This window comes from Rhinolophus sinicus, chromosome 5, assembly GCF_057876585.1.
Source record: "Rhinolophus sinicus isolate RSI-liver-muscle chromosome 5, RSI-T2T, whole genome shotgun sequence".
Taxonomy (NCBI): Eukaryota; Metazoa; Chordata; class Mammalia; order Chiroptera; family Rhinolophidae; genus Rhinolophus; species Rhinolophus sinicus.
In genome coordinates, this window is record NC_142505.1 from 12,901,651 (window position 1) to 13,023,546 (window position 121,896).

Sequence of the window (121,896 nt, forward strand, 5' to 3'; positions counted from 1 at the left end):
TTTATTTTAAATTCTGACACAATATGCAACATTTATGAATATAACATCACCACGGTCCAGGATTGAACATGACCATGACTCGCTTCCTTCCCTTTCTTTTTCCTTCCTCTCTCCTTCCCTTCCTTTCTTCCTTTCTTTCTCCTTCTCTCAGTGTTCTGACTGATTAAAGGATAATTTTAAAAATACAGTACAACAGTAAAGAAATCCTCATTTTGTGTACTTGAAGTTTAAAATAACTGACTAGAAAGGGGATTTTAATATTTCTGAAACTTTGATCACCAAAAAGCGGGACAAAGCAAGCTTTCCACAACTGCCTTCCTTGGCAGTAAGTGTGGAATTGAATTTGTGGTTCATGTAGAGCTTTTCTAGTGCTGAGGGGGCTTTCTTCACCCCCGCTCCCCACAAGGGCAGAACCTCTCTCAGCTCCACTTGGTGAGGCTGAGTTGAGAGTCCTCCTTCCAGGGAGGTTTCTTGGGCTCTCTTTTGAGTCTCCCCAATGACTCTCTCCATTTGTCTCTCTTTTCTACAGCGTGAGGGCTGTGATTCTTGTTTTAGACAATCATTCATGTTTCCGTCATCCTCACTTCTGTTCCCATGGAAAACAGATTGTTAATTTGTTAGTTATCTGCCTCCCCATTCAAAATATAACTGCCACGAGGTCACAGCTTTGTCTTCACTCACTACTGTATCTCCAGTGCTTAGAATGTGTCTGGTCCAGAGTAAGTGCTTAATAAGTATTTGCTGAATGCTGAGTTATTATTTCCCTTGAGATTCTTTGCAAAGGCAGAATGGGATAAGTCTTGGGTTGTTCCTAAGTCAAATCCGCTGCCTTAGCATAAGTAGAGGTACAGCAGGTTCTGCTCTACTGAGTACAGTGTTTGGCCTGTAGGTTTAGAACAGGTTTTTCACGGATGGAATTTTCTTCTCTCATCCCTGACTTGCACAAAAGGCCTAGAATGCTCAGGCAGGATCAGAAATGCCGTGGCAATAGTGACATTTATCACTGGATATCTGTGTTCTTTAGAATAAGAATTGAGCTATTCCAACAGGATCCCTAATAGTAGTTTCTTAACAATTTAAATATCTTGTACAATTTAAAACATCTTGAGTATCTAGGAATAAACATCAAATAATGTGCAAAACTTCTTTGGGAAAATTATAAAATTTAATTAAGGGACATAAAAATGAGAAACTGGCAAGATACATGGATTTTTTTCACTGACTGCATCAGGCCATACTGCTTTAAATTATAAAATGAACGCAATCTCAACTGGCTTTATAGTGGGATTCTACTAGTTGGTTAAAAATGTATGAGACAATACAAAAGGTTCAACACTAGCCAAGATTCTCTTGGAGAAGAGGAAGGCAGGAGAATTGGTCCATCCATTGTCAGTATACAATTCTAGTCAAGAGGAAGGATTGTGGCCTTGGCCCAGGGACAGACTCACAGAGCAAGGGGCGTGGGAGGGGAATAGAGAGGCCAGGCTCAGGCCCAGCATGGATGGACCCTGGATTTTTGAGAAGCAGCAGTTAGGATCAGTGAAGAAAGGACTGTGCTTTCAACAGAAAGTGCTAAGAGTTGTGGCTGTGTCTTTGTAGGTTTCACATGATTGCAAAACCATTTGACACTTTCTGGTGAGTCAGAGTGTGAAACCCACAGTGGGGAAATTTCTGTGCACCAGATCTATCAAAAATGTTCAAAGTAGCTCTGTTGGTAATGGCCAGATCCTGGAAACAACCCAAAGAGCCACTGCTGTACTCTGACGTCATGAATGACTCTACAGCAGCATGGCAACGGTATTAAAAGCACGAAAATAACATTGAGGGAAAAAAGCTAGTCACACAAGAAGACAGGATTCCATCTGTAGGAAGCTGGAAAACAAACAGGGAAACTAAACAATTGCTGATTGAAAAAGGCATACTTGCCTAAACCGATCGAGTCAACCAGGGGACTGCAGGAGACAGGCAGTGTGAGCTCACAGAGGGGCCGAGGGGCGCAAACGGAGACTTTCTCAGGTCCTGGCACCTTTCTATTTCATAACCTGCGCAATGGTTACAGGGGCTTTCACTTGATTCTTCAAGAACATACGGCTATGTCTGTATGACTATCTGCATGATTGATACATTTACAATAAAATTTAATTATACAGTAACAAAGGACAAAGTGATCCATAGACTGAGTGTTTGCTATGTCCCCAGACCCAAGCTAATTGCATGACAATCTCTGAATCACCTCATGATTGTCCCCATTTGATGCCCAGGGCACTTGGGCCAGGAGACATGGTCTCTTGCCCAGAGACACACTAAGAATGGGCCGAGCAGCGCTTTAGTCTCAGGCATTTCCACTTCCCACACTCCTCTATCACCCTCATTACTCAACAAATGATATCGCTGGTAATGCAATGGCCAGAGACCCCTCCCAGGCCACCTGGATGTGAGGGTGTCCTTGGCGCCAGCCATGCCCAGCCCAGACCATCTCACCCACCCACTCACCACACCACAACCCACCCAATCTGGGGGGAGTGCAGCTCATTCTCAAAACACCCCGTGGCCAACAGTAGGGGACTGGATTGTAACAGCCCAGTGAAGTTCAAAGCAGATGATACAGCCCCCCATGAGGGGAGCTGTGTGCCCCTGGACACCACGCAAGTCTCAGGCTTGCCAAACGGAATTTACCTCCAGCTTTCTCAAATGCTCTTTAAGTCTCTGAGATTTATTCATAACCACGTCCCCTATTCACTGAGAAAGTAATTACTAGCATCTACCAAGTGTCAAATTCTGTGACAGGCTGAACCCAATGGGGATGATTCACCTTTGTATTTAAATGGGACTTAACTAGGAAAATGTGTCCTATGAAAGCTTAGAAAAATGGGGAGAACTCAAAAGTTGTACAGTATGGGGATCTAGTCAATGTTGGCAAGATTATATAGGGTGTCAAGTGGGTACTGGACTTAGGGGGGGATCACTTCCTAGATTATGTCAATGCCTAACCACTGTGCTGTACACCCGAAACTAATATAATAGTGAATGTCAACTGTAATTAAAAATATAGTCACGGGATGTAAAGTACAGCATAGGGAATATAGTCAATGGTATTGTAATAACTATGTACGATGTCAGAGGGGTAGTGGACTTGTTGGGGTTATCACTTTGTGAGGGGAGTAAACGTCTAATCATTATGTTGTTTTGTACCCCTGAAACGAATTTCTAAAAAGTTCTGCGTGGAGTTCCGTTTCTATTAGCTTAGAAGACAAAGCCCCAAGAAGTGTATCAAGAGCTGGAAGCTGTGATAGAACAAAATCTTAAGCTAGAGGGTAAATCTCACGTTTCCACAAGAAAATAAAAACACGTGAACTATGTGTTATCCCCCAAGCTGTTTCCAAGCTCAGGCAGGACAGGAAACTGAATGAGCTATTCCCAGGTAAACTGCTTCCCAGCAGACAGATGGAGGGAGGGGTGTTAGGGGAAGGTGGCTCCCTGGGGCCAAACCCAGTGCAGTGTGAGGGCTGGGCAGATGGCGTCCCCTTCACTAACCCCAATAGGGGAGAGCTGCCAGGGGCAGGTTGCGGAGTCAACATCTGGTGGTCCAAGGGGGCCCCATCACTTAGATGCAGCAGTGCTTCTGGACTGCCCTTTAGGTAGGCACCAGGCTGAGAATACTAGGCTTGGACTGGTTAGTCTGTGCCAGCCTCCACAGCCATGGGGCACCTACTGAGTCCCAGAGTGGGGTGACCTCAGGTCTGGGCCAGCTTGTGGTCCTGGGTTGGGGCAGGATCTGTAGCAGCTGTTGACATGAGCAAGATTTCCTTCTCCAGGAGGCAGAGATGGTGAGGTCCTGGGCCAGCTAAACGCAGGTGAAGGGAGTGGATCAGTTTAGGATCTCTGGGTTCAACTATGCTACTCACCTTGCCAGAGGACATTTCACCCCTAAACTTAGATTTCCATGGGGGGTGAAAGGTTGTTTATGAAACTCTTGTGGCAATGCCAGAAGGCAGGCACCCCAGCAATAGGAATGCAGCAAGGTCTATCGGTTGGATACTGGGTATTAAGACGCAAGACTCAAGGCGGGCTGAGGTACAGAACAGGGTGGGCTGGATAGTCCTGGAGGGGTCAGCTGCACATGAGTCAATCTGTGGTGACAGGATGTTGACAGGATTTATTTTCCATAATACAGATGAAATTACCAGGAAATACGTTTTCCTATTCCTTGTTACCCGAACAGCCTCCTCCACCCCAGGCCATGCTAACAAATAAGATTTGTAGCCCTTACGGTCCTACTCAGGCTCAACCCCCCCATGCCACCCAGCCTCCCTTCCCGTGCTTTCCTTCAGTCCCACACCCCCACCGCCCGCCTTCAGCCATCCCAATTCCAGAAATTACTGCAGGTGTTGCTGACCACTTGCAGCTGTGGAAGCCACCATGGGTTCAAGATCCACGCACTGGAGCTTCAATGATGGCGCAGCTTTGTCTAAACTTGTTTTTGCATTTACAGAGCTAGTGGCAGATTTGCTGTGAAGTAGTGATGCCCCAGCTGCGGGGTTCCCTCACTGCCTCAGCACCACTGGTAGGGGCCCTGGGAATATAGTCACTCGGACATTTATCTTATACATTTTCCAAGGGTATAATGAATTAATCCATGTAAATAATTCAGGCTTCTCAAAACCTGGACCCACCCTATTTGCTTCCTTCCCATTCAAGACAATATTTTTCAATAGGCTCAGCGCTGCTGATCAATCCAGTAGAGCCACTTTTAATGGAACTGAAATGCATGGGAAATGGAAAGTATGGAGAGCATAATGTAATATTACATAAAATTTTTATACACTTCTATAAGTAACCCTCTCCCACACCCTGTAGGTAAGCTGACCAGGTGACAGGAAACAGATGTCTCTCAAAGCTGGGGAAGGCCATGACCCCTCCAGAGGTTCCAGAATTGGAGACTACATTCTACCTTTGCCCAAGGCGTGTCTTTTAAATACCAGATGTTATTCATACATTGGCCACACAGCTGGCAAACAGGACTGTCAATGAAAACCCAATTACTTTAAAATCTGGACTCTAGAATTTACCTATAGATGCTAATAAGTCAAGATTATCAGGATCTTGGAAAAACATTTCTAGGGTTAACACTTATGTGATATTATTCACATCTCTTTTCAGAACACAGGTGTTCCTTACACAAAAAGGAAACTGAGGAAAACTCCCAAGTGAAAAACAATATCCTTTATCTACACTAGGCTTTAGAAGTGAAAACGGTATCTAGAGACCAAAAGTAATCCCAGCATCTTCATCTGGAATGAAAAACTGAAAGACATACTTTTTAAAAACTGTTTATTTTCCGTCAACCTTATTTCCATTTTGCGTAAGAGTTTGTGGAAGAACAGCTTAGGACCACTCAGTGGTCGTTCCCACCCATTCAGTGGCCTGAGCAGTGGGGGCTGCAGACCAGTCTTCAGTGGCAGGCTGGGCACTCCAGTCTTCTGCTAAGAAAATACCAAAACAGCCATGAGCTCTGTTCCCATGTCACCTCACCCCACCACCATCTGCCTTGCATTCCACCAGACACACATTTCAAGCATAGACCAAAGCCACACACTTCAAATGAACCTGAATTCAGCATGTCAAGTTATTAGCACAGCTACAACATACTGAGATCAACTCTTAACAAAGCCACAGAGATCATCAGACTGAAAACTCGTATGTCCCAAACCACAGCTCGACGAACTTATATCATGACACATACCAGTAGGAAACTGTTGAATGGGCACAGCGGGCACCTGCACGCCTTCAGACCAGTCTGCGACCTCAGGCTGAGCAGCAGTGAACTCGGGCGCTGGAGCAGTCCATTCGCCCTGAAACTCCTCCTTGGTCACAGCCTTCTCAGCGGCGGCCTGCTCTTCCTTTTCAATCTGGTTTAAAAAGAGAAAAGGTTTACAGGGACTGACAAATTTTACCTCCAAGCAGACCAAGGTGTTCAATTTGCTTATGACAGCCATAAGCCTTTGCAGAAGCTTACCTCTTCAGGGTCTCTGTAGAAGTAGAGATCAGGCATAACCTCCCACGCGTGCTCACGGGAGATGGTGCCACGCATGCGCAGGACTTCCCGGGCCAGCATCCACCACATTAGACCCACGGAGTGAGCTCCCTGCAAGAGTGTCACCTGGTCACAAGAGCAAGCACCTCCCCATTCCACCTAACCTGGCTCCACGTCACCTAGGTCCTTGGTACCAGGAGAACAGACGTGTCTTAGTTTGAAAGCATAACAAAGAAGATTATTCAATAAATAAATCAGTTGGTTCTCAACCCTGATCGCCACTGGAATCATGCAGATTTTAAAAAGCACTATTGTCACGGCTCCACCCTAGGCAACAAAATGAACATCCCCTGGGATCGGTGCCTGGACATGGGTTATTTAAAGAATATTTGAAGGCTCATCATACCAGCCTGGGCCAGGGAGCTGCACCCTACACAACTAGACTGAGAAACAACAGCTTGAACCGGAGTGGGGGGCAGGTGAAAGAAGGGGGGAGATCTTTTTGAGTGACTCAATGTGGAATTGGGGTTTTGAGAACCTGGACAAACTTGAACCATATGCAACCCACCTTATGATCTTATAGCAGGATTCATCGGTTGGTCTGAAAACAGAAAGGCCAAGTAATGCCTGAGGCCCAAGACAACAAGAAATATAGAGAAAAACAGAAAACAGACTATTTTCCATCAAAATTCTAACACATTCAAATCACACTTGTAGCAAGGATTACTATCAAACTCCACTCATTGGGCCAGAGACCCTTGTGGTGTTAGCGAAAAACTTGACCTTCATGTAGCACATCACCTACACTTGGGAGTTCATCGGCCAGCCAGTGGCCTCCACTCCAAGCTCTAACAATGTGCAGAGGAACGCCCACTGTTTCTAGGGTGTTCATTCTCCAGCTGTAGTTACACCGAAGTCATTACCTTGTTGTTGCAAGGGATGGCAATGTCCACGTAGCGCAGAGGAGAGTCTGTGTTACACAGAGCGATGGTCGGCAGGTTAACGTAAGACGCCTCTGTGAGAGGCTGGTGGTCAGCCCGGGGATCGGTCACCACCAGGAGTCTCGGCTCCCGGAAGGCTGCCTGGATCTGGTTAGTGAAGGTCCCAGGAGTGAAGCGGCCGGCGATAGGAGTGGCTCCGGTGGCAGCAGCAAACTTCAGCACAGCTCGCTTAAAGAATTAACACTAAGAGTTAGCAGTGCTCCAGATGGGTCGTAGCACGCCTCCGAGTGTAAATGTGCCGACAACCAGTTCTATCATCACATGAAGCAGCCTATCTAATCAGAACCCCCAAATAGCCCTTCCTCAAAAATGAAAGCATCAAATCACAGCAATTCTCCTGTCCTCCATGTTACCTGAAAAGTACTCACAAAACTGGAAGCGAGGAAACATGCTGAGCATGTCCCTGTCCCCAGTCCCCCTGCCTGGAATGCTCTCCCCACTCCTATTCCCCTCAGGTGTCTGAGGCTCACTGGCTTCCTTGCTTCTGGAAGCTCCAGAGCCACACTGCCTGGTATCTAGTCCCAAGCAGGCCGCTTGTTAGAGACTTGGGCAAGTTACTCACGTGCCTCCAAGTTCCTCACAGGGTAAAAATTAAACAAATCAATGCATACAACACAGAAGAGTGCCTGGTACCCAGGAAGCACTTCCACTCTGATACAACTTCCTCATAGCTACCCTATATTAAGCAGAAATACACCCAACTTTCCTTACCCTCCCCTACTTTTTTCTCCCAGAGTTTATTTCTTGCTTCCCTCCCCAAAGGCAGACTAGCCATTTTCTGGCTATATCCCAAGCACCTAACACTGCCTAGACGAGTCTAAGTGTGTGGTACATTTTTGCTAAGGAGAGTGAGTGGTCACTGTTTACAGCGGTAATTCAAGCTGGCTTCTACCAAGCACCAAACTATAGGGGTCCAGTCACAAGCCAGCCTCTGGGGAAAAACCCCCTGCAAAACACATCATAAGTTCATGGGAACTAGTTTTACTGTCAATCTAAACAAAAGATACAAAATGATTCTTCCTACATAATTTAAAAAATCAGAAATGGGGTGAAAATCCTTGTTGAAGCTCATAAACAAATTCTTATAGAATCCATGTTTTCAACAGAAAAACAAAGAATTGCCAGAACAGAAACCGGGCAGCTATTTTAATAAGGGAATTTCTTGATGTTTAGAGGCATAAGAAAATACACGTGATAAACGAAGCTCAACATACCGTCAGATACTGAGTGGTATGTTGAAAATGTCAAATACTGGCAATCCAAGATTTCCTAACAGTGAAATTACAGGTTTTTTTATACTCTTCTATAAGCTAAAATGTCTATAAGCTTTATTTCATACAATAAAAACCAAGCATATTGTTCCACAAACCTGGCCAGTATTTCTGGACGATATGACACTGACATCAGCCGGGTTTTCAATGGCAACAATGGCACGAGCTGCCAGCAGAAGCTTCTCCCAGGTTCTCTTCAGATTTATGATGTAGATGCCTAGTTAACAGAAGGCTTTAAACACCTGACCTAGTTTTGCAAATGGACAATCTTCTTAAAAGTTGAATGTGGCAGAAAGTACTATCAAACTCCAGTCAGAGGCAAGCTCTACTGGTGTTAGTGAAAATCCTGCCATTAATATAGCACACTTCCGACACTCAGAAGCTCACTGGCCAAGACTGACCTCCACCCTGAGCTTTAATAGTGTGCAGCCTCGATTCAGTAGGCCAAGTACATCTTCTCTCCCTGTGGTAATTCTCCACCAGGCCCCCAGTTGGATTTCTACAGGGTCGTGCCCACTTCCTGGCTTACCATTCTTTCTTACCTGCCTTGATCTCAAATTCAACCTAAAGCTCATGTACAGTATACCATTCTCAGGCTGAAATTCTTCAGTGGTTCTATCTCGAAGCTTAATAACTGCCTTACCCATCCTAACGCCTTCCATACTCGTGTGGCAACCTACCTTCCCTTTGCTAATACCTCCCAAGCCAAAATGTTTATCCCCCTCTTATGCTCTTTCCCACAATTGAGTTGAACCTGTATCAGTACCTATGAAATATAAGGCACTATGTGAGCAAAGTTATTAGGAACTCAGCTAACAAGCTTCCTCATCTCATCTCACACCTCCTTCATGACTCAAGTCCCATAACCTAGCATATGCCACACTCTTCCACTGGAGCCCAGAAAACTTTCCTTCTGAAAACAGCCAGGACACTTTTGAGTTTTAAAGCCCATTTCCAATCCAGGGATCTGGTTTCATTCATCATTTAGTAGAGAGCCAAAGATTTACAAATTATTTCACCAGCACTATCCATGAGAACAGGGTCAAAATTTGTCTTAAAGCTGGAATAGCTAGGAAGTTATAACAACGACTGACCATCACTTTTCCGTTTGTAGATGTACTGTTCCATCTGGAAGTCAAGGTTGGTGCCACCTAAGTGGGTTCCTGCTGCAAGGAATTTGAGGACATCCTCCTCTTTCATTTGCAGGACATCAAGGGCTCCGGACATTGTGAAAGATTCCCTTTAAGTTACGTGGGAACCTGAAAAACAATAGGGTGAGAACCTAGTCCTTTTCATTCCAGTGACTTAAGTGGGGCGAGGGGGAATAGGTGAATTAAACTACTGGAGTCAAGCAACCTCCTATTTAAATGCAACCTAGTGGTACACCTAGTGTCAGACTGAGCTCAGTCTAGTGGGATGAAACACAATAGGACAGACACATTACATACAGAACGGCAGCAAATCTTGCTGAGGACAAAGTGATGTGGAGACGGGCAAACAACTTGGTAATTAAATGAAAACAGTGAATTGAGACTTTCAACACTTCTCAAGGTACCCAGGAGTTAAGGAGATGTTATAGAACAGCAAGCATAACCACCAGATGTAAGCAAAGCACCCATGTGGGGGAACAAGTTGAGCAAAGGTAGGGCGATGTGAACTGGCTTATCTTCAAACAGATTGTACATAGATGGGCGCGTTGGAAGTCCTCTTTCCTGCGGTCACAACTGATTTTCTCAAAACCCTGTCAAGAACCTTAACACCAATAGGAAAAACCGACGGGCCCAAGCAGCTGGTGTAATGTGGCGCGTAGGCCTCTGGCTTCACTGCCGAGTGTCGGGGTCGGGTCCCAAGCGAACGCAGCGCTGGACGCCGGACGGGCTTTCTGAACCCCCACCCACTGCCCGCGATGCAGCGACCTCGGACCTCCCCGGGGGCACTGCGGGAACCCGCGGGCCCGGCCCGGCCACGTGCGGGCCCGAGGCGGACTGCACCGGGCCGAGAGGGACCCGTTCTATCTCCTGGCTGTCATCCCCAGTCCTCGCACCCCTCATCTGAGCAGGACGGTCGTACCGCTGGCCCAGATTGACGCAAGGGGCCTCGCAGGGGACCTCACGGTGGAACTCACCGAGTACAACGCCGTGTGGATCCCTTTCTGGGTAGCGCGGAAAGGACAGGCGGGCGGAAATGACGTAGTTATATACTCCGTCTCCAGCCAATGGCAACGAAAGTCGGGCGGAAGAAGGGCGGAGCCGGAGGGGCGCTTGGGTGGGCGGGCTTTCTCTTTCCGGAAGGCGGGCTGGTCGCGAAGGGCTCGCGCTCTCGAGAAATGGCGGGTGGGGGCGCCCTGGGTGGAGCCCGACAGCTTGCGATTTGGGGACCTACTCGCGGCGCGGCAGCCAGCCAGGACTCGAGGTCTTTCCCAGCCTTTCGCATCTACCAAGAACTTGAGCGGGTCCCTCACCTAAACTGCAGTTTCCTAACGTGGGAAGGAGTGTTGAACCCAGCAAGCCTAAGGGTTAGATGAACAAAAGCTGCAGAAACTATTTTCATTTTTTTGGAGGACAATTTAGCAAGTTCACTTACGGGAAATTTTCCTGAAAAAATAAAGAGGACAAGACTGCACAGATGCGTGAGAATCTTTATTAGTATATAAAAAAATTACAATATTCAATAGATTCGTTAGTAAAAATGTATTCCATCGATACAATACTATACAGCTATTCAAAAATAAAATTCTATGGTACAAAAAAGAGTTACAGGATGAGAGGGCGATTATTTTAAAAACTAAAAGCCCTATGTGTTAAAGATGATTGTAAATAAGTAGCCAAATTATTCATAATTATACAATAGGTTTCAACGCCAGCTGCGCTTAGAATCACTTGCAGAGCTTTCAAAGATGCCCAATCCCAAACCAGAAAATCTGATTTTTAAAAAATAGCTCCCTAGATAGTTTTAATGTGCAGCCGGGATGAGAACCACTGTGATACACAAGTACAGAAAACGGTGGGTTTTTCTCCCTCATTTTTCAGTATTTTTTAAATTTCCTGTAAGGACCAGATTGTTTTTAAATTGACAAAACAATACCCCACCGCGTTTAAACGAAGAGCTGACATGGAAAAAACGTGAACTTAGTCATGGCTTTCAGCATCTTTGCTGAAAACACCTGGAGACATTTTGGCTCTCAAAAAAAGGGCAGACTTCAAAATAGCTATATGGAGACTGAATGGCTGGCTTTTATGGACAGTTTTCTGTCGCTGCAGGACTTCTCTGGAGAGCCTTCTAGAACAATACCAAACCATAACAGCAGCTTCCTCCCCTATGCACCAGAGTTTTGAGAATATTTCCATTAGGACCATCAGGGCATGCACAGTAATTATGTTTAGGTGTTTGTTTCTCCACAAGACCTTTTCCTACAAAATAACTTTGTCCTTAAGAACTGATCTGCATGGTGAAAATTCTTGGTGAAGAAATGAGTTGAGAAAAGTCCAAAGATGAAAAACGTATCATAGTGAGAGCAAGCCACGGTGAGAGCCTTTGGCCTAAGAGGCACTTGTCAAAGAATGGCTGTAGCTCCCAGCCTGCTGTCCACCTCCCCATCTCGCAGCCTCCTGGTCCTCTGCACAAGTTTCTCCACCATTTTTTATTCATGCCCACTTTTGATAAAAATCTCAGAGCCTTCCTTTTGGAAACTTTGGTTTCTGGGGTTTGTATTTAGAAAACTGAGCTTAAATTTTTTTTTTTAAATATAAAATTGTGCTAGGGACTGTAGTTTTTTTGGACTACACTTCACATGGGTGGCTAAGAGAGCCCTGTTCTGATTTGAAGTTGAGAGAGGAACTAGCCCCAGACATCGAGTTCATCTTGGGCATCTTCCCACCTCCCTATCTGACCAGACTTCTTGTTCCTCGTCCCCTGTTTGCCTGGTATCCAGTTATCCCAAGTCCTCTGTAGTGGCCTAAGCAATGTTCCAAAATCACTTTTCCCTCCTTTGTCCCAAAGTTCTTATTTCTTCAGTTAAATGGCATGGTCCCTTCTGTCCAATGAAAGCATTCTGTCTTATAACTTTCTCTGTCACTTGGTACTTTGTCCGTGTATTTGTTCATGCACTAGAATCCCAGCTAACTGTGACTGTGAACATGTCACTTCACCTCTCCCAGGAAATAGCTATTGATGTTTCAGCTGATGCCATCCCCCTAAAACGAGCCCCTGAGCCTGGAAATCCTGCAGATGCAAGTGAATGGAGAAGGCTCACCTGATATTTTATGAACCAAGGAGACATTTTAATGGTCTATAAAAAAAAAAAAAGTTACATATTAAATATCAGAAGTCAAAGGCTTAAAAATTAAATCACATATACTTAAGAAATAACATTAACTACAAAGGACACAATTATCCCTGAAATGGAGACAGGCCTGGAGATTCTGTGTTACTTCAATTTGGCCCTCAATCTTCAGACCGTTCTCACCAAACACCTGTATCCTCACACAGGTGCAAGAGTCTTACGCAGCTGCTAGCTTGAATCCTGAGGTTGAAGGAATAGCCACATCTGCAGAATGTTCATAAGAAGTCAGAATTCACAGGTCGAGTTGGATGAGTTCTCAGTCAGCTGAGCCAAATCTCCTTTTAAACAGATGGGGAAACCGAGGTCCAAATATAGTCCAAAGATACAGAAAAAGTTAGAGCATAATTATAATTACAATTAAAATTCATGCTCAGTCCACAGCTTGTTTCTCTAAAAACACTGGTCTACATACAGGTTTTCTTTATAGTGGGATAGAACCCAACTTGCATCTTGAAGAATTGAGGGTATAGAAGAAGCACACAGTGAGAACAAAGGGCATTTCAGGCAGAGAGAGTGAACTATGATGTGATAACATATCCAAAAGTGTTCAGCCAACATTCATTAATCCACAAGCCCAATTCTGCGAGAGGGGATTACGGAGGGAAGGGCAAATCACCTGGTATGGCCAAGACCCAAACAGTACACAGGTACTTCAGGTTAAAGCCTGACAGAGAAGGACTTGGAATATTCTCCTAAGGGAATCGAGAATATTCTGCAGGCAGTGGGGAGTCAAAGGATTATTAACAATGGTATGGGTTTTATACAGAGATTTAGGGGAAACAGGTTAACTTCCAACTTGTTCCATTAAAATGTCCATGGGACAGGCAAGCAGGTGGGGTTGACTCGCAGGTGGCTTGATATGCACCGACGTCATGAGGTAAGGTCTGAGGAATGGATGAAATAATGAAAAGACAGGAATTTGCTAAACATTTATGACAGGGCTTCTCTGTGTCTTAAGGCACAGGTGGAAGCTGGGATACACTAATAAACAGCACAGATGGCTGGTTGTTACAACTGAAGTGGAGAGAGATTAAACAGCCACTACATGGTCATTTAAGTACTGTAGTGCTAAATGCTACAGAAGAAAAGTGTAGGGTCTCTGAACACTTAGAAAGAGCTGACCTAGCATGAGGGGTTGTGGAAAGCTTTCCTGTGCAGGTGACGCTTGAACCAAACTGTGAAGGATGGAATGGACTTATCTACCTGGGGTGGAACAGAGTGTTCCAGACAGTGAAACCTGCCGTTCAAAGGTACTGAGGCAGCAAGGAGGAAGCTGGGGAATGGATGGGGGTGAAAACAGGAAGGCATCACGGGCACCAAGTACAAGCACAGACACCTAGATAAGACTTGAGGATGGCATAGAGTGGAAAAGGAGATCGGTCTGCCTGCGGACAACAATGCAGGGGAAATAAGGCGACCTAGGGGACAAGACCACATAAAGATAGTTCTTGAATACGAAGCCAAGGAAATGAGGCTTCAGATCGAGATGGGAAAGGAAGGGGGGTAATAACAAGAGACGCACATGATAAAAATAGTACATACATAGAGCTGGACCTCCATGTTTTGATAACAGTTTAGGAAAAAAAAATTTCAGTAAACAGTGATCTTTAAAAAAAAGTCAGGGCCGGCCCGGTGGCTCAGGTGGTTAGAGCTCCATGCTCCTAACTCCGAAGGCTGCCGGTTCGATTCCCACATGGGCCAGTGGGCTCTCAACCACAAGGTTGCCGGTTCAATTCCTCGAGTCCCGCAAGGGATGGTGGGCTCTGCCCCCTGCAACTAAGATTGAACACGGCACCTTGAGCTGAGCTGCCGCTGAGCTCCCGGGTGGCTCAGTTGGTTGGAGCATGTCCTCTCAACCACAAGGTTGCCGGTTCGACTCCCGCAAGGGATGGTGGGCTGTGCCCCCTGCAACTAGCAACGGCAACTGGACCTGGAGCTGAGCTGCGCCCTCCACAACTAAGACTGAAAGAGCAACTTGAAGCTGAACAGAACCCTCCACAACTAAGATTGAAAGGACAACAACTTGACTTGGAAAAAAAAAAAAAAAAAAAGGCCTGGAAGTACACACTGTTCCCCAATAAAGTCCTGTTCCCCTTCGCCAATTAAAAAAAAAAAAAAGTCAAATTATTTACAAGTTCCAAACAAGTAGTTAAATCTTAGAAAGACATATGTATATATGTATAGGAAACAAATTGGAGAAATATAACTAGTGACAGAAATAATGCAAAGTGACAACCATTAGCACTATACTACAAAGCCTCCCAGTTCTTTACAAAGTCGACTATGAAGCAGTCCTTATTTTTAAATCTTCCCGATATCAAAAGTACACGGATCTAGTTAGAGTCGATTCCATTACAAGTGACACTTTTATTGGTTCTTCATGTAGATAAAATTCAGCGTGCACCACTTTGTTATTCACCTGCAAGAGAAAAGCACAAACTGTCCAAAAGAATGTAACAGCCCTGAGCAAAAGCCTTTTAGTAAACTCCACAGGATGAGATGGCAAAATTCTGACCCCACCAGGAAAACAATGCAAACATTATAATAAGCAGATATCCCAACACCACAGTGGGATGGAAAAGCACTGTATTCAAGAGTCCACAGACACCTGGGTTCAGTCTCAAGCTTGCCCTGGGTAATATTAAACCAGGTATTAACCCTTCCTGAACCGTGGTAACTTGTGGTAAGATGAAAGAGTTGAATTATATTATATCCAAAGTATCCAACAGCTCTACAATTCCAGGATTGATTATAAGCACGTTAGCTGCTATCTTACTGCGACTTTAATGCAAAGGCCACCTCATGCTCATCTCCAGACTTTTTCTCACCAGTGTCTACTCAACAAGTGCTTTAACACTGAAGAGTGTTCAATAAAGACTTAATGAACATTAGTCAGCAGAACAGTTTTCAGTTAGCATTAACTGAGTGGATTTCTATTTACAGTCACTTAAAACTTTATTGTTGTTACACATTCCTGAGATGCTGACAAGAAATCTCTATTTTCTTAAAGAGAGAAATTGAGCAATATGAGACATTTGGGAAAATGGTTGGAATGACTGTCAAAATTGTCCCTTTAACATTTTTCCCAACAGCTTACCTAAATCATGTAAAAAAAGAGTTTTGAAAGCTGTTAAGCATCATATGTAAAGTATTAACATTAATTTTTTTTAAGAAATAAAAACAGTTACCATCCCTTGGAGAGAGGTGAGGAGTAATTACCGTATTTTGCCGTGTATAATGCACACCTTTTTGCCCAAATTTGTGAGGGAAAAATAAGGATGCACATTATAGATGGGTAGTACTAATTCCATATCTATATAAATGTTTTAAATTCTTTTATTTATGCTTATGAGTTAAAAGTGTAACTCTAGAAATCAATAACTATATCCTATACAAAATAATACCCTGGAATATGATAATTGGTTTTGCTGAATTTAGGACAAACTTGCCATGACGAAGAGTTCTTGGCCTTGTATGATGCATAAATGACATAAATTTGGTATCGGTACATAAAATTTCTTGTACCATATGTTAAAAATAAATGCTAAAATTCCTTTATAATAATAGCTAAAATGCTAATAATTCTTTTACAAAAAACAAGTGTTAAATGTAAATAAATAAAAATTTTAATTAAAAAATTAAAATGAAAGATTTCTTTTCTCCTGAAAGTTTGAGCCAAAAACATGGGTGCACATTATACACGGGAGCACATGCTACACGGCAAAACACAGTAACACTTAATTGTGATTAGGGCATGAATGCTAGAAGTATTCTGTCTGGCCTGGAATGACAACTCCGCCACTTACTAGCTCTCCATCAGTGATAGTGGATGCAAATCCCAGTACCTACCTGTGAGGTTGTTGGGGGTGCTAAGTGGATTAATATCTGTAAAGCACAGAGAACAGGAACTGGCACAGTGAGCCATGCCACAGATATTAGTATTGCTGTTACTGTGTTCATTTATAGCTTTTCCTAATTAGCTCTCTTTGAGGGTAAAAATCCCAGATTAAGAAGAAAATTACTCTTCAATCCTGCTATAATAAACCACTATAATCAGACCATTGTCCAAACTACAATTTGTGTATAAATCTGCTACAATTCCTGGCCACTCATTCATCCAGTGAACATTGACCACAGGCTACAAAAAGTGGGGAGACACAAGCGAGCCAGTGTCAGCCCTTAAGGAAGCCCTCAGGTCTTCCCCTCTCCCAGTTGAGTCAGGCCGAAGCCAACTGCAATGACAGAACTATAGAGCAAGTAGCAACTACAAAGCTCATCCAATAGGCCACTCACACATATTACCAATGAACAGAAAGTGTCACTATCAGTTTTCCTTGGTATCTGGCTCAACTGTGTCTTCTGAACAATGCAGCCACAGTCCTCTAAACTCACAATCAGCCCACAGTTTTCAAGCAACTTTTCAGTCTCTCTCATGTTTTCATGGCTAACGTCGGTCTCCTCAGGAAAATGTTGTCAAGTGCATTAGCTTCAGAGAGAACGTGGTCACTTGGAATTTACTTACTTTGGTGAAAAAGTCAACGATGTGACACTTATTTCCATACTGTTGAAAGACGTCAATCATTGCTGCTATCATCACAGAGCCATTGCGGGAATGACGTAAAGCAACATGATCTACAAAGAACAAGAACATCTGGTCCATTTTCTTCCTCTACTTGCAGCTCAATTGTTCTTTTACCCACAGTTAAAATCCAGAAAATAACTTTGAACTGAGAGTACAAAAATACTCTTGCATTAGCAGGAGTGTGTCTGGGGCCATAACAGACACGGGCACAAACAGAGGAAGCACCTGAGCCTCACAAGGGACTCGTGTGACAAAAACCTATCAATAGAGCGTTCTTTTTAACATGCATTTTTTTAAACAAAAGTTTTCAAATATACACAAAAATAAAAAAGCAAAATTTAACAGGCCCTCATATAGTCATCCTTCTGATTCAAGTTATCATCATTTTGCCATTTGCTTCATTGTATCCTTCTATATTTTTATTGCTTTTACTATAGTATTTTAAGCTGAATACCCCTAAATATTCCATATGGAATTTATTTTAGGGTCCTCAAAAGTTTAATTATTGAAATTATTATTAGAATAAAAAGCATAAAACATGTCTGTTTAATGTGGAAATTCAATGGAAATATCAAAATTGCACCCCTCAATATAAATCTGGGTTGGAAATGAAAAAATATAGGACATCTTTGCAACTTCAGTGTAGGCAAAGGTTTCTTAGAACACAAAAAACATAAACCATAACAAAAAATTGTGATAAATTGGACTTAATCAAAATTTAGAACTTTTGATTTATGAAAGACATTGTTAAGAAAATGGAAAACAAGCCACAGATTGGGAGAAAATATTTGTAACACATACTAGAGAAATGACTTGTATTCAGAATATGTAAAGAACTCTTACAAATTAACAAACAAAAAATATAAAATTGGAGAAAAGAACGGCCAAAAGGCACATGAATCATCATCATTATTAGTCTTTCAGGAAATGCAAATTAAAACCACAAGGTGATACTATTATACACCCATTAGATTGTCTAAAAATTTAAAAAACAGATCATACCAAGTGTTAATGAGGATATGGAGCAACTGAAACTCTCGGACACTGATGATGGGAGTATAAAATGGTGCAACCACTTTGGAAAATAATTTGGCAGTTTCTTTAAAAGTTAAACATGTACCTACTGTGTGAACCAGTCATTCCACTTCTTGGTATTTACCCAAGGAAAACAAAAACATATGCCCCCAAGATTTGCACACATTTGTTCATAGCAGCTTTATTTGTAATAACTGAAAACTAGAAACAACTCAAATGTTATACAAGTGAAAGGATAAACAAATTGTTATATCCATACAACTGAATACTACTCAAGAATAAAAGGGAATGAACTACTGATATATAAAACAACATGGGTGAATCACAAAACCATTATGCTGTGTGGAAGAAGACAGGCCAAAAACAAACAGACAAACCCAAACATACTGTGTAATTCTGGTTCTATAAAATTCCCAGAAAAAAATGTAATCTGATCAGTGGTAAGAGAGTGGATCTGTGGTGACCTAGGGATGGGAATGAACCAGAACATGAGGAAATATTTGCTTATTTTGAGCATCACGATGGTGTCACGAGGGTATATTTATTTCTCTTCAAATTGTTTACCTGAAATATATACAATTTATATTTTAATTATACCTCTGTAGTGTTGTAAAAGAATCCACAGAATATATCTGTGTATGGAAATTTCAGTATTGCCCCTCTTAGAGTAAATCTGAGTTAGAAACACCGTATCACAAAGCTTGACCCTCCATCTACGCATATAGCTGCAGTTTCAACCTCTCCCAGTCTGGAATTTTAATCAACCAGTCTGGAATTTTCTGGTCAAGCACCAATAAGGTAATCTGTCACATGGGCCCTCTCCATCCACCTTGGAAAGAAGCAATCTGCATGATAAAAATCCCTTCCCATTCTCTTCCCCTCTCCCTCAAAAGATATCCTAGCCCCAAAGTAATCTTTTCTTAATTTGTTAATAACTCCCTTGCCCCACCCTTCTTCCTATAAAAAAACTTCCATTTTGTACAAACCCTCAGATTGCCCTTCTAGTTGCTAGGTAGGATGCTGCCCAATTTGTGACTCACATAATAAAGCCAATTAGATCTTCAAATTTACTCAGTTGAATTTTGTTCCTTAGCATTACATTTAAAACTTCCCCATGATGAATCTTTTCACCTGCTACATGGTTCTACTGTATGAATAGTCATGTGCCACATAACAAGTTTCAGTCAACGACAGGCCACATATACAACGGTGGTCCCGTAAGATTATAATGGAGCTGAAAAGGTCCTATCGCCTAGTGACATCATAGCCATTGTAAGGTCCTGGCACAACATATTACACAAATACCACTGTGTTACAATTGCATACAGTATTCAGTACAATAACATGCTCTACAGTCTAGGAGCTGTGTTGGAACAGAATATGTCTGTTTGGCATAGGATTATTTTAGGCAGGTTAATTTTAAGCAGCAGAAACATGGGAGAAGCTCTGAAAACCAAGCAGAAGTTATCCTTTGTAAAAGACATTCACATTTGTAAGGGAAATCTCCATTTATAAGGAGATTTGTATTTATAAGGAGATCTTTGTATTCGAAAGAGAAGAATGAACCTAAATCTCTAGAAACTCTTATCAGAGGAGAAGGCAATGATTTAAATCTGCATAATAGATTTACCCTTGTTTACTGTGCTTTTCCTTGTAACCTCCCATCACTGGCTCCCCCCAGCACCAACATCTTCTGTCTTCAGCTGAAAATGGTATTTAAGGTGGTGGCTTCAGCCATTTTGGTGAATTACTCAGTTTTCCTGGGTCTCTCTCATGCATACAAAAGGTATACATGTTATGAAACTTTTGTTTTCCCCCCGTTAGTCTGTGTTTGATTACAGGGCTGTCTCAACCAAGAACCCAGAAGGGTCAAGGGAAATTATTTTTCTTCCCCGACAGAGCAATAGGCTCTAGCTACCACATAGCTTACGTGTGTAGTAGGTTCTATTACTTATGTTTGCGTCAGTGCATTCTATGATGGTCAACGTCATCGCCTAATGATGCATGTCACAGAAAGTGTGCCCGGTCCTTAAGCAGCCCATGACTGTATACCATTCCCAGTGACGTTAGCGCCTCCTCCACTTCAGTTCTCCCTCCTGTAAACTTTCAAAGGAGCACCCTCGTTAGAGTGACCAACTCGTCCAGCTTTGCCCACTCGCCCAGTTTTAACATTGAAAAGTCCAGTATACCAGGAAACCCCTCAATCTCTGGCAAACTGGGACAGTTGGTCACCCTATCCCAGGTATACACATACTGAAAGGCGGAGGTCTCAAGACTTTCTCAGTTCACGGTAGCCTTAGCATCTCAGTAACTTTTGCACAGTGCTCCTAGGCCAAGAAAAATAGAGTTCCATTTAAAAAAGTAGTTAGGATATAAATGCTAAGTTTAAAGCTAATAATCTATTGGCTACTTGGGTACAAAAATAAAATAACTGTGCCTGAAATGTTGAAAGAAAGAAAAGATGGAATCACAAGAAGGAACAAGCAAAGATATTGTCAAATAGCCAGATTTGGGTATAAAATGAATTTACCACCTATAAATCTTCCTTAAATTACTAAAGGATATACTTCAGGAAAAAAGAAAACAATCCCAGAAAAATGGTCTGAGATTCAGGAAGTAATAGAGAACAAAAAAAATGGTAAACACAAATACAGACCGTGTTAAATATTACAATAATGTTCTAATTTGTGAAGTTTTAAAATAGGAATAGGCATTACCTAGAATAGTGCTTGCCACCCTAGTGTATGCCAACATATTTGATAAAAATGTGTTAATGTCTTAATTCAGAAGAAAATCAGGGGAAAGGAGAATTAAGTAACAGAAATAAATGTTAAACAAAAGTAGCACTCAAGTGTGCAAGGAGGTGATGAGAATTAATGTTCTAACATTCCTTTTATCATCAGTGAGTAAAAATAAGCCTTTTTATTAACTCTCAAGTAAGTACCCATGTATAAAATTTCACAGGTAACCATGAGAAGAAGAGATATGGAATGCATCAAGTCAGTAGGAGGAGAAAATGTAAGAATAACTAAACTCATACTCAATGAAAAACAAGAGCAATAGAGGAGTGGGGGAAGCAAAGAAAAATAGGACAAATAGCATAAAGTAAAATGACAAAAGTGCAAATATATCAATAGTCACAATAAATTGTCCTAACTAAGCAGTAAAAAGATTGATAATGTCAGACTGGATTAAAAAACAAAATCCAGCTATATAATTTTGTTAAAGTCTAAAATATCAGAGCCCAGAAAAATTAATAGAAAAAGATCTGAAGGAGATATAACAGGAAAATACGGACTAAACGGATATTGGGGTGTCTCTATTAATATCACACAAAATAAATTATACCAAAAAGCACTATTTGGGACAGTAGATTTGCTAAACAATGACAAAAAATATTTATTTTACCAAAAAGTGTAACAATTCTAAAATTATGCTCTATTAAAGTTGCCTCAAAATACCTATATAAACAAAAATAAACAATAGAAAATGCAGAAGAAACCGACAAATCCACCATGATAACATGACATATTAATAAAAACACAACCTCAATTACTGGCAGGTCAAGCAAACAAATTTAGTAGAGACATAAAACATTTGAACAACAAACACAATTATGCTTAATAGAAATGCATACACCCTGAACTCAATAAGTGGAGACCACATATTCTTAAACTTATATAGAATATTTATGGTAATCTGATAGCTATTAAAAAATTTACTACTGGGCCGGCCCGGTGGCTCAGGCAGTTAGAGCTCCATGCTCCTAACTCCGAAGGCTGCCGGTTCGATTCCCACATGGGCCAGTGGGCTCTCAACCACAAGGTTGCCGGTTCAATTCCTAGAGTCCTGCAAGGGATGGTGGGCAGCGCCCCCTGCAACTAGCAACGGCAACTGGACCTGGAGCTGAGCTGCGCCCTCCACAACTAAGATTGAAAGGACAACAACTTGACTTGGAAAAAAGTCCTGGAAGTACACACTGTTCCCCAATAAAGTCCTGTTCCCCTTCCCCAATAAAATCTTTAAAAAAAAAAAAAAAATTTACTACAGACCAAGACATAAATCATCAAATCTCAACAGATTTCAAATTGATATCATAGTCCATAGTCTTTCTCAGTTCATAGCACACATAAATTAGATATCAATAACAAAAGGATTAATTTTAAAATTGCAACACCAGAAATTTAGAGACATATTTCTAAATAACTAATAGGTAAAAAAAAATAATGGAAAGTTAAGAATTCTTAGAATTGAAAGATAAAAATGTTACACATTAAAATGCAAGTAATATAGTAAAAGCACTACTTAGAGCAGAATTATAGCTTTAAAATTTCTTGTATTTTTGAAAAGATATAAAATAATGAGTCAAATACCTAAGTGAAATAGTTGGAAAGAATAGAATAACCCCCCGCCCCAAAATGGAGAAAAAAATGGAAATATGAGCCAAAAATTAATGAAATAAAAAACAAACATAATACTAGAGAGGATTAACAAAACTAAAAATGGGATATTAAACAAATAAATAAACCACTGGTATAACTCATCAAGAATTAAAGAAGCCACAAATATTAGAGATAAAAAAGGCAAAAGAACTATAGATTAGAGCTTTCACATGATTAAAGATACAATGAACTGTGCCAAAAAAAATTTGCAAATAAACTTTTTTGCCCCCATTGAGAAGCAACCCCCCCACCCCCACCCTGAACAATTTATTGAAGGGTCCATGCTTTCACCATTGATTAGTAATGGCTTCCTTGTTGTGTATCTACCTTTCCTGTACATTATTTCTACCTCTCAGTTCTCTACTCCATCCCAATGGTCTATTTGTCTGTACCTAGGCTGATAGTTTTTGTTATTCCTTTATACCTAGTACTCATACTTTACAAGACACATTCTCTCAAATATCTGCACAGCTCTCTCATGCCCTTCAAGTTTCTATACAAGAATCAACTGAGAAGCTGATTCTCAGTTGATTCTTGTGTAGAAACTTTTCAGTTGATTCTTCTCAGAAACATCTCTATACATCTCATTTTAAAACTGCAATCTCCACTCCTACCCCTCAACACTCTCTATCCCATTCCTGCATTATTTTTCTCTGTAGCACTTACCACCATCTAACATATTTTATTTTATTTTTGGTAAACTTTTCATTGAAGGGTACCCATCATATGGAAAAGTGTGCAAAGCCTAAGAGCATATAAGAGCTCAATATATTTTCATAAAGCACACACACCCACATAACTGGCACTCTCATCAGTAAACAAGATGGTAGCCAGCACTCCAGAAGTCCCCACTTGCCCGCTCTGATCATTACCACTCCAAACACTGCAGTATGCTGACTTCCAACACCACGGATTAGTTTTGCCTATTTTTGAACTGCATACAAATGGAATCATAAAGGAACACAATATCTATTTTCTCTATGTGTTTATTGTCTGTCTCTCCCCACCTAGAACATAAAACTCAGTGGAGACAGAGATTTTTTTTAATCTTTCAATCATTACTGAATCTCTAGCCTTCAAACATATATAGGCTAGGATGTAGTTGTAAAATTCATTCATTCGGCAATATTGGAGCACGAGGTTCTTTGTCTTCACCCTTAATTATTCCATAATAATTTTGTGATTAGTTTGTCACATTCCATGAAAAAAGAAAAAAACATGTTGGAATTCAATTTATAGATTAATTTGGAAAAAACTGACATTTCTATGATATTGAAGTTTCCCATCCATGAGCATGGTATTTCTCATTCTTTATTCAGGTATTGTTATTTTCTCCAATAAAGTTCTTGTTCATCTTTTATTAGTCATTCCTAGGCATGAGTCACTAAAGCAAGAGAAATAATGTGGTATCTTTTTATTTTCTATTATATGTTCTAATTTATCATTGCTACTGTATACAAATTATTAATTTCTAGAATACTGATCCTTACCCCTCTTGCTCTTACGTTAATGCATTAGCTAGGACCACCCCTGCCGTGTTAGATAGTGGTGGTGATAGTGGGCATGCTCGTCTCACAACTAACTTTTAAAAAATCTTACAGCTTTATTAAAGTATAATTGATAACTGGCAATCATCTATATGCACTTTAAGTGTACAATTTAATAAGTTTTGACATATGTAAACTTCCATGAAACCATCACCACAGTAAAGATAATGAACATTCTAATCAGCCTCCCAGTGTCCTTTGTCCCTTTGTAATCCTTTCCTCCCTCTCCATCCTCCATCCCCTACACCACCGATTTGCCTTCTGTCACTATGTATAGATTGATCTGCATTTTCTATCATTTTATATATACAGAATCCCATAGTATGTACTTTATCTGGTTTCTTTCAGTCAGCAAACTATTCTGAGCTTCCTCTATGTTGTCGCTTGTATCAAGAGCTCTTTTCTTATGACCGAGGAGTATTCCATGTATGATATACCATGATTTGCTTATCCATTCACCTGTCATTTGGGCTTTTCGAATTTTTGACTATTTCAGATAAAGCAATGTGCAAGCGTCTACGAGGATGATGCTTTCATCTCTCTTGGGTAAATAACCAAGGAGTGGAATCTTTTTTTTTTTTTTTTTTTAATTTTTATAAGAGCTTATCTGAGCCAAACTGACAACATATGCTGGGAAGCAAGATCTCAAAAGCTCCTCAAAGACAGGAATTTTACATCTAACTTTTAATGGAGAATTTTTGTTTTCTTTTTTTAAAAGATTTTATTGGGGAAGGGGAACAGGACTTTATTGGGGGACAGTGTGCACCCCCCAGGCCTTCTTCTTTTTCCCCAAGTCAAGCTGTTCTCCCTCCAGTCCCAGTCGTGGAGGGCGCAGCCCAGCCCCAGGTCCAGCCGCAGTCTTCTAGTTGCAGGGGGCACAGCCCACCATCCCCTGCGGGAGTCGAACCTGCAACCTTGTGGTTGAGAGGACGCGCTGCAACCAACCGAGCAATCCGGGAGCTCAGCGGCAGCTCAACTCAAGGTGCTGTGTTCAATCTTAGTTGCAGGGGGCGCTGCCCACCATCCCTTGCAGGACCTGAGAAGTTGAACCGGCAACCTTGTGGTTGAGAGCCCACTGGCCCATGTGGGAATCGAACCGGCAGCCCTCGAAGCCAGGAGCATGGAGCTCCAACCGCCCGAGCCACCGGGCTGGCCCTGTTTTCTTTTTAAGGAGGGCGCAGCTCACAGTGGCCCATGCGGGGATCACATCGGCAACCTTGGTGTTATTGGCACCACGCTCTAACCAACTGAGCTAACTGGCCACCACAAATGAGGAAATTTTTAATGTCTCACCATTAAGTATATTTCATTACTGCCCTTATTTTCCTTTGGTTCCATTTTTTCACTAACATTTTATCTTGCATTGCGCATTTGTAAACTACCTTAATCCTTCTTGAAGAAGGTCAAGGGAAAACCAATTAAATATATGTCCTTGACCATTTACTACTTACTATCTTCTCTACATTTTCCGGTTTCCCCTCATGAGTGAATCAAGTCCATCCAGCACACAAGATTGTTTTAGACTTTAACTTATTATTAGTAATAGTATTAGTAATAACAATGTTATTTGCATAATGTTAGTAATAGTAGTAGCTAATTTTTTTGGTATTTATTACACGTCACTATGATAAGTGCAATAACTGCATTACATAATTTATATAACATCCTAATGACATAAGTAAAATTTATCAGTCTCATTTTATATGAAGAAACTGATATCTCTAGAGGATAAAAACTACTGAAGTTCTCAAAGATAGCAAGTGGCAGAGCTAGCATTTGGGCCAACACCTTTTTCACATGAGAGCCAATGATCTTATTTACCATGTGATACTTTGCTAAGCGGTTCGTATCTTTGTGGAAAAAATGCACAGTTAAGATGCCAACCAGCCCTTCTGAAAATGGGAACATTTTCTGAAGGGAGATGGAGGGGTTAATGAAAATTTCTCCTTATAAACGTCAATTTGTAAAGCACGGATCACTTTTTTTAAAGATTCAAAAATCATTAGCAATAACCAAAACCCTCTGGCACAATCTGTAGTTCATGGTCATCTACCCTCACCGTCTTACCCGGCTGGGTGGGATAGATGATGAAATAGTCGCTGAAGGTGGGCAGCCTCCTCCTCTCTGATATGTCATCTGACTCCATGGGTTCATCATCCGTTTCAATCCCATTATCTTTTTTCTCTATTTTTGAGGAATGAAAATACAAACTACAATAATACATCACTGACACCAGGAGCCCTGAATGAAAGTCACAACAAGCTTGTATCTCCACAAGAGAAATACCCACAAAAGCTATATAAGTCAGATGTCAGTCCCACAAGCCACCTGGAATCACATGGATGGTGGGATGTCTCTTGGAAATTGCACATGCCTGTCTCAGAATTTGAGGCTCTCAGACCCACCTCACGAAGGACCATCCCTCGGCCTAAGTTAGCTATTCTAACCCAAGTAAGTTTTCTGTCCATCCCTTCCTCCCAGCTCAAAGTCCCCAGTATACTACATAACTGAATTTATGTCATCTAAGGGTCCTCTAATTTAAAATATAATATTCACATATGTATTTTTTTAAACTGACTTACTTTCTTTCCTCAATCATCAATATGAGAATTCCCTAGAAACATGGCTATTACAAAGCACTCTTTACTTACCTCCTCTGCAGGCCTGAATTATAAAGATCTTTGGTTTCTCATGAAGTGCTGGACAATTTTTATTGTTAAACATTTCAAAAACATCTTCCAAGCTGACTTTGTCACCATTTTTCATTTTAATAAAGCCGTTTTCTCCATGGGACATAAGAGTAACAAGGCAACAGGCAATTTCATCTTTAATTTCATTTAATCCATCACGAAATACTGTTAGTGTCTCAATTAATCCCTGTAATACAGGATAATATATTATAAAGAACTGAAGGTGGGAAAAATCAGAAATGCTAGAGGTGTCCCCTTTACTACTAGGTGATCCAGATGATAAATATGAAAATACCTACATTTCTAACAGAATTAGTATGAGATAAATATTAGTTTCTTGACTTGTCACTCCCTTTTGGTTGCTCTCAGAATTCATCTGACTTCTTCTTGTGTTCCTGGTTCTTATTTGACAAAATTAGGGCATTTCTGATTCTCTACCACAAAATACAACAGAATTATAGTTCCCCAAAGGGTTAATGTATTTAAATTTTATATTAACTTATTTTAATATATAAAAATGTGACTTTATAAAATTAATATTCTCAATAGGTAGAAATGGAAGGGAGTGGGGGAGTCCACCCAATAGTATATACCTGCCAGGATCTATCCGTAAATGTCATCAGAATCCATCCCATTAAAAGAGAAGGCAGGAATGGCTGCTATCACTACTCCCATACATGTAATAAAGATCCTACCCACCTCAATGAAGTAAAGTGAAAATTAAATGAAATTTAAATATTGGAAACAAAGAGCCCAAACTCATTATTTACAGATAATATGACTATTGAGAAATATAAAATAAGTCACCTAAAAAACTATTAGAACTAGAGATCAAGTTGACTAGATATAAAATTAATTTACAGAGATCTATATTTCCCCAATTGTCCAGCAATAATCATTTAAGCCACATAATGGAAAAAAGGATCCCATTTGTGGTCATAATAAAACTAAAATACCTAGGAATAAACCTAACAAGGAATACACATTACCTAAATAAAGAAAACTATAAAATAAACTTCAGTGAAGAGGCAATATAAACAAACCATGATATGTCAATGTTTCTGACTACAATGCCGCCAATACTATCAATTTGCTATTATAGTTCACTCCAAATTCATCTCAGTTCAATGTCATGTCAACCAAAATCCCAAAGAATTTCCACAAAACTTAACCAGATGAGTCTCAAGGTCATAGATGAAAGATAATGATCAAGAATAGCCAAGAATTTAGAAGGAAAAATAATAATAATAATAATAATAATAATAATAATAATAATTGGGGGACAGGTCCTATCAGATATCAAATAGTACTATAAAATCATGGTGAAAAAAAGCAGTGCTATACTGACATAAATATAAACAAATATATGAATGGAATATTTTAGAATCCAGAAATTAATCCAAGTACTATACACAGGAATTTAGTCCATGATAAAGGTGGAATTTCAAACATGTGGGTGAAGGACATATCATTCAACACATGTTGAGACCACTGACTATCCATCTGGAAATAGTTAGACCTCCTATACCACACTGTTCCAAAAATAAAATTCCAGAGCGTAGAAGGTAAACCTTAAACCATAAAAATATCACAGAAAAACTAATTTTAAAATTTCCAAGTTGGGAAGGCACTGGGGTTTAATCAAGACACAAAACCAAGAAGCTGACAAACAGACTGTCAAGTTTATTCACAAAACTTCCATATGACTTAAGACCACAAGTCAAAAGGCAACTAACATGGTAGGAGAAAAATATTTGCACAATATTCTGCGAATGAATAACATTCAAGGAAATAACTATAAGATAAAAGAAAGAAAATCCAGTAGGAAAAAGGCCAAAGGATACAAACAGTTAATTTACAGACGGAAAAAAAGTGGTCAAAAGATGCCCAACTGTGAAAATGAAACTTCATAACCTGGAAAAATGGAAAATGAAACTTAAAACGGAAATACTTTTGCTAGTAAATATTACTACATGTTTATAAATAAATGTTGACAGGATGTAGAGAAAGAGACCACTTTTGGACCTTTGAGAGAATAACAACCAAAAGAACATTGACAATGTCTGACATCTGAATGGAAGGGGCTTGATTAAATATTATGTACAATAGAAGAGATTCTGGTACAATCTTTGGGGACAATGAAGAAGTGTGTTTTTAGCTTTAAAATAATAAAATCAAAATTGAGCAGTTACTATAAGTCAGCTACTATTCTGAGAAAGTTTACACAGAGACCCTCATTTCATCCTCACAACAACCCTACATGATAATTTCCTATCATCAGCGCGCCCCCACCCCCTTGTAGAGATAAGAAAGTAGTCAATTAATTTAAGACAGGGTTTCTAACACTGTTGTACTATTGACATTTGGGGCCAGATAATTCTTTGCTATAGGGGGCTGTCCTGGGCATTGCAGGATGTACAGCAACATCACTGTCTTCTACCCACTGGCTTCCAGTTTTGACAACCAAAAATGTCTCCGGACATTGTCAAATGCCATCTGGGGGGGCGGGGGGGGGGCGGGGGGAGAACAAAATCACTCTCAGTTGAGAAGGTAACACAACTAGCAAGAGACAGGATTCCAACTCTGGCAGTCCACACTGCATTCACACTGCTATGTTTTCTTGATGTTCATTAGCAGTGACTTCTGGAAACTTGAAGGGCTTTCCTATGTCATTATCCCAAAATACGGGAAGGTCTAGGCCATGATTGAGCTAGGGTCAGAGAGATCAAAATGGAATCCACCCACCACCACTATTCTTCAATCTTATTTTTTCTGTGTCATCTAGTTAAGTCACAATACAATTCTGCCCAGGACTCTCAGAGTGCCCCTCTCCCCTAACCCCTTATATGGTTCCAAGTAAGTCCCACAAGGACTTTTCAAAGCCCATGGGCTCTGATGCTGCTGTAATCCCTCTGGCCTACCCTCCTGATGACCTCTCAAATCTCTTTTCGTTGGTCTTCCCTGCTCCCAAATGCCCTGGACCTTACCCAGTCTGGACTCATAGCTTCTCCTTGGGCCTCCTTGCCCACCTTGCCTAGACACCTTCTTGGGTTTCCTTTCCCTCTTCAACCGCACAGCCCTAGCTCAGACTAAAACCCAAGAGGTCCTGCTTGACTGGAAGGAGAGCTGAGGTATCACACACTTAAGATTACAAAAGTATTATGAAATTTCATCAGGATATACATGTCACTGCTCAGTAGATCTTGGTTCTTGCCAGGTAGTAAAAGCCCATTTAAAAAAGGAAGGCAGGAAGGAAGGGAGAAAATAATACAAGCTACAATTTTTCATTGGTTTTTAATTTGTTACCTTTTTGTCAGGATCGATGCACAATGTCCTTTCAAACTGGCACTTCCCAAGCCAGGTTTCCATTTGTCGGATGTCCTGGTCAGACCCTGGCCTGTCCTTTTTTACACACATTAGGAAAGCCTTCCGCTTGCCACTCAGGTCATAACGGTCCTGTTTTCCAGCAAAGCCAAGAAACAATATTTAAACCAAACCACACTCAGAAAACCAAATACACCATATACTGGTGACCCTCGAACCACCCGGGGCTTAGGGACACCGACCTGCGCAGTCAGCCCTCAGCATTCACATTTACGGATTCCCAACCGCCAGCTGACCCTTCAACATGGGTAGGAACTGTGTGGGTCAATCCTGATATAAGTGGACCCGTGCAATTCAAACCCATGTTGTTCATGGGTCACCTGTATAGGAAATGATGAGTTTCTTCTGGGATTAATGGGGAGGTTTCCCAGTTAGGATCAGGGCACAAAACTGATTGCCTCTCTTACCAGTTGTGGGGGAGGAGGGAAGGAGGCATGACTTGGTTTATAATTCTTTCAAATACCTTTCTCAGACTTGGACTACTAGGGTAACCTCATTAAATTCATATATACATATATATACATCCATAACTACCAGTTTAAAAAAATAGAGCTGATACAGGAAAATGATTAATAACAACAACACAAGGCTGCAGTCATCAAAATCCAGAATGTGGGACATTCTACAGGACAAATAACCTGGTTTCTTCAACAAATAACTGGAAAAGGTTAAAAAGGGGAGAAGTATCATAAATTAAGAGACTTAAGAGACAAACCAATCAAGTTTAATTGTGTAGACCTTGTTTGAATCAGAACTCTGACGCAAACAAACCAACTGTGAAAGATATAGCAACCAGTTAAGGAAACGTGAATGCTAACTGCATCTTTGCCAAGACTAAGGACTTTGTTTTCGTTATTGATTTTTGAGGTAGACTAAGGACATAACGGTTTTGTTTTGAAAAAAAGTCTTTCTCAGAGATACACACTAAAGTTTATGTAGATGAAAGTGATATGATATCTGGATTTGCTTGCTTTACAAGAATTAGGAGTGGGGAGCAGATGAAATAAGACTGGTCATTATATTCCTAATTGTTGACGCAGGATGATAAATATGGTGGGCTGAAGTTTAGAAGATTCATTTTTCTCCTCTCTCTATTTTAGCGTATGTTTAAAATATCCATAATAAAACTTAAAAAAAGAAATCAACCCTGCAGCCAGCAATTGATGTAGTTGCCTAAGGCCATGCACCCTATTCTTTTATCTCCAGTGTCTCACTTTCTTTGATGTGTAAAATGGAAATAATAACAGTGCCTAGTTCTTCTGGTTGGTTAATGCATGCACAGTCGTTCTAACTGCCTGTTTCACTTTTATGTTACAACGGAAAGGAGTGAGGTCTGACCACTTCAGACAACCACAGAGGTAGGCTTACCAATTCATTTTCCACATAGTCAAAACTTCTCTTCAGAATTTTTGTTGGGATCACTGAATAATGAAGGTTCATGAAAAAGAAAACAGAAAAAGAGCATTATTTTTTTTTTCATTTTTCAATCAAGATCTGTTGTTCCTGTTAACCGGAAGCTCTCCGAAGAAATTCAATTATCTCTTATGTTTGGGCCCAGCAGGCTTCAATGGATCTCATTTTAGACCAGGTTCCTTGGATTAGGAACACCCCCTCCCAAACTCATGAGTCTGAAAACCTAAAACAGATCTCTCTTAGCACCCCCCATCAAGTTCAGGGGCAGAAAGACCCAAGCCAGAAAGGACAGGGACTAATTGATATTACTGCACATGCACTTCCTGAAGAGTAAACCACAACATCAGTAAAGGGAAAGATGAATTAAAGGCACTAGACCCTATTTTATTTATCATATCTTAGTATTGAATTCAAATACTTACTGGGTCCCTACAGTGTGTAGCCATGACATTGTATAGTTTGGATGATTCTGAGAAAGAAAAAAACCACTTTGCTAACAGCAAGTGACTCACAGTCTAACATGGGGATAAAAATGTGATACATAAACAACTGACCTGGGAGGGGTAAGGGAAGTCCTGTACAGGTGCAGTAAAGGAACAGAGAATCAAAGGCTCAATGGGGTCAGTAGCCTGCCTACAGGACACGTTTGTGGGCTGTAGTTCTCATTCATTACAAATCGACAAAAATCAGCAACAGCTACACGACTCAAAACTCAACGAGATCATAAGCAGGCTGACAGCACAGACCATCAAGAGTATATTTTAATGTCTACCTCAGTGCTTCTCTCCATGAATAAATATTACCGTATTTTTGCCATGTATAATGCACACTTTTTGGCCCAAATTGGTGAAGGGGAAAAATAAGGATGTGCACTGTACATGGGTAGTACTAATTCCGTATCTACATAAACGTTTTTAATTCTTTTATTTATGCTTCTGAGCTTACAGTGTAACTCTAGAAATCAATACCGATATCTGTATGCAAAATAATACTCTGGAATATGATAACCGGTTTTGCTGAACTTACTACGAACTTGCAACAACGAAGAGTTCTTGGCCTTCTGTGATGGGTAAATATCGTAAATCTGGTACCGGAACATAAAATTTCTGGTACCTTGTATCTGTTCTTGTGCTACATAAAATTTCTTGTATCATAATGTGTTAAAAAAAAAATGCTAAAATTCCTTTATGATACAAAAAACAAATACCTCAATGTAAACAAATAAAAATTTGAATTAAAAAATTAAAATGAAAGGTATTTTCCCCCCTGAAAGTTTGGGTCAAAAACGTGGGTTCACATTATACATGACAGCGCATTACACACGGCGAAATACCGTATACACACATACACTTACTAAATTGAGGGTAGGGGAAGCCCTAACCTCCTTCAACCTGTTACACAGGCATTTCTTGATCCTAAGCCACATTCCCAGATTTACAGCAAATGGTCTAATGGTGTATAAGGAGAAGAGGACCCCCCCCCAAAAAAAAAAAAACACCCACTGGAGATGTGGCAGAGGGCATTCCCACACTGGGTTTCTCTGCATCTAAAAATCTCCCGTATCATAATCACTTGGAGGTACTTGTCAAAAATGCATCTCAGGTCTGCTGAATCAATCTGATTTCTGAGCCCACCCCAAAACGAACCCTGATGGCTACTCTTCCACTGGACACTCGGATCCGAGCCTGGGAATGGTGACTCTCCTGCCCGCTTACTCCCGGGCTCCCACCTCTCGCCGCCGTTCCACTTGGTCCCTCAACGGCTGCATCCTCCTTGCTCTGATTACCCCTCCCCTTCCCGCGCCGCTCACCTGGGCTTCCAGCACCCCCTGGGGACCCGCCCGGGAACCCCGAGGCGGCGGGACCAAGCCCCACGCTCCCCGAGAACGCCCGCGTTTGTATCCGCCCTCCCCCCTGCCCCAGCCCAGGACTTGCTGGGCCGCGGGGTCGTGTCCGAGCTTACCCCGGCTGCAGGCTGTGGGGTCGCTCTGCCAGCGCGGCAGCAGGTCGGCGCGGGGCAGCTGCTTCAGCACCTTGGCGAGGACGCGCGGCGCCTCCAGGTAGTAGTGCTTGGCGAGGAGAGCCGCCAGCCCCGCTGCGGGGCGACCCTCCAGCTCCAGCTGCACCGGACTCACGCGAGGCTCCTCGTCTAGCTTCTTGAGGATGGCGCGGAAGTTGCTCAGCTCCTGCGGGGACAGCATTTCCAGGGTCTCCTGCAATTCCCTCTGCAGCTTCTCCATGGCCTGTGCGACCTTCGGAGGTGCCCAGGTGACCGCGAGCTTCAGCCGCTCCTGGGGCTTCCCCTCCATGGGCGCCCAACCTTGCCGAAGCTCCTAGGCCGAAGGGGCCAATCCGAGGAGGCCCCAGCACAGCGCGCCTCACACGCCACCCGCTTCTGCTCTTTGTTTTGAAAAAAGGAGGCGTTTCCGCTAGACTGCAGCGGATCGGTCCGCGGGGCTCGGCTGCAGCCAGGCAGCTCCCGCCTTCCCTCCTCTCGGGCCCCGCCCACGCCCGGCGCCACGCCCCTCACCTAGGTCATCCCTTCCTCCCCGGCGGTTGCGCAGGGGCTCTGCTTCCAGCGCCACCCCAAAGAACCCTTCTTTAATTAACCCTTGGAGCTCCGGTTGAGGGAACTGAGTGGTGAATCCGGCCCTATACGGGGTTCCTCCGTGGTTCTCTGCCTTGGCTGAGCGTTAAGGACCTCTTGGGGAACTTTTAAAACTCCTTGTGCCCAGGCCAGTCTAGGCTGATTACATTAGAATCTCTGGGTGGCAGACCCCAGCATCGGTTGTTTTAATTTTAAAGCTCTCCAGATGATTCCAATGGACAGCCAACTTTGAGAACCACTGATCTTGGACTCCAGAGTGTTTATCAGCAAGGAGCCATAACTCAGAAGCTGAGATAACACCTAGAAGGTGTTGCATTGAACCAGCCGAACTTTTTGAGAGGGCGTGGTGACAAGGGCTGAGTTTTGAGACTTTGATGTCAGCAAGAAGCTAGAAATGCACACTGCTCAGCCTGGGGAACGTGTAGGGAGCGTTGCCTTGGTGAGCAGATCTGACTAGCTTGAAAACTCCCCCATAGTCATTGCTAAGTTCCCTGACTTGATTAGGCCCTCATAATCATGGTTTGCCCCCAAACTACTTACCCTTTTGAATAGCTGAATCTCAAAACCTGTTTGAATCCTGATTCAAATAAACCCAACTGTACACATTTTTGAGACAATCAGGGAAATGTGAATATGGGCTGGGTATTGGATATGCAAAAAAGTTAACTTTTTTTGAGTGGGATAACATTGCAGTTATGTAAGAAAGATGTCCATAGTTTTTAGAGATGGGCAATGAAGTATGGAAAGGTGAAAGGTGTGATGTCTGGGGGTCTGCCTTTAAAAGCTTCACAAAGGAAACAGTGGGGGAAGACTGGAAATAACAAGCAAGAGTGGCAAAGTCCTGATAACTGTTCCATCTGGGTGATGTGGATGGAAGGCAGGTACCATTGGCTCCCATCTTGTGATTGTTTGAAAAATTTCACAATATATTTTGGAAACTGAGTATAATGGCAGCTTGAAAGCTTTGCTTCTGTCCTTTTGGCTCTGCCTTACTAAGCCATCTCTCTCTAGTTGCCAGATGACTGCTTCCTCCCACAAAGCCCTCCTCTAAATAATTTACTTAAAAGTCAGAGGCAGCCAAGAATCAATAATGAAAAAAAAAAGGGGCACTGAGCCACATTTACAAAGCTGGCTGAAGCTCACTAGCCACTTCCTTTCTGAACTTTAATACCCGTGGCAGACTGCAAGAGGAAAAAACAAATCATTGGGGACTGAGATATGCAGATCTCGGGGCCACTTGCCTCTGGAATCAATGTTCACCAAGGGCAATTTCAGTTTTACCCTGTTTAGAGAAAATTAGACTATTTCTCCAAATCTAATGATTATTTGGCCCAAAAAGAATAAATGAGGAACACAGAAGGGGTCTCTGGTATAAGCTGAGCTTATCTGCACTGGGAGGAAGCCCACACCTCTGCCCCTCTCCTCCCAGGGTCCCCTGGCAGGGCCCTCAATGGCATTAGGCCTGCAAGGCCCAAGATGAGGTGTCAAAGGAGACTGAAGTGGCCCTGAACACCCTGCCTCAGAGTCTAAGCTCGAAGGAGGCAGCGCTCCATCCATCATTTGTTAACCTGCCTTCCCTTCAGTCCTGTCCCAGCATTCCATCTCCAGTCCTAAGTGCTCCCCTGCTTTGCCCAGCATAAGGCCTCACACATAGGACACCAAGCACTGTGGCTTGGGTGCCACTATGAGTATCCTACTTCATTCTAGCCTATATTCCTCCCCATATCATTTTTTGAATGGGGCGTTTCAACCTAAACCTAAAGTATAAACTTAAATTTATAAATCATTGAACTGAATATATGTTATGGGTTGACTCGTGTCCCTCAAAGATATGTTGGAGTCCTAATCCCGTTTTTATGTGACCTTATTTGGAAATAGGGTCTTTGCAGGAGTAACCAGGTTAAGATGAGGTCATTGTGGAGTAGCTGGGCCCTAATCCAATGACTGGTGTCCTTAAAAGATGGAAATTTGGACACAGAGACACACACAGGGGAGAAGGCATTGTGAAAACAGAGGCAGAGATTGGAGTGACAAATGCCAAGAACTGCCAGTGACCACTAGAAGCTGGAAGAGACAAGGAACTACCCTTCCCTAGAGATTTCAGAGTATGGCTCTGCAGACACCTTGATTTCAGACTTGGAGGATCCAGAACTGTGAGAATAAATTTCTGTTGTCAGAAGCCACCCAGTTTGTAGTAATTGGTTGTGGCAGCTCTAGGAAACCAATACAATGTGCAGAAACATTTGCTCATTAACCCTCACCATGACACTAGGAGGAAAGACATACTACTATCCCCATTTCCTAGACACAATTTCAAGTGTGTCTGTGTTAAGTGGAGAGCCAGGCTTTCACCCTGGGCCCACTACAATGGCTACATTAAATAAAACGGACAAGTGTTGAGGAGGATGAGGGGAAATCAGAACCCTCATACTGCTACAAGGAAGGAAAACTGGCATAGCCACTTTGGAAAAGTCTGGTAGTTTCTCAAATGACTAAGCATAGTTGCCACATGATCGAGCAATTACATTCCTAGGCATATACGCAAGAAAAATGAAACAGTAGGTCCACACAAGCACTTGTATATGCATATTCATAGTGGCATTATTCCTGAGAGCCAAAATGTGGGAATTCAAATATTAGTCAACTGATGAATGGATAAATAACATATGGCATAGGCATACAATAGGGTATTATTAAGCCATAAAAAGAGGCCAGTTTGAATATCCCATATGGTGGGTAAACCACAGAAACACTGTGTACAGACAAGGCAGATTTATAGACAGAAGGCAGGTCAGTGGCTGCCTGGAACTAGGGCCTGGAATGAGGACCAATTGTAAATGAGATCTAAGCAGGGGATAAGTGTGTTCTAGAGCTGATTTATGGTGACGGTCGCACCACTCAGTCGAGTTACTAAAGGGGAATTGTATATTCGAAATGCATGAATTGCTAAGTAAAATAAAGCTGTTTTTTTTTTAGGTTTTAGGACCTATACAGCTCAAATGCCAGCCACCTTAGACTATTCTGTGATTTTAAAACAGATATGACACTATTTAGCTTTTCCAAACAGTTTTCAATGATACAGTGTTTTATTTATTTGAACTTCAGCTGCAGAAAAATGCCAAACTTAAAAGTTCACACAGTGCTGGGGCCAAGACCAAAACCTTTTATTTGGACACTTAGAGCCTAGGAAACCACTGTCCTCCCTTCTCCAGAGCCTCGGAGACGCTGATTAGGAACTGACTGAATAATGACACCTTTTCTTCCTTATCCTGACATCACTACCATTTAAGATGCAGAATTCAGCCTGGTGACAGTGACGCCTCACTCCACAGACCCAACCTCCCCAGCTGGAGCTCCCCAGCCACAGCTTCCGTGGCATCACGATCCCTTGCCCAAGAACAGGTGTCCGGTGGGTACTGTGGTGTAGGTGGGTGGCTGGAGCCACTGACAGCTCCCTCCCAGGAAATGCTTTCGGGTAGCTTTGCAGGGTACGCAAACCCTTTCCCAACTCCCCAGTGTGCTGTATCAGTGACTCTCCTTTTGAGAGATTCTGAAGCCTTGAGTCAGGCCCATCTATTCTCTACTTCAACTGGGTAACAAGGTGACACATCTGCCTGCCTGGCTTTCCAAGTAGGACTTCATCGTACTCCAGGATAGGAGGATGAAGCAGCCCTGGCAGAAACCAGGCAGGGCAACAGATCCCATCCTTTGTCAGTGCCCTCTCGGTCAGGATTTCAGTCCCATCTTGGCCATCATCTCTTCATAGACTGTCCACGCCATGGCTGCCATCAGAGTCCTGCGGAGGGCCCGGGGCACACCGCCTTGGAAGAAGCCACGCAGCCCATAGTCCTATGAGGAAAATGAACATCGAAACTCAGTTCATTAGCAAGGCAATTATACAACTGGCATGACAGTGAGGATCTCTCTGGGGTCTCTGAAACTAAGACCCCATTTCTGAGTCTTAGTTTTTAGACTTTTATAAATAATGTCAAAACTATGACTAATGGGTCCAAGGAGACAATGGCCTTAAACTTTTTTTCGAACAGTTGCTAAGTTTTATCTTTTTAGGCTTGCTCCATCCAGGGGAATTTATTTCTTAGCTGAAAGTCTTCATACAGGGTGGCTGTGTACAGGTGTACAGCTTGTGCACAGAAACACCAGGCCCCAAGTGGCAGCTGACATCCAGCCAAGGTCGGCTCGCCAAGCCCTGGGCCCTGGCTCCAGGCTGACGGAAAGGTGCCTTTTTGACAATTTGCCTAGAGGGAGCATTTTTGTGTGTAATTCACTATATGTGTTTGGTGGCCTTATATAAGAATTAAAGACAGAACACCTCTTACTTTTCCCTCATAATCTGGATTGATTTAGTCATTCCTATTGTTATACTCTTTAGTACATATATTTTCATATGTATTAAAGAATATTTTCAAACCTTATGATTTGAGGTATGGAGGAAAAGCAGGCAAACTAAGCAATTGAGGAATGTGATCAGATTCACAAATATTTGCTTCTATCTAGGTGAGACAGATACTTGGTGCATATGCTAACATGTTTCCCCTGCTACAGAGAAAAATGAGTACAGAAAAATCTAAAGAGGTAGGTGATAAATTTACCATGACTAGACTATCTGGTGGGTGATAACGGTACCCAATCCAATTCAGTAGCTTTTAAATAGTACTTTAGTGCACTTTACATCTACTGTACTTTTTATCTTCAGTATTACCATTTGTATGACAGCAAACTCCTAGAAACAAAATAATGCGTTTGTGATTTTTTTCTGACCATTATTTCCTCCTGGGTCCTTGATGAGATTACTAGGTCCTCCCAGATGGCCTGATTCAGTAGGTGGGGGAGAGCCCAGCAATCTGCATGCTTATCACAGGTTGTCCTAAGGTAGGGGCCCCACCCAAAGAAAACCAACCATAGGTCTTTGGCAGCGATTCTCAACCTTGGCAACACCCTGGAAACACTGAAGAAATTAGAATACTGATACTTGGGCTCCCCCCCACCCCCCCAGAGGTTCTGACATAATCAGCCCAGGTCGTGACCTGAGAATGGGGATTTCTAAAAAGCTTCTCAGGTGATTCTATTGTGTAAAGACCTAGTGCTCTAGGGAGGGAGAGAGCCTTAACCACAATAAGAACAAGTATTTATTCTATAGCCTTACTTTGAAGATGATTGTCACTGCCTGACCAATCCACTGAAATTTCATTGGGGAGAGCTGCATGTGAGTTTTGATAACATCTGCAGGTTGAGTTACCAGTGAGGCCAGAATACCAGCAAATATCCCACAGCCGAAATTTACAACGGGAATGAGGGCTGTATCCAACTGGTCTGAAATAGGACATAAGCAACATTCAGTTATAAACAAAATTCACATTCATCAGATAAATATCAATACCAAGTTGCCCACTAATTCTTCCCAAAAGCCAGAAGGTCTGGATTCAAACAAGGGTAAGAACTAAAAATTTAAAGGTATGACTAATAAATGTAGATGGAATCATGAAGTTAAAAATTCACTTTTTTACAATTATCATCATAGATTCAGACAAGAATCAACGACTGATGCTAAAACATGGGTGAAAGGAACAGGATGTTTTATATGGACTTATACAGATTCAAAGTATCTTCCTACAGAGATACTTACAAATTACAAAAGAAAAAAAAATAACTTGAGTTTTCAGTGAAGACGCTATCTTATCCAAGCGATAAGCATCACGTCTGCAACTTACTCTTAAATGATTTGGAAAAAACAATTAAACACATAAAAAGAAAACAATAAAGGGCTGTGGAGTTCTTTGTATTATTCTTGTGGCTTTTTTATAAGTTTAAAATGATTTCTAAATACTAAATTAAAGAAAACTTGTAAAGATGGATTGAGAAGTTAAAAATGTACATCCAAGTTCCCTTATTGCCTTAACTTTCTTTCTACTGCAAAATAAGGCTGTGATGTGCAGTGTCACACCTCCTGGAGCCTGGGGACAAGCAGCCAATCTCCCAAAGCCCCCCAACTGCAGCTGATCACCACTGTCATGGTGCTGGCATTCCAGCCCTTCCAGTTATCCCATGACCTTGGTAGCAATTCTTTGCTCAGATCATCCAGACACCTTATCGAATGCAGGTTCGTTCTACAGGATGTGTATCTAGCAATACCTGGCTCACTTGGGTGGATTTTACTGCCCTTTGATTTTTGTCGCGGTCTTGCCCAACATGAGCTCACTGGTAGGGTGGGCCTGCCAGAATGCCTGAGGTTTGGCACCTTTCTTTCCACCCAAATGGAGGGCTCAAACCCACATTAACTGGGCACACAGCAAGGGAGGCGAAAATCATATTTTTCTTCCAGCGCCTAATCCATTGGCAGATCCCCAGCTTGTCTGGTAAGAATCACATCAAGTGCTTCTTGAGAAATAGACTCCCAGGCCTTACTCCAAAGCTTCTGATTTCGGAGGCCTGGGGTGGGGCCCAGAAATCTTAAGATCAGGCAAATTTGGGAAGTATTGTTGCAGGACCTATGAAAAGTGCTTCATGCCAGCCCCACCCCCAACTCAACAATCCCAGCACCCTCAGTCCTCTGCCTTAACAGGCTCTGAACTCGGAAGGCAGGGACCATGTCGGGCCTGTCCACCACTGTACCCCAGCACCGGCTCATGCCTGCCACGAGGCTCAAGCTCAGTTCCTCCAACTCTGCTAAGAATCTGGAACTGCTAAGAGCAACAGGTAGTCTCATATCACAGAGAAAGTGGTGAGAATGTTTGTCTTGGGGATATCACCTCTCCACTACACCTGCCTCTATCCATACCGTGGGGCACGATGTTTTTGGTCTGGTTGTAAAACATTAGGTAGATTCCAGAAAAGGGTGCATCACGAAGGAGTGTCGCTGTCAGGCCACTGAAGAGGCCCCGGTGCCCCTCGCTGCGATAGATGCTCCTCAGGGCTGCGTAGACGCTCTCATAGCCGTACCTCCCGCTCTGCAAAGAAAGCACAGAACCAGTGATGGGCCTGGCGGCCACGGGTTCAAGCACTAAACCAAGCCAGCTTCAGAGGTGGCATTAGCAGGGCACCTAATGGGGGGTCTGGCTCCCACGTGGCTTGGCCTGCCCACACAAATGGGTTCTCTGACCACATCAGCCTCGATGTTAGATTATAAATCGGGAGTTGACATCAGTGGCTACTTGACTCCAGAGCCCAGTGCTTCTGCTTCGCCACCCCGACGGCCTAAAGCCGTCCAACTCACCTCGTAACGCGTCTTGATCACCGTGATGGGCAGCATACAGACCCCCGCAATGGAGCGAGAGCCCACCCCCAGTATGACCGACTGCATGGCGGTGGGGGGGTGGCCTCGCAGGAAGTGCTGCTTCAGAGAGTAGAGCGTGCCGAAGTAGATCCCAACACCAGGGACACAGCGCACGATGGCCTGCGGACGGGGTCAGAGGAGGAAGGAGACCCACTGTAAGCGAGGAGCTTAGCTGGGTTCCCCAACAGACCCAGGATTGGCATGCAAGGAGTTGATTTAAGGTGTGGGGGAACAGCAACGGGAGAGTGGGAAGTAAGGTGGGAGGGAGGCAGTCAACAAAGGGGGTGCTATCTAACCAGTTACTGCCATGGTGAACCTAATCCCTTTGGGGAACTGGGGCATCACTGCAGGACACGCTCCGAGTAACCCCTCTACCCGGGGAGGGCAGTGAGGCCTAAACATCACCTCTCACCTTTCATTGGTTAGGGGCTGCTGTGGGGTTGGGGTGAGCATTAATTCCCTGGCACTTCCAAAGTGACTTCCTAAGGCCAGAAAAACCCTTTGGGCCACGGAGGCCTCGGCCGAGGGCAGAGCAAGGACAGGCTGACGGCGGGGTACCAGCTGCGTCTGCTCTAAAGACTGCAAGCTCACTCCGAGGGCACACAGCTGTGACATCCCCGCCCCCCGCCCGCAAACAGAAGTTAGCAGCAGTATAAGGCAGTCAGGAAGACCACGAAGGGCCTCCCACCACTTCCAACTCTCACGTTTGCTTAAAGGAAAGGACATTTGAGGTAGAGGAGAAATGGCTAGTTATTAAAGGAGAGAGTGCAAGAGAAGATCCAAATGGCAGCTTACAGGGGACATCCCTTTCCAAAGGCCCAAAAGACTCTCCGTGCGGACTACCTGCAGAAGCAGAGCCAACATCCCAACACGTCTGGATCTGAGGACAGACAAAATAAGGCAGGGGAGGAAAAATCTCAGACCACAGCATCATAAACAAACTCGCCACTCAAAGACTTCTCTGTTTGGACTCTTTTCTAGGGCCCTTAAGAATCTCTATAATGCTTCTCGGAATCCTGGATTTCCTATGGTTCATGATTTGACACTTAAGTGTTCATCCGTCTGTTCAAAGCAATGGGATAACCTTCGATTTCATATCCTTCCATTTTATATTTATTTTATATACTTCCCACAATGCTGAATCCGGGGGCACAAAAGGGACAATACTTACGTTATCTCTAGACAACCACCTCCTATTCGTACCAGGCAGCACAGTTATGACATTACAGGCTAACACAATAAATGCAGGTGTCACTGAGGCAGATCCCAGGAAGCTGCTCAGGGAAGGTCCCCATTTAATGAACCAGAAATGTCAAATATAAAAAATATTCCCAGAAAATAATATACACAAAACCCGTGAGTATTGGGCACGGCCTGCTTCTCTTGGAGCATCCAACAGAACGGAAGTTGGCTCAACACAGTAAAGATACTCCTGTGTCTGAGAGAAGCTGTTGAAACCAGTTCCTCAGTGAAATGGGGGGAGCAGGCCTTACCCCTGCGCGGAGGGCTGCAGAGTCTGCAGGCGCGTTTTGAGGAGATCCAGGGGCTGGAAAAGGAGGGTGGAGCACGTCCCACTGATGGAGCCACACAGGAAAGCTTTGATCGCTGGATGCAACTGCAGGACAAGGGAACAGTGTCAGCAGCTGTGCCACAGCAAGTCTTCTCTCTTAGAAACTCATCCGGTATCACCTTCATGCTTCAGAGAAGACAAAGGCGTAGCCAGGAGTGAGCAGTACTGGGATGCCGAGAACACCTTGCACTGCAAGATGGCGCTCCGGCCTTAGTAGTCACAATACCTCTGCTCCTACCGCGCGACATGTCTATTTGCATCTGTGAATTATGCCACCAACCACACTTCCCCCTGTGTCCCGAAAACAAAAGTTATTGGCCACCTGTCTTCACAAAAGCAAAATCAATTGAACATGGTGTTTTAACTCTGAACTGCAGGTTTCCAAGCTCCCTTGGCTACAGAACCTGTAAATACTTACAGGAGCAAGATAAAGGAAATGAAACCTTAAGCTCAGCAGCAAAACATATGTACCACTCTCTGTAAAACCTATGGCTTTCCTTACTTTAAAACTTCCCCTTTCTCTTATACCCGCTCAGCTTTCTGGGACCTAAGCTGCCCACAGAGGGCGCCATGGACCAGTGGCCACTCCTGGGTTTGCTGGCTCTCCTTTAAGCCAGGACAGACACATACACGGGAGAATCCTGAGGCAGTCCCGGAATGGCAGGGCTCCTTCAAAGACTAAATGTACTTCCCCCAGGCCCACTCTCGTGCCCCCACCGCATGCCCCAGGATCCAGCCTTAATCGCACAGGGTTGTGAAAAGGCACTCTTAGAAATCTAATCAGGAAAAAAAGTCCTCTTTGCCAAAGGAGATATTGGCAAGCTCCATCCAAAGATCTCTCCCCTCATTATTTCTAAGTAAATGGCATACTATTGCCCTAAAACACTATCAGATGAATATAAAGTTGCCTGTAAGACACATCACATAACCAAAATGTTTCTAATCTGTGTGGTATGGTTCCCAGAGAAGAGATATTACTCCACATTCCACCAAATGAGCAAGTCTCAAGTTATAACTGGAATTATTTAAGACTGTTGAGGAAAGGACTAGATAAGTTCTGATAGTAAATACCATGTCTCCCTGAAAATAAGACCGGATCTTATATTAAGTTTTGCTCCAAAAACCACATTGGGGCTTATTTTCAGGGGATGTCTTATTAAAAATCATGCTAAGGCTTATTTTCCAGTTGGGTTTTATTTTCAGGGCAATGCGGTACTGGAGCTTATAACCACGTTCAAGGAGCTTGTAGAAGTATCAAAGGGTGGTAGAATTGCTAAGACCACAAGTGACACCGAGCAAAACGTGTACATTCAATTGACAGTTCTCCACCCCCTTGTGTCATCTCTCATCCACACTGCTGCTAACCCATCCTCCCATGAGGTTTGTTTCTCGGTCTCATCCTCGACTTCGTGACCTCCACGAGCCATTCTTCCCCCCTCCAGTGCCATCTTCTCTGCTGCCTGGAAACAAACTTGAAGGGCCTCCTATCTTTCCAGCTGCCTGGAAGGGCACCTCCTCCCCGTTTGCTAGTCACTCCTCAGGCCCCCACCATTTGCCATCCAGCTATAATAACAGCTCTACGTTGAAGCTGCCCTGCCCTGCGTGCTCATCAAGGACCTGCAACACCCCAGAACCCCTTTCCACACTTATCTTTCTCCCCCCTCCCTCTCTTTCTCTCTTACTATGTTTCAGGTGTACAAAACAACAGTGATTAGACATTTACCCCCCTCACAAAGCGATAACCCCAACAAGTCTACTACCCCTCTGACATGGTACACAGCTATTAAAGTACCACCGACTATATTCCCTATGCTGTACTTTATATCCCGTGACAATATGTATATATATAATTATAGTTGACATTCATTATTATTTCATATTAGTTTCAGGTATACAGTGCAGCGGTTAGGCATTTATATAATCTATGATGTGATCCCCCTGATAAGCCCAGTACCCATTTGACACTAGTCATAGCTTTTGCAACATTATTGACTATATTTTCCATACTGTATTTCACAAATTTGTACTTCCTAGTCCTTTCACCTTTCTCACCCATCCTCCCAACCCCCCTACCACTGACCAACCATCAAAATGTCCTCTATATCTTCTTCTGCTTCTCTTACTTGGCCTCTCTGGTGCATTTCAAGCAGCTGACCGCCTCGCCTCTCAGTTTTGGGGTTCCTCTCCTCTTCCGGCTGCCCTTCGAGGTCTCCTTTTCCTCTGCCTGCTTGAAGATATTGCTGTTCCTCTTATCTCCGGGGGCTTCATACAGCCTCTCAGGGCAACCTCACCCCACCCCACCACACCCACATGCTACAACACCCATACCGTCATCCCATGCAGTTTCTCTCCAGACTCTGCTAATCCCACGCCTCTTCCACCTCCCACTAGCACACAGGCATCTCCAACTCAGCATTCCACAGTGGGAATTCAGTCCACAGTACTGCACACACTTCCCTCTTCTCCAATTCACGCTGAGATATTCCACTAGGAAATATGGGAGACACAACCTCTCCCCAGAGCTTCAGACCCGCATGAGCACTAACTCAGGCTCTGGGAAGACGAGGGTCATCAGCAGGACGTGGTCACGAAGCACTCAGCAGACGTCCCAAAGGCACCTCAGACATTTCCAAACCTGAACTCATGTCTCTCTGACCCCCAATCTGCTCCTCTCCAGGGCGCCCCATCCCAGCGACTACCCTGCCATTTATCTACTCAGCTGCCCCAGCCAGAAACCTGGGCAGCACCCGACGCATTTTCTAATGCACTTGCTCATTCTACTTCCTAAAGGTTCTCAAATTCACCTCTGTCATCCTAGCTCAGAGACCGTCATCCTCGGCGACTGCCACCACCTCTTCACTCACCTCGTCTCTGCTCCCTCTTATCCACTGTCTACCCTGCGGCTAGAGCCGTCTTTTCCAACTACAAATCTGACCCCACAGCTTCCAGGTGCAAACACCTTCAGTGAGAGTCTTGAATTAAAAATGTAGAACAATATCCTTTAATTGTTCCATATTCCAATCAGGATAAAGTCCAAACTGCTGGCTTGCAAGGCCTTTCCTGAATCACCATGGTCCAGTCTTTCTGGTCGGTGCTCTCGGCAGATATACACTTATACACTCTGCAGATATAATGGACTCTCTGCCTTCCTCTCACCTCTGAAAACCCTGCCCTAGCTCCTCCCAGGTCCAATTAATCCCCGAGGGCCTCTGCTTAGACCTTACCTGCTCTGGGAAAGCCCCCTCTCACTGCTTCCATCGCACCTGAGCCCATCTCCCTTACAACTGAGGGTCCAGAACAAGAGAGGCCATTCACTCCTGGTTTGCAGTTCATGGTGGTACCTCCAGTACTGACCAGAGCTTGGTGCACAGTAGGTGCTCAACTGTCAAGAATGAATGAATCAGCTACCAGGAAACCCGCACAGGGCTTTCCCTTGAGCCTAATCCCACAGGATAACATCCCCTGGCTCCCTCTAGCCCTTTGCTCCAGCAAGGCTGCAGGAAGGACCTGTAGTTACAACTTCCGAGCAGCTCTCCTAGGGGCTGCTTCCCCAATGCTTTCACAGTATTGCATGAAATTTGTTTTAAGGCTGCTGTCACACACACACACACACACACACACACACACACACACCCTCCCCCAGTGCAGGAACTATCTTCTTTATGTCTTTATTTTCACAGCACAGTGCTTGGACACAGTGTTGGCTCCATAAGTATTTGCTGAATAAATGAGAAGAGCCCACAACTTTTTTAACTTTATAATTTTCCCGGCCTACTAGCATGCAGCAGATGCTAAATATGCACTATATCCATGTAAGAACGTCCAGACCTATAGACAATTTTTACAAGAATTTGAGCAAAACTGACGGACAATTGTTGGGAAATAAGACCTCAAATGCTCCAGAGAATAACAGTTTTACAATTTATTTTACCGTGTTTCCCCGAAAATAAGACCTAACTGGAAAATAAGCCCTAGCATAATTTTTCAGGATGACATCCTCTAAACATAAGCCCTAATGCGTCTTTTGGAGCAAAAATTAATATAAGACCCGGTCTTATTTTCAGGGAAACACGGTATGCATTTGGAATTAAGGAGGGAAGTAAAGATTACATGAAGGTAGGAGAAAGCAGGGTGGGAAGTGGATTACAGGATAGTTAACAGGATTGTGTGCTCTCTTGAGGATGGTTGTTTCAAGGGTGTGCTAACCTTGATGCACAGAAACAATGGACAGGGCTTGCTTAAGGCAAAGATAAACCTTCTACTAAAAAAGTTTCTATGCCTGGTGCGTGACTACCCATCACCTGCCCCGTTAGGAATTTATGATCAGATCACCCTGTGAGGTTACTTTCCATTGAACTCCTTTTTCATCCACAACTAGTGGTATGGATTAACCTCTGTTTAAAAAAAAATTACACTTTTCATTTTGAATAGTCTTAAAATATTGTCAATGGCACATCCTTTAAGGGCATATTTGATTTTTTCTAAATAGTCCAAAGTTATTCAAGTTAAAAAAAATGAGTAATCCAGTTTTGTTTTGTTTTTTCCAGGGGTGGGTAGGACAAAAACAACCAAACAATACTACACAGGTACACAAAGGCAATAAATAGCAGTTTGCAATCATTCCCCAAGCAATTCCTACATCCCTTTAAAAAATAAATTGTCTATCCAATTCGGATAGGATATACAACGGAGGCCAGAGCTGGATGGCCCAGAAAGAGAAATCCGTAAGCATGTTTTCAAATATGTAAATGTACAGCTGCAGCCGCCTTTTTTTAAGGATTAAAAAAAAAAAATCCGCACCCCAACCCGGGCGAAAGTGGCTCCGAATGACGAAAGCGGCCGCAAGCCCAAGGCCTACCCAGCCCAATGCCTGGCTGTACTCGCGCCTCCACCCACCACCAGCAGCGACCCAGCCCCAGCGTCCTCGTGGAAAGTACTGCGTAGCCCCACCTCCGCCTCCACCAATGGCGGCCCGGCGGCCCGACCACGGCAGCCAATCCAGACGCCTGGGGGCGTGGCCTAGCAGCGCGGTGGACCTTATCTAGTCTGGCCCGGCTGGGGGGTGGGGGCTGGAGATCCAAAGGTGCCCCGTCTCCCCGCCCCCAGTGACCCTAGCTTCTCGGGCTTGGCGCTATTACTGGGCCTTGAGATGGTCCAAATATCTGCCCGGGTGTTGTCCCACCTCTGTCACTCCAGGCATCCAACTTTAAGCAACATCCCGTAGCGTTCGCACCTCTTGCGGGGCCTCTCAGGCACATTCCCCCGAAACCCCCCAAGGCCCCGGCAATTCCTCCCGTCTCTACTCCGATGGCACTGCAGCAGCGCGACCCTTGCTCTCCTCTCCCAAGCGAAGGGCTGCAGCCCTCGCCTCTCGCCTTCCTCCTTCCCCGCCATCTCTCCCGCCAAGTCCCCAACTCTGCGCGCATACGGAGGAGCGCGGAAAAGTCCCCCCTCGGACCGCTGACCCTTAGCAACCTGCCCGAGCCGGAGGTCCTGGAACCCCTGCCTCCCCTTCCCGGCAGTTTACCATAAGCGTTTCCACCCTGTCTCCGACATCTTGAGGTTGCAGCAGCGCCGGGCATGACTTCTGAATCATTGGAGGAGGCCTGCGAGTGCACTGGGAGCTCAGGTCCGGCCCTGGAGACCTTGGAGAAGACAACGTGATGGAGGTAGCCCGGGCGACGCGTTCTAAGGCCGGGCTCTCTACCGTGTGTCGGGTAAGGGACCTGCGCGTCCGGGGGCTCCGCGCCCACTACCCGCGCGTGGCTCCAGGGTGCCAACAATCCTGCACCCGGGAACGACTTGCAGCTCTTCACTTGCTCGACAGACACCGCGGCTAAGTTCTCCGACACATCCTGCGGGCTCGGAGACTTCAGGGCCTGCGGTGAATTGGCTGAGTCTCCGAGGGGGTGGAGAAAGCCGGAAGAACTAGACAGAACAATGGGATTTAGCTTCCGGGTCGGTAGCTCGCCTAGCGATGGTGAGAGTGTGCTCTTTAGTGCCCTCTCGTGAGGAAATCCGGAACTGCAGGACCCACAGTTTCCCCTGAAACCGGAGCTTAATTGGCACTTCTGAGGGGAATTTTGTTTTGGGGGGCAACGTCTAAATGTATTTACGTCGAGACAGGTAACCAGCAGCTACCAGATTTGTGGCTATTAAGCACTTGAAATGTGGCTATTATGACTGAAGAACTGAATTTTTAATTTAATTTTAATTAGTTTATATTTAAAAACAAGTTGGGTGGAATATTTTTCTGTTAAACACATCTTCATTGTTTGGCAGACCTATATTTCCCTTTAAACGCCGAAAAGTTAGCATCAGAATTGACATGTGCTGTAAGTTAATGTGGATGAAAAACGGGGCCACACACTAAACCTGACAAGCTCAGGGGAGACCTGCATGGCAAGCCCTACAAACTCAGACAGGGAAAGTAACCACATAGGACGGTGTGAACATAAAAAGTCCTAACTAAAAGCGTGGCTGGTCGTCACATCCTTGGCCTGTAGCTTCCTTGACAAAGGTCAACCTTTACTTACGTGAGTCTGTCTATTGTCTTTTTGCATCTACCCTACATACCCTTGGAATGTCAGAGTAATCCCCCTTCTCCATGACCTCTAAGGGCATAACCAGCCACACCAGAGCAAGAGACCACAGAATCCCTCATTGCTATTCTTGTCCTCTGATTACCAACTCTAGGTGCTGTAAAATGCTAACTATTAACTACCCTGTACCCACCAATGTAAAAGAAGTATCTGTTTCTCAAATTTACTTTTTATCTAATCCCAGAGATCCCCCCCTTGCTTTCTCCCACCCCCTTAATCTACCACTAATGGATTTCATGTAACCTTCTTGTTTTGATTCTAATGTATAAAATAAGTTGCAAAACGGCCATTTTCCAGAGCATTTTTTCAATCCGCTGAGATTTTGCTTCAGGGCAATTGTCGCCAGTTTGGCTCAAATAAACTCATAAGCTTTCTCTTAGACTGGATTTTTTTTGTCGACATTAGTTGTCCACACACCGGAATTCTAAGACTTGTACTAGTAAGGCAAAATATCTCTAATAATTTTTATATTATTACATGTTGAAATGATATTTTGGATTTTAGGGTTAGGTAACATATATTAAAATTAATTTTACCTCTTTCTTTTTACTTTTTTAATATGACTCCTAGAACACTTAACATTGTTGGTAGATATGTAGCTATTGCCATATTGATATTCATAATTTTGATTTTTTTTTTTTTTTTTTTTGGTCTTAAAGAAGTCCCTCTAACACTCCCTGTAATACTGGTTTGGTGGTAATGAACTTCTTTAGCTTTTTCTTGTCTGGGAAGCTCTTTATTTGTCCTTCAATTATAAATGATACCCTTGCTAGGTAGAGTATTCTTGATTGTAAGTCCTTGCTTTTCATCACATTGAATATTTTGTGCCAATCCCCCTGGCCGGCAAAGTTTCTGTTAAAAAATCATTTGATAGTCTTATGGGAGCTCCCTTGTAAGTTACTAATTGCCTTTCTCTTGCTGCTTTTAGGATTCCCTCTTTGTCTTTAACCTTTGCCATTTTAATTACAATGTGTCTTGGTGAGGGCCTGTTTCGGTTCATCCCACACTTCCTAGATTTGTATGTCTATTTCCTTCACCAGGTTAAGAAAGGTTTCAATCACTATTTCTTCAAATAGATTCTCAACCCCTTGCTTTCTCTCTTCTTCTGATACCCATATGACGCAAATGTTGTCATGCTGGATGTTGTCCCAGAGGTTTCTTACACTATACTCATTTCTCTGGATATTTTTTTTCTTTTTGTTTTTTTGATTTGGTGTTTTCTGCTACCTTGTTTTCCAAATTGCTGATTCAGTCCTCTGCTTCATTGAGCCTGCTAGTGATTTCTTCTAGTGCATTCTTTATTTCATTTATTCTATTCTTCACTTCTGACTAGTTCTTTTTTATGGTTTCTATGTCCTTTTTTATGCTTGCTATCTCTTTGCTGAAGTTCTCACTAAGTTCCTTGAGCATTCTTATAACCATTGTTTTGAATTCTGTACCCGGTAGGTTGCTTGCCTCCATTTTGTTTAGTTCTTTTTCTGGATTTTTCTCCTGTTCTTTCATTGGGGATGCATTTCTTTGCTTCCTCATTTTGGCTGCTTCTCTGTGTTTGTTTTTATGTATTAAGTAGATCTGCTATATCTCCCAGTCTTTGTCGGGTGGCCTTTTATAGTAAGTGTCCTGTGGGGCTCAGTGGCACAGTCTCCCTGGTCACCTGAGCCGGGTGCTCCAGGAGTGTCCCTTGTATGGGTTGTGTATATTCTCCTGTTGTAGTTGACCCTTGATTGCTATTGGCACATCAGTGGGTGGAATTGACCCTTAGGCTAACTGACTGTGGGGTTTGACCTCATCCACAACTTATGAGCTGCTGTGTGGGAGGCTTACCCCACTGAGTAAGATTCATCCCCACAGGCTCTGGTGCCTGCTAGAGTGCTCTCTGTATGTGCCACTTTTGGGGCTAATTGGGCAGTGCTCTGCTGTGGTCTAAACCAACCTCCAAGTATGTTGGCTCTGGGACCTATTGGTGCAGGCCTGAGTCAGGCACTGACTTTTCGGGGGCTACCTGGTAGGAGCTACAAAGTGATCCTCAGTTGTTCACTGCCTGTGCTGGACTTGGAGGCCCGTGGGAGAGGCCATGCTGCAAACCAAGGACATCTGCCACCAGTACCATGCCAGGGGTGACTCCTCAAAAAGCCAGGACACCTGGAGACCTACTGCCACCTGCCAGCTACCTTAAGATTCAGCCATGATGAAACCTCCTGCCATTCACAAATTGGGTGAACAGGGTATCAGGGAGTCACTAGAGTGGGAAGAATTGTGGTCACCAGATTAATGTAAATTCTGGTTTGCTGCCAGTGCTGAGCCTGGAGTTACTCAGCAAAAGTCTCAGAGGTCAGTGGCCACCCACCTGGATCCTGCTGCTTTCTCTTCTGTCAAAGGAGAGCAGATGTCTGAGGTCCCTTCCATCGCTCTCAGACTGGGACTCTGTGGCCACCCTCACAACTGCCCAGTGTCTGCTAACCAATGAGGATACTCAGTAATAGACTGGCTGGCCTCCAGGCTGACCTGGGTAGCTGGAGCTGGCCAGCCAGAGCTCGGAGAAGAGGTGCTGCGTGGCCTTGCCCCACCAGCCATCTGAGACCTCTCTGAAGCATGACATCCAGCTGAGATTTGCCAGTGAAACCTTCTTACAAAGGCAAGCATTCCTCCTAGCCAGCGTGCGTTGGCCTGAGGCTCAGACTCCCTGATCAGAGCCTGTCTTTGTCCCCTGAGGACAGCAGCACATCCACTCCCTCTCTCCTCGCCCAGGAAAGCAGTGAGGAACAGAAGCAGAAGGGGCGTAGGCAATCCTCATTTAGTACATTATAAGCACTTTGATGTGGGAAGCTGCCAGACATAGTTTTGGTTGTGTTAATCGGGTTCCTAGAACAGCTGACTCAATCTCAGAATGTTTTGCAGGCCAGAGTCCCTGGGGTGACCAACAGTTACCAGGAACCAGAGTGGATAACCTCAGTCTCTGCATGTGAAAACAGGTGGCTCTGGGTACCTCACCCTAATTCTTAGCTCTGTCTTGTTACAGGGGCCAGTTCATTTATCCTTTCAACAAATATGAATTAAGCACCTATTACGTGCCAGGACTGATCCAGGCTCTGGCGATACAGGAGCGAGTAGAACAGCGGAAGTCAGTGTCCTCATGGGGCTTACATCCTGGTAGGTAACAACAGGTCGTTGTGCTGTCTAGATCCCAGGCACTGTTCTTAGTGTATCTCTGTTTTCTCTCTTCTAATACTTATCTTAACACTCACCTTATAGACAGTCCAAATTCATATTTCACCAATTGTACCAAGCCCAGCCTTCCTAGTATTCCCTCCCTCAACCAGAATCCAGCTTAGGATCATATACTTTAGTTAGTTGTCATGTCTCTTTAGTCTCCTTTAATCCGCAGCAGTTTTTCAGCCTTTCCTTGACAGACATGTTGTTAACACATTGCACTTATACACCCAGACGTATTCAGGAAGGAGCTCTAATTCTTTCCATCCTCTCTGTAGGTGACTGTCGTTACTGCTGGTTAGTGAAAGGTAGGTGGCGTCAGAAGACAGCTTCATAACCCTGTATAACCCTCTCCCGTGAATCAGAGTTATGCATTTCACACATAAGGAAACCGAAGCACAGAATAGTTAAAGTAAGTTGCCCAAAGTTACACAGCTAGTACATGGCTATACACTGTGTATTTTTAGTACAGTAATAATTATCAACATTTTATGTGTCCAAAGAGGTTACGGGTTACAGACTGGACATCAGGCAGTTTGGTGGAGCAGGAAGGATAGATAGCATCATCACCCCCTTCATCATCCTTATCTTATAGACGACTTTCTTTTTTTTTTTTTATTAAATTTATTGGGGTGACAATTGTTAGTAAAATTACATAGATTTCAGGTGTACAATTCTGTATTACATCATCTATAAATCCCATTGTGTGTTCATCACCCAGAGTCAGTTCTCCTTCCATCACCATATATTCGGTCCCCCTTACCCTCATCTCCCACCCCCCACCCCCCACCCCCCTTACCCTCTGGTAACCACTAAACTATTGTCTGTGTCTATGAGTTTCTGTTTCTCATTTGTTTGTCTTGTTCTTTTGTTGTTTTTGGTTTATATACCACATATCAGTGAAATCACATGGTTCTCTGCTTTTTCTGTCTGGCTTATTTCACTCAGCGTTACATTCTCAAGATCCATCCATGTTGTCACAAATGTTCCTATATCATCTTTTCTTACTGCCGAATAGTATTCCATTGTGTATATATACCACAACTTCTTTATCCATTCATCTATCGAAGGACATTTTGGTTGTTTCCATGTATAGACGACTTTCTTGATGCTCAGAGAGGTCAGTGTAGGCCAGCTTGTAAGTGAAGGAGCAGGGCCCAGGATGGGACTTCTGAGGTGTCCTTTGCATGGGACAACTCATGATTCAAAGAAGTATTCACAATGGAAAAATAATGTAATGGAAAATTAATAAAAACTCTTTATGACAAATGTATAGGATACAGCCAAAGCAGTGCTTAGAGGGAATTTTATAGGCACAGCTGGAAGAATGTGTGGCAGGAGACCAAAATTGGTCCATTAGAATTTATTTGGCGTGTTTGAGCTGCGGGAGGTCAGCCTAGAGCAGAGGGAAAAGATTGTAACCTCCCCAGCAAAGGAGGGTGTGGAGTTTTATAGGAGGAGAAACTGAGGCTGTTCCTCCTTCAATGCTTCAGGGGGTTTTCATTGACAAAGGGTTTCAGGGCGTGACCAAGCCCTCCAGCTCCACACCCTGGCCCCAGGTTGCCATCAGACTACCCAGGCCCACTGATCACAGGCCCCAAGGAGATAAAGTAAGACAGGATCAAGACAAGATGGCTTTTAAGATAAGGTTTCTGCTCCTGGCCTAAATATGGCTCAACAAAAGGCATCTTTCAGAAATGAACAAAGGTTGACAATAAGATTCCATTTCAAGAAGCTAGAATAAAACAGCAAATTAAAGCCAAAGGAAACAGGTAAGATAAAGATAAGAGCAGAAATTAATGAGAAGACAAAAACAGAAAATCAAGAAAGCCAAAAGCTGGTTCTTTGAAGACATTAGTAAAATTGATAAACCCCATCAGGGGAAAAAAAAAAGAGAAAAAACATAAATGACCAATATTAGCAATGAAAAGGGACATTACTTTATATCCTCCAGCATTGAAAAGACTATGAGAAGATATTAGGGAAAACTCCATAATAATATGTTTGACAACTTAGATGAAGTGAGAAAATTCCTTAAAAATCACAACTTCTAAAAGTGAGACGAGGAAAAATAGAAAATCTGAATAATGTCTATCTGCCAAAGAAACTGAATGTGTAATTTGAATTCTTCCCACAGAGAAACCCTGGATGGCTTTACTAATTAATTTCACCAAACACTTAAGGGAGAAATAACACCAAATTTTGTACACAAACTCTTTCAGGGAGTAGTGGAAAAAGGAGTACTTCCCAACACATTTTTTCACGTCAAACATGATCAGGACATTGTAAGAAGGGAAATTATAAGACAATATCTCTTATAAACACAGACACAAAAATACTAAGAGAATCCAGTTATTTATTAAAATGAACATGTTTCCCCCAGGAAAATACAGGTTGATTACCATAGAAAACCAATCAATGCAGGTCACCACATTAACAGAATAATGGAAGAAAGTTATATGCTCACCTCAATAGATAAGGAAAAAGTATTTGATAAAATTTAAGTTCATATATGACAAAGACACTTAGAAAATTAAAAAAAACAAAAACCAAAAAAAATCTTACAACCAACATTTTACTTAATAGCATAATACATAGACTATTTCCAGAAGAGTGTAACAAAGTCTTTGAAAGTTGAGATTCACTTGCAGTAGTAGGAATTCATTTAATCTGAAATGTATCTTGTGTCCGTAACCAAATTTCCAAGAATATCATTTCATGGCACCTCAGACTCCAATATAAATCATGTTTGTCTTTTGAAGGAAGAGTGGTGGTGAAAGCAGAAGCTCACCCTGAGACGCCCTCCTCACAAAATGTAGTCTGTGGTGGAGGAACGGAAGGAGTGCTGAAAGGACGATGATCTCTCCCAGCCTTCTCTGGGGACTTGTCTCCCTGCGTAGAGGGAGATGTGGTTGCCAATTTTCTGAAATATATCTGAGAGGTGTTTCTTGAACTTCTCACCCATGAAAGCATAGATAATAGGGTTCACACAGCAGTGAGTGAAGGAAATGGTTTCTGTGACATGGGTGGCATAAATCAACCTCTGGCTCATGACACATCCATCCAAGATGTGCATGTTGTGCAGGGAAGTGAGGAAGAGGACCACGTTGAACGGGACCCAGAAGAGTAAAGATGCGATGACCACAAGAATCACCAACTTGATGGCCTTGGTCTTGTTGTGGTTTTGGCAACCCTTCAGATGGTGCAGGATGCTAATGTAGCAGAACATGAGGATAGTGAACGGGATCAACAGGCCTAAGATATTCATTTCAAAGTGGATGAACAACTTCCACTTCAAAGTCTGATGGTTGTAAGACGAGTAACACTGTAGGATGCCATCTTCAGAGGCCACTTGGTAAAACACCAGCAGTGGGCCGGTGGCCGTGATGGCGGTCAGCCATACTGCCAGGCTCAGGGCTGTGCCCACTCTGGCTGTCCTCACTTTCATGGCATACACAGCGTGGACAATTGCCAGGTACCTGTCCATGCTCATGAGGGTGATAAAGAACATGCTGCTGAAGAAGCCAATGTAATAAAAGCCAGACACCACCTTGCACATTACAGCCCCAAACACCCACTGGTAGAGCTGATAGTGAGTCTGAAAGGGGATGGAGAAGACAAAAAGCAGGTCGGACAGGGCCAGGTTGAAGAGGAACACGTCTGTGATGCTCCTCAGCTTCTTGCACATGACAAGGACCAGGATCACCAGGCTGTTTCCCAGGAGACCGAAGACAAACAGGAGGCAGTAAAAGACGACGAGAAGCAACTTGCTCCCTTTCTGGATGAGTTCCCCATCACAGGGGCTTGAGATGATATCAGGATAGTAGTAGTCAGTTGCTGTCACGTTGGGCTCGAGTGTATAATCCATCAAGGCAGGAGGACCGGGTCACAGAGACACCTAAGAGACATTCATTCCTTAAAAATGTTTTTATTTAAAAATATGGACTGAATGTGTCCCTCCCCCCAATTGATATGTTGGAGTCCTAAAGCCCTGTTATGGATTAAATGTTGGTGCCCCACCCCTAAATTCAAAATGAATGATAGCTCAAGTCTCACCCTTACCTGATTTAGATGATACGTAGATGAGAGTTTTGACTGGGAATTGATGCTGAAATGGGTTAAGACTGTGGGGGACGTTGGGATGAAGTGAAGGTATTTTGTATGTGAAAAGGACATGGGTTTTGGGAGGCCAGAGGGCAGAATGTTATGGACTGAATAGTGTCCCCCCCAAATTCAGATATTGAAGCCCTAATTCCCAGTGTGACGATATTTGGAGAGAAGGCTTTAGGGACATAATTAAGGTTAAATGAGATCATAAGGGTGGGCCCCGATCTGATTGGATCTGTGTCCTTATAAGAAGAGGACAAGAGACTAGAGACCTCTCTCTCTCTCTTTGCATATGTGCAGAGAAAAGGTCATGTGAGGACAAAGTGAGAAAAGACACCAGGAACCCAATCTGTCGGCACCTTGATGATCTTGGACTTCTGGCTTCCAGAACTATGAAAAATTCTGTCATTTAAGCTACCCAGCCTGTGGTTTTTTGTCATGACAGCCTAAACAGATAAACTCAAAGGATATATAGGAACTCGCAGTTTCTACCCCTATTTTTTTTTTAAAGATTTTATTGGGGAAGGGAAACAGGACTTTATTGGGAAACAAACAGTGTGTACTTCCAGGCCTCTTCTCCAAGTCAAGTTGTTGTTTCCTCAATCTTAGTGTGGAGGGTGCCATTCAGCTTCAAGTTGTTGTCCTTTCAGTCTTAGTTGTGGAGGGCGCAGCTCAGCTCCAGGTCCAGTTGCCGTTGCTAGTTGCAGGGGGTGCAGCCCACCATCCCTTCCGGGAGTCGAACCAGCAACCTTGTGTTTGAGAGGATGCGATCCAACCCACTGAGCCATGTGGGAGCTCAGCGGCAGCTCAGCTCAAGGTGCCGTGTTCAATCTTAGGTGCAGGGGGCGCTGCCCACCATCCCTTGCGGGACTCAAGGAGTCGAACTGGCAACCTTGTGGTTGAGAGCCCACTGGCCCTGGTGGGACTCGAACCAGCAGCCTTCGGAGTTAGGAGCGTGGAGCTCCAACTGCCTGAGCCACCGGGCCAGACCCTACCCAAATTTTCTGTAAACCTAAAACTTCTCTAAAAAATAAAGTCTATTAACACTTTTTTTAATTAAAATTTATTGGGGTGATAGTAACACTTTTTAAAAATTGAAAACTGCCCTAGCTGAATAAATAACACAGGGGGTTGGGTGGGATAAGAAAAGCCAAATTTTAAAAACAAAATTTAAATACCTATAGTTCCACAACCCACATATTAGCAACTGCTAACATATTATTTATATTTACTTTTGGTTCTTTTTTCTTAATTTCCCCTCCTCCCCCCCCCTTCGTTCCTTCCTCCCTTCCTTCCGAATGCAATCGACATGAAGCTAAGCTTCCCTTTAACTACACTGCACAGCTTATCCCCACAGCCCAATTTCATATGTATCATTTTAAACAATTTCTCCCCCGTACTTTTACATACTAATATGTATCCATAAACTATATGATATTGTTGTGTTCACTTTTAACTCACATAAGTGGTCTAACATCACATCTTTCACATTCTTTCCTTTCTTTTTTTTTTGAGATTTGATATCTGACCTTATGTATTTTTTTACTCTTAGAAAATCTCATTTTTGGCTGGACTCAGATGTCGAGGTAGAAGCTCCCAGAGAAGACAGCCTTCATATCTTGGCAATCTGTTCCTAGTATTTTTCTTTGGCCTCCTTCATCCTCTTGGCCAAAAATTTAGCATATTCTACAGCTTCTTTCTTATTTTTCTTAGTATACTGTTTCTTAAGAGCAATATGCCGATGTTTGTGTTACAGGACGCGTGGAGTAACAGACGCTGAATCTTGGATGCTTTGGTCCTAGGTTTCTGACCTTTGTTTAGGGGCTTTCTCACAACATATTGGCAGACATCATCTTCTTTAGAGAGATTGAAAAGTTTGCAGACTCTGCTAGCTGTTTTGGGACGCGGCACAGTAGTATGAGTGAGACCAGGAATATCTTTCTCCCTGTTTTCACAATGACCAAATTGAGAACACTCAGATTGGCATCCACAACGCAACCCCAAACAGATTTGCGCTTTCTTTCTCCAGTCTTCCTTAGTCTATAGCAGGAATTCTCCTTACTCAGGAGCAGGCGAACACAGCCATGGGTCAAGATACCCTGCATCATGGGGCAACCTTGTTTGTCATTCCCACTACTGATTCGAACCACATAACACATTTTTCACCCAGAGCGTCAGCAGCAACTTCTGTGGCCACACGCTTCTCATAAAACGTACGAAGTTGGCGTTCATCGTCCACTTCCATGAGTTTCTGGCGGCCAGTGGCTGGGAAAGAGACGTTCAGCTTCATCCTGAAGTAGCTGATCGCCTCCAAGGTGCCACGAAAAAGAGGACATCTCTCAGTTTCTATCTTGCTTTTCTTCCCCCAGCATGTGGTTTTAGAAATACAGCCATGCAATCCTAACAAGTTTAGCTCATTCTTTTAGCTGCATTCATATGCACCATAAACAACTAATTTAAAAGTGCAGTAGAAAAAATGATCCCAGTTATACTAGCCACAAATACTGCTAGGCTTATTAAGAACAAACCTGATAAAAGCTGCAATTGAGTTATGTAAAGTGTTATAAAACTTCGTTAAAGGACGTTAAAGAAGACATGATTAATGGGAAATATGTACTACATTTATGGAAAGGAAGACGCGACATTTAAAACGTGATAATTCTCAAATTGCTATATACACTCAAGGCAATTTCAATCTAGACATTATTTTTCAAAGCCTTTGATTGCTGAACGTTCAGGCATCCCTAGCCACGACGCCACCTTTCTATAATTTGAAATGCCAAGCAACCTAGCCATTTTTAAGAATACTAATTTCATTTAAGTATTTACCCCCGCATAGATTTTTTAAAAGTTTCTGAAGTATGGAGGTGGGTCTTTTTAAAATTTTTTGTGGCTAGCATCTCTCAAAAACAATAGTCTCTCCCCCTACATTTTCCTTCCTACTCGTCTTGTATAGTTTTGTTGTTTTTTTTCCAAATCAATTGTTGGTTCACCTTCCTTTCATTCTGCTCTCCTAACACCCTAGAATAAGAGTAGGTCCTCAAACCTGCTTTTTCCCATGTACCTTCCTAGTGACACCCAATCCACACTCCTCCAAGCTCTTCTGTCAGTACCATCTATGGGGAGTATTACCAACACCTACCATTTACTACAGTGGGCCAGGAATCTTAGATGCATTGCAACATTTATCTCTCCTGAATCCCTGTGAAGCAGGGATATTCATATATCCTTTCCATTTCTGGAGTTACGATTTTATCTGAACCTCAGAGCGCTCTGGCCAGTGCCTGAAGTTACACAATGAGTGGAGGGATAAAGACAGGACTCCAAACCACATGTGTCTACCCCAAACCCTTTTTCTTTGCTGCATTTCTCCATGTTGTGGGTAGAGTAAAAAGCTCCAGTCTTATGGAGTCTAGGCCACCTGACTTCCAGTTCTAGATTACTTTATAGCCAAGTAAACTTGGGCTTGTTTTTTCAAACTGAGCGTCAGGTTCCTCATCGATTAAAAGGGGCTAATAAAGCTTTTCAGGGCTTGGTGAGAATTGAGTGAAATTATTTAAGTTAACATCTAGTCAGGGATAAATGTTTGATTGCCAGCTTTCTTCCTGGAGAACAAAACCCACATGGTCTTCTGCTGTCCGATAGAAGCATTGTACTCAGCTCAAGGACAATCCCCCAATAACTAGTATCTTTTCTTATCTACCTTCCCACTATTGGAGGAGCTTTGACTCCTTCCTAGCACTCTGAAGACAACACTGGCATGGCTTGCTTCCCTCGACCAGAGCTGCGGGGCAGCCCCTAAGACATGCAGGAATGTGCACTCTGGCGACGTGCAAAGAATGTTTTATGCCAGATCTTTGAAATATTGACCTTCTCCTTCCCTCTTTCCCAAGGCCATAAAAGTGTCCCTGCCTACTTAGATCCTTCTTCCCCCAGGATGCTTATTAGTACATACCTTTTTAGAGCCTTTGTTTCAGTTGTTACTTCTATCTTCTCAGAGTCTTAAATCTCAAGGTATCAGAACAGCTCCTCTGAAGATACCGATCTGGTGGTTGGATAAAATAGCATACTGGGTACCTGTCTGTGGTAAAATAGGGTTGGGTCTGTTGCTTTTTTTCTTTCTTTCTTTTTTTTTTTTTACAAAGACCATAATACTTAGATGTTTATGTTTTATATCCCTCACACAATGACAGGCCCCCTCCTCCCATCCACTACCTCTCTGACATCACACACAGCCATTACATTTCCACTGTCTCTATTCCTAATGCTGTACTCCGCTTCTTGTAAGTACATACACACACACACACACACACACACACACACACACACACACACACATATACATACATATACCTACAAACTTGTAGTTGACATTGATTATTGTTCAGCTTCACTTTCAGGTATACAGTGCAGTGATCAGGCATCTACATCATCCCTGAGGTGGTCTCCCTAATGAGACCAAGTGTCCATCGGATACCCTACAAAATCTTTACAACATTATTGATTACATTCCCCAAATTAATTTTCAGAACCCCGTGGCCATCTTGTGGTTACTGACTGTTTCCTAATCCCCTCACCTTCCCCCTTATCCCCACCCCCCTCCCATCTAGCAACCCTCAGTTTTTCCTCTATGTCTCCAAAACTGTTTCAGATTAGTTCATTCACTTATTCTTTTCTTCAGATTCCACATATAAGTGAGATCATATGGTATTTGTCTTTCTCTGTCTGACTTGTTTCACTTAACACAATGTTTTCTAGGTCCATCCATGTTGTTGCAAATGGTAAGATTTCTTTCTTCTTTATGGTCACATAATACTCATTGTATAAATGTACCACAGTTTCTTAATACAGTCATCTACCGATGGGCATTTTGGTTGTTTCCATGTCTTGGCTATTGTGTATAGTGCTGCATAAAGTTTTTTGAATTAGAGTTTGGGATTTCTCCGGATAGATACCTAGGAGTGGAATTGCTGGATCATAAGGCAGTTCCGTTTTCAGATTTTTGAGATACCTCCATAATGCTTTCCATAGTGGTTGCACCAATCTGCCATCCCACCAACAGTGCACAACGGTTCCCTTTTCTCCACATCCGCACCAATACTTGTTGTTTGTTGATTTATTGATGATAGCCATCTTGACTGGGGTGAGGTGGTATCTCATTGTGGTTTTTATTTGCATTTCTCTAATGATTAGTGAGTTTGAGCATTTTTTCATATGTCTGTTTGCCATCTGTATGTCCTTTTTAGAAAAATGTCTCTTCATGTCCTCTGCCCATTTTTAAATTGGGTTGTTTGTTTTTTTTGGAGTTGAGTTGAGTGAGTTTTTTAATAAATTTGTGATATTAACCCCTTATCAGATATATCATTGGCAAATATCTTTTCCCATTCAGTAGGATCCCTTTTTGTTTCATTGATGGTTTCCTTTGCTGTGAAAAAACTTTTTAGTTTGATGTAATCCCACATGTTAATTTTTTTTCTTACTTCCCTTGCACGAAGAGATATATCAGTAAAAATCTTACTCCAGGGCCAGCCCGGTGGCTCAGGCGGTTAGAGCTCCATGCTCCTAACTCCGAAGGCTGCCAGTTCGATTCCCACATGGGCCAGTGGGCTCTCAACCACAAGGTTGCCAGTTCAATTCCTCGAGTCCCACAAGGGATGGTGGGCAGCACCCCCTGCAACTAAAATTGAACATGGCACCTTGAGCTGAGCTGCCGCTGAGCTCCCGGATGACTCAGTTGGTTGGAGCGCATCCTCTCAACCACAAGGTTGCCAGTTCGACTCCCGCAAGGGATGGTGGTTTGCACCCCCTGCAACTAGCAATGGCAACTGGACCTGGAGCTGAGCTGCACCCTCCACAACTAAGACTGAAAGAACAACTTGAAGCTGAATGGCACCCTTTACAACTAAGATTGAAAGGACAACAACTTGACTTGGAAAAAAGTCCTGGACATACACACTGTTCCCCAATAAAGTCCTGTTCCCCTTCCCCAATAAAAATCTTAAAAAAAAAAAAAAAAATCTTACTCCGGGTAATGTATGTGAAGTTTCTTCCTATATTTTCTTCTAGGAATTTTATGGTTTCAGATCTTACATTTAAGTCTTTAAGCCACTTTGAATTTATTTTTGTATATGGTGTAAGGAGGTGGTCCAGCTTCATTTTTTTGCATGTGTCTGTCCAGGTTTCCCAGCACCATTTATTGAATAGACTGTCTTTACTCCAGCGTACATTCTTGCTTCCATTGTCATAGATTAAATGGCCATATAGGCATGGATTTATTTCTGGACTCTCTATTCTGTTCCATTGAGCTATGTGTCTGTTTTTATGTCTGTTTTGATTACTGTAGCCTTGTAGTATAATTTGATGTCAGGTATTGTTATACCTCCCACTTTGTTCTTATTTCTCAAGATTACTGAGGCTATCCGGGGTCTTTTATGGTCCCATATAAATTTTAGGATTATATGTTCTATTTCTGTGAAAAACGTCGTTGGTAGTTTGATAGGAATTGCGTTGAATATGTATATTGCCTTAGGCAATATGGACATTTTAACAATATTAATTCTTCCTATCCATGAACATGGTATGTGTTTCCATCTATTTGTATCTTCTTTCATTTCTTTCTTCAGTGTCTTATAATTTTCTGAGTACAGATCTTTTACTTCTTTGGTTAAATTTATTCCCAGGTATTTTGTAGTCTTTGAAGCAATTGTAAATGGGATTTTTTTTTAATTTCTCCTTCTGATGTTTTATTATTGGTGTATACAAATGCAACTGATTTCTGAATATTAATTTTGTATCCTGCTACTTTACTAAATTCATCTATCAGCTCTAATAGTTTCTTGGTGGAGTCTTTAGGGTTCTCTATATATAGTATCATGTTGTGTGCATATAATGACAATTTTACTTCCTCCTTACTGATTTGGATGCCTTTTATTTCTTGTCTGATTTCTGTGGCTAGAACTTCCAGCACTATATTGAATAGAAGTGGAGAAAGTGGACAATCTTGCCTTGTTCCTGATCTTAAGGGGAATGGGTTTAGCCTTTCCCCATTGAGTATGATGTTAGCTGTGGGTTTATCATATATGGCCTTTATTATGTTGAGATGTGATCCCTCTATTCCCACTTTCTTAAGGGTTTTTATCATAAATGGCTGCTGGATTTTATCAAATGCTTTTTCTGCATCTATTGATATGATCATGTGATTTGTATTTTTCATTTTGTTAATGTGGTGTGTTACATTAATTGATTTGCGGATGTTGAACCACCCTTGCATACCAGGGATGAATCCCACTTGATCATGGTGTATGATCTTTTTAATGTATTGCTGAATTCTGTTTGCTAATATTTTGTTGAGGATTTTTGCATCTATGTTCATTAGAGATATCGGCCTGTAGTTTTCTTTTTTTTGTAGTGTCTTTGTCTGATTTGGGGATCAGGGTGATAGTAGCTTTGTAAAAACTTTTTGGGAGCCTTCCCTCCTTCTGGATTTTTTGGAAGAGCTTGAGGAGAATAGGTGATAATTCTTTTTTGAATGTTTTGTAAAATTCACCTGTAAAGCCATCTGGTCCAGGTCTTTTGTTTGTTGGAAGATTGTGGATTACTGATTCAATTTCCCTGGTGGTAATCAGTCTATTCAGGTTTTCTGTTTCTTCTTGAGTTAGCCTTCGAAGGTTGTATGCCTCTAGAAAATTGTCCATTTCTTCCAGATTGTCAAATTTGTTGGCATATAGTTGCTCATAGTAATTTCTTAAATTTTTTTGTATTTCTGCGGTGTCTGTTGTCACTTCTCCTCTTTCATTTCTAATTTTATTAATTTGTGTCCTCTGTCTTTTTTTTAATGAGTCTGGCTAAAGGTTTTTCGATTTTGTTTACCTTCTCTAAGAACCAACTCTTGGATTCATTGATCTTTTGTATTGTTTTTCTGGTTTCTATTTCATTTATTTCCGCTCTGATCTTTATTATCTTCTTCCTTGTACTCCCTTTGGGCTTATTTTGCTGTTCTTTTTCCAGATCCCTTAAGTGTGAAGATAAACTGTTGATTAGTGATTTTTCTTGTTTCTTTAGATAGGCCTGTAATGCTATGATTTTCCCTCTTAGGACTGCTTTCGCAGCATCCCATAGATTTTGGGTCGTCGTGTTTTCATTTTCGTTTGTCTCGAGATATCTTTTGATTTCTTTCTTGATCTCCTGATTGACCCACTCATTATTTAGTAACATGTTATTCAGCCTCCATGAATTGGTGTGTCTTCCAGTTTTTTTCTGTAGTAGTTCATTTCTAATTTCATAGCACTGTGGTCAGAGAAGACAATTGGTATGATTTCAATTTTCTTAAATTTATCAAGACTTGTTTTGTGGCCTAACATATGGTCTATCTTGGAAAATGTTCCATGTGCGCTTGAGAAGAACGTGTATTCTGCAGCATTGGGGTGAAATGCTCTGAAAATATTGATTAAATCCAAGTGGTCCAATGTGTCATTTAAGGCTGTGGTTTCCACATTGATTTTCTGTCTGGAAGACCTGTCCCTTGTTGTCAGAGGTGTGTTGAAGTCCCCTACTATGATAGTGTTACTATTGATCTCTGTCTTTATGTCAGTCAATATCTGTTTTATATATTTAGGTGCTCCTTTGTTGGGTGCATAGATGTTTACTAGGGTTATGTCCTCTTGTCGGATCGATCCCTTTATTATTATGTATTGTCCATCTTTGTCTTTTGATATATTCTTCATTTTAAAGACTATTTTGTCAGATATAAGTATTGTTACACCAGCTTTTTTCTCATTTCCATTTGCATGAAATATCTTACTCCAACCCTTCACTTTCAGCCTCTGTGTGTCTTTTGATTTGAGGTGAGTCTCTTGTATACAGCATATGCAAGGGTCTTGCTTTCTTATCCACTCAGCCACCCTATGTCTCTCTCTCTATTTTTTTTTTTTTTTTAAGATTTTTTATTGGGGAAGGGGAACAGTTCTTTATTGGGGAACAGTGTGTACTTTTAGGACTTTTTCCAAGTCAAATTGTTGTCTTTTCAATCTTAGTTGTGGTGGGTGCCATTCAGCTTCAAGTTGTTATCTTTTCAGTCTAGTTGTGGAGGGCGCAGCTCAGTTCCAGGTCAGGTTGCCGTTGCTAGTTGCAGGGGGCGCAGCCCACCATCCCTTGCAGGAGTCAAACTGGCAACCTTGTGGTTAAGAGGACACACTCCAACCAACTGAGTCATCCGGGAGCTCAGCGGCAGCTGGGCTCAAGGTGCCATGTTCAATCTTAGGTGCAGGGGGCGCTGCCCACCATCCCTTGCGGGAGTTGAGGAATCGAACTGGCACAACCTAGTGGTTGAGAGCCCGTGCTCCAACCAACTGAGCCATCCAGGAGGCAGGTCAACTCAAGGTGCCGTATTCAATCTTAGTTGCAGGGGGCGCGGCCCACCATCCCTTGTGGGACTCAAGGAGTTGAACCAGCAACCTTGTGTTTGAGAGCCCACTGGCCCATGTGGGAATCAAACTGGTGGCCTTCAGCATTAGGAGCACAGAGCTCTAACCGCCTGAGCCACCGGGCAGGATTGGAGCATTTAATCCATTTACATTTAAGGTGATTATTGATAGGTACATAGTTATTGCCATTTTTAAATTGGTAGTTAGATTGTTTTCATCTTTCTTCTATTTACAGAAGTCCTTTTAGTATTTCTTGCAATGCTGGCTTGGTGGTAATAAATTCCTTTAGCTTATTCTTTTCTGGGGAGCTCTTTATCTCTCCATCAACTTTAAATGATAGCCTTGCTGGATAAAGCAATCTAGGTTGTAAGCCTTTGTTTTCCATCACTATGAGTATCTCCTGCCACTCCCTCCTGGCCTTCAATGTTTCTGTAGAAAAGTCATTTGATAGTCTTATGGGAGTTCCCTTGTATGTAACCCTCTGTCTTTCTCTTGCTGCTTTTAGGATTCTCTCTTTGTCTTTAACCTTTGCCATTTTAACTATAATGTGTCTTGGTGTGGACCTGTTTGGGTTTATCCTGGTTGGAACTCTCTGCACTTCCTGGGCTTATATGTTGGTTTCCTTCATCAGGTTAGGGAAGTTTTCAGACATTATTACTTCAAATATGTTCTCAATCCCTTGCTTCCTCTCTTCACCTTCTGGTACTCCTATGATGCGCATATTGTTGCACTTGATGTTATCCCAGAGGTCTCTTAAACCATCTTCATGTTTTTTATTCTTTTTTCTTTCTGTTGTTCTGTTTGGGTGATCTCTGCTAACTTGTCTTCTAAGTTGCTGATTCAATCCTCTGCTTCATCTAACCTGCTGTTAATTCCTTCAAGTGAGTTCTTTATTTCAGTAATTGTGTTCTTTATTTCTAACTGGTTGTTCATTATGATTTCTCTATCCTTTATGTCGTCTCTAAGCTCCTTAAACATTCTTATCATGTGTTCTGAACTCTGTCTCTGACAGGTTGGTTACCTCTGTTTCATTTGGTTCCATTTCTGGAGGTTTCTTCTGTTCTTTTATTTGGGACATGTTTCTTTGTTTCCCCTTTCTGGCTGACTCTCTGTGTTTGCTTCGATGTATTAGGTAGATTCCCTAGAGTTCTTAGTTCTTGCTGGATTATCTTATGCAGTATGTGTCCTTTATATTTGACTTGCACTACTTCATTCTTCTCCTCTGCGTGTGCTCCAAAGGTAACTCTTGTGTTGTGTATATTTTCCTGTTAAAGAAGATCTTTAATTGCTTTTTACTTGTGAGTAGGTGAGGTTAACTCCTAGGCTGACTAGTTGTGAGACTTGGCTCTGCCCACTGCAGGGTGTTCTGTTGCATGAGGGTTGACCACTTAAATGTGGTTTGGCCTCTATGGGCTCTTGTGCCTGTAGAGAATTCCCTCTGGGTGTGTCACTTGTAGGTCAAACCCGGTAGTATTCTGGTTTGGTCTGGAGTTGGCCTCTGGGTATGTTGAATCTTGTGCCTCTTATGCTGGGCCTTGGTGTAGGGCAATTTCAGAACAAAGCAAATCACCAAGCACAACAAAAACAACAACAAAGAAAAAATCAAATACATTCACACGTAAAAACAACCGACAACCCACACTCAACACAGGCAAAGATATCAAAGATATAAAGACAAAACAAAACAAAACAGAAGAGAAAAAAAAAAAGCAGTGCCAGTCTTGGCTTAAGCCCACCAAGTAATGTCCAGGTTGTCCTCTGCTGTACCAAAGAGTCCTCTGTGTGTTGTGCAGGCAAAGCCGGTCACCTGGTGCCCAGAGTGATGTTGGGACTGCAGATTTAGATGCTTGGGGCTGAGGGGTCTGGATGGTAGTTTCTACAAAGTCAGTGCAGTTTCTGCCCTTGCCTACATATATGCGCACTGAGAGTAGCACCACCAACCCTGTGTCCAGTTCTCCTGAGTCTTAGGGCACTTCTTCCGTGTGTGTGTGTGTGTGTGTGTGTGTGTGTGTGTGTGTGTGTGGCGGGCGGGAGATTTCTGAGCTGCTGAAAGCCCAGAGCCACGTCTGCCGCTTACTGCTGATCCCTGGGAGTGCCTCCGCAGTTGTAATTGCCCTGCTTCACCCACCTTCAAGTAATCCTTGCACGAGTCTCTTAGCTGTTCTGCGTGATGAGCAGAGAGTCCTTTGATGGGTTATAGATGCCCCGTTTGTGATAAGATCCAGAGAACTCAAAAAGTGCACCCCGCTGCCGCTATTCCTATCTGTTGCTTTCTAAATACTTCAGAAAGTGGAGAGCTTTCTTTTTTCGATGCTGCTGAACATTTCAGTAAGGCCAAGTGTGGTTTTTTTTTTAATATGTATAACATGGTGATTGATTTTTAATTTTTAAAAATTTATTTTTCAATTACCATTGACATTCAACATTATGTTAGTTTCAGGTGTACAAAACAACATAGTGATTAGACATTTATATACCTCACAAAGTAATAATCCCAATAAGTCTATTATCCATCTGACACTGTACATAGTTATTACAATAGTTTGACTATATTCCCTATGTTGTACTTTACATCCCTGTGTCTACTTTTTTCAATTATAGTTGACATTCAATATTATTTCATAATAGTTTCAGGTATGGAGTGTAGTGGTTGGACATTTATATAATTTACGAAGTGATCCCTAGATTAGTCTAGTACCCACCTGGCACTATGCATAGTTATTACAATATTATTGACTATATTCCCTGTGCTGTACTTTACATCCCTGTGACTATTTTGTAATGAACAATTTGTACTTCTTAATCCCTTCACCTTTCTCACCCAATCCCCTGAACCCCCTCCCATCTAGTAACCATCAGTTTGTTCTCTACATCTATGAGTCTGTTTCTGTTTTGTTTCTTCATTTATTTTGTTCTTTAGATTCCACATATAAGTGAAATCATATGGTATTTGTCTTTCTCTGTCTTATTTCCCTTAGCATAAAATCCTCTAGGTCCATCCATGTAAGATTTCCTTTCTTTTTTTATGGCTGAGTAATACTCCATTGAATATATGTACCACCTCTTCTTTATCCAATCGTCTACTGATGGGCAGTTCAATTGCTTTCATAACTTGGCTATTATAAATAATGCTGCAGTGAACATAGGAATGCATATATCTTTTAGAATTAGTATTTTGGATAAATACCCAGAAGTGGAATTGCTGGGTCATTAGGTAGTTCTACTTTTAATTATTTAAGGAACCTCCAAACTGTTTTCCATAGTAGCTCCCCCAATTTGCAGTCCTGCCGACAGTGCATGAAGGTTCCCTTTTCTCCACATCCTCGCCAACACTTGTTGTTTGTTGATTTATTGATAACCTTTCTGACAGATGTGAGGTGATATCTCATTGCAGGTTTTATTTGTGTTTCTCTGATGATTAGTGACATTGAGCATCTTTTCATATATCTATTGGCCACCTACATGTCCTCTTTGGAGAAATGTCTACTCAGGTCCTCTGCCCATTTGTTAATTGGGTTGTTTGGTTTTTTTGGTGTCAAGTTGTATGTGTTCTTTATACATTTCCGATATGAACGCCTTATCAGGTTGCTCATTGATGAATATCTTCTCCCGTTCAGTAGGATGTCTTCTCGTGTTGCTGACAGTTTCCTTTGCCATGCAAAAGCATTTTAGTTTCATGCAGTCCCACTTGTTTATTTTTTCTTTTGTTTCCCTTGCCTGAGGAGACAGATCAGAAAAAATATATCACTAAGAGCAATGACAGAGAATATACTGCCTATGTTGTCTTCTAGGAATTTTATGGTTTGGGGTCTTACATTTAAGTCTTTAATCCATTTTGAGTTTATTCTGTATACAGTGCAAGAAGGTGGTCCAGTTTCACGTTTTTTGCATGTATCTGTCCAGTGTTCCCAGCACCATTTATTCCATAGACTGTCTTTACCCCATTGTATATTTTTGCTTCCTTTGTTATAAATTAAATGACCAAATAGGCATGGGTTTATTTCTGGGCTCTCTATTCTGTTCCATTGATCCTATGTGTCTGTTTTTATACCAGTACCAAGCTGTTTTGATTACTGTGGTTTTGTAATATAGCTTGATACATGGTAGCGTGATACCTCCAACTTTGTTTTTCTTTCTCAAGATTGCTGTGGCTATTTGGGGTCTTTTATGGTTCCATATAAATTTTAGGGTTATTTGTTCTAGTTCTGTGAAAAATGCCATTGGTATTTTAATAGGGATTGCACTGAATTTATATATTGCTTTGGGTAGTAAGGACATTTGAACTATATTAATTCTTCCTATCTATGAGCATAGTATATGCTTCCATTTATTTGTATCTTCTTCAATTTCTCTCTTCAATGTCTTACAGTTTTCCAAGTACAGGTCTTTTACCTCCTTGGTTAAATTTAATCCCAGGTTTCTTTGTTTTTTTTCATGCTATTGTAAATTGGGTTGTTTTCTTAATTTCTCTTTCTGATTATTCATTATTGGTGTATAAAAATGCAACCTATTTCAGAATGCTAATTCTGACTGATTTCTAGTTTCCTACCATTATAGTCAAAAAGGATGCTTGACATGATTTAAATCTCCTTGAATTTATTGAGACAGGTTTTGTGGCATCATATGCAGTCTATCTTATAAAATGTTCCATGTGCACTTGAAAAGAATGTCTATTCTGCTACTTTGGGATAGAATGCTGAAAATACCAATTAAATCCATCTGGTCTAGTGTGTAATTTAAGGCCACTGTTTCCTTGTTGATTTTCTGTCTGGAAGATCTGTCCATTGGTATCAATTGGGTATTAAAGTCCCCTACTATGGCTGTGTTACTTTTCATCTCTCCCTTTATGTCTGTCAATATTTGCTTTATATATTTAGGTGCTCCTATGTTGGGTAGGTAGATGTTTCTTAGGGTTATGTCCTCTTATTGGATTGATCCCGTTATCATAATGTAATGTCCTTCTTTGTCTTTTATTATAGTCTTCATTTTATAGTCTGATATAAGTATTGTTACCCCAAAAAACACATACAGATGGCAAATCAGTATACGAAAGTATGCCTAACACATTACGTCATTAGGGGACTGTAAATTAAAACAAAAGTGAATTGAAACCATAAAATTTCTAGAAGAAAACATAAGCAGTAAGCTCTCTGATATCAGTTTCAGCAATATTTTCTTAGACCGGTTTCCTAAGGCAAGGGCAACAAAAGCAAAAATAAACAAATGGGATTACATCAAACTGAAAAGTTTTTGCACAGTGAAGGAAATCATCAACAAATGAAAGGGCAACCTATTGAATGGGAGAAGATATTTGCAAATCGTGCATCTGGTAGGGAGTTAATATCAAAAATTCATATATAACTTACACAATTTAATATTTTAAAAAGCAAACAACCTCATTTTAAAAAATGGGCAGAGGACTTGAATAGACATTTTTCCAAAGAAGGCATACAGATAGCCAATTGGCACATAAAAAGATTCTCAACATCACTAATCATTAGGGAAATGTAAATCAAAACTACGGTGAGGTATCACCTCACACCTGTCAGAATGGCTATTGTCAAAAAGAGAAAAAATAACAAGTGTTGGTGAGGATGTGGAGAAAAGGAAATCCTTGTGCACTGTTAGTCGGAATGTAAATTGTTACAGCCACTATGGTAAATAGTATGGAGGTTCCTCAAAACCTAAAAATAGAACTACCGTGTTTTCCCATGTATAATTCACACCCATGTTTTTGGCCCAAACTTTCAGGGAAAAAATCTTTCATTTTCATTTTCTAATTAAAATTTTTATTTGTTTACATTTAGTACTTGTTTTTTGTATCATAAAGGAATTTTAGCATTTATGTTTAACATTATGGTACAAGAAATTTTATGTAAAAAATAATTACAAAACACAACAACAGATACAGGGTACAAGAAATTTTATGTACAAATTTACCGATATTTATGCATCATAGAAAGTCAAGAATTCTTCGTTGTTGCAAGTTCGTCGTAAGTTCAACAAAACCGATTATTATATTCCAGGGTATTATTTTGCATATCGTTATTGATTTCTAGAGTTGCACTTTTAACTCATAAGATAAATAAAAGAATTAAAAACATTGATCTAGATATGGAATTAGTACTACCCATGTATAACGCGCATCCTTATTTTTCCTTCACAAATTTGGGCAAAAAAGTGCACATTATACACGGCAAAATACGGTACCATACAATCCAGCAGTTCCACTTCTGGGTATTTATCAAAGAAAACAAAAACACTAATTCAAAGTTATATATGCACCCCTATTTCATTGCAGCACTCTTTACAATAGCCAAGACACGAAAGCAACCTAAGTGTTCATCTATAACTATAATATAAGAAAAAAATCATTTTATGTACATAATAGGGTATTACTCAGCCACACACACACGAAAATGAATTCTGGCCATTTGTGACAATATGGATGAACCTAGAGAGTATTATGCTAAGTGAACTAAATCAGACAGAGAAAGACAAATACTGTGTGATTTTACTTATATGTGTAATCTAAAAACAAAACAAACAAACCAAAATGGAAACAGCCTCATAGATACAAAAACAAACTGGTGATTACCAGTGGGAGGAAGGGTTAGGGGGCTGGCAAAATAGGTGAAGTGAATCGTGAGGTAAAAGCTTCAGTTACGAAATAAGTCATGGGGATATAATGTACAGCACAGGGAATAAAGTCAGTAATATTGTGATAACTTTGCATGGTGACAGATGGTATCTAGGCTTACTGTGTGATCATTTCGCAATGTACATAATATTGAATCAGTATGATGTAAACTTGAAACTAATAGGATATTGTGTGTCAATTATATTTCAACCAAAAAGGGAGATATCACTACACACTGATTAGAAGGGCTAAAATCCACAACACTGATAGCACCAATGCTGGAAAGGATGGAGAGCAAGGCAAACTCGTGTATTGCTGGTGGGAATGCAAATGGTACAGCCACTTTGAAAGGCAGTGTGGCAATTTCTTACAAAGCTAGAAAAGGCTTAACATATAATCCAATAATCATGTTCCTGAGTATTTACCCAAATGAGTTGAAAACACAAAAGCCTGAGCATGAATATTTAGAGCAGCTTTATTCATAATTGCCCCAAATTGGAAGCAACCAAGATATCCTTCCATAGATGAATGGATAAACAAATTGTGGTAATGTACACAACAGAATATTATTCAGTGATAAAAGACCAGTTATCAAGCCACGAAAAGACACCTGTGTATATTGCTAAGTGAAAGAAGACTAGAGGTATTTGGAAATTCTTCTTGGAAACGCAGGGGAGGGAGGAGGCGTTCCCACGTACAGACGACACCCATTTCCCTGTTACACTTCAACTTCTTTCTTTAGATGCAATTTAGAATGTCTAAGTATTCCTCTAGGTCTTGCTTCAGGACCCCTGAATCTAATCTGTTTTGCCTAATAATTTCAACAGTTAGAAACAAATATATGATGATTCCGAATTCATACCTGGGTAACTCCCCCCACCAACATCATTCGTGCTCTGACGCAGTTTGGGGAAAACCCCAGGTTTTTTAGGAGAGTTTTGTATTTAATAAGCAAAGATCAATGTTTCACAGTCAGTGAGGTTTACGGCCAATATGTACTGCTAACTCAAGACACAGTGGTGGAAACTATGATACCTGCTTCACCCACAGTGGGAGGAAGGTGCCACATACCCCCTTCCAGCCCAGCCAAGCAGTCTGAGGGACGAATGTGGAATACCCTCAAGCCCAGTTTCCAGGTTGGGCCAGAATTACAACTCAGCGCCTGGACAGAAGTAGTGCTTTGTGCGAGGTGACTGAGTGCAGGCTATGGGGAGTCAGCGGGAGGGGGCTGGCTTCCATCCACATTTCCTGAACGCCAGGAAGCTGGACCACTTGGTAGAGGTCTAGTTTTACTAAGCAACTTGACTTGGACAAGCAGTCAGGGGAGGGGATTCTGGGGCCGAGTTCTACCCCAAGGAATCTTTATTGTGAGTTTCTTGAGATCTGTTTATGTGCTGTTCCTCCATACGTGGCACAGTGCCTGGTACATGACAGCTTCACAGTAAACTGTTGAATGGAGTAGGAGGCAAGATGTAGATGTGGGGACCAGGTAAAGGTTGGGGAACAGGGCTGTATAGCCATGACTGAAGGACAATCCCTCGCTGTGGTTCCAGGCTCTCTGTAGGACTGGGCAGCCACCTGCCCTTGCCCTGTGTGGTAGTTTATGTTGTGTTCTTGGAATTAACCCCTGGTCATTCGCAAAAGGTGAATGAATTCACAGCCTTAAAAAGTAAGAGATTAAGAAAGTTCCTTTAAGAAGAAGGATGCTGGCATAGAAGTTGCTGGAGCAGACAACTGCACCTAACTTTTTTTTATATATATATATATAAATTTTATTAGGGAATATTGGGGAACAGTGTGTTTCTCCAGGGCCCATCAGCTCCAAGTCGTTGTCCTTCAATCTGATTGTGGAGGGCGCAGCTCAGCCCCAAGTCCAGTTACCATTTTTCAATCTTCAGTTGCAGGGGCGCAGCCCACCGTCCCATGCGGGAATTGAACCGACAACCCTGTTGCCCAGAGCTCGTGCTTTAACCAACTGAGCCATCCAGCCGCCCCCTGCACCTAACTTTAGGTTAGCTATTTCTTATATAAGAAAGGGTAGGTAAATTTCCTGACAATAGGAGATATGACATATAGACTGAGGTCATCTGATTGACATATGTTGGTTATATAACTAGCTTCTCTCTGCGCATGCTCTTACCCATTATGCATACATAAAAACCTACGGGCGTGGGGCTGGAGGGAGCAAGCCTTATTGTTCATTTTATTTTCATTATAATGAGGCTAGAGTTCAAATAATGGACAGGTTCCAGCAGTTTGTGCAGGCGCCAAAACCAGATTACTCCGGTTAGGGTCTTATCTCCTCTTTTTAGGAGTGTTTGGACACCTTTGATGTATTCCTAAGGGGTGAGCCCGGGTAGTTCCTGGGCAGGGGACGCAGGCCTGGGCAGTCCTCCTTCAGGATCACTTTTCTTAGCCCTTTTTTTTCCTCATCAGTTTCCTGAGGCCGCTGTCCTTCTCAGGGGACACATGATGTCAGTTAGTTCCAATGTTGGTGATATTAACCTTGGTCATTGGATTAAATGTCTGCCAGGAGTAAAGTTGCTCATTTTTCCCTTTGTCATTAATAAGCCATTTATGGAGAAAGGCTTCGAGACTATGAAAATATCCCATTTCCCATCAAACTCTCCTGGGTGCTGCTCAGGAAGCTTTTGTGGAAGAAATTTGCTCAAAGATAAAACATTGAAAAATGTCTGTATGGCCTTAGCTCAGGAGGTATGAATTCTCATTTTCATCAGTTTCTTTTCATCACTTTCCTGTTTGGGAGCATTGTGGTTAGTGACTAGTCAGGAGTGGGTGAGTCTGGGCCTCACACACCAGCATAGAGAGAGGAGCAGGGCAATGCGGGGAGATCATGTGGTCATTTCAGTAGATGCAGGAAAATTGGTCAAATTCAGAAGCAAGTGAAACTCTCCAACTCTGCCAGTGGGAGTGTAAAAATTCTTGCAACCACTCTAGAAAATGGTTTGGTATTTTCTCCTGAAGTGCACCATGTACATACTCTATGGTTTGCCAGCTCTACTCTGAGGTATACATCCAACCCAATATATACACTCCCCAAAAGAGAAGTATTAGATATTCATAGTAGACTACTGGTAATTACTCAAATGCCCATCGAATCGTAGAACAGATACATAGATTCCGGTATATTCACACAAGAGAACACATTACAACAATGAAAATGAATGTCTACAATTATACAAAATCCTATAGATGAATCCCACAAACATAATCTTGCACAAATGAAGCCAGACACAAAGACAGCATACTGTGTGGTTCCATGTATACAAGGGACCAACAAACAGGTATAATGAACCTGTGGCATCAGAAGTCAAAAACTCGCTCCTATTGGGTGCATGATAAGACGTAAAAGGGCTACTCAGGCTCTGGCAGTGTTCTGCCTCGTGATCTGGGTGCTGGTCATTCAGATGGATTCAAAAATTCAATTCTGACAACACCAAACATTGGCAAGGATTTTATCGCTCTGGGAACTCTTGTATAGGACTGGTGGAAGTCTAAGGTAGTTTAATCCCTCTGGAAATGAGTTTGGCTTATCTAGAACAGTTAAGTGTGGGCATCCTCTGTGACCCCGACATTCCGTAGATGGAGAGTTGCCTAGGGCACCAGGACGTATGTGCAGGACTGGTCACTGCAGCATTGTTCATATTAGCAAAGTTCCCAGATCAACCCCAAACATCCGTAACGATGCAGTGGCCAGACAAACGTATATCCAGTATTCCTCCGTTTCTATAAAGTTCCCAAAAGGCAACGCTATTTACATTCATGGTAAAATTGCAAAGAAGAGAACAGGAATCCTTCATAACAGTCTGGCCAGCTCGCCTTTGGGTGGGGGAGGGGCGGGGCATGACTGAGGAGAGGCACAGGGAGACTTAGAAGGCACGGTCATGTCCTGGTTCCTAACTTGGACAGTGAGTAGAGTGGTGTTCATTTGATTATTTTTTAAACTGCACATTGACATTTTCATGTTGGAATACTCAGTGTACCTTAGGATAACTTTTTTTTTTTTTAATCAACAACACATAAACAGAAACAAAAAAGAGGGAATTGGACTAGAGAATGTTTATGGCCTTCTTCTGCTCATTCATTGGTACAAGAAACACTTGGGGAGCACTGGGCTAGGTCCTGGGCATTTCCCAGAAGAATGAGAGAGAGAGAACCTGGTCCACAGCTGTCACCATGTAGTCCCAGGTCCACTAAAGCCTCTCACGCGCTGGCATGGGTCAGTTCTCAGCTTGAATATGTCACCCCAAGCCTCTGCTTTGTGCAAAACAGAGCCTACTCAGCACTAACCACAAAAAAAGAAAAGAAAAACACAAAGCAATTCACTCCCACCAAGAATTTAGCAACTTTACCGTACCACTTCCCAGGAGGTTCTGGAACTCTCTTCATTCTCAGGATCAACATAAATTCCTCCTTTTGCACAGCAGTTTGTTCCCTTGGCTCCACCCCAAGTGACGTAGCTCTTCCAGATAAATCCAATGGCCACCCCAACAAGATGCTTGGTGATTCCATTTCCTCTGCCTTGTTTCAGTTCAAGACCAGATGCGTTCACTACTGTGACAGAGGAGCACATCCAGGGCTTCAGGAGCAAAAGCAGGGTGCCTTATTGTGCTTGGGCCTTCCAGGTAAGAATGTGGAAGTGGCTCATGTACTACCTTGAAGGATGGGTGTGCCTTCAAGCAGAAAGTAAAGTATTATTGTAGGAAAAGCATTTCTCTGGGAGTCTCAGAGCCTGGGTTCTCATCCGAGCTGAGCTCCCTTGTTGCCCTGGACTCGGGGAAAGCCACGGAACCTTTCTGAGTTTTAGTCCAGTGCTTCCAACTTTCATGTGCACACGCACCTGGGGAATCGTCCTAAACTGCAGGTCATGATTCAGCAGGTCTGGGCCCAAGATTCTGTATGTCTAACCAGCTCCCAGGCACGCTGTCTGCAGATCACATGTTGACAAAGGGTTAGGACCTTTAAGATAAAGTGAGGACAAAGCCTCCATGAGGATGTTGTGACTTGATTAGATCCTACCTGTGAAAATGCTTGGAAAAATATGGTGATCCTAAAACTGTAATGGAGTGTTATTATTGTGGGGCTGGTGTGTTCCAACGCTTGTCCAACAAACAGGGAGTGGCGCCTCCTCACCTCCACTGCTTGATGCCACAGCCAGCAGACATGGCAGCTGAGCCCACCAGAAATGTCAGTTGTGCCAGGAGGACACACACCACTCAGACAGACAGCACACAGTGGAGAGGCTCGTGGAGAAGAGAAGATGGCAAAGCAAGGGTGTTCTGCGGTAACTGACAGACGTGCATGAGTCCAGCAACTTCCAGAGCTAACGGGGTGGGGGGAAATCTCTGCACACACAGGAAGACCTGCAAGACAGCAAGGAAATACACACACTGTCCAAGCCCTTCTGTTAGTTTCATGGTTTCTCTAAAGGCTAGAAGCCAATTAACCCTAGAAGCTCCATAGAGAGCTTTGCACACAGCCCAGTCGAGACGGGCAGGTGCACAAAGGGGCAGATGGTGGGGTGGAGAAGGTGAGCCAGGACCACTTTGGTGTTGAACTCAGATTAGAGACCCTCCACAGCCTCCTGGGCCGACATCTGAGAGCCTTTTTGCCTCCCAGGCGCCAGGTCACCACTTTCCATGCTGGCACGTTGCTCTCAGATGCTGCTCATTTTTGAATAGGCAGCAAAGTGGATTGCCAGGTAGAAAGAGTTTAAATAACTCGCCATAGTCACAAAGGTGAACACACCTTTGAAGTACCAACAGCCAGCAAGGGGCCATCCCCTGTGGGCTGACACTAATTCCAAAGTAAATGGAGTTGTTGGGAGCTGAGCAGACACCCCAGTTGTCGTGCGGGGCAGCCTGCGGGGTCTCAGCTCCCGCTCCCCACATAAGAACGCAGGACATGGTGAGGCCAAAAAGGAACACCCACGGAGCCATAGGTAGGGGAGTCACACCACCATAGTCTCGTTGGCGGCTGGGTTGGAGACACAGGAAGCAGGAGCCACACTGTCTGCAACCTTTTGTCCACTGCTCTGCAATCTGCAACCCACACTCCGCCGTGCTAACTGCAATCCGCTCTTGCTAGCTCAGCCACCATCTTCTCGCTAGCTCCCATTTTCTGCTAGCATAGCCACGGCAGTTATATTAGTGGCCAATGGCTCACTGGTTACAGCTGACGGCCAACTAGCCACAGCTGATGGCCATCCAATCACAGTTGATGGCCATTTACTACCTGAGCCAGCACCTTTCTATGTGAGGCCGAGAGCCTGGAAAGTGCTTTCTGGGGCTCTGTCCCCACACCAGTTGTGCCTGCTGCTCCTCACAGAGGCCCCAGAGGTTGAGATATGATCACAGCTGCCAAAACAGGAAGCTCTAAGAACTGGAATGTTGAGTAAGGCTGAAATGGACATTGGCAGGAGCCCATGGTGCTGCTGTCCCAGCTGGCTATGGCCAGCAGAGGTATTACGTAGTTAACACGTCATCTCTGAGAAAAGCTGGAACCCACGTGCTTGGTGGTCGGTGATGGGTGGCAAGGAACTCTCCTTTTAACTTGAGGCCATAGAAGGAAGGGATCGTCTAGTTCAGGGCTTGTAAATTTGCTGTGTGTACACATCACCTGGGCTCTGGTTAAAATGCGGACTTAGCTTCATCAAGTCCAGAATGGGGCCAGGAGAATGCATTTCTAACAAGCTCTTACATGATTTCAATGCTTTGGTCCATGGACCACATTTCCAGTAGCAAAGATCTAGAACAGTGGTTCTTAACCATCTCCACACATTAGAATCACATGGGGGGGGGGGGGTTGCAAAAAACTCAGGGGTTCTGATTTCATTGGTCCGGAATGGGACCCTGACACTGACATTTTTAAATCCCCTCTGTAATTTTATAAGCTTCTGAGATTGAGAAATATTGATTTAGAACATGTAAGAATCGTAACTATTATATATTTACATTGTAAGTGTTGTTTATGGGAGACAAACGTGGTTAAAGAGTTAATGACTGCACGGACAAAACATGAGGCTCAATGTCATTCTCTCCAGGTGAGGTTTGTGCCAGTGTGTGAGACGGCTGCTGATGACAGCACCCTTGCACCTTAACCACCACCCAGCTGTAGACAGTGGTTTCCAGCAGTAAGGCTAACACTGAATGGGTTAGGGTTACTTTCAACTGTGTGTGCAGGAGGGAAAGAACGGTGCGTGTGAGTGTGAATGCAAGCAGACATCTCTGCCTCTGTGATGGAAACTGCATAAACAAACACATCGACTAAAACGTCCCTGATACTCTGACGAAGCCTTCCTCCCTCAGGTTTCACAGTTTAAAAGTGTTTTTTTTTCTTTTTCATTTGACACAAGACAATGATGGCAGTGCGAGACCAGTCACTCTGTTCAGTTCGTGTTTTTTGTATTGTTTTCCTAGGGCTGCCATAACAAATTACCAAAAACTGGTGGCTTAAAACCACAGAAATGTATTCCCTCACAGTTCTCGAGACCAAAGTCCAAAATCAAGGTGTTGGTAGGGCCGTTCTCTCTCTGAAGACCTGGTGGAAAATCTGTTCCATCCTCTTCTCAGTTTTTGGTGTTGCTGGCAATCTTTGGTATTCCTTGGCTTGTAGACGCATCACTCCAATCTCTGCCTCCATTATCACATGGTCTGTATCTCTGTGTATATTCTCTTCTTCTTATAAGGACAACAGTCATATTGAGTTAAAGGCCCACTCTACTCAAGTATGACCTCATCTTAATAGCATCTGCTACAATCCTATTTCTAAATTAGGTCATGTTCTGAGATTTCGGGAAGGACATGAATTTTGGGGGGATACCCTCCAACCCAGTACACTTGTCTTACCTATAGGTGGAAAGATTCCTAAGGCCACCACAGGTACATATTAGAAATGCTTTGCCCAAATACTTTGCAAGATGACCCTTAAATATGAGTCTTCTATCTAACACCCAGCCCATTCCCTTTCCAGCAACTTGTCAGGCAGCGCTATGTAATGGAAAGAATGCAGAACACGGAGTCTGGCAGACCTGAGGTCTAATCTCCACTTAGCTATGTGACTGTGGTTAAGTTGCTTAAACTCTCTGGGGTTGCATGATCTGTAAAATGGGGCAATAGCAGAGATAACCAAACATCTGTTGAGTACTTTCTTTTGTGGGATACATCATATGAGAACATTTATTGTTGTTATTTAATTAACAGAAATAGTGTCTTCATGAAACCGTGAGCATAAATTAGTTAACACTGCCTGATACATCGTTGGTGACGAGCAAGAATTAGTTGCTGTTTTTTATATTACTCTCTACGCCAGGTGCTGACACTTCTCATACTCCAGCCCACACCACTCCCCAGCATCCCTGAGCAGTCACCCAGGTTACTGCCCATGCTCTTCTGATGAGCAGCGTACAGCAGGAGACTTGGAAATCAGCTCTGCCAGGAACTCCCATTGTGACTTGGGTGAGTCATTTAAACTCTTTCTACCTGGCAATCCACTCTGCTGCCTATTCAAAAATGAGCAGCATCTGAGAGCAAATTGCCAGCATGGAAAGTGGTGACTTAGCGCCTGGGAGGCAAAAAGGCTCTCAGATGTCGGCCCAGGAGGCTGTGGAGGGTCTCTAATCTGAGTTCAACACCAAAGTGGTCCTGGCTCACCTTCTCCACCCCACCATCTGCCCCTTTGTGCACCTGCCCGTCTCGACTGGGCTGTGTGCAAAGCTCTCTATGGAGCTTCTAGGGTTAATTGGCTTCTAGCCTTTAGAGAAACCGTGAAACTAACAGAAGAGCCCCTTGCTGGGTTTGGACAGTGTGTGTATTTCCTTGCTGTCTTGCAGGACTTCCTGTGTGTGCAGAGATTTCCCCCCACCCCGTTAGCTCTGGAAGTTGCTGGACTCATGCACATCTGTCAGTTACCGCAGAGCACCCTTGCTTTGCCATCTTCTCTTTCTTCTCCACGAGCCTCTCCACTGTGTGCTGTCTGTCTGAGTGGTGTGTGTCCTCCTGGCACAACTGACATTTCTGGTGGGCTCAGCTGCCATGTCTGCTGGCTGTGGCATCAAGCAGTGGAGGCGAGGAGGCGCCACTCCCTGTTTGTTGGACAAGCCTTGGAACACCCCAGCCCCACAATAATAACACCCCATTACAGTTTTAGGAGCATCACATTTTTCCAAGCACTTTCACAGGTAGGATCTCATCAAGTCACGACATCCTCATGGAGAAGTGAAATATTCCAGTCATCCTTGAACTCTGCTTCGAAACAAACTCTCAGCGTCTACTGCAGATGCCCTTGGTGCCAGGCCTGTGTGCCCTCAGCCAACTTTTGAGTTCATCTCATCCACGGGGGACAGTTCCTACAAGGCCGGCAGCTTTCTCCCGCTTGACTCCCTGCCTGAGGGCTGGAAGTGCCAGGATTGAATGACCCAGGGGCAGTGTTCGATCAGTGGGGGAGAGGGGCAGTGACAAGATACCCCACCATCCCTGTTGCTTGGTGGGACCATTGTGAGGAGAGTTCTGCACAGTCTCTCAGAGCAGGGCAGGGACTAGGAGAAGGCAACAGAGGCACCGGCCAAGTGCAAAATTTAACGCAGCACTTATAACCAAGGTTGTGCCAGAACGTCAGCACCTAAAAAGGGAGTGCCTCCTTAAGTGTGGCTCTCTGAATGCCTCATGCAAGTCCTGGCCCCGTCTCCAAGGTCCTTAGCCGGATTAGGCCCCAGGGGCTCACATCAGAAGCTACTCAGGTACATCTGGGGTCGTTTCCTTCCCTTGCCTGTCTCAGTTTCTGATTCCTGCTGCCTGGGACCACCGCTCAGATAAACCACCCACACCCAGGTCTTTACCTCAGGCTCTGCTTCTTGGAGAGCTAAGACTCCTTCTAAAGTCTCCTTGTCAACTGTCAGCCTTATCTCCTCTACTGCTGGGATGATTGGGGTGCAAGACCTTCACAGGATTGGGTGTTTTAGCAAGGCCCGCATTTAGATTTCAGTCTTTCTTATTGTAAACTGGCTTCTCTCTGGTGGCAGAAGCATGGCTGCTAACGCTCCTGAGCCTGTCATCCTGCCAGCAGCAAGGGCGAACCCAAGAGATGGAAGAGTCCTAGCAACACTGGAACCCCTTCCGTTCTTTTAAACAACTTCGCTGACATATAATCCATAGGCAACCCCCCATTTAAAGTACACAATTCAATGTGTTTTTACATAGTCACAAATTGCAACCATCACCACCATCAGTTTGAAAACATTTTTACCACCTCAAAAAGAAACCCTGCACCTTTTAGCTATAACTGCCCATCTCCTCCTGTGCCCCACCCCCATCCCAACTCTAAGAAGCCATGAATACACTTAAAAGCTCTATACATTTCTCTATTCTGGACTTTCAAATGAATGGAATCACATAATAGGTGGTCTTCCGTCAGTTTTAAGAAATAACCCCACAGCTGAGGCGGTAGGCCAAGACCAGGATGGGAGTTTCCACACCAATTTTAGGGCTCGGCCTTTACTCTCCTTCCTGGCATTCCTACCCCCACGGTTTCCAGTTGGCCTGGTGGCCCCGAATTCTGATCTCTGTCCCTCAACCCAGAACACAAGATGCCATCCTGACAGAAGCAGACACAACCATATGTGTCCATGCTTATCCACTTAGCCAGGTCATGGTCTGGAGATTGGGGCAATAGAGGAAAAACTGTGGGTACAAATTACATTTAATGAAGGATTTGGGCGTGAGATCCAGAAGATGACAGATGCAATTGTGATTTTGTAGAAAAGGAGGAATCCAGGGAAGGGATTATTTTAGGGTCCTGGAGTGGGGGTATTCTCCGCCAAGAAAACAAATTTCTAAAAGCAATAAAATCCTCTGTCATCACCTGCTTTCTTGGACCACTCCTGGCACTGACTGTTGCACGCTGGCTGCCCCAGGAAGCAGACTCTGAGGTGAAGGTTGGAGTGCCAGCATTTATTAAGGGGTGCTCTTGGGATCAACACCTGTGGAAGGGAGGGGAGGGAGGCAAGAACTGGGGAGATGGAGAAGGTAAGCTGTGACGTAGTCTCAGTGATGGCCTCAGTTCAACCCCCAGGGAGCTCTGAAGCTGAAGTGACCTGACCCTGCTGAGATGTCTCAATTTGGGTTGAGGAAGCCAGGCCTCGATAACTGGATATTGACCAGTCATTGCGCGCAGGCTGTCCCAGGAAGGGGTTTGAACTTTGGCGAGGCTGACAGCAGGGACCATCTGCCAACAGCACTCCCGGAAGCTGGGGGAATAAGTTTAGTCTGAAGAGAGACAAGGGTGAGGAGTGTGGGGTATGGGGGGGAGTGGTTTCTGATATCCAGTGCGGTTCCTTTCCACCTGGGTCATTCTCTCCTCTGCTGGACAAAAAGCTCCTTACGGAACACTGGAAGGAGTGGCTCAGAGGCTACCTTCACATCACACAATGGACCTAACAAACAGTAAGACTCAGAGCACACTTGTTGGGCAGACGAGGTTCCTCTGACTTCAGAGAGCCTGCCTTCTAAGAAAATCAGTTCAGACATGACATGCTAGTGGGAGTCTTGATAAAATTCAGAAACTCACTATGACTGTGCCTTGTGAAGTGCTGGTTCCGTTCTTGTGACTGAGCTGGCTTGTGGGCAGGAGGAAAAACCAAAGAGGAGGCAGGAAGGGAAGAGGAGGAGGAAGACTGATGCCCAGAGGGGCGAATGTGGGGACAGGGCAGGGAAGTGGCCAAGGAGCAAAGTGGTAGGGAGGGCGCCAGTGAAAATTCAACCAGCGTTGAAAACAGGACCACGGTCTGGGGAAGCAGAAAGGATACCTGAATTCCCAAAAGACTAGACCCTCCCGCCACCTCTCTCTCTCTTACACTCACTCAACCAAAGCTCAGCTCCCCTAAACCCACCTTCTTCCTGCTCTACATCTACCCCCACACAGCAGCAGCTAGTGAGACACTCGTAGCCTCCCAGCTAGTGACATTTATTTCCTGACAATAAACCTCAAGTAGGCTTTTCAACACTTCCAGGAGATTCTACTCACTGTCAGCCTACCAGCCTCCAAGACAGCCATTTCACCCCTGATCCAAGGTCCTCATTTTCAGCTGATGTCCTTGCTTCCGATTTCACTGAAAAAAAGAAAGATAGACAGAAAGAAAAAAGAATGAAAGCAGCGTTCTCACATACTGCTATCCCTTACTTATTTCAGTCTGTATCAGGAGAGTCTAGGCTCAGCCCTTGGACCTCTTCTCTTTCTGTTGACCCCACTAGGTGCAGTCGTCCCTTCCCATGGCTTTAATACCATCAACAGGCTGGTGAGGCCAACATTTATTTCCCTGGTCGAGCCCATATTTCTTCCTTAAACTTGGTTTGTACTGGCAGCTATCTACTCAACAGTTCTATCTGACGCATCTAAGTGTAATGTATCCCCAAAAAAACTCTTAATGCATGTTCCACAAACCCGGGCTTCCCCTGGGAATTGCCTCTCCATAAATGATATCTGCACCTCCTGGATGCTCAGGCCAAAAACTTCATTCACTCTTAATCACTGTGAAGTGTAGTACGGGGAATATAGTCAATAATATAAAACTGTGTATGGTGTCAGATGGGTGCTGAACTTGATGAGGGGATCACATCATAAGTTGTATGGATGCTTGGCCACTGCGCTGTATACCTGAAACTAACATAAAATAGTATCAAATGTCAAATATATATATATATCTGGTCATGGGATGCAACATACAGCATAGGGAATGTAATCAATGGTATTGTAATAGCGATCTACAGTGTCAGATGAGTGGCAGGTTTATTGAGGTTATCGCTTTGTGAGAGGGTAAATGTCTAATCATTATGTTGTTCTGTACACCTAAAACTAATAATAAAAAATGGGAAAATTAAAAAATAAAAAGGCAACGTAATAGATTATTATGGTGATAGAATTATTCTGCGTCTTGACTGTATCGATGTCAATATCCTGGTCGGGATATTGTACTACAGTTTTATGAAACATTGCTATTGGGGAAAACTAGGAAAACGGTACATGAGATCTCTTTGTATTATGAATTATAACTCCATGTAAATCTATGATTGTCTCAAAATAAAAAGGCTAATTTAAACAAACAAACACCACTATCCATGTGTTTTCTATATACCAATACAACCAGTTGTATCATTAAAACTTTTTTCACTTATTTGAATATTACAGGTTGGAAATCTTTGCATATAGGTAGCATTCTGTTCTATTTCTTCTGATATATCCTTTGCCCGTTTTTCTACTTAGTGGCCCTTTTCTTTTTGGCATATAAAAACCCTTTCTATATCATGGTCATCATTGCATTGTATACGCTATTCGTATGCCTCTAAGATGAGAGCTGATTTTCTTTTTTGTTCATAGTTTTTTAAATAATTTTTTTAGTTTTCAATTACAGTTAACACACAATATTAGATTATTTTCATGTGTACAACATAGTGATTAGACTTATATAACTTATGAAATGATCACCGTGATAAAGCTAGTATTCATCTGATACCATACGAGTACATAGTTACTACAATGTTACTGACTGCTCCTATACTATGCTTTACATCCCCGTGACCATTCTGTAACTACCAATTTGTGCTTCTTAATCCCATCCCCGTCGTCACCCATCCCACCAACCTCCCTGGCATCTGACAACCATCAAAATGTTTTCTGTATCTATGAATTTGTTTCTGCTTTGTTTGTACATTTATTTTGTTTTTTAGATTCCACATATATGTGAAATCATATGACATTTGTCTTTTTCTGTCTGACTTATTTCCCTTAGTGTAATACTTTCTAAGTTCATCCATGTTGTTGCAGATGTCAAGATTTCATTCTTTTTTGTGGCCGAGTAATATTCCATTGTGTTTGTGTGTGTGTGTGTGTGTGTGTGTGTGTGTGTGTACATATCACTTTTTCTTTATCCATTCATCTATGATGAACATTTAGGTTGCTTCCATATCTTGGCTATTATAAATAATGCTGCAATGAACATAGGGGTTCATATATCTTTTTGAATAGTATTTTGGGTTTCTTCAGATAAATGCCCAGAAGTGGTATTACTGTGTCCTTTTTTGTCTCTTGCTATAGCCTGTCTTAAACTTTATTTTGTCTGGAATAGTAAGTAATGTTACTCCAGTTTTTTTGCTTTTTTTCCATTTTCATGAAATATTTTTTTCCATCCATTTACTTTCAGTCTGTGTGTGCCTTTTGATCAGAAGTGAGTCTCTTGTGAACAGTATATGTAAATATCTTGTTTTCTTATCCATTCAGCCACCTTATGTCTTTTGATTGGAGCATTTAATCCATTTACAGTTAAAGTAATTGTTGACAGATATGTAGTTATTGCCATTTTACTGCTCATATTTTTTTATCTTTTTTTTTTTCTTCTTCTTAAAGAAGTCCCGTAACGTTCTTTGAATACTGGTTTGGTGGTGATGAACTCCTTTAGCTCTTACTTGTCTGGGAAGCTCTTTATCTGTCCTTTGATTCTAAATGATAACTTTGCTGGGTAGAGTAATCTTGGTTGGAGCGCCTTTGCTTTTTATTACTTTGAATATTTCCTGCCAATCCCTTCTGGCTTGGAAAGTTTCTGTCGAGAAATCAGGGACAGTCTTATGCGAGCTCCCTTGTAAGTAACTAATTGCTTTTCTCTTGCTGCTTTTAAGATTCTGTCTTTGTCTTTAACCTTTGAAATTTTAATTATAATGTGTCTTGGGTAGAGTGTTAGGAATTGAAAATCTATTTGAAGAAATAATGACGGTCGCTGTTTGCATGTCTGTGGGAGGAATTGACCTTCAGGCTGATTGGTTGTGAGGACTGGCTGTGACTACAGTGGAGGAGCTGTTGTGCAGGGGCTGACCCTGTCATACAGGATTCGCTTTACCAGAGCTCTCGTGCCTGCCCAGTGTGCCCTTTGGGTGTGTCACTTGTGGAGGTGGTTAGGTGGTGCTCTGTGGGGTTTGAAGCTGGCCACTGCGTGTGTTGGTTCTGGGGCCTCTTGGGAGGGGCTCTATTGTAGGCCAAGGTTAGCCACTTCTGGTGCCCTACCCATGGTCACTTGGCATGAGCCACAAAGTGATCTGCAGATGGTTGCCACTTGTGCTGGTCTAGGAGGTTCCTGGGAGAGGCTAAACTGTGAATAGAGACCAGCTATTGCTAGTCCTGGGCTTTGGGCTGCTCAGCAAGATGTATGGCATATGCCAAGGCCAGATGTCACTTCTTTGGGGTTTGTGAACCTTTGAGAGATTTTAGGAAAGTCTGCAGCATAAGCCAAGACAGGGTGTTTGTATGTAAAAGCCATTGGAAGAGGTTTGGTTGAGCCTGTAAGTTGGGTGGGACAGGGTCTTAGGTAATCATTAGGGTGGGGTGAATGAACAGTGTTAGCCAGGTTGATCAAGATTCAGATATGGTGCTCCTCTGTGTCTGCACATTGGGAGCATGGAGGACTCAACAAAGAAACAACGACTTCTGCCAGCACTTCTGTCTGGGAGAAAGCTGCCCCTCCAGTCCTTGCCCCGAAGTCAGGCAATTCAGTTCCTCCCCATATGTCTCTGGTACCTTTAAAGCTGCTGCCCCAGCCATGGAGGTCAGAGTGAGTGAGTCCGTCAGCGAGTAAGTTTATGATCAGTCCCTTTAAGAGGAACACTTGGGACACTAGCAACCCTCTGTCTCACCCAGCCACAATGTCCACTGGTTTTCACAGCCAGAAGTTATGGGGACTTCTCTTCCCAGCACTGAAACCCTGGGCTGGGGATCCTGGTGTGGGCCTGAGACCCCTCACTCCTCAGACGGGACCTCCACAGCTGAGAAGACAAGGAAATGAGCTCAGATCTGAACTCCAGTCTATCTGATACCAACCCCAGGAAATATTATTTTTAGTGTTACATTATCTTCAGTATGTGCTAACTGCATATACAGGTTATTTGCATAGGATCAACATTGTTCTTATAAATAAGACTGACCATAGCTAATTTATTGACCAATCTAAGTAAATACTACATACATTGTCACATACATACATTGTCCCATTGAATCCTCACCAAAACTCTAAGAAAATGGAGCATTATAATTATCTCTATTTTGTGAATGAGGAAGCAGAAGTTTAAATCAATTAAATAACTTGTTCAAGGTCACAGAGCTAATAAATGGCAAGATCAGCACAAACCCAGCTGCCCTAGCACCAATACTCTATGAAAGTGTTAGGTTTCAGGGACTACTGGGGGACCTGATGTAGATCAGAACTGTTAATGAACAAAAACTGGCTTAAGGTTGAATTCCTGGGAGGGACTGAAATTGGAATTAAGTCTTGGTTTGTTGTGCTCGAAGCAAGCAACTTCATCTTGGGCCTTTCGTTTCTTTCTTTCTCTCTGTCTCTCTCTTTTTTTTTTTTTTTTTAACAAACCCTCACCCAAACCAACCATTTTATAAGTAAGTCAGATTTCAACATTCTTACCAAAACAACACTCCCACTCTCTGGTGTGAAATGAGCATTCTCTCCAGCCCTTGATAACTGTCAGGAGCTGCACAATTCAAGGAAGGGAGAGAAGAACGACAAAGCCCTTCACGTGAGTAGGAGAGATCTAGAAATCTATGAGATCATAAATGCTAACACCTCTCCAGGTATGAGTCAAAGAGTTCATTGAGAACTTCAAAATAGTTTTATTTCCAGATAAACATCAGAGCAGAAATAAAAATAACTATCTGACCTATGAGACACATAAAGGTTAATTCATATGCTTTTCCTGGAGTGGAGGGTGGTATGTAGGGGATTTTAAAATGATAATTAATTTTTACTTGTCTCCCAGTAATATATGCAAAAATTAAACTGTGCTAAAAGCTTATAATAAAATATAGCTGTCTCCAGAAAAAAAATCACCAAAAACTAATTTAACTGTTTTCCCCCTCTGGTACCTACCATCAAAATTTCTAAATAATATGCTTACACTGCTACTTCTCAACTCATAGCTTTTAGTTTTGATTGATTTCCTGTTGATGTGGTGGAGGATTTAGTTCTGTTACCCTTTCCTCTCCTTCAACCTCTCAAAATAATTATAACATACGAGTAAAAAGTATTGTTATGTTTCTTAAACTATTCTTTGTTTTTCCTTCTTTAACTATCTTCATTTTACGTGCCTCTAATTGATTTTTTCAAATGTTCCTATAGGCCTACCCAGTGACTTTCAGCAATTTTTTCCAAACGCCCAGTGTTCCATTGGTTCCTCCCCCTGTCCTCTCCGTCTCCAGACCAGGCCTGGTCCGCCCTCATTCCTCCTGCCCCACTCTGCTCTTTAGGCAACAATTAATATTCTTGGATTTTCCTTCTCTACCCTCCTGGCTGGAGCTCCCGTTTGTTGGACTCCATATCTTGATTTCTTGGCTCCCTCTCTGTTTTGCTGACGAGCACCTTGCAATAACTGGCATCTGGGAGGCAGTTTCATTTAGTTCTTGGCGTGTCTAAAGAGTCTTTATTCTACTCGTACAGTTGGGTGATCATTTGCTGGGTAAAGAATTCTAGGTTACATGTCATTTTCTCTTAGAATCGTAAAGCCATTGCTCTACTGCTCCCCACCATTTATTTCTGCTGTTTAGTCTGATGGCACTAGAATTCATCATCTTTTTAAAGTGACCCTTCCCTCTGTTTCTCTCCCCACAGCTCTCTCCCGCTCCTCCAGGGTCTTTCCGTGATTCCTAGAGTTTTGAAATTTTGTGACAGTCTAACTTGGTGTGATTCTTCTTTTATTCATACTCTTTCAAGGCAATATCTTTGGGAATTTTCTTCCCTCTTTTTTCTCTCTTTCCAGTACTGTTGATGTTTTAGATTATCTAATGAGCGCAAAACCTTTCTGAAAGCAATTTCACAGGGAGTATCAAAAATCTTAGAAACAAATATGTATTTTGATTCATTTATTCAACATTTAAGAATCTCAAGGAGATGTTGAAACATGTTTTTAAAAATGTATGTGCAAATGTGTTTTCACAACATTATTTACAATAGAAAAAAAGTGATATCGGCCAAAATTCCAAAATAAGGAAGTAGTTAAATAAAGATTTCTGTACAATGAAATATTATGCACTAAAATGGAATTTTTAAATACCTTTTTGGATATGTCCCCTTGAGCACAGAAAAAAAAAGCAAAAATAAACAAATGAAACTATATCAAACTAAAAAGCTTCTGCATAGCAAAAGAAACCATCAAAAAATGAAAGACAGCCTACTGAATGGGAGAAGATATTCACAAATTATATATCCAATAAGGGCTTAATGTCCAAAATTATAAGGAACTCATACAACTCAATAACAAAAAAATAAACAATCTGATCAAAAAATGGGCAGATGGAATGAAGAGACATTTCTCCAAAGAAGACATACAAATTGTTCAGCATCACTAATCATTGGGAAATGCAAATAAAACCACAATGAGCTATCACCTCACACCTGTCAGAATAGCTAGTCTCAAAAAGTCAGAAATAACAAGTGTTGGCAAGGATGTGGAGAAAAGGTACACAGTTGTGTTCACAGTTGGTAGAATTGTAAATTAGTGTAGCCACTATGGAAAACAGTGTGGAGATTACTCAAAAAACTAAAAATAGAACTACCATACACCTAGGAGTTCCACCTCTGCGTATCTATCTGAAGAAAACAAAACCACTAATTCAAAAATATATATGCATCCCATGTTCATTGCAGCATTGTTTACAATAGCCAAGATAAGGAAGCAACCTAGGTGTCTATGGATAGACAAATGGGAAATAAGATATGCTACATACACACAATGGAATATTACTCAGCAATAAAAAAAATGAAAACTTGCCATTTGAGACAATATGGATGGGCCTAGAGGATATTATGTTAGGTGAAATAAGTCAGAGAAAGATAAATACTGCATGATTTCACTTATATGTGGAATCTAAAAAACAAACAAACAAACAAACAAAAACAGACTCAGGGAACAAACTGATGGTTGCCAGAGGGGAGGGGGTTGGGGGGTGAGTAAAAAAGATGAAGGGGAATATAGACAATAATATGGTGGTAACTTGTTACTATGTGATGGACTGTGGTCTGGTGATCACATTGTAAGATACGTAAATGTCCAATCACTATTCTGTACGCCTGAAACTGATACAATATTGCATGTCAACTATACTTTAATAGAAGTACTTTAAATGGCATTTATGAAGAAATTTTCAATGACATAAAAAGTGTTCATAGTGTATAGTTAAGTGAAAAAATGTTCCTAGGACTTAGAAGTCTATATACAGTATATTGCCAAGGTTGGGGGTAAAAATAGCCACAGAAAATACACTAGAGGGTACAGGGGTAAATAAAAAATAAAATCAAAAGGCTAATTCTTCTTGCTACAAACAAGGGAAGAGTCTTCTCTTCCCTCTCCCTTTTGTATTGGAATTGCTTTGTTCTTTTCAAATATATGTACACCTTTATAATAACCAGTCTCACAACTGAAGTTTTCATCAGGGACCTGGGAGCCATCTTTGTGTGCAGATACCTATTATCTGAGTCCCCCCGTCAGTTTCTATAAACCTTTCCTTTCCTTTGTGCTTTTAAGCCTAAAGGTGGTAGCAGTTCATTTTGCTGTTCTGCTGTGGGAACTAGGTCACTGCACTCATCCCTGTGTGCCTTTCCTAGCCCAGACATTTGTAAATAGCCCTTTATAAGCAGCCATCTGTCTCTGGTTGAGCTCCCATACTGGACCCAGCCTATGGCTTCCCTAGGACAGCTCAGCCTTCTGGCTGTGGATGAACAAGGGCCACCTACTAAAGCTGCAAGCTCAGGGGAGGCCAGCATGGTGGGCATTACAAACCCAGAGACCAAAAGTAACCACAGAGGATGGTCTGAATATAAAAATGTCTAACTAGAAGTGGGTCTTGGCGGGTAGTCACATCCAGGGCTTGTAGCTTCCTTGACAAAGGTCAATTTTTGCTTTAAGTGAGCTTATCTATTGTCTTTTTGCATCTAAGATAACATACCTTTGAAATTTCAGAGTAATCTTTTCCAGACCTCTGAGGGCACAACCAAGGGCACCAGAGCGTAAGACCACAGAACCCTCATTGTTATCTCCTTCCTCCCACACCATCTCTTTGTGCTGTAAATATTAATAGTTAACTATTCTGTACCCACCAATGTAAAAGAAGGATGTGTCTCTGTTTTGCTTTTTATCCAACCCCAGAGATTTCCTCACTTTGCTTTCCCCTGCGTCCTTAACTACTGCCAATGGATTTCATGTAACCCTCCTCCTTTGATTCTCATGTATAAAATAAGCTGCAAAACTACCATTCTCCAGAGCATTTTCTCAATCTGTTGAGATTTTGTTTCCTGGAAATTGTCAATTTTGCTCAAATAAATGCATTATAAATTCTCTACAGGTTTGGACATTTCTTATGTCCATATGGCCTTCTGAATACTGGCTGCTTCCCAGCCAGAGTGCCCCAGTGGTGTCTCATGCAATCTCCACCCTTGTAAAGTCCAGGCCACCACCTCCCTAACCTGTGTCCCTAACACTGCCATATCCAGCCTCCCCGGGGATGAGGGCGCGGCTCTGGGCGGTCTCCGTCCTGCCCACAGTACCTGGAGACATGGCAGCTGCGCTTCCACGTCTGATCTGCCCGGGCCCACGGAGACTCTGGTCTTCCCAGGGGCTAGCCAGAGAGTCCAGGTTACAGAGCCCAAAAGTGCAGAGAAGTTGATGCCCCATGGGGGAAATAGTGACCAAAGAGACACAGGAGAAGAGAAAGAGCTGAGCATTGAATTGCTTACCCTTTGATCGCACAGCCAACTGCTCCAAGAGGCAGTGGTTCCGTGGGTCTTTAGCAGAGGTCCACATGACCAGGTACCAGTCGTACTTTCTCAGGATGCTGTGGCCAGCTCAGTAACACACCGCTCTGTATTTGCTTTCTTTCTCTCCCAGCCTCACTTCTCCTTTTTCCTTCACTGTGTTCCCTTGAATTACACCCCCAAGATGGCAGTCGTGCGCAGACTTTGCTGGAGCCTCTGTTTTCTAAGGAAGGAGCTAAGGCCCTTTGGGGGTATGGGCTTTGTGTGGGCCTCAAACAACACTCCCTCCCTTCCCAGCCCAAACCTTGTCTCTACCCTCCTTGCTGCATGAGTGTGACCCATAAAGACCAGGCTCCCCACTTGAAGGCCCAGAGGGGGCCAGGGGCAATGCAGGCTCCAGCCTTCCCTCACCTCTCTGGATTTGCATCCTGGCCTCTGAGGATTTCCCTTATCTTTCTGCCTTATTGTAAAAGGTACGTTTAAATAATTATCCAGCATCTTAGGTGTTCTATACCAGGAGGTACCTCTAGGTATTCTTGTGGTCTATTTTAACTGCAAAATTGCTTCCTTTCTCCTTTTTTTTTTGGTTTTGTTTTGTTGTTCCTCTCTCCCTCATTTTCCCCCTCTCCCATCGGCCCACAGTCTCCATCCCTCCCAGGATATGACAAAGGTGTGTCTCTGGAAAGTTTCCAGACTGAATCTCTGAGATTCAAAGTTCTGTACCCCTCACCCCCAGCCTCGGCTCAGGGCTCCATGTAGTGTAACCGTAAGAGAATTTTATAAATCTCCTAGAACTGGATAGTCAGGCACAGAGCAGACGGGCACGCTGGTTATATAGAGCTGGACAGGGCCTGCAGAGGATGTGGTTACAACTCCCCATTGTGCAGAGCAGGAAACTGAGACACAACAGGTAAGGGCTGAGCCCTCCAGCAAGCCGGAACCTGCTTCTCACACAGTTGTAGGGAGGGTTGAAAGGACCACCAAAAAGCAATTTTCAGAATAGCTGTCAATGACCCCTCTCAGCCAGCTTAGGGGGAGCTCTTTCCTGTGGAAAGAAACACACACTGTGTCATCTACTCACAGTGAAACTCCAAATGAAGTCCCCCAGTGGAACCCAGCTTTGGCCTTTATGTGCCACTGTCCCTATTGCTCAGAATAAACTACCCTGAGCGCATGGAGGGTCAGGAAACAGCATGTGCAGGTGAAGACGGAGAGGAATGAGTAGTTTCGTGACTCCTCTGTGTGCCAGCTGTCTGCTGGGGAGGAGAATTTCTGAAGGTCTTCTTGACAGTTTCTCTAGCCCAGGTGTCACCTGAGTGGTATTCCTGTGTGGTCGCATCAGCCACAGTGCAGTGTCTCCAAATCCTCCCTTGGGGATCCGTGTCCCATGGGCAAAGCTGAATTCACGCTCAAGAGGTGTCACACAGGTTTTCTATCAGGCCTCCAGTGAAACATATATACAGTACAGGGTGGAATCTTGGCCACTTGTCTGGCTGTCTTAGCCTTTGCCCAGAACATGAATGGGCCCCCTGGATAGTCCCCAGGGCACTGGAGAGCTGGCCTGTGGACGTCAGGCCCCACGCTTTCCCTCCCCACCAGGCCCTCTGACCTTCTAACTTCTGTGAACCCTCCTCCATCCAATAGCTGCCTCCTTCAGTTGTTTTTCTTTCTTTGGTTTTTTTTTTCTTCTTTTTTTTAAAATTAGTTTCAGGTACACAAAACAATGTAATAGTTAGACATTTATCATTTATATCCCTCACACAGTGACAACCCCCTTACGCCCATCCACTACCCCTCTGACATCGCACACAGCCATTACATTTCTACTGTCTCTATTCCTAATGCTGTACTCTGCTTCTTGTAAGTATATACATACATATATATATAAACTTGTAGTTGACATTCATTATTGTTCAGCTTCAGCTTCAGGTGTACAGGGCAGTGATCTGCAGACCCCTTCTCTACTCCTGTGGTTTATCATTTTCTCCATCTTTGGCAACGTTGATGGGTCCATGTTACTGTCACTTAGGTGTGTTTGTGTGCGAGGCTGAAGCCTAGCAGGGCAGGACCTGTTGTGAGCACCCATCAAGTTACAGGATGTGTGTAGACTCTGGTCTGCCCGCATAGCGCTGTCGTGTGAGGTGGGCAGGAGGGTGCTGGGGAGTTAATGGCACGTTCTCCTCAATTTTCCCTCAGAGCCTGCTTTTCAGCCTTCTCTCCCAGGAGTCCTTCTGAGTCAGGCATGTGCTCTTCTGAAGGTGAGCTTCGCCTTACTCTACTCTTACTCACATTCCGGCTTGTCACACTCGTCTTCTGCCAGCCTGGTCTGACTACAGAGCTGAGCACTCTCCACACTGGTTCGTTCCCCCTGAGACAGGGAAAGGGGAGAATGGGCACCTCACCTCGGATGCTATGGAGGGCCCAGTTCTCTCCACCTGGAGGGGAGGGAGGGCGACACCCACTGGGCTTTACAGCGTTTACCCAGCCGCGCTGAGGGTCTGACTTTAAAGAACCATGCCGGATTCAGAGCTGGGAAGGGTGTCTGTACAGCACCAGGAGCTCACCGGATGAGGCCTAAAGGCCAGCTTCGACACTCTGCAATGGGTGAACTCTGACTTCAGCTCTGTTTTCTCATCTCTGGCACAAGCTGAGAACACGCTGCTCACGGCCCAATGGGTCGAGGGTTAAATGAGCCTGCGACGAGGGCATGTCTGTCCGACTCGGATAGGTGCTCTTGGTGCCGTCGCCGGAACCGTGCTTCCCACCTGTCTCGGGCCAGTCCTGGGCCAGAATTCACGTGACAACCACAAGGGGGAGCCCCAAGGCTTCCTTGAAGAAATAGTCCCTCTGACCTAATACCCAAGCCTTTCCCGTTTGCTCAGCCTGCTGCTCTCCCAGAGCCAGGAGGAAAGCCCTTCAGGGAGGAGCCATGGTTGCCCACCCTGAGTCTCTTTCTTTTCTTGTATGGACACCAGTCCTATTGAATCAGGACCCCACTCTTATGACCTCATTTAACCTGAGTCTGCCCAGAAGGCATCTGCTCTGGGTTTGGTAACCTGGAGAGAAATGGCCTGACACTGAATGTAGGTAAATCCCTGACCTGGGTGCAGTCCCTGCCCACCCCCCAACCTACCAGCTGGGTAGCCTCGAGTTCCTCCTCTAATCTCCCTGAGCCTCAGTTTCCTCACCTGAAAGAGCACGTGTGGGAGTGCCTATAACCCATGGCCGGAGCTGCACCTGCACAGCTTGGCTGACCTGGCCATTGTTCCCATTGGGTGGGTTGGACCACGTGAGATGCCCTAACATAAGGAAAGAGAGGGAAAACATGCTTGTTGGCTGCCTGACCATGAGGTTCCTACCTAAACATCACAGAAGCTCAGGCAAGGTCATTCCATAACCACAAAATGACTGAACACCCCCACCTCTGGCCAACGTCAGTGAATCCTGCCTCTTTCCCAGGGATGACTCTAGCCTATTTCAGTCCTGTCACCTCCTGGGTAAAACGTACTAAGACACCCAGTTACCGAATGCCCCTGCTTCGTGACAACGTGTGATCCAGAACTGAGCCTGCCTCCTATGGCCCTCTTGAGACTCCTCTAGCACAAGCCCAAATCCTATAAGAAGAACCTCCCAACTCCCCCTGATGGAGACGCTCCCTGGATCCTCTGGTATGTGTCCTCTTTTGCTGACGCAGGCTAAACAAACCTAGCTTTTTGACTAGTGGTCGTCAGCTCTTAAATTCTGCAAAGAATTCTACTCTGATTAATTGACTTCAAACTTGGTGTACTAGTCTGCTCGGGCTGCCATAACAAAATACCACAGACTGGGTTGCTTAACCAACAGAGTTTACTTCTCAAAGTTCTGGCGGCTAGACGTCCAAGATCAAGGTCTCGGCAGGTTTGGTTTCACCTGTGGCCCCTCTCCTTGGCTTCCAGATGGCCATCGTCTTGCTGTGTCCTCACATACACACCCATCCCTGGTGTCTCTTCCTCTTGTACAGACACCAGTCCTGTTGAATCAGCACCCTGCTCTTATGACCTCATTTAACCCCCTTAGAGGCTCTAGCCCCAAATAAAGTTACATTAGGAGTTAGGGCTTTACCATATGAATTATGGGGGGGACACAAACGTTCAGTTCGTAACACTCGGATTTTAATTTTTTCTAAGCATCGCAAAAAGGGCATTTGGGGAGGAAAGCGAGAAGATTGCCTGAGAGGGTGAAATAGAAAAGGTCACTGTCACTCAAAAATCCTTGCCGAGAGAGCAGCCTGGGATGGAACAGGACCAGAAAGAGTGAAGACAGTTCTAAGGGGACAAGGCAGCTGCACATCGTCAAAGCCCTGGCCCCCAGGAGAAGGGGACCACATTGAGCAGCTCCCGGATGTGGGAAGCCCTTCACCCTCTTGACCTTTGGACAGCATGGTCCTTCTCCTGGCATGCCCTGCCCAGGTGAATGCATCCACCAAGACCTCTAAGAAAAGAGTGTTCCTTCCTCCCTGTGTCCCCAGAACACAGATTTTTAGTACTCTCATTACACCATTTGGGACCTTCTTGCTTTGAGTATTAATTATTTCCTGAGGGCCCACACGTTCCAGATACAGTGAGAAGCACTTTACAAGTGTCATTCCTAATCCTCACACCAGCTGTGCCCCATGGGTTTTATTGTCCTGGTTTTCACAATAAGGAAAGTCTGGCTCAGAGAAATAACTTGACTGAGGTGACACAGCTTGAGTGGCAGAGTCAGGATTTGAACCAGGACAATGTGACTCCAAATAATTGTCACAAAACTATAACCCAAAGGCTTTCTGGCTTCACCTGCACATACCACTTCCCTCCCAAGAAAGGCAGCTGCCACAGCTGTTTTTGTCAGCAAAGCTATATGCTTTGAGTGAAACCAGTGAAAGAAGGGGTTTCCCTCAGCCAAAGGTTGTCCATTGGCTGGGCCGTTGTGTCTGCTGATCGGTTGCCCAGCCTGATGCCCATGGCCTTGCAGCATGCTGGGGGACAAGCAGAGACCCCAGGAAGGGAAAGACAGAGCGTGGTGGACAGAGGCAAGACAGGCCACTGCTGTACCCTTCTGATAAGTGCCTATGGCCTCCCATTCCCTGCACTGTCTCTTTTTGCAACCTTGAAGAGTGGAGGCCAAACAGAGACCATGGAGGGTTAGGGGAGAGACCCTGCCCCGTTCATCTTTGTGCTGCCCTGAGCACAGGTACGGCCTGCAGTAGGTGTTTAATAAACACCTGGGGAGTGATTGAACACATGAGTCATGCTCTGATGCATGGTGTGCATACAGTGCAATGCAAAACAGCACATGCAAATGACGACTTGTTTTTTGGACTAAAGGGACACGTTTGCTTCGTTTGCAGTGATCCTTTAACCTATCCGCCTCAGCCTACTGAGCTTTAGAAATAATTCAACCCAAATGAGACTCCTGGAGAAAAATGACAGGCACATTTTGCCCAAGTGTTTCTTTTTTTTTCTAGCTTAATTGAGATGTAACTGACCTATAACATTGTGTAAGTATAAGGTACACAGTGTGAGGGTTTGATACACATCTATATTACAAAATGTTTACCACAATGAGGTTAGTTACCATATCCTTCACGTAATTACCGTTTTGTTGTTTTGTGGTGAGAACATCAAACCTCTACTCTCACAGCAACTTTTAAGTGTATAAGACAATACTGTTAATTGTAGTCACCATGCTGTACATTAGATTCCCCAGAAAGTGTTCATCTTATAAGTGAACATTTGTCCCCTTTGACCAATATCTCCCCGTTTCTCCCACTCCACCCCCACCCCAGGCTCCTGACAACCACCATTCTACACCCTATTTCTCTGAGCTTGATGTTTTTAGATTCCACATATGAGAGATCATACAGTGTTTGTCTTTCTCTGACAGACACATTTTCACATATGAATCACAGGTGGATTTCATTTACTTTAAAAAAAACAAAACCCACACTGTTCAACACACACACAAGCTTTAGAATGTGACAGACTGTTGCCTAATTCACGTCCTACATGCCCCATCGGAAGAGATATCACAATGCAGGAATTATTGCCATGGTGCTGATGTACTCATTTGCCTTCAACAAATGTTGGCTTCTTTATGGAACCCAGAAATACACTTCAGCTACGGGATATGTACTGGCTTCAAGAAATAGACCTTTTTAGCCTCTTCTGCAAGCAGGTTAAATTGACTTGACATTGTAGATTTACAAAATCTGCATCACTGATCTAAAACACTTTTGAAAAGAGGAGTTTGAGTAAATTTCCCATTTAAAGCCTTTCAAAATATGGAAAGCTATGCCTCCTTGTTCCCAGTTCAGATTCGAGGAGATTCCCAATTTGTTTGAAGTGAAAGCACTAATGGTTCTGAAGTAACCTGAGGTCTGTTTACCAAGTGGAATGTGGGCAATTTTGAAGTAAGGCTGGCATTAGCACGGGGCTCTTTCAAAGCTGAAATGTTACTGCAGGTTCAATCACCAACATGTGTGTCGAATGAGTGAAATAACTCAGCACTGCCCCCTGGGCACCAAGCACTCCTTTCTTGCCAATTTGTCACGTGAGGACCTATCATTTTATCAACTATGTCTGCAGGACAGTAAATGGTCAGATAACTGTCTTCTACAACCCCGTAGGGACCCAGACCATGACCTCAAACATGGGTAGAAATGTCACTGTGATTTACTCAGCCTTGATTCTTTGGGCAGCTGGTTCACGCAGAAATAAATATTGATGTTCTGTTTTAGAGATGAGTAGCTCAGAGGTTGGCTCTGCATAAAATATAGATTGTTCTATTATAACAAGATTTGTTTTCTTTCTTTTTTCTTTTGCTGTAAGAGAGTAGACATCTATAAAAATACCTAAGAAGAGGGCTTCTTGCTGGAATAACATGACTGTCCTCCGGTCTGGTTTTGCCAGTATTCGCCTGGAGCCACGGCCACAATTTCATCCCATCCAAGTTGTCGATGACAAAAGCATCCAAACAACTGCAAATCTCAGATATTCTGAATGCTAAGAATTTAGGTGGTCAACTGTTTCTTTCACAGTCTTTGCTATCATTGTGCCTTTTAATGTACTTTTGAAACAAGTGTCAGTCACATCAGGGAAATTATTGGTCTAAAGGATTAAAAAGTGTACCTGGGGTGTCTAAATTCTTGGCTCAAGTCCATCCAACTGAGAAAGTTTATTGGGAGCTAATTTGGCTGCACTGGACCCCCGGTCCCACCCTCAGTTTTGTGGACCAATTATAGTCTTCTGGTGGACAGCGCCTGCTTCAGCCCCAAAGCACAATATGAGCCCATAATATTACCTGGTGTTAGTTTCTTGGGGTCAAGTGGACCAGGTACACTTGTGCCGACTAGTACAGGCTGCTACTGGAGTCCTTCCTTCACCTTTGTACTTAATTATAAACGTCTTGGTTTATATTATTGTTGGAATGACAGTGTTTGCAATAAAGAAGATCTTCTTGGAAATATGAGTTCAGGAGATCTGTCACTTCTACAGTCACAGATGCCACATATAAAATTATCCTGTAGGTGCCCTTATGCCTTGGGCAGCAGGCTTAACTGATGGCTTATTTTCAATAGCTGATCAATGATAGCGACTCAGGATTTCTGGAAATTATTGCCCCTAAGTACTGAGCATTATATCACCCATACAGTGACAATAGGAAAAGCTGCTTTAAGGACATTGTTTGCCAGAGACAACCATTACTTAATTTTTTTTCTTAAAGCCAATGAATGTTCCAGAACATCAGAAAGCCACAGAAACACATTCTACGAATTTCTTACGTAGTTCAAAGGGCTAAAATGGAAATTTTTTTATAATTCAAATGTGTAGTTAATTTACTCGTTCTTCCGTTATTCTCTATTAGTCATTTCTACGTTATTGGGAAAACACACCATATTTGGGGGAGGAGAGCAGATTTTTTTTTAATATGATAAAGAAAATAGGTCATTGGGAACTACTCCCATTGGAACTCTTTGCCTGGTCCTGTTACCTTTGTTCAAAGAGGAATGCTGTTGATCACTGTTGAACAGAATTTAAGAAACAAGCCTAGGAAATTGCAACAGATGATGCCAAAAATGTAAATAGGACAGAGGGAAATAGTAAATGGAGTTTATTTTGTTTTGATTTACTCCTTTCTAACTTTCTATAAAAGGGGAAAAGAGGAAAGAGAAACTGCTCTCTGCTTCTGAAAGATCTTTGCATATTGCTATTGACTTACAGCCTTTGAATGCTCACTGGTTCCTCAATCTGTCCAATCTTTTACCAGTTCTGTGCGTCCTCCTTGATCACAATCCCTCCTCTCGCCTCTGCCATCTCCTCATCTTCTCACTGAGCTCTCTGCCTGCATTCCAATTCAGGAAGTTCAAGCCCCGACCTGGCCCTTTTCCAGCTGTGTGGCCTAGGACCCATTGCTTTCTTCTCCTCGTGTTCCCATCTGAAATGGAAATAATAATACCTAATTTGAAGGTGAAGGTCAAGAAGACATATGGGCAAGGTACCTGGCATGGAGAAGCATTTGATACGTGTAGTTCCTTTCCTTTTATTCCAATAGCTTTCCCTCACCTCCATTCAACCGTTGGTTTATCTTTTTGACACTGTCACCCTAGGCTTTAAACATGAGATGCAGCAGAGTATTCTGATTAACAGCTTAGACAAGGGTTTCTCAGCCTCTGTTTTTCATTATCATCCCCCAATAAGATTTTAGACACTATATTTATTTTTTATTTTATTTTTCAATTACAATTAACATACAATATTATATTAGTTCAGGTGTACAACGTAGTGATGAGATATTTATGTAACTCAAGAAGTGATCACCCTGATAAATCTAGTACCCATCTGGCACCATACATAGTTATTACAATATTATTGATTATATTCCCTATGCTGCACTTTCCAGCCCCTTGACTATTTTGTAACTACCAATTTGTACTTCTTAATCCTTTCCCCTTTTTCACCCAGCCTCCAAACCACTTTCCCATCTGGCAACCTTCAAAATGTTCTCTGTCTCTATGAGTTTGTTTCTGTTTTGTTTCTTCATTTATTTTGTTTTTTAGATTCCACATATATGTGAAATCGTATACTGTCTTTCTCTGTCAGACTTATTTCCCTTAGCGTAATATCCGCTAGGTCCATCCATGTTGTTGCAGATGGCAGAATTTTATTCTTTTTTTATGGCTGAGTAATGTTCAGCCAGAAGTGTACCACTTCTTTATTCATTCATCTATTGATGGACACTTAGGTTGCTTCCATATCTTGGCTATTGTAAATAATGCTGCAATGACCATAGGGGTGCATATGTTATTTTCAAATTAGTGTTTTGGATTTCCTTGGATAAATACCCAGAAGTGGCATTGCTGGATCCTTCTTTGTCTTATTACAGCCTTTTTTTAAAAGTCTATTTTGTCTAGTAAAAATATTGTCACCCCAGCTTTCTTATTTTTTCCATTTTCATGCAATATCTTTTTCCATCGTTTTACTTTCAGTCTTTATGTGTCTTTTGATCTGAAGTGAGACTCCTGTAGGCAGCATATATAAGGATCTTCTTCTCTTATACATTCAGCCACCCTGTGTCTTTTGATTGGAGTATTTAATCCATTTACATTTAAAATAATTGCTGATAGATATGTAATTAATGACACTTTGTTATTCATAGTTATCTTTTTTCTTCTTCTTCTTCTTAAGAAAGTCCATTTAACACTTCTTGGGATACTGGTTTGGTGGCGATGAACTCTAGCTTTTTCTTATCTGGAATAGACATTATACTCTTACTCACCTCTCATGCAATTTTAACAACATAGACATACTTGCTATCTGTTAATATACTGTGTGCCTATCTGGGCTTTCGACATAAAGCACAAGAACCAATTGTCACCCCCTTGGAGGAAATGTTACCCCACTGAGAATGCACGGCACAGAACATGAGACTTAAATGCCAAATTCAAATCCTGGCTGTGCCACGTATGAGCTGTGTGAACTTGAGCAAGTTACAAGACCTCTCCTTGCCTCAGTTTCTTCACCTATAAATGAGGATAAGAGTACCTGCTTCTGGGGTCCCTGGGTTACACGTGTTCACATGCATAGAGGACTTAGAACATTGCCTGGCACACAGCCATGCTGCATAAAGATTTGCTGTGGTCATCCCCAAAGCTTCCCACAGCCTGTAGCATAAAGTGGAAATATCTTAGCCTGGCATTCAAGACCTAATTGTATCCTTACTTCCCTTGGCCATGTTTCTCCCACAAAACTTTACTCAGACTAAGTCTCCAGTGCTTACCTGCCTTGTATGCCTGTGCCCATCACTGCCAGCTGGTCCCTCCATCCTCATGGCCTCTCCACCATGGGTCTTGCTTCTAAACCAGCCCAGCACACCCTCATCCCGCTACCCAACAGAAATCAGGCTGTTGTCAGCAGTTACCGTCTCAATTAGAAGAGAAACTGAGGGTGATAAAGAACTTGTTGACAAGCATAGGGGAGGAAAAATAATTTTCCCCCTTTGCTGGCTTCTGCCAATTTTCCCAGGATCCCATCTGCAAGCTCTGAGCGAGTGAGTTGTCTCAAAGGTTCCACCCAAATCACCAGGAAATGTAGGGGAGGAAAAATAATTTTCCCTCTACCCTTTTGAGGTCTTGGCTAAGACTTCATAATAAAAGACAGATGAACAAGAGAAAAACAAACAGAAAGTTATTAACATGTATACCTCATGTATAGATGGGAGATGCCCAGGGAAAAATGAGTAACTACTCCCCGTGGCTTAGAATTCAGGCTTAAATACCAGTTTAATAGGGAAAAGGCAGGAGGGGATGTGGACAATTTAGGGGAGAGTAAGTGATTTTCAAGGAAGATGAATGGGCCGTTAGGAAAACAGATGGAGGTATGATGCTTTGTGACAAAGTTGTGTGGGTGTGGTGTCAACTTCTATCTCTCCTGTGACAAGAGTCAGTTGTCCTAGTTGATGAAACTCACGGAGAGGGGAGTTATGACAATTGCGTTCCTTTTGGAGGCTCTGTCATTAGGTAGATAGGAGGAGTTTAGAGAAAGCCTCTCCCGACATGTGCTGTTTTTCAAGTGTCTACAGCTCAAAATAATCGATATGTTGAAGTGGAATAATTTTGGGACAGCACGTTCTGTTACCTTTCGTAAGAAACAGCTCAGACAAAGGGTGAGACCAAAGGGGCCGGGGAGACAAGGAGTGAAGACTGGTGTACGGAATGGGGCAGCACCCAGAGTGAGAGGGCTGGGGAGGGGTGGACAGGGCTCCAGGGAAGAGAAGGGCCCCAGGGCAGAGACAGAGACGTCTTGACCGAGGCCTGTGGAGGTGTGGTGGGAGTGGGAAGGCAGCTGAGGCCCCCCTGTCGGGCCAAATGTGCCATGAGTGCAAAGCTCCAACCGCTCTTTTCTTGGCCATTTCTCAGGGTGGCGTTTGCAGTCTGAGGGTGGAGGTAATGTGTCCCTCAGGGCCAGAAACTCGGCCTGCCCGCTGCCTGCTGTAAAGGGCCACCTTCCCCAAGCTCTGAGTTCCTTTCCCATCATACAGCTCCTTCGTGTACAGGTGTCCACTGGGGTCCACCACATCACCCTGTGGGATTTTGGAGAAAAGGGAACTGACACAAATATGCTGCTGGCTGGGCCATGAGTCATAAATTCCTGTCTTCCACCAGCATTGCTGATGAGTAAAGGCTCCTTGTTCGCTTCAAAGGATGGTAAAATTGAATTCCAGGTCCCCCAGCTTGATGAGGTGGGAAGGGAAGAGCAGCCACTTACACACCGGCTAGCAGATCACTCCAGAAAAGCTGGAGGTGGTTAGAGCAGAGTGGGAAGGATAATGGGGTAGGACCATGCGAAGGCCATGCTTACACACCAAGGACTTGAACTACAGTGAGCAGAACTATTGGAGCGTTTCTATCGGTGGTTTGGGCTCTAGAAAGAAGTCTCTGGCTTTTGAATGGATACTGGATGATGGTATAATTGACAAGAGGTAAGAGGGACATGGATGGGCATCGGAGGTCAGGCAGGCCCTGCTGGAGACGGAGACGTGGCCACACAGGTGGTCACTGACATTGAGATGAGATTGTCCAGGAGGAGTGTGTGACAAGAAGAAAGTTCTGGCCAAATCCCAGAAAGGCGCACTCGGGGAAATGGGACAGGAGTCAAAGGCAACGAAGAAGGTCTAACAGTGAAGCCAGGGGCAGACAAAGAAAGGAAACCAGTGGTGGACTTCCTCAAATGCCAGCAGGTCACCAAGCCTGCAGCACTGCAGTCCCAGCCCCCAGCTCTGTCCTGGCTGTGCCGTGATGGGGACTGAGGAGCAGGCAAGGTGGGGAGTACACAGTACACCCCTGCCCTCAGGAGACCACAGGGACAAGAGCTAAGGCCGTGCTGGGGCTCCCGCCTTGAGGTGGGCTGGGAGGGGGAGTCCCTGACCATTTAATAAATGTGGACTGAGGGTCCACTGGGGCCAGACCCTGGCACAGGGATGGACCTGAAGTAGTAATTGCCTTGAATATGAGTCAGACAGCTAAGGACACGATGAGAAGGCAGTGAGGACACTGGTGGTTGAGATGTGTGTTGCCTAGAACAAGTCGTCTGGGGCAGGGAGCAGGAGCGTGGCCTGGAGGAGCCGTGGCTCCCTGTCCGGCTGGAGCAGAGGCAGCAGTGAGAGAGAGCGCAGAAAGGAGGCTGGCCAGTTTGTGAAGGGTGACGCTTGTACCTATCAGAGACGGAACTTACGGTAACCTGACAGACGGGTATAGGTAGCCACTAAATGCCTTGAAGGAGGGCAGTGAGGAAACAAACAGTCCTGAAGCTTCTACCAGGTGCCAGGCACTCACTTGGTGCTTCTGTGTCAATGCTTCCCAAACCCAACGTGCTTACCAACCTCCTACAAAGCTCATTAACATGGAGAGTCAGGTTCAGTGGTCTAGGGAGGGGTCTGAGGAGCTGCATTTCTAAGAAGCTCCCAGCTGGGACCACATTTTGAGGAGAAAATATGTAGATCATTTAATCTGCACCCCAAAGTTGTCCAGTGAGTATAATGGTCTCCATTTCATGGCAGGAAAACTGAGGTTCTGTAGGCTTTCTTGGCTTCCCTGAAGGCATGCCATTCAAGAGCACTGCGTTGTTCCCTGCCTTCCACTCATGTGGGGGTCAGAAACACAGCCCCCAAATCATCACCGCCTCCAGCGCCCCCTTGGTCTGCCCCCAGGCTTGGGTCTTCCCGGTTTGCGAATTCAGATCCTCCTGGGGTCAGCTGACCTCCAGGCTGGAGCTTGAGTCTGCTCGCCGCACTTTCTAAAGATACCCTACCTCACAGGAAACCAGACACTATTGGCTAAGTCTGCAAATAAAGATGCCCTCAGAGGGAGGAAAAGGGAAGTACTCTCTGACAGAGTCTGCGTGGGACAGGGTGGCTGATTGGCACCTGCAGACGTCCCCTTCCCCCGCCCAGCCCAGGTAGGTGCAGAGGAGGCGATCAGAACCTGTGGGTGTGCAGGGCGGGGCACTGTGGTCAGAGGTCAGAGTCGGGTAATGATGCTGCCAGCAAGGGAGGCCGTGTACCTGAGGCTGTTCCAGTCTAAGTGACCAAGTGGCTTGAGGAGTCGGGGGTGATCAGATCATTTACAATACGCTCAACACGATGGAATGTGATTAGAAGCATTCCCAGTTATATTTTAGGGGCATGGAGAAATGCTCGTGATTTGACATTAATTTTTTTTTAAAGGCATCATTTGAAAATGCATCTGGATGATATTGAGGAAATATTGTTAATTTTTTAAGTTGAAAAATAGTATTAAAGTTATTATTATTTTTTTAAAGTCCTTATTCTTTTTGAGACTGAACTGTTCGTGAGTGAAACGCTATGACGTCTGGATTTACTTTTAAATGATACAGTAGGACGTGAAGGGGAGAACAGATGAAATATTGACCATGAGATACTAATTGTTGAAGCCGAGTGATGGGTGCATGGGGGGTTCTCTCTTTTGCATATACTTGAGAATTTTATAATAAAAAGCTTTTAAAATAGCATCTGAATTTTAAATATAAATCTATTTAATATGAATATAAAAATATGCATAAAGATTGGATGGAAAAAAGCTAAAAGCTAGCTGTGGTTGATTCTGGAAAGTTGTCTTGTGGACAGTTTGGTTGTTTTCTTTTTATTTCCATGCTTTTTTGTGCACCTACGTTTTTGTAAAGAGCAGCTATTGCATTTATTATATAATGAAACTGATTTTAATTACTAAATTACTGGCACAAGTTTGATGTTCAATATTGACATATGCTGTTTTAATCATTGTGAGGACACCTAGTGTCGTTGGAAAACACGGTCTTCAGAAGGAAATTATGAGTGGATTCCCTTATGGGTGAAAGACGGGAAGAAATGTATTGAGTCCCTCGCTGAGGACTGGTTGGGACCTGTCATTTCTCATTGCTTAACTCCTATCTGGCCGTTACAGCCTGAACGAATGCAGCAGTGTCTGCTTTGTAAGTCCACAGCTGAGCCCAGAGAAATGCCTGGGACATTTAGGATTTTCCTTCCTCCCAAAAAAGGTTTTTTCCTTTTTCAAATGCCTGAGATAGAAAACTTAAGGTAAACTAGATAAGTAAACAAACAAACAAACTTGAACCCAAAGGAAAGAAGAAGATTGGACTGTGTGAAAAGCAGGCAAGAAATGTTCCCTGGTTAGCCAGGCTCCAGGGTCTGTTCAGGGGACTCTGGGCTTTGTGAGAAGAGGCAGGTGACACCTGACTGCTGGGCCTTGGGGAGCACTGTGTGTGAGTGTGTGTGTGTGTGTGTGTGTGTGTGTGTGTGTGTGTCCTGGGTGCATTCATATCTGGATGCAGGGCAGGAAACAGCCTCAGCCGCATCTCAATTGAATCCCTCTTAGCTCTCAGGCTGACTTGGCTCTTCGCCATGCCCTTGAGAAGAGAGCACTGACTGTGTGTCAGCCACATGCCAGCCATACCCCCCACCCTGCTCAACAACTGTCACTCTCCCCGCTTCACAGATGGGGTGGAGGAAACAGCTTGGCTTTGGAATGAAGCCCTGGATCTGTGTTTGACCTTGCTAAGCCCAAGTCCTTCTTTTAAAATGGAGATCAGCTGTGAGTTGATAATCTGTTGAAGCCAAAGGCAGGTGAGGGGTCCAGGTTGAGTTTCTGTGAGGGTTAAGGCGTGGTATATGAATTTCCGACCACACTGCCTGGCCCCATATCTGGTGCTCAAGAAACAATACATGTTGTCATTATGGGAAACTGAGGCTCTGGAAGTTTGTGCACATTAAAATCATTGACTGCTTTCAAATGAGGCTGTGATGGGCGGGAAAGAAAGGGACATGCCAGAGCTAACCCAGTGCAGGACCATCTTCCAAACCCTTCCCCACCTCCCATCCCCCAGGAGGCACCCATTCCCACCATGGCTGGTCTGTGGGAGGGCAGCTGTGTCAGATACCCTGGCCTCCAAGACTCCCCGGGGATGGGTGCATTTGATTGCTCCCTCCCCAGCCCAACCTCTGACCTGGAAGAGTCTTCAGCTACCCCTGTAATCATCAAGCTCAAATGTTCCCCCTGGAATATGTTCAAACCAGCACCAGCCGTGGATGAGCTCGACAGGGAGGGGAACGCCTGCTGTCCCATCACGGGTCACAGTTATCAGGCAGTGCAGCCAGGTGGCACAGGCCAGGTCTTCGCTGACCATTCCGAGGACTTGTTCTGATTCCCAGAAGCACGGTCCAGGAATCCCATGGGCTTGCGCTCTCTTGCATCACTAAGGCTGCCCAGGAGAGCCAAGGGAAGGTCGAGGCTTCCGCTGGACCTCGACCTGCCTGACTGCCCGCCTTGGGGGCTCAGACTACACTGGCCACTGCAAGGGCTGGAATTCTTGTAGCTCTCCAGCCACAGTGGGCACTTCTACCACCTCATCTTGACCACCACCACTGCCCGCCCAGAAGTCGCCATGATCCTGACTTTTATGGGCCTTCCTTCTTTGCTTGTTCTTGTGATGGTACCGCCTAGATATGCAGCCCTAAACAATATGGATTATCACTGGGCTCTGGGACATCCTGCGGCTTCTTTCCTGTCACACATGTGGTTTCATGCAAGGGTCTGCTTTTTGGCCTGCGTTTTTAAAATGCATCCATGTTGTAGGAGATGTAGACGCAGACTCACAAATGTGCATGGCAGCCTTGTTCACGGTGGCCCCAAACTGAGAGCCGGCTGGGGTGTGTCCACAGTAGAATGATAGTCCCCATGGAGCTCTCACATGGTGGCATCTTATACAGCAACGGGGATGGACAGACCACAGCCTCAGCAACAACATGGATGACGTCCTTCCAGAAACGCCGGGCTGAATTCACAGATAAGTGCAAAATTGGTCCCTGTCTGCCAGGCGGTTGTCCAGTGCGCCTCCACCAGACACAATTTCCACTTCCATGAACGAGAATCATCTCATTGCCGTCAGTCTCCCACAACTTACAGAGCAGTCAATTAGCTCAGACAACAAAGGTCCCAAAGGGTGTGCTCGATAGGACACCAGTCATTTTTTTCTCTTTTTTGCCTATTTCAAAGTCATTTATAATTTCTCCTTAGAGTTCCTTGAGGGCATTCTGCTTACCCCTCTTCTACCTTCTCGGTCTTGGCTCTCTCTGCATCCTTACAGGAAGCCTCCTCCACTCAGATTGAACTGGACTTTTCCTGAATGCTCCAGAGACAAGCCAGCCCCCCCTAACGCCACCATCCTCATGTCCTCCTGCTTCTAGTACATTCCTTCACGCCCTCTCTGCTTGGCCTGGGCCCCAGGAGAGCTGCCCACGTGCAGACCCTCAGGGCCTCTGGCTTCAGCTCCAATCCCCAATTCCTGTCTTTATCTTTGCCTTCCTGGAAGATCCTCCCAGCCTTTAAGACTCAGCTTGAATGGTCCTATTCTTGGGTTTCCCATAACTTTTCTTATATTGTTACTAAACAATAATAAAAAGTTACAGAGACTGTATCTTAAACCTTTTTACCTCCCCAGAATTTAGCACAGTGCCTCATGTTGGGAAAATATGATTAAAAACAAAATCTTCTCCAACCTAGGAAAATCTCTCCACAAAGAGAGTAGAAAGAGAAAACACTTTTATTATGAAATAAACATTTGACCAGAAGACGATGTATATCACTTGACAATCCACTAAGAGATAAAATAAATAAATAAATACTCACCGTATTATACAGCCAAGCCGATATAACCCCTTATACGCCTTTGCAAGATAAACAATAACCAGTCCTCAAGTCAGAGAACTTGACAGTCACACAGAGTTCACCCTAACTTTCCGATGGCAATTGAAGTCCCCATTAGTGTTAGCTGATGGGATTTGTCCAGAGAAGAAATAACTTCTCCTATCTTTCTGATCGTCGGTAGTTTTGCAACTTGGAGCAATGCACCCACGCACCCACATTAGGCACCACAGAAGTTGGGAGAATAGGGTGCTGTCTCTTGATGTTTACACATCAAATTGATGAAACACGGTGTTTCTCCTTGAGAAAGACATGCCTGGGTCATAAAGCTGAGGGCAGAACCTATCACATTTTCAAAAGGATCTATAACCACGGTTCAATGAGAGGAGAGAGCTGAGAAGGACAAGTTTTCTAAGGCAAACACACTAGGGAAAAGGCGGCAGACGGAATCGCCTCCCATATTTTTAAGCCTCTTATTTTTCCTTTTAATTTTTCCTTACGCTAGCAGATGGTAAAGATACGTAATTGATATTGGCTTAATAAATAATGAATTCATTAACAATTCCATCTCTTCTATTGTTTTTTTAAAAAGCCGTGTGAAGCATTTCCTTTCCACAGTTCATAGTTTACTTTGGCAGAGATAGATAAACACCACAAAGTGCTTTGAAAAGGGAAGGACAAAGCGGGTTCTGTAAGGGGTGGCTCCTTCAGCAGAGGCTTCACTGTCAGGTACGGGTTTTCTCCTGCGGCTGGTTTGGGCTTGAGTCGTGCGTGTGGCCTCATGTAAACGCTGGCGTGTGGGTCATGCATGTTGTGTTAGGTGAGCTCTGCTACAGAAATACAGATCCACTCATCTACTTGCCCAGGGGGTGGGATGCAAGTGGTAAAATGTGCCTCAAGAGCTCCTTAGCGTGCAATTCAAGGCCCTTCCATCTGCCCCTATTCTATCTTCTCAGCCTTAGCTCTCCCTGCATCCTAACAGAATCTCATCTGCATGCTCGCTGGCAGTCTTCACGCCCAGAAGCTTCACGTTCCCTGGGCAGGCTGCTGGGGAACCCCTTCTGTTGACACTAGGCCACACTTTCACTGACCCAGGACTCACGTTGATCTTTAAAAATACTTCTTTCTGTTCAGTTCTATTTGAAAAATTGAGCTTGCCAGAGCTGGCCAGTCCCTTAGAGATGGTCTGCTCCAAGGATTTCATTGGACACATCAAGAAACTGAGGCAGAACTGGGAGTGAGCTTCCCAGCTTCCCAGCCATCGTGTGGTGTATGGGCCCTTATGAAGTACACGGCTCTGAAAAGCATCACCATATATTTGCGGGCAGGACACAAGCCAACCCTTCAGCCTTCAGCTATTTCTTCTCCAGAGAAAAGGGTCCTGATTTCCTCACCAGCATTGATGAGAGCTAGATTCTGGGTGTCGGGCAGTGAGAACCACCCAGCTGCAGCTGGAGAGGTAAATGAGAGCCCCACGCTCAATTTCCTACCCAGTGTTTCACGGAGAGCCGCCTAGCAGCTTCTGAGAACAGCAGGGAGAAACGCAGAAGAGTGTGCAGGCTTGCATCATGAAGCATCTTCTTTTCAAGGTGTGTTAGGACTCCCAGTTTTTAGTTCTAGTCCTAGAGACATGTCCTGCAGTAACCGGCACATCGTGTGGGGCAGGGAGCAGGGCTTTGTGCAGCGATGCATCTGAGTTGAAATGCTGGCTCTGTTGCTCCTTTGAACAAGTTTCCCAAATCTCTCTGAACCCCTGTTGGTTAATTTGTAGAGTGGGGAGTGGAAAGGGTGGAGGTAATCAGTGCTCACGTGGGGGCGTATAGAGAAATAAAGGGGAGCTTGTGCATGGAGCATGACAGTTAGTAGGCATGTGCTCCTTGTCAACTGGGGCCTTCTGAGGATAATCTCAGGTTCTGGGCCATCAACGGCAATGTGGGATCCCCACAGGGAAAGCTGGTATCAGGGCTCAAGCAATTCTCTACTTTCCTTTGGTCCAAAGGAAAAAAATTAAACCTCACAGTTTTCTTGACTGAACCTCACACCCAGTCTTCACTCAAGGGCCTAAAAAGCCATAAACAGAGACCAAGGAAGGTTTGAAAAAATCAATAATAGACGCACTGGATCTAAAAAGCAGTAAGCAGCACTTGAAGCCAAAAGACAGAGGAGTACGTCCGCAATATCAGACGGAAGAAGACAATAGATATGGGCCACCTAATGAGAGAGGAAGTATAAAAAAGGGAAGCTGATTGGAAACAATGGGCAACATGACCAAAAATAAAAACAAAGTTAAAAAATAAACGAGTGGGCCTGAGAAAAGGAAGTGGGCCAGAGGAAGTAGAAAAGAATCGGCCGGGGAGGCGAGCGGGTGGTTTCTTTTTAAAGCAGGTCCTACAAAATTCATTTCTATTTGGGTATGAAACGCGTGTGCACACAAAACTCTGCTTCTAGGTTCAGCTGAAACCCTCCCGACTCAACACCATTGAGTAAAAGTTTGACTTAAGGGAGAAGAGGGTGAGAAGGCCTGAGAACAGCCTGGGGGTCGCGTTCCTGCTGGCTTCCGCCCTGAGCTGTGCAGTGCAGCCTCTGTTGGCGGTGCCTGCGTTAGCGCTTCCCCCAGGCACGCACCCTTTCTCTTGCAACCCTGTCTGTATGAAACCTAGCTGAGTAGGCACTGCAAAGGCTATCTCATTGGATTCTTGCATTTGGTTTCTGGTGTCCTCAGGGGCCCAGAAAGCCAGTGTCCAGCCTGAGTGAAAGCCAATTTGATCCCTGGAAACCTTTGGATCTCCCCTGAAGGCCACCCTCCAGCACTGCCTCTATTCCCATCTGCTGCCAGGAGGCCCTACCTTCACATTCATCCCCAATCCCTGGACGTCTCAGAGGATCCAGAAATAAAAGGTCCATCCAGCTCGGGCCCATCCTTCCTGAAAGGTTCCCTTGATTAAAGTTGTCAAGTTCAGCAGAATAACTATGTGAAGGAAAAGTCCTCATCTTTACATTTCTGACATAAACAAAGCCCTCACGAGCTCTGGGGCTGGCATCTCACAAGACTAGGTTTGAATTGGCTCGAGCCCTCAGACAGACGGCAAATCCCCTTCCCAGCCATGTAAGACCCTGGGCCACCGCCAAGTCACACAGTCCAGGCAGCAGCGAGGCCTTGACATTTGCACAGAAGAGAGAACTGAAATTGCTGGTGCTGATCTCTGTCTCATGATCAGCTACCGTACATTCCATAGCCCGGCATGAGTGTGTTGAGACGAGCAGCTGTGCTTTCTAAGTGTTTTTCTCACTGGGAAGAGCTGGTGGGCCTGTGCTTGTCTCCTGGGGCTCTGCAATGCAAGGCTGATGTTTTCCTTCGTTCACTTCCCTAGGCCTTTCACTCATTCACTCATTCATTCATTCATTCATTCAATACACTAGGGACCTGCTAAGCTGTCAGAGTCCAAGAGCCCCTGGCCCATGATCAGAAAGGACACCTGTGAGCACCTCTAGGAATGGGGCAATTGAAGGCCTGCTGTCGCCATTCACCCCCGTGGAACTCTTTGGGATGAAGGCCTAGGGTACAATATTTATCCTCCTACAAATATTCCCATGCATTTGCTCTGTACCAGATCTCTCCCTCTGTTGAACAGTGGCCTACGGAACTAAAGAGCACACTGTTCTCTTAGGAACTCCCAGTTTTGGGGTGAACGGGATGGGAAAGAGATGTAATACAAAGCTTGGAAAAAATGCTGAGACTGGACACATCTGGGCCCAAACTGCAGCCCTGCCACATGCCAGCTGTGTGGCCTTAAGCAAGTTACTCACCCTCTCTGAGTGCATCTACTTGCCCCCAATGTAGAGATAATAACCCTTTTATGTGTTGGCTACCACTTATGGAGCATGTACAACATGCTGCTGGTGACTGTGTTAGGCTACGAGGAGCTCACTGAAAGCGCTGTCCCTCCCATTCCTTCCTCCGTAGCGTGGTGCAGAGTTGTTCATAACAGGGGACCCCAATATGCTGAGTAAGCACCTCCTTTGTGCACAGCACTGTGCAAGAGCTCAGGCAGAGCAGTGGAAGATTGGGACAGTTCTGGGGATCTTTGCTGAGGACTCTGAGCCACCAGGGAGCCAGGATGAGATTGGTGGATATTGCTGAACCTTCACCTGAGTGGATTGTCTGGATGGCAGGTAGTAGTCCCAAGTTGGACTGATATGGCCCTGATCAGCCATTTTGCTCTCGATAAGCAATGAGACCAACGGTCAGGTGACATCATCCCTCCCATAGCATACCTGGAATCACATTCCACCTGCAGAGGATGAATTGACGCACTTCTGAATTCTGTCTTTATCGAAGTCTTTGTCTATGGGAACTTTCCCCACTGAGATGATCAGCCCGTCCATGGCTGAGACTCTGCCCGATTCGTCTCTCCATGTGCCCCCTGATGAACCCAGTGCCTGTGGCGACTTCTTACACTTTTGCTGAGTGGATGTTGAAGCCCCCCAACCAGGACCACCTCTGGCTTATTTGTCGTCTTGGTGCCAGTTGGAGAAAGTATCCCTGTGCATGTGGCAACCCCGAGCCAGGGCACCCAGCAAGTGAGGGGCTGGATCTGGACCTCCCTGCCACTCAGCCCTGCAGTCAGCTGTTTATTTCTAACCGTCTCCACCTTCTTCACCTGCTGGTCCCAGCCTTTCCCTTCCTCTCAACGTGGATATCCCAGGAGCCATTCAGCAGAACAGTGAATTAAACATGGGCCTTTCTCTTCAGAATTGTAGGGGGGACTAACTGCAACGAGCCTGACAGCTTAGTAAAAGCTCAGTGAAGGTTGGCTTACTCGCTCCTCCTCCCCCAAAAAAGTTCTGGAAAAAAAGGTATATTTTTATTTCAGAGAGGAAAAATAAATAAAATAACCTTTACAGACCAAATTTCCACAATGTCTAGGGTGGGAGTGAACCATGAGAGTCCACAGGCAGCCTGGATGATTCTAAAATGCCTCCACTTCCTCACCTAATGCATTTAGTAGGTGCCTGCTGAATGCAATGCACGGTGCCAGGTGCTCGCCTCAAAAGAGCTCTGTGGGCAGGCATGAGAATGAACCCCAATCTTGCAGGTGGGGAATGTCAGGCTGAAAGGTTCCAAGTTCACCCAAGGTCACTCAGCCAGAGAGGGTAGACAGGGGATGCAATTTCAGGAGTGCTCGAGTCTGCAGCCCTCACCCTTCCTGACCACCTCCCTGTTCTCCTTCCTCAGTGACTCAGGGACATCTGTCTGAAGATTTTCAGGAGGTCCCTGTGTGTAAGGGACAGTGCCAAGAGTGGAAATCAAACCCACCTCATGCAGATTTGGCAAAGCAAACCAATCCAAAAGCACGAAGTTCCTGGGCTGCAGGACTGAGCACAGGCACTTAAAAAGATGCAAAATGATTTTTAGTGGCTTTGACCTCCTCTCGAGATCAGCTTTACTCGTTCCTTTCACTGTGGGAAGGAGAGAGAGCGGATCCTTGACTTATGACTACCAAGGGCGGGACTGTTTGCCTTCTGATTTGCGTGTCTGGGAAGCGATGCATCTGTAACAAGCCCCCTGCACCAAGTAGCAATTCCTCTGTCTCCCCATATCTCAAGTTGTGCCACTTGAAACCAGCATTTGTGTGGTTCATAAGTGGTGCCTGTCAGCCATTTTATATGGTCCAACTTAAACGGTATCCGTTCAGGTATCAGCCAGAGATTCCTCTCTGAGAAAACGGAAATGCAGCCTAAAGCAAAGAAAGCATAGACTTTCCCTGGGGTTGAGAACTCCATCCCGGCCTGACATAGCCCAGGTCAGAGCCCAGGCTCACTTACTTCTGGAAGGGTCTGGGTCAGATGCAGAGATGGGCCAGGACACAGAGCCGAGGCTGGGAAGGGAGCAGCAAAGCGCTGGCTGGGCGGGCCCTCACTTTGGCAGAGACGCTGTCTTGGTGAAACCAACCTGAAAAGGAAGCAGTAAGGTGTGGACACTCCCTTGGTTAAAGCAGCATGAGCTTTGCTTTCAGTTGTGGTGGGGAGGGACGCAGTAACAACCAAGAGGTGTGCTCGGCATACAGTTGGTGTTTCTAAAGTGCCACTTCTGTGGTATCACAAGAAAGACGAGAAGGTCCCCGAGGACCAGGGCGAGAGGGCAGCGCTTGCAGCCTCTAGAATGAAGGAGCGAGTCCCGGCTGGGAGGAGAAGGGGGAATGGGACAAGTGTTACTTCCCAACCTGTGCAGAGATGTCTTCTCTTTTCATGTTTGTTCAGAAGGAAACAGGAAATCAGAGTGGAGAAAGCCACGCCAAAGCGAAGTGTGTGGCTGGTAATTATCTGGTTTGTTAGCCACCCAGGCCCAGCGCTGAGGGCTGGCTGAGTACAGCCCTCCATCATGGATCAATCAGCCCTTTCATGGTGACAAAGGCCCAGATGATGGCCACACCTCCTTTTCACTAGGAGTTGTAGGATGACCGACCATCTGGGTCTGCTTGGAAGTGAGGGGTTTCCGACTTAGGAGACTGTCAGTGCTAAACCCAGAAAAGTCCTGGGCAAACCAAGACAAGGTAGTCACCGTAGAGCGTGTGACTGTGTCGTATCCCTTAAGGAAGAGAAGGACTTGCTGAGAGGTTGAGGTTTCCCAAATGGCTCCGCAAAACAAAGATGAGGGCCTCTGGGTGTGAGTCTGCTCGGGGCTCTGGAGAGGGTCTGCAGTCTCTCTTTCTCTCCAGTCTCAGCTTCATGCAAGCGATTAGGGCCCAGAGAGTGGAGGAGGTGGGAAGAAGGGAAGGGGGTGGAGAACTGCTTTAGAGAAGTTTGGACTAGAAGTGTGAATTATGGCGGCAGCCCCCACCATCCCACCCCTTCACCTCCCTGCCCATGGTCCTGTCTCTCCTACCCACACCCTGATAAAGCTAGTTACCTTCTGGACAAACTTGAAAAATCAGAGGAAAAAAAGAGGTTTGTCTCACACTTCAAAAGGCCTAGATTCCAATGCCATCTAGCCGCTGACTGTGTAGCTTTGGGCCAGTCCCTGTCAGAGACCTGGCTTCCTCTTCTGCCAAAGGAGTCAGTTCTAGCCTCCATCAGAGACTGTCACAGGGATTCAACGCGACGGCATGTGTGTGATCGGGAAATGTCCTGGGTAGGCACCAGCTAATACTTGTTTCTTCCAGCCTGCCGGTGTGGGGGGCCAGACAGAATTCCAACTTTGTTACACGGAGAACTCAATGCTGTTCCTTGTTTTCCTTTCTGATACAGGCCCTCACCATGCCCGCTCTTGAATCAATTACAGAAGACTTTCAGTACGATGAGAGTGCAGAGGCTTGTGACCTGGGGGACATTGTGGCCTTCGGGACTGCCTTCCTGTCCATAGCGTACTCTGTTGTCTTTCTCTTTGGTCTGTTGGGAAATTTGCTGGTGATATGTGCCCTCAACCACAGCCAGAAGCCCAAGACTATCACCGACATTTACCTCCTGAACCTGGCCTTGTCCGATCTGCTCTTTGTAGCCACCTTGCCCTTCTGGGTTCACTATCTGATAACTGATGAAGGCTTTAACAACGCTGTGTGCAAACTCACTACCGCCTTCTTCTTCATTGGCTTTTTTGGAGGCATATTCTTCATCACCATCATCAGCATCGATAGGTACCGGGCCATCGTCCTGGCTGCCAGCTCCCTGAACAACCGGACCATACAGCATGGCGTCACCATCAGCTTAGGCGTCTGGGCAGCAGCCATCTTGGTGGCAGCACCCCAGTTCATGTTCACCAAAAATAAGGAAAATGAATGCTTGGGGGACTACCCCGAGGTCCTGCAGGATATCTGGCCCATGCTCCGCAACGCGGAAGCAAATATTCTTGGCTTCTTGCTGCCCATGCTCATTATGAGTTACTGTTACTTCAGAATCACGCGGACACTGATTTCCTGCAAGAACCACAAGAAAGCTAAAGCCATTAAACTTATCTTTTTGGTGGTCATTGTGTTTTTCCTCTTCTGGACACCTTACAACGTTATGATTTTCTTGGAGACACTCAATCTCTATGAATTCTTTCCCAATTGTGACACGAAAAGGGATCTGAAATTGGCCCTCAATATGACTGAGACAATTGCATTTATCCACTGTTGCCTCAATCCCTTTATCTATGCATTTGCTGGAGAGAAGTTCAGAAGATATCTTTACCACCTGTATAGGAAATGCCTGGCTGTCCTGTGCTGTCGTTCTGTCCAAGCCAGTTTCTCCTCATCTGAATCACAAAGGAGCAGACGCGAAAGTGTTCTGAGCAGCAGTTTTACTCACTATACCAGTGATGGAGAGACATCCATGGCTCTCTGAAGAGATACCCCTAAAGCCTTGTCCCTACAGAGAGCCTGGAGTTCTTGAGTCTGACATTATATAATGAAGACAGATTTTGTTTGTTTATTTGTTTGTTTGTTTGTTTCTTACATGCAAGAAATGATGGGCCCAATGTCTCCAAAACAACCCGAAGGTGTTTTGAGAATTGTGCTCAAAATTTGAATGATAAAGGGTAGTCATGTCTCATATTGTAAAAGTCAGCACTTTTTTGTTTACAAATGACAAAAGCTCAACTCAGACTAGCTTAGCTGAAAGGGAGGTGGTGAGTATTGTTTATATTGTGGCATTGGCAAGGGAGTGGCTGAACCCTCAGAGTGTGGAAACTAGGGCTTGAATGTAGCTGGAATTTCCTCTCTCTCTGACTCCCAAATCTCTAAGTGGTGACAGAGCTCCCAGCCTCACATAACACGGCTTTGTCATCAGAAAAGGACTGAGATCCGTTTCTCTCTGGTCTCAAGGTCAAAAGGTCCCAAGGTCTCAAGGTCCCAGGGAAGGTCTCTGATTGGCTAAGTTTGCATAAAATGTGCAGCCCTAGACCAGGTGGTAGTATCCATGGGAAAGACACAGATAAGATGGCAGCTTCCATTTCCAGTCTCATGGCTACAGGTTCAGCGAGACATTATTTCCAAGAAGTTGGAGGGGTGGGTTCTGTTTTGACCAGACAGAACAAGAGCTACCCACCGTCTTTCCCATGTATCTGGCCCAGTCTCCTCTCCAATTACACTAGCCACCACGCTTTACCAGCTTCCTCTTCCTTAAACCCCTTCTATCATGTCCCCAAACCTACAAAGATTCCACTGCCAACGACACTGAGTCCAACCTCCAATGCCTGGCCTATGAGACCCTCCATCATGCTGCCCCCCCAACAGATTCCCCATTGGCTCTTCCCAAAGGACTGCCCCCAGCCTGTCATCCAGGTCTCTCCCATCTGGCCCATGTATCTCCACATGCTCCTGGGCCTGAAGGGAGAAATAGAAAGAACCCTGGCCCAAACTGAGAAGGGATGGTTTCCAATGCCAGCTCTGTCACTTGCCCACTGGGTAGCTCAGGGCCAACCAAGCTTCAGTTTCCTCATTTGTAGAATAATGGTACTTTTCACATGGGTAGCATTCTTTCCAGCATGAGGAAGCAGCCGCCAACTGTTATAGGTCCCAACATGCTTATCTGGGTCCCAGACTTCAGCGTGCTGCCCACCTGGCACTGTGCTTAAGCAGTGGTGTCCACAGAGCTTGGAGGAGCCTGCGGGCTCCTGTGTAGCCCAGACACAGAGAAGGCTAGTTCCTCCAGTGGTGCTCAGTGGACACTCCTAGATATACAGATTGATAGCCTTCCCTGACCTAACCCTCCAGACCGCCTTGAACATTCCCTCCCAATCATCTTGCGGCCAAAGCCTGCCCATCTGGAGAGAACCCCATCATTCATGCCACTGCCAACCTGGAGAGCCAGCGTCACGGGAGCAGCTTTCTTTTTTCAGTGGACATTTGGGATGCTCTAAAACTTCAAAGCTTGGGAAACAATTGTAATAAGTCTAAAGAGAATGTCACGTGCAATCTAACCACGCAGTACTATCATTTGTCCATCCAGACCTTGTTCATACCCTCACGTGTACAGAGTTACAGTTATCATGTACAGACAGTTTTGTAACCTGCTTTTCTCCTCTTAACATGAGGCCAGAAATAGTTCTCTGTTTCTGTAAAATTTTGTGATGATCACTTTAGAAGACTGCCCGGCTGTGTCCTCATTAAAGTCATCTGCCTCATTCCTGTATTTCTGATACCTCCGTCCCTGGCGGTCAGTATGTTTGTTTAATCAAGTAGAGAATGAACCACATCCCACTAAGATGCTATATCATATTTTGCTCACCATTACTCTGTTGATAAACATATCACTGATTTCCAATATATAGCAAATACATATATTACAGTACTTTCACCTGTGTGATTTCCTTTCTCCTCTTCAATTATTTACTTTGGATAAATTCCATGCCATGGGCATAACTGGGTCAAAGGGCACGGGAGCTTTTTGGCTTTTGCCACATACATATGAAAGCAGTATATTTCAAAACCTTGATCAGGCATATATGCAACAGGTGAGCTCAGCTCCAGAGCAGTTTCAAAGATGAGTGAGCCCAGGCCTCTTTGCTTAACTTTTGAGTGCAGAACAGAGAAGTGAAGAAATAAGCACGCTTTGCATTAATTAGTAACACAAGGGCAGTAACGTCTGAACTGAGTCTGTCAGGCTTGGGCTCTCCAGGCAGAGGACGGGATGGCATTCGAGGGTAAGTCAATGGCACATATAAAGGAAATAAATGTGTGAGCGCA

General features: G+C 43.8%; 5 protein-coding genes, 2 non-coding genes and 1 pseudogene across 16 annotated transcripts; 1 reads left to right on the top strand and 7 right to left on the bottom strand.

Moving 5' to 3' along the window:
• Positions 1–5,314: 5,314 nt before the first annotated feature.
• RPSA (ribosomal protein SA) lies at positions 5,315–10,555 on the bottom strand. Of its 2 annotated transcripts, none has more exons than XM_019727585.3 (7): positions 10,432–10,555; positions 9,401–9,565; positions 8,405–8,523; positions 6,958–7,203; positions 6,017–6,145; positions 5,744–5,909; positions 5,315–5,480 (listed from the first exon to the last, which is right to left on the bottom strand). In XM_019727585.3, the coding sequence occupies exons 2-7, from the start codon at positions 9,531–9,533 to the stop codon at positions 5,386–5,388; spliced, it is 888 nt and encodes a 295-aa protein (XP_019583144.1). In that variant the 5' UTR covers positions 9,534–9,565; positions 10,432–10,555; the 3' UTR covers positions 5,315–5,385. The 2 variants fall into 2 exon arrangements, with proteins under 2 accessions (XP_019583144.1, XP_019583143.1); XM_019727584.3 differs by having other exon boundaries at positions 5,315–5,483.
• Positions 6,744–6,897, bottom strand: LOC141567429 (small nucleolar RNA SNORA62/SNORA6 family). Its single transcript, XR_012490009.2, has one exon. It is a non-coding gene; the product is annotated as a small nucleolar RNA SNORA62/SNORA6 family (small nucleolar RNA).
• LOC141567361 (small nucleolar RNA SNORA62/SNORA6 family) lies at positions 8,588–8,736 on the bottom strand. The gene has a single exon (XR_012489957.1). It is a non-coding gene; the product is annotated as a small nucleolar RNA SNORA62/SNORA6 family (small nucleolar RNA).
• A 377-nt stretch (positions 10,556–10,932) lies between the features above and the next one.
• LOC109445320 (caspase-14-like) lies at positions 10,933–34,195 on the bottom strand. 2 transcript variants are annotated; one of them, XM_019727586.3, is made up of 7 exons: positions 33,704–34,194; positions 31,697–31,749; positions 30,251–30,400; positions 26,906–27,131; positions 26,322–26,438; positions 17,171–17,280; positions 10,933–15,067 (listed from the first exon to the last, which is right to left on the bottom strand). In XM_019727586.3, the coding sequence occupies exons 1-7, from the start codon at positions 34,047–34,049 to the stop codon at positions 14,966–14,968; spliced, it is 1,104 nt and encodes a 367-aa protein (XP_019583145.2). In that variant the 5' UTR covers positions 34,050–34,194; the 3' UTR covers positions 10,933–14,965. The 2 variants fall into 2 exon arrangements, with proteins under 2 accessions (XP_019583145.2, XP_074168686.1); XM_074312585.2 differs by lacking the exons at positions 10,933–15,067; positions 17,171–17,280 and adding an exon at positions 20,482–20,592 and having other exon boundaries at positions 33,704–34,195.
• A 3,202-nt stretch (positions 34,196–37,397) lies between these two features.
• Positions 37,398–49,120, bottom strand: SLC25A38 (solute carrier family 25 member 38). 3 transcript variants are annotated; one of them, XM_019727587.3, is made up of 7 exons: positions 48,737–49,120; positions 43,133–43,254; positions 42,435–42,519; positions 41,580–41,759; positions 41,145–41,313; positions 39,513–39,679; positions 37,398–38,197 (listed from the first exon to the last, which is right to left on the bottom strand). In XM_019727587.3, the coding sequence occupies exons 1-7, from the start codon at positions 48,803–48,805 to the stop codon at positions 38,075–38,077; spliced, it is 915 nt and encodes a 304-aa protein (XP_019583146.3). In that variant the 5' UTR covers positions 48,806–49,120; the 3' UTR covers positions 37,398–38,074. The 3 variants fall into 3 exon arrangements, with proteins under 3 accessions (XP_019583146.3, XP_088654378.1, XP_074168688.2); XM_088798252.1 differs by lacking the exon at positions 48,737–49,120 and adding an exon at positions 45,333–45,365; XM_074312587.2 differs by lacking the exon at positions 39,513–39,679 and having other exon boundaries at positions 37,975–38,197; positions 48,737–48,941.
• Positions 49,121–52,282: 3,162 nt separating this feature from the next.
• CX3CR1 (C-X3-C motif chemokine receptor 1) lies at positions 52,283–121,507 on the top strand. Of its 6 annotated transcripts, XM_088798253.1 has the most exons (4): positions 52,814–52,961; positions 81,522–81,667; positions 87,403–87,450; positions 118,481–121,507. In XM_088798253.1, exon 4 carries the CDS (start codon positions 118,490–118,492, stop codon positions 119,552–119,554), a length of 1,065 nt encoding a protein of 354 aa, XP_088654379.1. In that variant the 5' UTR covers positions 52,814–52,961; positions 81,522–81,667; positions 87,403–87,450; positions 118,481–118,489; the 3' UTR covers positions 119,555–121,507. The 6 variants fall into 6 exon arrangements, 3 of the variants coding, with proteins under 3 accessions (XP_088654379.1, XP_074168691.2, XP_019583147.3); XR_012489613.2 differs by lacking the exons at positions 87,403–87,450; positions 118,481–121,507 and adding an exon at positions 82,042–86,443 and having other exon boundaries at positions 52,283–52,961; XR_012489614.2 differs by lacking the exons at positions 81,522–81,667; positions 87,403–87,450; positions 118,481–121,507 and adding an exon at positions 55,784–56,689 and having other exon boundaries at positions 52,283–52,961.
• On the bottom strand, positions 54,492–61,280 carry CCR8 (C-C motif chemokine receptor 8). The gene is made up of 2 exons (XM_019727763.3): positions 61,084–61,280; positions 54,492–56,919 (listed from the first exon to the last, which is right to left on the bottom strand). Exon 2 carries the CDS (start codon positions 56,887–56,889, stop codon positions 55,828–55,830), a length of 1,062 nt encoding a protein of 353 aa, XP_019583322.1. The 5' UTR covers positions 56,890–56,919; positions 61,084–61,280; the 3' UTR covers positions 54,492–55,827.
• Positions 58,418–59,441, bottom strand: LOC109445397 (small ribosomal subunit protein eS6 pseudogene; annotated as a pseudogene).
• Positions 121,508–121,896: the final 389 nt, after the last annotated feature.

What these genes read in the sequence shown, in the direction of transcription:
- RPSA (XM_019727584.3), bottom strand. Translation starts at nt 9,533, where the DNA reads ATGTCCGGAGCCCTTGATGTCCTGCAAATGAAAGAGGAGGATGTCCTC. An exon ending in CTACAAACGGAAAAGTGATG is followed by an intron (nt 8,524 to 9,400) that starts GTCAGTCGTTGT and finishes TCTGTTAACTAG; the next exon opens with GCATCTACATCATAAATCTG. An exon ending in CCATCCCTTGCAACAACAAG is followed by an intron (nt 6,146 to 6,957) that starts GTAATGACTTCG and finishes ACACTCTTGCAG; the next exon opens with GGAGCTCACTCCGTGGGTCT.
- LOC109445320 (XM_019727586.3), bottom strand. Translation starts at nt 34,049, where the DNA reads ATGGAGGGGAAGCCCCAGGAGCGGCTGAAGCTCGCGGTCACCTGGGCA. An exon ending in ACTATGTGGAAAATGAATTG is followed by an intron (nt 30,401 to 31,696) that starts GTAAGCCTACCT and finishes GCTGGAAAACAG; the next exon opens with GACCGTTATGACCTGAGTGG. An exon ending in TCGTTGACTTTTTCACCAAA is followed by an intron (nt 15,068 to 17,170) that starts GTAAGTAAATTC and finishes TTTCTCTTGCAG; the next exon opens with GTGAATAACAAAGTGGTGCA.
- SLC25A38 (XM_019727587.3), bottom strand. Translation starts at nt 48,805, where the DNA reads ATGATTCAGAAGTCATGCCCGGCGCTGCTGCAACCTCAAGATGTCGGA. An exon ending in CTGCAGCCCTCCGCGCAGGG is followed by an intron (nt 42,520 to 43,132) that starts GTAAGGCCTGCT and finishes GTCTGTCCTCAG; the next exon opens with ATCCAGACGTGTTGGGATGT. An exon ending in CAAAAACATCGTGCCCCACG is followed by an intron (nt 39,680 to 41,144) that starts GTATGGATAGAG and finishes GTCCTATTTCAG; the next exon opens with ACCAGTTGGATACAGCCCTC.
- CCR8 (XM_019727763.3), bottom strand. Translation starts at nt 56,889, where the DNA reads ATGGATTATACACTCGAGCCCAACGTGACAGCAACTGACTACTACTAT.
- CX3CR1 (XM_088798253.1), top strand. Translation starts at nt 118,490, where the DNA reads ATGCCCGCTCTTGAATCAATTACAGAAGACTTTCAGTACGATGAGAGT.